Genomic DNA, 142,472 nt, shown 5'->3' with positions numbered 1-142,472 from the left:
ATTTTGTTTCCTGAAATCAAAAGCATCCACACTGATAAACTTATTAAAACCACTAGCAAGTTTTGTCATATCTGCTTCCAAAACTATATACCATATCTGTGAACTTCTCACAGTGGCCGCCACCACCACTACCACTGTCCTGGTTCAAAGCAACAAAACTCTAGCCTGGACTATTATAACAGTCCTTATTTCACCTTCCTACCTCCCATGTTGACCCCTCCAATGAAGTCTCCACACAGCAGCCAGAGTGATCAGTTAAAAATGGAAATCAGATCTGGTTCTTTTCCTGATTAAAACCTTTCTAACACTTTTGTTTGCTCTTAAAATAAAATGTAATCCATTTTTCCATATCCACCCCATGTCCTGCTCCCCCAGCCTTCCACATCCCTGCTGGGAGTGGCCCATGCAGTTTCCATGGCTTCTCCTTGACTCCCTCTGCTCCAGTCTCATGAATCTTTATGTTTCTTGAACAGTCAAGCCCTTTCCCACTTGCTGTTCCCTCTACCTGGAATGCGTCACCCCTTGCTCTCCACCCGACCACCTTATTTTCATCCTTATTTTCTCAGCTTAAACATCACCTTCTCGGAGATGTCTTTCCTGACCACCTCTACCAGTTACTTCCTATCTTATCTCTTGTTTATCAGCTTGTTTAATTACAATTTGTAATGATATATTTTATGCACTTGTTTATTTTCACTGGAATGTAAGTTGCTCACGAGGACTTTGACTGTCTTGTTTAAACTGTTCCCTGACTCATAATTAAGGTCATAAATATTTTTTGAAGGAACAGGCAAGAGCGATTCAGCAACAGGAAATCTCCGAGGGAGGTGTTCCCAGGGTGCCACCCAGTGGTAAGCAGAGGCCTGGCATGGAGGTCGGGGACCGCCGCAGTCTGAAGATGTATTGAAACATTGGTCTGAATCATCCGGCAGGTGAAGAGACTGAACGAGCACCCCAGTCAGCTGCTGGGAAGTGAAGGCCAGACAGCTGGACCATGAGTCACAGTGCGCTACTCTGACCAAACACGTCACAGCTTCAATAGCCCCAGCTTCACTTGGGAGTTGGTTAGAAAAGGAGAACCTCAGCCCCACCCCAGCCAGACTCTGAACTGGACACTGCACTTAACAAGGTCCAAGGCGCACTGTAAGTTTTTAGAAGCTTGGCTGTCTGCCACCTGGATGTGCACTGCCCACACTGATACCCGAAAACCTCTGGGCCAGAGAAGTCAGGAGACAGGCTTCCTCAAGTACTGTATGACCTTATGTGAGTATGTTTGACCTCTTTATGCCTTAGTCTCTTCATTACTTACAAGACCTGGCCCTATTATCTTGTAAATGATGTCATGGGGATAAAACAAAAAGCCTTGGGCTGATGCTGTCTTGCTCATCTATGATCTCTGGGATTTTGCAAGCTACTTAAAGAAAGATGTGAGCAAGCCATATGACAAGATGGAGGTGCATAAAAAAAGAAATAGACTTCTAGAGAGAAATGTATATGCATATGTGTATGTGTAAATATGTATATTATATATATGTATTTGTATAAAAAATGACCTCAGAGATGATGCAGAGTATATTTTAGCTAAATCATTCTTAATAAAATGGAAGTTTTCCTAAAACCTCCCTTCCCCCCAAGTTAGTGGTTCTTAATCTTAACCACATATTAGGGTCACCTGGGAGCTTTTAAAAGTCCCCAGCCCAGCCAGCCCTTGAGATCAACCCTATCAGAGTCTCTGTGGAAGGGACCCAGACATCAGTAAAGTTCTGCTGTGCTTCTCAAGCTTTAAGGTGCACACAAATCCACTGGGTGGTGGTGGGGGTAGTGGTTAGAAAGCACTTTTGAATTCAAGAAGTCTGGGCAGACCTGAGACTCCTTGATTCTGACAAATATCCCAGTGAGGCTGATGCTTCTGGTCCAGGGACCACACTGAATCACCAGGCCCCAGGTGATTCAATGGTGCAGACAAGTTTGAGAATTATGTCTTTGAGGATGCTGTAGAGAATTAAATGAGTTAGTCCTTGATGAAAGGAATCTTATATTATTGAACACCCACTACATGCCATGTGCTTTAAAATATGCCATCCCAGTGAGTTCATTTTGGTGAGACTGGAACAAATTCAGAAAGAGGAAACTTGTTCAAACTTGCCCTCACACTTGATAAAAGGCAGATCCTGGATTCATGCCCAGGTCTTTCCAGTACTCAATACTAAGTGCTTTCCATGCTGCCATGCTGTCTGTCTCTCGCCTAGAAGAGCGAAGGATGTTCATGTGCTTTGACAGCTGCAGAGGGAAGGGCAGCTGGGCTGAGGATGCCTTGCAGGGAGACAATGGAGGCCATTATAAGAGCAGCTGGGTGGATGGAGGGAAGAACAGATGGGTGGTGTCAGGGCCAGGAACAGCTTCAGAGGACAGTAGCAAGTTACCTTAACCAGGAGGAGAGGGAAGATTGAGAGATTATAATTTTGGCCTTCACCCAGGGCTTTTCCATATTCATTATCTAATAAATGTTGCCATCACCAATTGCCATTTATGGCACATCTGCTGAGGCTTGGGCTGCTTTGTCAGGTACAGTACTTGGAAAGCCCTCCTGTTCTGCACCCTTAGTTCAGTGTGCTTCCACGTGTAATATTAGCAAAAGGTGCTATCACCCTCACTTTCCAGATTAATGATCCAAGTCAGAAAAATCTAGGGATTGCCCCAATTTCTCACGATTAGAGGCAAATCCCAGATCCACACCTTCTAACCAAAACCTATGTGCAGGAAGCCTTTAGAAGTTTACATCTACTAGACTTTCAGTAACTATTCTATAGGCAGAGAAAAGGGGAACTCTATGGACTGTCTGGGAGTTCTTCTGGCCAGTGGGCAAGCAGTCCTGCTCCCTTCAAGAAGAGATGTAGAATCACATCATTTGAGGTAGAAAACAGCTAGACATCAAGCTGCTGTATCAAGAGCAGGAAAGAGAGCTTGTCTGACATTATGTCGGAATCAAAAATTCACCCACGTAGCGTTGCCCGGGAACTTCCCTGCTCTTCAGAAGGGCACCTCCAGGTCTGAAGGCCCAGGCTGAAATTATTTGAGATAACACTGCCACCTTGTGGTAGAAGCTAAGCAGTCTGCCACCCTAACCTGCCAGGTAAACATTTATGCAAAATTGATATTTGCTTTTCCCTCCTCATTTTTTCTTCAGTTAGCTTATATAACGGGACACATAATGATGATATTTACTGATACAGGGAACATAAGATGGCAGACAGTTTGGCAGGAGGTAGCATGAGCCTGTGCTTGAGCAAATTGAACTAGGAGTGTCTCTGACAGGAAAACAGCGGGAATCCTATCAATTTTGTGGAAAAGACAAAGATATAAATAAATTAGGCATTCTATCTTGATGTTGAGTTGATTTATCTATGTGGAAAAGTTGCAAAATATCCTTACTTTTAAGAGAATATGGATATAGTTTAAGCTATAATTAATTTGTATTTCCTTTTCTGCTAATCAGTCAGGCACGCAGCCACTTCCTTCCCCAGAAAAATTGTCCCAATGGGGATCTTGGGGAGGAGAGCAGGGATTATCTATTTATTTACCTCAGAAACAACCTGCTCTTTTATTTGTGATTTTAATTCAAGTCCATTTGTCAACAGGCAGAGTCATCTTTCCCAGCAAGAAGATGGGGTGAAATGGGGGTATTATTCTATTGTACTTATATTTTTTTGCTAGAGATCTAAATAAACTGTGAAATCAATGGATTCAAGAATGAGAGGCAATCTTAGAAAACAAATGTGCCTTTTAAATTGCGTTTCATACAAACTCTGGGTTCTACAGAAGTGGCGCTGACTACTCTGGGGCGGGGGGGGCAGTGGCGCCAGCTGGGCTCTCCACCCTCTCCACTGTCATCTGTTTTAAGCAGTGAACTTTGTTGTAGCATTGTACTAGTCTGCTAGGGCTGTTATAACAACAGGTCCACAGACTGGGTCCTTAAACAACAGAAATGAATTGCCTGATAGTTCTGAGATCAAAGTCCAAGATCAAGGTACCAGCAGGGCTGATGTCTAGTGAGAGTTCTCCCATTGGCTTGCAGATGGCTGCCTTCTCACTGTGTCCTTATATGGCTTTTCCTTAGTGCGTGTGAATGGAGAACTCTGTAGTATCTCTTCTCATAGGGACACTAATCATATCAGACCAGGGATCCACCCTTATGACCTTACTTAATCTTAATCATTTCTGTAAAGACCTTTCACTAAATGTAGTCACATTGGACATTAGGGCTTCAACACTTCAACATACAAATTTTCGGAGGAATCAAACATCAAATCCATTATAAACATCTTGTTTTAAAATAGTTAGACTTTGCCCTGGCTGGTGTGCCTCAGTGGATTGAGCACTAGCCTGTGAACTGGAAGGATGCAGGTTTGATTCCCGGTCAGGGCACATACCTGGATAATGGGGCCAGGTTCCCAGTTGGGGATGTGTGAGAGGCAACTGATTGATGTTTCTCTCGCACACGTTTCTCTCCCTCTCTTTCTCCTTTCCATCCCCATCCCCTCACTCTATGAATAAATAAGATCTTTCTTTAAAAAGTTAGACTTTTGATGGCCCTATCAGAGCCCACTCAGACTGAGGAGAGGGAAAGGATGGACCACAGAGCTTGTGACTCACTGCAGGCCCCGAGGGAGGGAATAGCAGGACTGGAGCCTGCTCAGGACACCCAAGTGCATGCAAGGGGCCCACTTCTGTTAGTGTGAAAAATAATGATGGCATTTAGGTTGTTAAGTCAAACCACAGAAACTTAAAAAACATCCAGAATGGGGCTGTGCATTGAAAGTCAGTGGGGAGCCCTGGCTGGTGTGGCTGAGTGCATTGAGTGCTGGCCTGCAAACCAAAGAGTTGCCAGTTCGATTCCTAGTCAGGGCACACACCTGTGTTGCCGGCTAGGCCCCCAGTTGGGGACATGCAAAAGGCAACCAATCGATGATTCTCTCCCTCTCGTTCTCTTTTCCTTCTCCTCTCTCTGAAAATAAATTTTGAAAAACATCCCACCCCCACTCAGTGGGGGACAATTTTGTTTGAACACACAATTAAACCAAATGCATAGTGACGCTTAGAGGGCATGTGTAATTTGTCTAGAATGAGGGGAAAGAGTTTAGTCTTGACGTAAAGACTTGTAGAGATTCTGAAGGAAATTTTCGAGCAATCTTGATCACCCTTACTACCAATACTATGGCTAATGGCATTCACTTGGACATAGCTCTACCTTAATTTCTACTTTTGACTTTGGAGCCATGTTAGCACCAATTTTTTTAGTTACAGATGCCATGAAGAGGTAGAGTCCATAACTCCTTTTGAGAAAACTATAAAAGTTATCAGCCCTGTGTCATCCCTTCAACACAGTGCTTGACACAGCAGCTGTTCATTAAATGAACATTGAGTGAGCAGATGAGCAAGACCAAAGGACACAGACAGGGGTTAAGGGTCAAATGGATGCTCACCTACAAATGAGGGAGTGATTGCTTAATTGTTTTCTGGCACCTGGCTCTGGTTGTTCACCTGCCTTATGACGGCTTATCCCAAATCCATCTTGGATTCTTTGGTGGCACAGTATGGGCTGAGGTCAATGCACCTGGAGTGCTGGTGAGGCCTGAAGCAAAGGAAGGGCTGGTTTACTGGCCCCAGTGAAGATGCCCTGAGCTCTCAGGTCTGTGGACCAGGCTCTGGAGTCTCTGTTGCTTTCACCCTTCTTTCCTGGTGCTTTGGAGTTCTGGTTTCCCTGCCCACCATTGGCCTCTGTTCTCCTGACTTTCAGAGAGCTTGGGGTGAGCATGGTGGCCCCAGTGATAGATGGTGTGGGGAGGGGGACCATTGCCCATTGTATCTGTGTATGTGGGGGTGGCAGGGCGCTATCCCAACTATGTGGCATTAAGGGCCACAGGAGTGAATGGAGGAAAGAGACCTGGGGCACCCAAGAAACAGAAGCCTGAGGGTGGGCAGGAGAGTGAGGGAAGTGGAGAGGGAGTGCCACTATAATCAGACCAACAGACAGGGCCAGGAAACGAAAGCTCCAGGGAGACAGAAGTAACTCCTCTCTTCACATACAAGTATGTTTTTCTGACTGAGAAGTGATACATGTTCATTGTAGACAGTTTGAGGGCTGTGATCTGGCCTACGGGCCACACAGAGCAAAGAGAGCCTTGGGGTCTGTACTCTACCTTGTGACAGGGGCTAGCCGAGACCCAGGGACTGGTGGCTCCAATTCCTTTCCCAGCCCAGTGACTGTGGCGAGGGCTTGCAGAGATGTGGACCTCAGGTGAGACTCAGCCACCTCCCTTGTCCTTGTTGCTGAGCTGCTCCATGGAAGGGTGAGGCAGGGGTGCGCAGGGCTGGTGGCTGGAGGGCAGAGGAGAGGCTCTGCACACAGTGTCCACAGGCGACTTGAGATCCTGAAAGTACTTTGGAAAACAACCAATGGTAATGAGGCTCCCTAAACCAACTTTGTGAATGAGAGGCAAGGGTGTGGGTAGACTTGGAATTTCTTAAGTAAATGGGACCAAAGAGCACCATGTCAGCCCTTCTCATCTCTTGCTGATCCAGTCCAGCATGAAGATGCCCTGAGCCCACCATTCCCAGCTATACACAGACTTGGGCTTGGGCTAAAGGTGTCCTTGACTACCCCCAGCCAACCTGCCTCCCTCCTCATCCCTCTTTTGAGCACAGGTGGGAGTGTGATCTGTTTGGGTACACTGGCCATTCTTGCTGGATGTCATCAGCCTCTCTTCTTCCACCCTTTCTGTGAACCTGGGTTCATCTCCCTTCTCTTCAGACTGTATTTCCTTGTCCCACCTTAGTGAGTTATGTCAAATGGTAGAGTGAAGGTCAGCTTCCCAATAGAGACAATTTAAGCATCCATGGGCTGTGGGGGTAGGGTTAACATCTCTGAGCCCTGAATCCCACCACCTTCCTAGCCACCCAAATAGCCTGTGTGTGAGCACAGCTCAGGCCTGGAATTTTCCCTGCTGGCCCCCCTTCAGGGCTGAGACAAAAACCCTGTGTGAGTGCTGGAGTGAAGCTGAGTGGCATCTGTCTCCATAGCACCTGGCATAGAGCATGGTCTAGAAAAGAGTGCTGTGGGAAGGCTACCTCCTCTCACCTCACCTGGTTTTGCAAAATGACTGGACTGGCCTCGGCTTTGTGTGGACTTCTCGTGAGTTATGTTTATGTGACCAGATTTTCTTCATCTGCAAAACTGAGAGTCAGGTCCTGGTACCCAGGGATCCTAGGTGCTGTTCTCATGACCATCCCACCCCCCAGACCTGGGGGCTTGTCTCTTCCCTCTTCAACTCTATCCTTCCTTCCTCCACAGTGCCTGGGGCAGCTGCCCTTCCATCATCAGACCTTCTGTAGAACCCGTGATCACCCTGCCAACCATCTCCATCTTCCTCTGGGGCAATGGATCCTACCCAGGTCTGTGCACCTTGTCCCTGAAGTACTGACTCTAGGAGGTACAGTTGTACTTCAGGGATGGGGACTCTAGTGTCACAAACCCAGATGACTGTGGGCTCTGCAGGGAATGTACAAGCTGCAGCACTTGGAGAGGATATGCCCTGGGCAAAGCGCAGAGATGCCCTGAGTCCTGAAAATCTCCTCTTCAGATATCCGGAGTTTTAAATAAATTGCTTTTTAATGTTGGCAATTAAGCAACATGCAGCTTAGCTGTCTTTGACTGGTGAGTGCTGGTGATTAACTCTGAGTGAGCACTTAACATGCCAGGTAATATTCTGGTCCTTTCTGCATGGTCAAGTCCCCATTACTGTCCTCACATCTCACAGGCTGTGAAATAAATGTACAGGCAAAGTAAATCACGTACACCGGATCACAGTTTAATAAGCAGCGTCTGAATGCTGGCAGCCTGGGCTGAGCTCCCACAGGTAACCGGGGGGCTTTTATTCTTTTCAATGCAAAACCTCAAGTCCTAACATTTCTGTTCTAATGAGCAGCTTCCATGAGCATGGTGCATACACATTCTCTTGTTCAAACCTCACAGCAAATTCCTGGGGAGTTTATATTAATATCTTTATGTTAGGGTCAGGAACAATGACTTTCCCAAGGTCTTTAGCCTCTGTGTGGAGGGCTGTGACTAACATTCAGGTCTCTCTGGCCCCCAAGCTCAGTGCCTTTCATGTGTCCAGCCTAGGTTCAGGCTCAATGGGGCCAATAGGGATGGAGGATGTATGTCTGGAGCTTGGCTTCTGAGGCTGCTGGGTAGGACTCCCTGGGCAACCTCCTGGCATGGGGCTCAGTCCAGAGTGGCAGGGGTGAGCCTGCATCTGAGCAGCCCCAAGGAAAGGCTCACTGTGCTCGGTCCCACTCCCTTCTCTGCGGTGAGAGGCACTGCCAGATTCCTCTGTGGACCATGTCACTGCCCAGGGCATAGTTCACAGCGTTGATTGTGGGCACCATTTTGGCAATGAGAGCGGGTACCTGTTGCAAAAATATCCAGAAAACAAGTTTCAAAGAGAGGAGCCTCTGCTCCTCTCTCTGGTCCCACCTGGTGACTCCAGCTCCCCAGTCCACCCCTGAAGCTACCAATCATTTTTCCTGCTGCCTCCACATCTTTCCTGGCTAGCTGGCAGATGATGTATGAGAACACATGCCTCCCTGGGCAGTCTCAGCCCCTGGTCCCAGAACACATGTTCACCATCTGGCTGGCTGTCCCTGTCATCTCACAGAAGGCTGAGGCAATGTCAAGCAGCAGCCTCATGTGGTCTGAGTGACAAGCAAATTCCCAGTGAATTATGAGTATTCAAAGGAAGAGAGAAAGACAGACTATTATGGAGGCAGTAAAGCACAAAAGAGAGATGGGGTGGAACAGAGACATAAAGGTAGAGAGAGTTCTATCTCTGAATAGTCTGTACCATCTGCAGTTTGGGGGAGATGAGGGTCACATCTGTGATGGCTGCATACAGATACAGGAGGGCATAGGGGCCCCAGCCAAGCAGCAGTGTCCTGGTTGGCAGAGTGGTGTTCACCTGGGGAGAAATTGTCATGGGAAAGAGGCACTGACCTGCTCCAATGGTTGGCAGTCCCAAGCAGCCCAGGGACTGTGTAAAGGTTCAGCCAGGCTAGGCAATGTGACCAGGCTGTGGGAAGGTGCTAAGCCTGAGGAAGAATTTGGGACCAGAGGGACATCTTTGTCACTTGATATGCATAACCCTAAGCCTGTCCTTTAAGCTTACTTGACCTCAGTTACCTTGTCTATAAAATGGCCAGATACTACCTGACTGGCCTGGAGGCAGGGACTGGGGGCAGATAATGAGTTTCTGTCCTGGTCGAACCCTGGGTTCTGTGAGTGTGGCTGTGCGCATGAGAGTCCTCAGGCTGAGCTGCCCTCATACCTCAGTCCCCGAACCAACTCGCCATCAACAACTGCAGTCACCAGGCTGATCAACCTGTCCTGGGTTCAAAAGGGCTGCTTACCACTGAGCGGGATACAACCAGGGAGCAGGCAATGTGGTACTACCTGGGACCACAGGGAGGCGCTCAACTTTTAATCTGATTTTAGGGTGAAAGTTGCCAGGTTCTGCTTCTCACATACACTCAGATGATAAATTCTGACACTAAAAATTGATGTCTATTTTGTCGTGACTATGTCTTCCTTTAACAATGAAGGTGATTTAAGCTCACAGTTGAGGTCTCTGGGCCAGTGCGTCGTAACTTCTGCTGATGCTATCAGAACTGATGTTTTAAAGTCAACCCAGAAAAATGAGAAATTTTGTGTGGCAGCCTTGTCTTCTGGCTGGTTGAACCTCCAATAAATGTGGCGATTTTGAGTACCCAGACAAGGCCTGGGGGCAGTGATGAGGAGGTAAGCACCAAGCCGGGAGCCTGGGATGTGATTCTGGTCCCAGCGTAGCCCTCATCCTCCTCCTGAGACCCCAGGGAAGCCCTGTTTCCAGGTAAAATAGACTTGGACAGTCCTAAAAAATAATGTGACAGATTAAATGTCTCAACAATGAGAATATTTCTTTTATGGTGTTGTTCCAGACCTAGGTTTGATATAACTCTGCTGTTCCTAGTTATGGCTTTTGATGAATTGCTTAGCTAACCTCTTTCATGCTCAATTTTCTAGTTTGTGATATAAGGATAATAAAACCTTCCTTCCTCTGAGAGTGGTTGCAAAAAGGAAAGGACATAATTCACATTAAGTACTATTAGTATCTGTTTTTTTGTGTTTTTTTTTTAATCTTTGGTGCTTATTATTACTCATCTGCTAGAGATTAACCAGGTGACCAAGTTTTTAAAAACTGTGGCAAGGGAATATTAATGTAGAAATTCAGAAAGTCCAGAGGGGCTTATTTAGAAGTATTACATTTTTTGGCCAAATGTGCTTGCAGGTGTGATTTTATTTTGTGGGTAACAGCCTGTGCCTGTGATTAAATTAAATGCCTCAAAGCAATTCAAAACAGCATTTAAAAAGTATGTAATTTTGTGCCAAACCTCACATCTTTGGGAAGAGAGAAATGTCACAGTATGGAGGGTATCTGGCAGGACACCCTGGTTCTCAGGGTTATGGTGTCTGTCCAGTGAGTCTGAGCAGTCCTGATCCTTCCTCCAGGTCTTAGGAATCCCCAGCAACCAAAAGGAGGGTGCACTCTTGCCCTGACACCCCAGCTCCATGAAAGCTGGATCTTCTTCAATTGTTGAAAACACAGAGAACCCCCAATTGCTGTCTGTCATATCATTCATGTTCCCTGGTGTCCTGAGTAGGACAGAGCAATTTCTTCTGCTCTAGGGAGAAGCCTTACCTGGGGATGTCCAGCCTTCCCAAGTTTCTGCTCCATGAGTTGATAGGATATGACTGTGATGAAGAGGGGCAGGATGAAGTTGAAAAAGGCCATGGTGAAGAGGAAGCTTGTGAAGTTTCTGCAGGCAGAGGGGGTAGAGGAATAAGAGAGGAGTAAGGTTCATCTCTCATGGATAATCATTACACTTGAAGGACCCTAAGACCCTCCCATCAGATAGGTAATCAGAATGTGGGCACTCCTGGGTCCCAGCTGAACTCCTCTCAGAGCCAGGGAACCACTAAGTCCTCCTAGAACTTACCTTAAGGAGCCAGGCAGCTGAGGTGAGGGAGGGTCCTCCTTCAACTCACTGTTGAGAAGTTCAAGTGCTTAACTCTGTATGTGCCTCAAGCCTAGGGAATGGGACACTTTCCTTTGGGGAATATGTTTATGAGATGGAGATGTCAGTGAATTAAGAGGAAGGAGCATTCAAGGAGTGCTCCTGGCACAGGGATCTGAAAGAGGCCTGAGGATGGTGAAGAGACTGGGTAGTGTGGCACTGAAAAAATTGTTATGGTCATTGGAGGTGGAGTGGCTCACCCTTCATTAAAGGGATACCATGTCATATTGGTGCTGTCCACTAAGGACAGGTGGAAAGGAAGGGATGTCAGAAGGACTGGATGCAAGCTGGGAAAATATCTGCAATGAGTGCCCTGGTGGGATGCTTGCACCACACCAGGGTTCCCAAGGGTTTCACCTGGGAATATGCTTTCATCAGGGGCAGATGCTTCATGAGTAAATATATAAAGCAGATGAATGCAACATGGTTTTAGTGGAAGTAAGAGGGGAGCTGGAGCCCACGTGATCCTTCCCTAACAGGTCTCCCTAAGTCCTGGTCTCCCATGGGTGGGGCAGTATTAGACTCGTGCTCCATGATGATGCAGTCATTATACATTCACTACTGTGTCTCCAGGGCTTGGCCCAGGTACCTGCTCACAGCAGTTGCTCAGGGAATTCAGAGACCTGAATGCTTTGCCAAGGAGGTCCCTCCCAATGCAAAAATATGACTCCCTCTAGAAATTAATAAAGTCAGAGCTCAGACAGCTGGTTGTGATGAAGATGGCAAAGTGGTCATGGGACTGAGTGCTACAAGATGCCCATTCTGGTGTCCATCTCTGTGCCACAATTTACATAACATTTCCATCACTTGGCCAGTGTTCATAATGGGCTTTCCCTAGTACTGCTGTCAACTTGCAAGTGGATATCTTAACTAAGGAGTTGAGATTGTCTGGTAAATCTTGACATTCCCTCATATGGATTTTCAGCTGTGACATTGCTGTCATAAAGGCTCAAAGCCAAGATTTCCATGGAAGGGAGCCTTTCACCTCACCTGTCTCCCCCAGAATAGTCCAGGGTGCAGCATGTTCCCAGAGGCTCATAGTCATAGTGGCCCCAGCCCAGGAGGGGCAGTGTTGCCCAGAAGGCAGAAGACAGCCACACGAAGAGCACCAAGGATATGGCTGTGTCCCATGCCAATTGGCTGCCTGCATGAACAGAGGAGGAGGAGGATGGTTGAGAGGAAGTGATAGCTATCAGAATGAAAAGGAATGAACTTCATGGTCATGCAAAATGGCCCTAAATTCTAGCTCGGATGCTTAATAGCTTAGTGCCTCAAGCAAGTTAAGAGTTTCTCTGAGCCTGGCTTTCTTCTCCACAAAATGGGAATGCTAGTTCCTGCATTAGAGGATTGTTATGAAGAGTAAGAGAGATAATAGATGGGAGGATCTTCTAGTAGACACTCTATATCATCTTCTTTAGAGGACATAGAAAAGACACAGGTGTGCTTCCCAAAGCTAAGTTAGGAAAGAAATATGGACAGTGGTTCAGATGAAGGTCATTGGGGAAGGAAAGTATAGACTTACCATCGTCTCTGCTCTTGCTCAGAAGCAGGCCACCATCTCTGCTTTCAGGGTAGTCTTTGAAAACTCTTGACTTGGGGTTTGGGGCTCCATCTCAGTGCATTTTTTGGTGTGACCAGTCACCCTGACCTGACCTCCCCCATGATCCCTTCACCCATACCCCTTACAGCCTCACCCAGCCCTTCCCATCCAGTGATTCCTCCTGGATCTCACTTCAGAATGCCTTTTGCAGATGCCTTCTCTGTCCGTGGTTTGTGTCGTGTTACTTTGTAGACAAGACTCCAGGAGGTTATCAGCTGGGAGGGGGAATGGGGAGTATGGGGGGGAGGGGAAGGTGCAGGGATTAAGAAGTATAAATTGTAGGTACAGAATAGACAGGGGGGTGTTAAGAACAGTATAGGAAATGGAGAAACCAAAGAACGTATGCACAACCCATGGACATGAACTAAGGGGGATGATTGCTGGAGGGAATGGAGGTACCGGGCAGAGGGCGGCAAAGGGGGAAAAATTGGGACAACTGTTATAGCATAATCATTAAAATAGATTTAAAAAAAAGACTCCAGAATAATGGGCAGGACTGAAGGTAGGGTCTGATCAGTAGAAAAGAGCAGGTCTACAAACCCCCTTACCCTGACACAGCCCCAGATGCAGTTTGCTTGGATGTTCCCCTCTTCTATGGACTGAATGTTTATTTTCCCCTACCCAAAATTCATATATGAAGCCCTAATCACCATGTGATGGTATTTGAGGTTGGAGGACTTTGGGAGGTACTTAGGTCATGAGAGTGGAGCCTCCATGATGGGATTAGTGCCCTTATAAAAAGAGACCTGAGAGAGATGATCTCTTTCCCCTCCAAGTAAGGGCACAGCAAGAAGGAAGCCATCTGCAAACCAGGAAGAGAGCTTTCACCAGAACCCAGCTGTACTGGCACCTTGATCTTGGACTTCCAGCTACCAGAACAGTCAGAGATGAATTTCTGTTGTTTAAGGTACCCAATCTAAGACTCTCCCCATATCAATTACTGTGGGTGCAATAATTAGTATACATCCTGATTCATATGTTGCATTAGCCTTTTTGGCTTTGGAAACAGATGACCAAGGTGGCACACCTAATGGAGTATATAGCTCAGGCCCCTTCTCCTTCCTTCCCTGTTTTGGTACCATTCCATGCCCTCCAGAGCAGAAAGGGCTTTGGTCTAGGGGCCCCTGGGACAGGGATTAACTGCTCTATATTGAGGCAGAGAAGCCTATTACTGTCTGAGAAGCTGTGCATGTGTGTGTGCATGTGTGAGAGCCTGTGTGTGTGTGAGATGGTCTGAGGGAGTTTGGGGAGCAGGGTTGGAATAGTGGTGGGAGAAGAGCTCCAAAGCCAGGTGGGATGGGAGGGGCTAACTTGCCAGAACAAATACAATTTTTTTTGTCCTAGAGAGAGGCATGTAACTTTGCCAAGGGCCAGGGGTTGTGTGTATGTGTGTCTGTGGCAAGGGCAGATCTGTGATTCCAAAGGAGCCATGCACAGGGCTTCAGGCCATGCTGACCTTGAACCCCACAGTAACCTCCATGCCAGGCACATCTACATCTCCACACTTGGAGCCCAGAAGACAAAGGGGGGGACTACCTCTGGAGGCACCAAGGCCATGCTCAGTGCCAGCTTTGCCCCTATCAGTTGTGTGAACCTAGACAAACTATCCTCTCTGAGCCTCTTCTTCCCAGTCTGCAAGCTGCAGGTATGCTGTCGGTGTTACCTGAGCCACAGCTCCCCAAAAATAGGTTAGCATACCTTGGTGGTTATTGGGATTCTAGAGAGTCTGTGGATGAACATGTGTTGTTTTATATTAGTATGCATTAAAATGATAAGAATATTAAAGCTATGATGTCACAGATATTGTTTAGAACAAGAATGAAGCAGCTGTTTAAAATTTTTAAGTGAGTCACTTCTAAGAAAGACATATCAGGTAGATAACAGAGCAGGTTGATATACTGATATGGCCAATTATGAAGATGATATTTGACAATATGGCTTGGAAAATCCTGGTATGGTCAAGGCTCTGTGGAAGTGTGAGGTATGGGGAAACATGTCTAGCCACTGCCCCCCCCACACACAAACACACACACACACACACACACACACACACACACACATCACCTCTCTGCCTCCCAACAGTGCATTTCTTTAAGGACATTTTCTGTATCCATGATCTCATTTGATTTTCATAATAAAGCTGTGAGGCTGGTTACAAAAATCATCTCTCAGAGGAGGATACTAAGGTTCAGAAAGGACCCGTGACTTGCCTGAGGCTGTAGCCTTTCTAGCCCGTGACTCAACATTTTTTGCACTCTCTCAGCCTTCCTCCTTTCCTGAGTGCCTTTACCCCACCCTCATGCACTCTCACCCCCACTCCCAATCCCTTGAACTGGGAAACACTGAGCAGATCTTAACCTTGATCACCCTCACTGCATGGATTTCCCTCCACCCTGGGAGCTCCAAACTTACGGGTACAGTAGTTATGATAGCTCCCCCAGGCGATGGCTGCGCTGTTGCAGATGCTGGCCAACGCGGTTGCAAAGCCCTGGAAGCCGTGAGCCTGGCAACCGTCTGAACCATAGGGCCAGCGCCTGTGGGAGACACAAGGCACAGGGATCCTCCGCTCTGTCCCTGCCCTCCTCCCACACCTGCCCAGTAGTAGCTCGGAGGGCAACTTCCTGAATGTTCACCCAGCTCCTCAGAAAAGGGGCTTTATTATCTTTTTCCTATGAGGTAACTTCAAGTCACTGGTGTGAAGGTGTGGGCCCAGTGCAAACTCTCCAATGTTCAGTCTGCTTAAGAAAATAATCTCAAACACCTTCTGAGGCCATGTTGGAAGACCCTGATTTGCACATAAGGAGGTCTGAGACACTTGTCAAAATCCTGTTTGCTTTCACGAATACTTATTTGGGGCTTCCCAGGTACCAACTGTTGTTTTAAATTATTTACAAATAATAAAAACTCAATACTTTCAGCCACCATATGAGTTAGGTAATAATATCCAATTTAGAGAAGATGCCAAGAAGTAGAAATAACGGCTCCAAGATTCAGATTTAGGCAGCCTGGTCACAGGGTGCAGGCTCTTGATCCCTACAGTCAGTCAAGTCTGTTGGTCAGTTTTAAGCAACTTTGGGGACCCTGGAATTTGGATTTATCCTAGTTCAGCTTGCCCACCCTCCCTGCTAGGGTCAGTTTTCTGTTTTTAGGAAGAATGCTTCTGGTGTGGCTGCTCAGTGCCCAGAGATCAGGCCTTAGGCAGGACCCCAGAGCCAAGGGACTGGGTGGAGGTGGGGAGCTGGTACCGAAGGAGGCTGGATATGGCTGCAACGAGGGCATTCAGGCTGATCCCACTGTCCGCCAGAGCCAAGCTCAGCACCAGCAGGTGACTAGGGGTCCGAAGTTCCGGGTTCTTGCAGAAAGAGAAGATGGTCAGGCTATTGAGGCTGAGACCGGCGAGAGCTGAAAGGAAGGTAGGGACTGGCATAGGGGGCTTGTGAGGCCCACTTGGGGTCAGAACCAGAAACCTGGGGTAGACAGAGCTTGAACAACCTCCTATCCCTAACCCTTCATATTCAGCAAGCTTCTCATCAGCAGCTCATCAAACACCTACGAGGAGGGCTGGCCCTCAGAGACTGAAAGTTGTGAGATGCACACCCTGCTCTCTACTACTTGCAGTCTAATGAGAAGACAGACAAGACAGAAAACCCATAAAGCACAGCACAGGTCATGGTAGAAAAATCGTAATCATGAATGGCCCTATAACACTTATCCCATGCAGCATGATGCTCAGCACTTTGCATAAATTCTCTCATTCAGTCTTCATATGGATGTTGTCTTCCAATTTACAGTTGGGAAACTGAGGCTCAGAGACATTAGCTAACTTTCCCTAAGTACATAGCTCATAAGTGGTGGGACTGGGAGTTAAACTCAAGTCTTCAAATTCCAGAATGCCTTCTCTAAATGCTGTGGAGCAACATCAGGGAGAGCCCCAAGGAGGAGGTGGCTTCGTAAGAGCTGGGAGGTGTCCAGGACAACATGCAGTGAGGTGAGCTTTGAAGGGGGTGGTCTCAGGTAGCAGACAGATGCAACTTTGAATTTCAGCTTGGTCACTCCTTACACTCTCTGAGTCTTGGCTTCTCCCATCTAAATTCAGGAATGGGGAAGCATCCTGTCTTCAAAACTGAGCATTTACTAGGAGGCTCAGGTGCAGAAGGAGCATTCTAGAAGGAGGAACAGCATGTGCAAAGACATACAGTGGGAAAAGTCAAGGCATGTTTGAGGACATAGAGGGATGCTAGATGATAGGGTTCCCAGAAGAGAGGAAAAGAGGCCTGGGCCACCAGGACCGGCCTTGTGCCACCACTCCCTCTCCACTGCCAGTTCTTATGGGGTAAGAAATGTGCAGATTATTTCTCTCGATCTGCTCTGAAGAGGGCTGTATCCCCAACAACTTAGCCTTGGGCTGACCCAACTCCAGGGTCTACAGTCCCAGCTCTGGCCTCAGTGAGGATCTCAGGGATTCTGGGTTGAGGCTGGCACCTGATGGACCCAGGTGACCCCTAGAATGGACATACTTAGGGCTGAAAGAATGGAGATGGTGGCAGCAATAGGGGTGCTGGAAAGGCTGGGAGTGAATGAACTTAAATTCCTGGGCATCTATCTCAGCTAGCACTTTATACCCATGATCCCATCTAACCTTCATCATCACCCGGTTGGAGTATCAGGGCACTGAAGACAAGAAAGCTCGAGTCATACAGGTGGCAGAACTGTCTCTAGAGCCTATCAGGGGCCTGATCTTTTTTTTTTTTTTTTTTTAATTTTCTTATTTGACAAAGCATCCCAAGTATTTTATTTTATTTTTATTTATTTTTAGAGAGAGGGGAAAGGAGAAAGAGGGAGAGAAACATCACTGTGTGGTTGCCTCTCACACCCCCAACTGGGGACCTGACATGCAACCTAGTCATGTGCCCTGACTGGGAATCGAACCAGCGACACTTGGCTCACAGGCTGACACTCAATCCACTGAGCCACAGCAGCCAGGGCCAAGGGCCTGATCTTATACAAGATTTTTAGCAGAATTTCCAGGGAGTGGATTAAACTTTCTCCCTGTGGAAAGGACAATGCAAAGGCCTGAACCCTGGTGTTTGGGAATGCCCTGAGTAGATGTCCCCCTCTCAAAGTCCCTCCCTCCCTGACCCTTGCCTGGCTTTTCTCTTGGTTCCCAGCCTGTAGGTTGCATCTCACAGGTACAGCCATCAAAGCCCCCATGGATCTAGGCACAGAGGAGTCTGGTTTGGAGACCTCTCCTTGCCAGTTTCATTGTTGTGGCCTGAGTTCTGGGAGCCCACTGAGTTCCCACTCCATCCCAGATCCTGCCTGGCTCACCTTCCACCAGCAGCACCATCCCCACAGCCAGCACCTCCAGTTCCCCAAATCCTGTGGGCAGGGACCTGGACTCTGCCATCCTTTCTTTCCTTCCAGCCAGCTCAGCTCTTCTCTGGCTCCCCAGAGCCAGGTCCCTCCCTTTTAAAGGGCCATATCACATGCTGGCACATGCAGGTGATTATGCTGGATCTTGGGCTCCTTCTTGCTGCCCCTCCTCCCAAATCACCCTCTTGGCCCAAGCAGAAGGAACCCATTCACCAGCTGGACAGTGCAACCTTTGTGAAGCCAGAATGGAGCTGTGTCTTATTCATTTCAGCCCCACCAGGAAGGATTAAGGACCCAGAATCAAAATGGTGTGTGGCTGAGAGCCGATTTAGAAGAGTTGCATAACCAAGGGGGGGGGGGTGGGGAGCAAAAGGAGGGATTTGATGCTGCAGCTGTGCCTAAGAACTGATTAAGAGTCAGTTTCTGACATGTTTGTAGGTGCTGACAAACTGAGTGCCTGTGTGCATGTGTGCACACATGTGTGTATGCACATGCATATGTGTCCACATGGCTACATGCATGTCCTCACAAGCAAGGGGGAAAGGAAGATCCCTGGGAAGTCACCTGTTGTAGAAAGAACCTCAGCTGAAACTAGAGACTTGAGTTCTGGTTCTGAATCTGCCATTAACTATGTGCCCTGGGGTGGGATCACTGGAGTCTGTTTCCTCTGCAATGTAAGCATCTTTTTGAATGGTCTGTGTAAGTCTTGGTTAGAAAACTACATTGAGATATAGCCTCTGGAGCTGCACTTCCTGACTCCCATAAAGCACTTCAGCTACACAAGCATCAATGTCTCCCAAGGCACTGGCTTGGGGCAGAGAGGCTGCTGCTCTATTGTAAGTGGTCCACAACCCACTAAGAGCTTTGGCTTCAACCAGTGAGGTTCTGGTACAAGTTACGCACAGGCTCATGGTGAAATTTGCATCAGGAAACACTAATCTAGAGCAATTTAACTCATTTTCAGATAAAGACACCAAAGCCCAGAATGCTATCAGCAATATAGCTAGTGTTTATTGAATGCTCATTAAGGGCCAGGCACTGCACTAACTGACTTTAGGATGATTCCTGCAACTCCTTTTCATTTCACAGGAGCAAACTGGGGCTCAAAGCTGTTAAGAATCAGCTTGAGACCACACAGTTAATTCACAAATCCCGATCCGCTAATCCCTGGGATTCCTGGTCAAGGGGCTAATTTTATTTTGTAAACGTTCATTTCCCATGCTTTTCCTCATGTGATCCCTGCTTATGTCCAAGCCTAAGCACCTCTCAGGGCTGAAATGATGTCCACATATTCCTGAAAGCCTTTGTTGGTAATCCAGTTATCATGGAGCCTTTTCTGCCCTTTTCCAGTTTCTATCTTGCATTACTAGTTAATGAATATGTCAGAGGTTTCTTTTTTTTTTCTTTTCTTTCTTTTTTCATGCCTGTAAGATTGCAAAAGACTTTAAGGCAGAACAGAAAGGGGACAGGGCTGGGAATCAAGATTGGAGGACAGCTAGGTAAGACTGACAGGATGGCAGACCCAGAAGGAGGAGGGAAGGGCAGAGATGTGGAAATGGGCTGGGCTGGCCTTTGCTTGGGAAGGATGAAATAGAGGTGGACAGCACAGAAGGATCATATTGGCTGGAATGGGAAAGAGGAAGGGAGAGGAGCTAATGTTTCCTGGAAGACAATGTTGCCAAAACATGCCTGGCACAGAGCCGGGCTTCTCATGTGTGCACTGGGCCCCAAGTACCTGCTTTGGTCACATCTCACTGGTCTAGGCCTGCCTAGGTTCATGGGCACGAGGGACTGAAGAACCTTCTGGAAAAGCCAGAGGAACCAGGTAGGGCAAAGCATTGGGGTCAAATGTGAAGAATGAATGAGTGAAAGGGGATGTCTATGATAGGATGAGATTGGGGGATGCCCCCCTCGTCCCCCACTCAGAGTATGATGACTTGAGGAGAGGGGCACCCTCTGCCCTCACAATGCCTTTGGTATTGGTGGTAATGGCCAGAGGGCTCAGCTCAGACATCAGTGTTTGGAGGAGACTGGTTGTCCATCGAGTGTTTGGGGGGCGGGTGGCAGGACAGCTGCTTGCCTGGCAGGCTGGGAGTGTTCATAAGCCCATGGCAGATACTTCTGAAGTCTCTCCAAAATATCTGAATTCTCCCAACTGCTGCATGAGCAGGTACTTGTAAGTGCTAACAAAGTTGGGTCCTTGCTGCTCATGAGAGAGCATCTGTTTTCACAAGCCATTGAGGTCTGGGAAACTAGAGTGGTTTAATTTTCATAAATACCCCGAGTAAAGTAACATTACTTCCTTTTGACAGATGAGGACACAGAGGCTAAGGGGAATCATGTGACCTATCAAAGGTCACATACCCCTTAAATGGAAGAACTGGAATTTAAACCCAGGCAGCATGACCTTGGAGTTCGGGCCCTTTCTAATACCTTCACTACCTTCATCTCATTGCTTTTCCACTATGAAATAGTATCACAGAAAAGAATTTCCAATAGCCCTTTTCAGAGGCAAGGGTCTGTCTTCATCTCCTCTAAACCCAGGTACCCTGGTGGGTCTCTGCTGCCCATAGCCTGGCTGGCCTGCGGTGGCTTTGCTGGTGGGCAGTCCAGCCAGCTGGTCCAGCAGCTGCTTGCCCCTGGGTTGCTGCCCACCTGCCTGCCCCACCTTACCAGGCCCAGGCCTCTCTGGGCCTGCGACTGTTTTACAGAAGGGGATTCACCCACCCCCACTCTCAGGACTAGGTGATTCCAGGGAGCAATAAGCTGCTGAGTGCTGTGGCTGGAGCTTCCTTTTCTAATCCTCAGCTTGTCTGTGTTTATCTGAGGCAGGGATGTGAGGGTGGAGGAGCCAGTGGACAGTTGCTGGGCTTGCTGGGTGTGCAGGACAGAGTAGTCCAGGGTCAGGCCCCTGCCTTGGCTACAGAGGAGCCAGGAGCCATGAGGGTGGCATTGGGCATATTCTGGCTCCTGACCTTTGGGGAACCCTCCCAGGCCCGGAGCTCTTGCCCCTCTCAGTGCAGCTGCAGCCTCCACGTCCTGGGTGATGGCAACAAGGCCAGGTATGGCACCATGTGTGTGGATGGGTAGCCCAGCCCCCACTGCTCTACCAGAGGGGCTGGGTTGGGAGGATTGGATGCAGGGCCCTCAGGGTGTAACTTGGTGAGACCTCCATTTCCCAGGTATCCTATGGGGGCTGGTCTGTGCTGAATTATTGTCTAGCCAGTAGGGGATGGCTCTGCCTGGATGGTACCAGGTACCTTTACAGTTGGGAGTGGTGGTAGGGCACAGGTGTGCCAGCTCCAAGGAATCCTTTCTGAATCTTCCTCCAGGATTCTTTTGGATAGGAACCTCCTCATGGGCCCAAGAAGTCTCCACCCTACCTCTTCCTTCCTTCTGTCCTTCCTTCCCATCATTCTCCCCTTATACCTACTCAGTCTCTTCTTTTGTAGGCCTCTCCCATTCTCTTGCCTTGCCTCCCAGTGGTACCCACTCACATTCCAGGTATTTCTTACCAACCCACTCAAGATGGACCACCTGCCTCCTCATGCTCTCTGTCTTTGGGTCTCCTCTGGCAAAGCCCTCGGGAGCCTCAGCCTTGACCCTTTTCAAAAGGCTCTCTGAAAGGCTGTGACTGCTCATTCCTTTGTAGGCAAGCATCCCTCCCTCCTCAGCCTCCGTTAACTTTCCCCACTCCCCATCTGAGCTCTGAGAGCTTCTCCATCCTCTCTCCCTCCCCTTGTATGGACATTCCCAGGCTGCTGGGGTTTGTGGACCCTTGCTCTCCCACCACAGCTCATTCTCTTTCTCTTCAACTGTCTTTAAACCATCTTCCCTCTGATGATTCAGCTTATCCATTAATGACCACTGCCTCATCCATCTTGCTCAAGGATTTCAGCTCCTGGCTCAGGGCCTTTCCCACCATCTTTCCTACCTTGTGGAATTCCATCCTCCTTTTCTCCCTTGTCTTAAGTGGGTATTGGGGAGACACTGATGGTTTCATATCAGGGCAGCAATATTATTAGTATGACTCTATCAGTGATCCTGGCAATGGGTGCTGAGTTGATTGGGTATAAGGGAGGGCATAAAAGAGAGAGGAACCCCAAGAAAGGATACCCCATATGGTCTGAAGGATAGGAGAAGCTCAATTTTTGGCTCAAATCTCTGATGTTCCAACTCACATGGATTATCAGAGGGAAGGATCCTTTTCCAAAAGGAAGCTGGGGCTGAGCCCTGAGCATTGCCTGTGGCCAATGACAGTGTGACCAGGGTGATGAAGAGCCTCCCCTGACACCCATAGAGAGCATAGGGCTGAGTCATGCAGCATCAGTGGCAGACCTGGTGCTGGAGCCCAGGGCTTCATTTCCGTTTCTAGAACTGTTCTCATCAATGATGCTGTCATGGCAGGGACCAGGGGAGGACTGCTGGTAGCAGGTTAGCCTTAGTATGGAAAATGATATTCAAGGGCAGTTTCCAGGGCCTCTTATGACAGCCAGTGGCCATCCCTCCTCTGAAGCCAGAGCTCTCACCATCAGGCTACCTGCCTGAGAGACCCACAGCTGGTGTTCACCAGCCCATGTGCATGAAGTATCCTATGCGGGGAATAAGGCCATGGAAAGCTGCAGGGGGCCTGAAGTCCCTAATGACTACAAGCACAGATTGTGCAGTCAGATGAAGGCTCCTTCTGTCTCATATAACTTCCTCTGCCCCATCTCTAACCAGGGCCTCTCAGAGGGTCTAGCTCTTGTGACCTGCACATGCTCCACACTCCTGTAATCACGAACAGAGCTTGTGTTCCTGTGAGTACTGGGGTTGTCTGAAGGGAGGCAGTCTGGGCCCCTGGACAGATGTGTCGCCATGTTCTTTTTGCCCAGTGTGCATCACCAGGAGCTTTGCTGTTGGCCTGTGTTGGGCTCTTTAATTTGTTTCTTTGATCCCTTCCCTAATCATTTTCTCCCCCTTTCAAGACCTGTTTTCCCATCAACTTCTTTCTTCCCTTCTATATCCAGACCTTCCTCTTTGCAACACCCAAACCTCTACCATCATTGAAAATCTCATTGCCTACAATGTTCCTTCTTTCTTATCTATATTATAAGCTGTATGGAGACAGGGGCTATGATGCTGATATTCTTCTGAATCTTCACAGCACTCATCACTCAGTAGGGGTTCCATGTATATTTGAAGAACATGAGGGGGTAGAAAGTAACTGTGCTTTTTGTGGGCACTGTTGACAAAAAACCAAAACAAGCCCTGGATGCTGTGGCTCAATGGACTGAGCGTTGGCCTGCAAACTAAGTGTCACTGGTTTGATTCCCAGTCAGGGCATATGCCTGGCTTGCATGCCAGGTCCCCAGTTGGGGCGCGTGAGAGGCAACCACACATTGGTGTCTCTCTTCCTCTCTTTCTCCTTTCTCCTCTCTCTAAAAACAAATAAATAAAATCTTAAAAAATATATATTAAAAAACAAAAGAACAAATCAAGTCCAGCTGACTTAGAGTATGTATAGTATGTGAGTTAAGCTGATGAATGCAAGTGGAGTGTGAATGTTACCTAGGAAGGCGTGTATGAACAATATGTTATGACTTCACAAGAGAATAACCTCCCTCAACAAAACATAACACCTCCTCCTCCCTATAAACAGAGAAGCTCTCCAGATAAAACTGGGGCTGTACAAGGGCTGGGTCCCTCCTGCTCAGCCTCCAAGTTTCATATTCTCAATAATCTTTTCCTTTTTACCTTATGTGAGCATGCTGCTCTCTATGGCAGCATATAACACAGCCCTGAATTGCAGGCTCCTTCAGGGCAGAATTGCTTCCTGTTATCTCTCTATCCTCTGCTTTAGTGACAGACTTAATAGAAAACGGTTTAAGATGTTGCTGTTTGGGCAGAAGGTGCACTGGAAGGAGCTGGTGAGACTGGCCAGATCTACCTACAGCGCTGGGATGCAGAAATTTACAACAGTGGTCAATAGCTCTGGGCTTGTATGAGTGACTGATATGCAGAGCTGGTACACACATGACCTCATTTAACCCTCCCTGTGATATGGAGTCTATTATGGGGAAACTGAGGAAAATAAAAGTTATGTCATATACTTGAGGACACACAGCCAGCAAGCAAAGAGTACAGATGTGAATCCAAATGGGGGGCTGCAAAGTCCCAGCTCTTAAAACCCTTAAGCATCTTATGTTCCCTTCAGGATTGGGAGAGGGTTGAGGCAACCTGAGTATGCCTTCTACTTCCAATACTCTTGGTGTATATATATATATATATGTATGTATATATATTCTTTTTTTTTTTTTTAATGAAGAAAGCCAAAATGGTTACAAAAGATGAGGTATAATTTAACGGCCAAACACTTTTTAACATATTTACATATTTGCAGTGGGCCAATGCATACGATGATCTTAGGATTCATGAATACTATTCATTCTTTCATTCTTAGTGTACTGCAGGCGGTGTGGACTATAATGGGACATAGTAATTTAAGCTTGAGGTCCTTCAGGCCAGTGTAAGAGACTGGGTGCCCCTCCTGGGACCCTGGAAATGCTCTGAAAGTAAGAACCCCGTCCTCGCCCCCAAAGAGAAAATAGAACATTGATTTTTCCTGACCCATCTCCAGAGCCAAGGACAGCTTGGAGCCCGGGGTTTGTGTCTGCGACCAGTGCACACAAGGTGGTTTCTTGAAGGGAGGTCGGGGAAGAGGGGAATCTCTGACCTGACTTTCTTAAATATCCCCCATTTCTGTGACCAGGACGGTGGTGTGCAATGACCCTGACATGACCCTGCCCCCAGCGTCTGTCCCACCGGACACCTTCAGACTGCGCCTGGAGCGGACTGCTATCCGCAGGGTGCCTGGGAAGGCCTTCAGGCAGCTGGGCCGCCTGGAGCAGCTGTGGCTGCCCTACAACGCGCTCAGCGATCTCAGCGCCCTCATGTTACGGGGCCTGCGCAGACTGCGTGAGCTGCGCCTGCCGGGGAACCACCTGGCTGCCTTCCCGTGGGCAGCGCTCAGGGACGCCCCGCAGCTGCGGCTGCTGGACTTGCAGGCCAACCGCCTCTCGGCGGTGCCCCCGGAGGCCGCGCGCTTCCTGGGCAACCTCACCTTCCTCGACCTCTCCAGCAACCAGCTGATGAGGATCCCGCAGGAGTTGCTGGCCACTTGGTCTCACCTGCAGACCGGGTCCTTCTTTCCGGGCCACCGCACCAGGCTGGTTCTAGGTAAGAAATGACATCCTTCACTTGGAACCACGTCAGGGTCTTGTCCAGGATACCAAACCACTCTGAGTTTTGATTCTTGACCTGGAAAACAGAAATCACACCTCTTCTGGGTTACAGTGAACGTTAAGTGAAAGACCCATATTGGCAAGGTTAGGGGCTCAAGTGCCAAGTCAGACAGCTGCATTTCAAAGCCAGCTCTGCCTCTTGCTAGCTGTCATTGGCTTAGCTTCTCTATACCTTGGCTTCCTTTTGAAAAGAGAGAATGATAAAAAGATATGTCTCAAAAAAGGTTAACCTGGTGGGTATAAAGACAGTGTTTAATACACAGTAGGTCATGTGGCAGGCACAGTGGTGTGTCCCCCAGATCCTCATTAAGGTTGTGCTGTCAGCAGCAGCCTTTGGCTGTCACCGCTGCCAGGGACAACCTCAGCTGCACAGCAGCCTCACCCAGGGCCACACACCCTTTCTGGGGCCAGTCCCCATCCAAAGACCTGTCAGATGGGAATCTAAAAGCACAGCCACTGAGCACAATTCTGATGAGCGATTTCAGCTACAGACTGCCCCCCCCCTCACCCAATGATTCACCAGGCCTGCATCCCAGCTCCCTGTCTCTCTTGCTTTCTTCCTTTCCCCTGCATGCTAATCTTTATCTCAGTCTCCTTCCAGGGAACCCAACTTCAGTAGTGGTCAAAGCATGTGAATCCCCTTCCCCCTTGAGATATTCTTCTGAGCACTAGGGACACAGGTCCTTCCATACTCTGCTAATTTGTCAGTCCTTAATGGCCATCAGCAGCAGTGCAGCACTGAAGGGTTCCCTAAAACTCCCTCTTACCCCTCACAGAACTTGACCCTTACCACATCCCAGGGGAAGATAATACAAGTACAATGCCCTCTGTTTCATAGATGAACACACATAAACTGGGGATTAATAAGTGGAGGGTTTGGGCCTAAGGCTCCTGCCACACAGGCTGATTCTCTTTCCCCAGTCCTGTGAGGGGTTGGGAACTGCAGAGGTTGTGGAGGTGAGGTGCCTCCTGTCTGGGTGTGCCTGGTTCCTGCCTTGGTTCAAGGGGTCCAGCACTGGGGGCTAGAGTAATCTTAGAGTGGTTTAGGGCAGCTTCTGCTCTGAGGCCCGGGAAGCCTTACCTCCTGGAAGTGGGACAGAAAACAGTAAGCCCCATTCCAGCTCCATCCATCCTACAGAACTTTTCGCCTGATAAAGGACATTGCCTAGAGAAGTACTTACATGGAAAATATTGTTGTTTATCTGAGAATCAAATTTAACTGAGTGTCATTCATATACATATATATATAAACTCCATTTCAACAATCTTGTCAGGCAACCAGAGCAAGGGGTGTTGACCCACTGTTACAAATGAGGAAAATGACAGACAAGAGACCTTCTAAAACATGCAGCCAGGAAGCAGCACCCTGAAATTCAGTTTCCTAAAGCAGAGTTGAATGGGCTACACCAGCTGGCCCCTGTCTCTCTGATTCTGTCCTATGAACTAATGGCTTACCTGGTAAACCAGGTCTTCTTTCCTACCCAAGGCACCTACATGGCCCAGGTGGAACTATAACTCATTCTGGAAAATTAATTTTAACCTTAATGACACAAATGATACATGAATGAATATATGTAAAAATTAAAATATTTCAAAAAAAGCAAAAAACCCTTTTCTCTCCTCTACCAATTCCAGTTCCTTCTCCCCTCCTAAAAGGTAGCCACTATTATGTTTATTTCCATGTTCCCTATCTTCTACAGTATATCTGCTTACACATACATATACATACATGCACATAGAACTTTTATATGTATGTTTTACATGTAATTTTTCATATCATATACATCAACCAGCACTAATTTTCACCCAGTAGTATGTCTTGGAGACGTTTGTTAATTACTACAAGTGAATCAACCTCATGTTTTTGAACCAGTGCATAATATTTCATAGTATAGTTATACTACAGTTTATTTAACCATTTTCCCTTTAACAGACCTTTAGATTATTTTCATTATTTTGTTAACACCTGTGATGCCACAGAGAACATTCTTGACATTGCGGCCTGATGCAGGCAGACAAATGTTTCCCTAAGATAGAAACTGAGAGGTAGAATGACTAGCTCATGGTGTGTGCATATTGGATATTTTAATATCAATCTGATAGTCTCAAAAGTGGCTAGGCCAATTCTTGTCCTCCACCATTTGTGTGTGAGCACACCCATGTGTGTCTTCACTCTGTAAATTTATTTCAGTGCTCTGAACATGTGGGCACAATCCTTGGTGCTGGGGGTGCAGAAGTGAGAAAAATTGATCAAAATCTATTTTCTCATGAAGCTAACAACTAAAATGACCAAATTGGTTAACTTTTGTCAATCTAACAGGTGAATGCAAAAGTATTCATTTATTCAGGATTCTGTAGTAACAGATGAAAGCCAGGTAGCTCACCACCAGAGCCAGGCAGTAATGAATCTTGGGGTTCAGATGTATCATTACATGCATTTAACTAGCGACACAGGATAGTAGCCACCAGTTGGATGGGGTGGTGAGGTGGGAGAAGGAATTGACACCCTCCCAGATAATGCTCAAAAGGACCTGAGAGTCATGAATATACAGTAGATATGAATGCAGTCTTTCCCCCTCCTTCTTTCTTTATTTTTTTTATTTTATTATTTCCATTACCATTTAACCCCTTTATAGTCTCCACCCCCTGCAATCACCACACTTTTGTCCATGTCCATGAGTCCTTTTTCCTTTTTGTTCCATACTCTACCCCCTAACCCCCCCCTCCCACCCCAAATAGCTGTCATCAGTTCTCCATCTATGAGTTTGTTTCTTATTTGCTTGTCAGTTCAGTTTGTTCATTAGATTTCCAACCCTCACACTCCTCCTTCCAAATAAATCAAATATATGTATGTACATGTACAACATGCCATTTTGATTATTAGATACTCTGTCAAATTTAGTAACAGTCTTTGGGGAATAAGAAGGACATCACATTAAATGCATTTATTTTTCATTTCCGAAATGCAAACATATAAAAATGGTCTGTTCCTTAGAATGGAGGATACAAAATATCCCTCTATCTGTTGAAGGCTTTTCATGGAGCAGGGGAAGGGGGATAGTGAGCTGCTTTTAGCTCTGTAAAGATGTTCAATTTCAAAATAAAGAGTGTAGGGATACGACATAGGATTTGATTTCCTGGTCTCCTCACTTCTCTCCTTTTGAGTGTGTGTCAAAGGAACCATGGGTCAGTATCACTTCATTGCTGGGGTGATGCTGAAAGTTTCCCTTATACTGGGAGTATAAGGATCCAGTGGCAGGGCTCATAAGCATTTCTAGAAATGGGTTTTCACATATTGCAGTTATTGCAGAAACAGTCACTGGCCAGTAGCCTGAAAAGTTCGTTCTAAGAATGGCAGTAGTAATTGCTAATTTTGTTGGTATGCTGTATAGCCTACCCAGTACTTAATATGATTTTTCTTTATTTATGCTTATGACAACTCTGAAAAAGAAGTAGTGGTCATTCAGGATGAAGGACCAGGCTTAAGGTCATGAGCTAGTGAGGCAAGGAGCTGAGCTTGGAGGTCAGTTCTGAGGACTCTGAGCTCAGGACCTGCCTTGTCCTCCCTGAGGGGGCATGGGAGCTGGGCCTGGGGATCTGAATAGCTAGGGCTCACCTCTTGCCTCTCTCCCCTGCAGGGCTGCAGGACAATCCATGGGTGTGCGACTGCCGACTCTATGAGCTGGTCCATTTCCTGGAAGGCTGGGCCTCAAATCTGGCTTTCATAGAGGCCACACTAAGGTGTGCCAGCCCGCGCAGCCTGGCCGGAGTGGCCTTCAGCCAGCTGGAAATGAGGAAGTGCCAGAGTCCAGAGCTCTGTCCAGGGGTGGCCAGCATCAGGTCTCCTTTGGGCAGCACAGTATTGCTACGTTGTGGGGCCTCTGGGGTCCCTGGTCCTGAGATGAGCTGGAGGAGGACCAGTGGGCACCCACTCAATGGCACAGGTGTGTGAGCCACAGGGACTGCTGTGCTGAGATCCAAGCCTAGGGCAGGTGGGTCAGTGTCTCAGATGGGAAGAGTCAGGTTTGCCAAGGAGCAGGAGGTAGGCTAAGCAAGGCTGTTCGCCCCCATTCTGTCTGAGTGGAGCTGTACAGGCTCCACCCAGAGGTAGGGCATGGGGACAATGGACTGTCCTATCATATTCCACCAGCCACTCTAACAGAGACTCAGGGCCAACTTCACCTAACCAAACAACCTCTGACATGAAAAAAAACTATACATCACAATGCTAATCTTACTACAAATCTTGAGGAACAAACTGATGACTTTTTGTAGAAGATAGTCTCTTAGTGTATTTAATATTTATAGTAAGTTTCCCAGTTGTGAATATTAAGCCAGTATCACTAGGAGTAACTAGTGATATGAGTTATTTATGGAGCTCTACATTTGTTAAATATATTCTGTGCATAATGTCATTGAACTTTAAAGAACAATCTGAAGACCCCTCTTATTCTGTATGTAAGTAAACAAATTTGAGAGGCTCAATGCTTGGCCTACATCACCCAGCTCCTACAAGGAGGAATTGGGAGTCTAATGCAGTCTGCTGACTTCACAGTGTGTGTGTGTGTGTGTGTGTGTGTGTGTGTGTGTGTGTGTTTCCTGTGTAGACAGAGATGGTTCATCTCTGGCACTGGGTCAGTGCTGGGAGTGCTACACACTGAAAGAAGGTTGAGGGGGAACAATTTCTTAGCATCTGACTAGAACATCTTATGTTCTTTCTAGCTATTTTCTGTCTCCTTCAGCTAGGTTGGCAAGTATTTCTCTAGAACTATGGATTTAAAACCAATTTACAAACAATGTTGTATAAGGAGCTCCATAGCTCAAACAAAAAGTTGAAGATCCTTTGATTGAATTGACAATGGGGCTGGACAAAGGTGGGCAGAGCACTGCTTCATGTCCACTCTGACCTACCTTACTCCCAAAGCACTTGCCTGCCACCCCTGAGGGGCCAGCTCTGCAGAACTCCAGGTCTCTGAGGAACACAGTGTGAACACTTCAGATTTAGAAGGCAGGTCATTTTTAGGCTCTGACTCAGCCTCGGTCTCCCCAAATTTGAGCGTAGGTGATCTCAATCTCCTTGGCTAGTTCAAGAAAAGTTGAATGAGTCCTCATGTTTTCTTGGGATAACAAGGTCTGTAGTAGAGTATGCATAGTACAGGGGCTGTGAACTTGGCCCTGGAAGGAAGCTTGGGGCAGATGGGTCCATTCATTCTCACATATGCCTCTTTCTCCCCAGTGCACCAGGAAGTCTCCAGTGATGGCACAAGCTGGACCCTGCTGAATCTGCCAGCTGTGTCCCACCTTGACTCTGGAGACTATATCTGCCAGGCCAAGAACTTCCTGGGAGCCTCGGAGACTGTTATCTCCCTGGTTGTCACTGAGCCCCAGATTTCCACAGAGCACAGTGGAAGCCCAGAGGCACTGTGGGCAAGAACAGGTGATGGGGTGAAAGCTGCTGCATACAACAACAAGCTGGTGGCCAGGCATGTCCCCTACATCCATGAGCCTGCTGTCCTGGCCACTGACCCCTCTGTGCCCAATGTGAAGGAGGAACTGATGCTCCAGCACTTCCAGATGAGTGTCCCAGCAGAACTCTCAAATGGGCAGGCAGGACCCCAGGAGGCCCAGATGGTGAGGTCTCTCAAGGTGGTAGGGAACACTTACCAGAGTGTGACCTTGGTGTGGAAGGCTCCTCAGGCTGGGAACACAACTGTCTTCAGTGTACTCTATGCAGTCTTTGGGCAGCGTGACATGCAACGAGTTGTTGTGCAGCCTGGGAAGACCAGGGTCACCATCCATGGGCTGGTAGCTAAGACCAAGTATGTGGCATGTGTCTGTGTGCAGTGGCTGGTGCCCCAGAAAGAGCAGTGTGTCATCTTCTCCACCAATGCAGTGGTGGATGCTGAGGCCACTCAGCAGCTCATCAATGTGGTGGTGATCAGTGTGGCCGCCATCATCGCCCTGCCCCTCACGCTGTTCGTCTGCTGCAGTGCTCTCCAGAGGCGCTGCCACAAGTGCCGCACTGGGGACTCCACTGAGGCCATAGGTGCCTACGTCAACCTGGACAGGCTGGGCCACAGTGAGGACAGCTCAGAGCAGCTGTCCCGGCACAGCCTCAGTGAGGCTGACAGGCTCCTCTCAGCCTGTTCCAGCCTGGACTCTCAACTCTTGGGGGCCAGGGGTTGCCGACGGAACAATGAGTACTTCTGCTGAGGGGCCTGCTCCCCCCATACACACAGATACCCACATATCTGCTCAGACCATCTTCTACTCCCACATGCTCATTCTGACACCCAAGTCATGCTTACCGACTCTTACCCACTTGGGCACTCACTTACTCATCCACATATACACAACAACTAAAACTTGTTAAAGTACTGGCTGTGTGCCAGGAAGTGTTCTAAGTGCTTTATATGCATTAACTCATTTGTTTCTTAAAACAATCCTTTGCAATAGGCACCACACTTCTCCTCATTGTCCCAGAGAAGAAACAGGAGAATTTAGTATCAGTAAGTTTTTGCTACATAAATAAAAGCAAAACACTCAGTGATATAGAGCAATGCGCACTTATTTTCACACAACCCACAGGTCTGTAAGTTGACTGAGGTGGCTCTGTTCTATGTGTCTTATTTGGGGCCCAGAATGGAGAGTCAGTGGATACCTGGGCAAGCTTCTTTCATGGAGGGGTCAGATGACATCAGAGGAATGAGAAAACACATGCGATACCTCTCAACGTCTTGGCTTAGAACTGGCATACTGCCAAAGCCAGTGTGATAGCCAAACCCAACTTTAGAAGGGCAGAGAAGGACAGTTCTCTGCTGGAGGTCATTGTGGGGCAAGTACTATTTTCCTGAACAGTGATCTAATCTACTATATTGTACACAGCTGCGAGGAAGTGGCAGCTCTGGAAGTTGGAGCAGGAATTGGTTCCAGATTTGAATCCTTAACACGTGTTCTTGTCTACTGCATCTTGGTTACATTTATGCTGACTCATAGTCACTCACATACACAGTCTCTTCATGCAGTAGCCACATTTGTATAGTTTTACACATTCACACACAGAGACACACACCATGCCCTCACTGTGTACACTCACTGATTCTAACACTTTTTTCCTCTGGGTGCCATTCTTCCTAGAGATAATCATTTGATTTTCAATAAATTCTAGAGGTTTGGATTATGCCCAAGAGATTACTGCTTATTTACTTTAAAAATGTCAGTCCAGAGTAGACAGACATGCTGCATCTCCCTTCATAACTGAAAAGGAATACAACTACCTCAAAACTAGAAATAACCAGAAGTTCCAGAAAATCAAACTGCATGGAAGTCCAGCAAACAAAGATATAAAGAAGAAATACTCATTCAGACAGGTAGGAGGGGCGGAGCCGGGGTGGAGGATGCGGTGTGGTGGTGCTGGCAGCAGCAGGCCGGGAGAAAGCGCAGTCACACATTTTAAAAAGTTAGAAGGGACACCTGGGGAGTGTTCCCAGCTCTTCACTAGGTCTCGCAGCTCACGGTCCCAGCACCGGGGAAAATCAAGCCTCACTGCTTCTGACTGTGCAGACCAGTGGGGGTTGGGGTGAAGGCAGAAACTGCTGGTCTCAGCAGAGTCCGCTTGTTTAAAGGGCCCCCACGGTCCTAGAACATCTGCAGGCCCACCCACTCTGGGAACCATGGCCAGGGAAGCAGTTAGAGGGGCGCCAGTCCAGTGCGGAAGTGGGAGAGGTGCCTGGAAAAGGGGCGAGTGCTGGGCAGGTGGCATTGTTTCCTCTCGGACACCACCCCCACATACAGCACCACAATGGGGTGAAACAGGTCGCCTGTACTGATGGATCCCTAAGGCTCCGCCCCTTACAACATAACGAGCCACAACTCTACCTGGGACATGGAGGCAAACACAGGAGCCTGTCAGAATGAGGAGACAGAGAAGTATGGCCCAAAAGAGGGAACAGATCAAGGTTTCAGTGGAGAACTAAGTGATGAGGAGATAGCCAACCTAACAGATGAGGAGATAGACAATCTAACACACAGAATTCAAAGTGCTGGTGATAAAGATGCTCACAGGCTTGACAGATATGCTTGAGTATGGCAAACACATAAGAGAAGAAGTGAAGGCTGTGCTAAGTGAAACAAAGGAAAATCCACACAAAACCAATGGTGAAGGGAAGGAAACCGGAGTTCAAATCAATGATTTGGAACATAAAGAAGAAAACAGTCAACCAGTGCAGAATGAGAAAGCAAGAATTGAAAAAAATGAGGAAAACTTCCCAAATTTTGTGAAGGAGATGGACATACAGGTCTGGGAATCACAGAGGGTCCCGGGCGAGCTGGGCCCAGAGGTGACCACACCAGGGTGCATCATGATTGAGATGCCAAAGGTGAAAGATAGAGACAGAGTCCTGGGGGCAGCAAGAGAGAGGTGGAGAGTTGCCTACAGGGGCAGGGGGTGCCTAAGGACTACCAGCTGATTTCTCAGAGGACACTTTGCAGGCGGGAAGGGGCTGGCAAGCAGTATTCAATGTGATGAAAAGCAACCTACAACCAAGACTACTATATCCAACAAAGCTATCATTTAGAATGGAAGTGCAGATGAAGTGCTTCCCAGACAAGGTGAAGCTAAAGGAGTTCATCATCACCAAGCCATTATTATATGAAATGTCGAAGGGACTTATTTAAGAAAAAGAAGTTCAAAACTTTGAACATTAAAATGACAACAAACTCACAACTATCAACAACTGAATCTAAAAAATAAAAACAAAATTCAACTAAGTAGACCAGAATAGGAACAGGATCATAGGTATGGGGATTATTCAGAGGGTTATCAGTGGGAGGGAGGAGTGGGGAGGGGAAGAAATGGGGAAATGGTGCAGGGACTAAGAAGCATAATCATCTGGTACAAAATAGACAGGGGGATGTTATAATATAATATAATATAAGAAAGGGTGAAGCCAAAGAACTTATATGCATGACCCATGGACGTAAACTAAGGGGGGTAGGATTGCTGGAGAGAAAGAGAGTACTGAGCAGAAGGGAACAAAGGGGGAAAACATTGGAACTACTGTAACAACATAATCAATAAAATATACTTAAAGAAAGAATGTCAGTCCAGAGGGATCTGAGAGACCCTCTGTGGTGTGTGGCACAGTACAGACAATGCTATCTAGCATGCAGCTCAAGTCTGTCCCCATGTATCAGTCTTTGTGATCCTTACTGAAACTGACCTCGGTTTCTGAGGGTGTCTCAGAATCTTCCCAATCATTCAGTGAGCCACTTAAAAGGAGGATTTCATTTCATTTTGATTGAAGATGGGAAACCCCTGAGATGTCTTTGAGTCCAGGAGCAGGCAAACCTTCCTGCACAAGGGCAAATATGGTATCTTGTCTGCAGGACTGAGCATCTAGGGTATTTGGTGCCAAAACCTTTGGGTAACAAGAGCTGAGAAGATTTTGGGACAGCAAGTGATTGAAGGGAACTATTTGGCTAGTGTAGGAAACAAGGAAATAGTGACTCCCAAGCCAGTAGAAAATCAGTAGTAACAAAGGGCAAATGTAATTAAAAGGTCTCAAGGACAAATGTAATTTTAGAGGATCTCTGAGAAGGGAGTTGACAGCATTAGCACATTTACAAATCACAATGGGGCATTTAGATAATCGCATTAGATTATAACTCTGGAGTAGCCAGTAATGGAGAAACAGGGGACAAGGAGAGGGGTGGGGGAGCTAATCGCATTAGGGAGGGGGAGCTAATCACATTACTATAAAATCAATTTTCTTCATCTACTTGGCGCACACATTCTCCTGGCTGAGGGTGTGCCCGACTCTGCAGACTTGTGCATAAATGCCTCACTTTGCTGCTGAAGTCCTGTGTCCCGGTTTTTATTGTGAGCATTTCTCACACTGGTATTGTCATTTCTAAAATTACTGTATTCCCTCTCACATTTACAAAAGACCTTATAACTTATGACCTTACAATATATTTTTATGTTTTCTTTTATTTGACCCTCACAACAATTCATTATAGAGACTCATTTTACAGACTTGAAAACTGACCTCCAAAGAGCAGAAAACTTTATAGAGGGTTGTGATATATTTTCTTGAAGGATCCAAATGTTTGATAATTTTTTGGCCAGCCTAAGGGTCTAGATTGACTTGATCTCTGCAATGCAACCTCAGCAGTGAGAGAGACTCTAGGTCCCTCAGAGTGGATGAAGAAACTACTCAGACACTCTCCATGTGAGGAAGGAAGGGAGGGGGTTTTCTCTAGTGGGAAATCGCCCCCATTTCTTGATTAGCCAGGTTTTTTATCCACTTTCCACATGAGGAAGTACTTAAGGAAAATATGTAGTACTTCCCCAAATGGTAGAGAGTGAAAGGGAAATGCAGATCAATACAGGGTTAAAACATCCAGGTATTTTACACAAGGTCAAAAGCACTTCCTCTAACTTAATTGTTCTGTTCTTCACATTTTACTGACAAGGATTTTGAGGCTTTATAGAGAAAAACAGAGCAGGTTTACTTTTCCTTAAAAGTCACTTTATATTTCTATTCTATCTTTAAAATCCCACGAAGGGTGGAATTCAGAGCAGGCCTGGAAGACAACCTGCCAGCTAAGGATCCAGCTGGGGGCAGCTCTGCACAGCGATCAGAGTCTTTTAAACCAAGCCTGTCTGCTTACCACATCTCCCCATGTCTGTCTGTCCCACACACAGCAGGTTTACTACAGAAATGATTTTTTTTGTGTGTGCCACTGAAACATGGGATCAGAATCATGAGAGCACTGATGCACGGGTACAGAATTTCCATAAGTGGATTTTTTTTTGCCCATCACCTGCAACTTGAGAGCAAGAATTTGTTAGTATGTATTTATCCAATATTGTGTGTGAGAGAGAGAGAGAGAGAGAGAGAGAGAGAGAGAGAGAGAGAGAGAGAAGAGAGAGAGAGAGAGAAAGAGAGAGAGAGAGAGAGAATGAATAAATTCAAATTTTCCAATGATTAAGACCTACCTTAGTGGTCTGGATAAAATATCCCCGAAATGGTCAGCCTCCCAATATGCATTTGTCATCATCCTTCCTTTGTGTGTTCTGTCTTTTTAAGTTTGCTCTTATAGAGAATAATCGGACTGGATTGTGTTCATGAATATTCAAGTCATTGGAAAAGACAAATTCCTGTTGTAAAAAATAAAATGATGTCTTGTTTGTATACTAGTTTTTTAGTATATGAGTCTGATTAGTATGAGTCAGTCCTTGAAAACCTAATGTCTTCTTAAGTCCTGGGAAAAGCATTACTGGTCACCCAATGCTGAAAACCTGCCTGCACTACGGTGATCCCACAGCATGCTGCCTTTGGAAGCCTTGTTTCAGGGGTGGTTGGAATTGTGGAATCTCCATATGTATTTTCTGATTGCTACAAGGTTAGACTTCTCTTTACCTAGGCAGAAGCTATTTCTTTTTTTTTTTATTTTAGTTTTTTGAGGAAATTCCATATTGTTTTCCATAGTAGTTGCATCAAACTGTATTCCCACCAACAGTGCACTAGGGTTCCCTTTTCTCCACATCCTTGCCCACACTTGTCGTTTGTTCATTTGTTGAAGATGGCCATTCTAACTGGTGTAAAGTGGTATCTCATTATGGTTTTTATTTGCATCTCTCTGATGGCTAGTGATGTTGAGCATTCTTTCATTTGCCTATGGACCCTCTGTATATCCTCCTTGGGGAAGTGTTTGTTCAGGTCTTTTGCCCATTTTTTAATTGGACTGTCTGTCTTCTTTGTGTTGAGATATGTAAGTTCTTTGTATATTTTGGAGATCAATCCCTTATCTGATGTATCATTGGCAAATATGTTTTCCCATATGGTTTGTTCCCTTCACATCTCGCTGATGTTTTCTTTTGCTGAGCAGAAACTCTTTAGTTTGATGTAGTCCCATTTGTTTATTTTTCCCTTCATTTCTCTTGCCCTAGAGGTATCCGTGAAGATATTGTTATGTGAGACATCTGAAATTTTCCTGCCTGTTTTCCTCTAGGACTTTTTATGGTGTCGCATCTTATATTTAAATCTTTGATCCATCTTGAGTTTATTCTGGCATGTGGCATAAGTTGGTGGTCTAGTTTCATTTTTTTCATGTCCCTGTCCAGTTCTTCCAGCACCATTTGTTGAAGAGGCTCTTCTCACTCCATTTTATGTTCCTTCCCCCTTTGTTGAATATTAGTTGACCATAGAGGCCTGGGTTTATTTCTGGTCTCTCTATTCTGTTCCATTGATCTGTATGTCTGTTCTTATGCCAGTACCAGGCTGTTTTGATTACAATGGCCTTGTAATAGTTTGATGTCAGGTATTGTGATTCCTCCTATTGCGTTCTTCTGTCTCAAGATTGCTGTGGCTCTTCGGGGCCTTTTTTGTGTCCATATAAGTTTTTGAAGTATTTATTCTAAGTCTGTGAAATACATCGCTGGTATTTTAATAGGGATTGCATTGAATTTATAAATTGCTTTGGGTAGTATGAACATTTTAATGATGTTGATTCTTCCCATCCACGAACATGGTATATGCATCCATTCATTTGTATCTTCCTTAATTTATTTCTTCAGGGTTATGTAGTTTTCCGAGTACAGGTCTTTTACCTCTTTGGTTAAATTTATTTCTAGGTACTTTATTTTTCTTGTTGCTATAGTAAATGGGATTTTTTTTCTAGTTTCTGTCTCTGATATTTTATTGTTGGTGTATAGAAATGCCTTTAATTTCTGAATATTGATTTTGTATGCTGCTATTTTGCCAAATTCGCTTATTAGGTTGAGTAGTTTTTTTGTGGCGTCTATAGGGTTTTTAATGTATACTATCATGTCATATGCAAATAGTGACAGTTTTACTTCCTCTTTTCCAATTTGGATGCCTTTGATTTCTTTTTCTTGTCTGATTGTTGTGGCTAGAACTTCCAAGACTATGTTGAATAGGAATGGAGAGAGTGGACATGCTTGTCTTGTTCCTGATTTCAGTTTTTTTCCATTGAGTATGATGGTAGCTTCAGTTTTCTCATATATGGCCTTTATTGTGTTGAGATATGCTCCCTCTATTCTCATTTTGCTGAGTGTTTTCATCATAAATGGGTGTTGTACTTTATCAAATGCTTTTTCTGTATCTATTCATATGATCACCAGAAGAACGGATATTGGCAGCACCCTCCTCACCCGCAGCTACCATAGTGCAGACTGCGACACGGACCATGCCCTCGTGGTAAGCAAGGTGCGCATAATGCCGAAGAGGTTGCACCACTCCAAGATGAAGGGTCGCCCACGCATCAACACCAGTTGTGCCAGCAACCCAGTTAAGACCCAGCAATTCATCAACAAGATGGAAGATGCACTCGGCGAGGGAGTGGCGGCAGATGACATTATCGAATCCAATTGGCCACGTCTCCGCGACGCCATATACAACTCCGCCATTATTGCTTACGGGAAGAAAGAGCGGAAGAACGCTGACTGGTACGAGGCTCACTGGGAAGAAATAGAACCCGTGATCGAGGCTAAGAGGAAGGCCCTACTGGCTTACAAGTTCACGCCCACTCCCAGTACACTTCAAGCTCTACGGGCTGCCAGGAACAAAGTCCAGAAGACCGCCCGCCACTGTGCCAACACCTATTGTCTAAACCTGTGCAGAAGCATTCAGGAAGCCGCAGATATAGGCAACGCACGAGGAATGTATGAGGGTATCAAGAAGGCAACAGGCCCAATCCCCTCCAAGATCGCCCCCCTTAAGTCCAAGACAGGTGAGGTCATCACTGACCAGGAACAGCAAATGCGGCGGTGGACCGAGCACTACCTCGAGCTGTACGCAACGAAGAACACCGTAACAGACACTGCTCTTAAAGCCATCCCAGACCTACCAGTCATGGAGGAGCTAGACACCCCACCTACTGCGGCAGAGCTCGGCAAAGCCATCGACCGCCTTGCTTGCGGGAAAGCACCAGGAAGCGACGGAATCCCTCCAGAAATCCTAAAGAGCGGGAAACCAGTCCTGCTACAGCCGCTCCACCATCTACTCTGTCTCTGCTGGAAGGAGGGTTACATCCCCCAGGATATGAGAGACGCCAACATTATCACCATGTACAAGAACAAAGGAGACCGCAGCGACTGCAACAACTACCGGGGCATCTCTCTCCTCAGCGTCGTCGGCAAAGTATTCGCCCGGGTCGCTCTTGCCCGCCTGCAGACCCTTGCTTCCCGCGTCTACCCAGAGTCCCAGTGTGGCTTCAGAGCTGGCCGATCAACAGTGGACATGATCTTCTCCCTACGCCAGCTGCAGGAGAAGTGTCACGAGCAGCATAAACCACTCTACCTCGCCTTTATTGACCTCACGAAGGCGTTTGATCTGGTCAGTCGAAGCGGACTCTTCAGCTTGCTACGGAAGATTGGCTGTCCACCACATCTGCTTGCTGTGGTCATGTCCTTTCACGACAACATGCACAGCACGGTGTCCTACAACGGCGCAACCTCTGAGGCCTTCCCAGTCAGCAGCGGAGTAAAGCAGGGCTGCGTCCATGTCAAAAGAATGGATGCAGGCCGTATCCCCAAAGACCTCCTCTACGGCGAGCTAGCAGAAGGCAAGAGGATGACAGGGCGCCCAAAACTGCGGTTCAAAGACATCTGCAAAAAGGACATGACACAATGCTCCATCAATCTCAACACATGGGAAGTTCAAGCAGACGACCGCCTAGCCTGGAGGCTCGCGGTCAGGCAAGGTACGTCATGTGCAGAGGCTGCGCGCAACGAGGAGGCGGTCCAGAAAAGATCGAGGCGGAAGCAGCGTCAGCAGCAGCAACAACAGCCATCTGCCTTCACCTGTACCAAGTGCGGCAGGGATTGTCACTCCCGAATCGGACTGCACAGCCATTCTCGGCAGTGCAGATAGACTCTCAGGAAGCTACGCCATCGTCTCTCGAGACGGACGGCTGCCGACAACGACGATTCATATGATCTTGTGGTTTTTGTCTTTAACTTTGTTTATGTGCTGTATTACATGTATTGATTTGGGATTATTAAACCATCCTGGTATCCCTGGGATAAATCCCACTTGATCATGATGTATGATCTTTTTAACATGTTGCTGGATCCGGTTTGCCAATATTTTGTTGAGGATTTTAACATCTATATTCATCAGAGATATTGACCTGTAGTTTTCTTTCTTTGTTGTGTCTTGACCTGGTTTTGGAATTAGGGTAATACTGGCTTCATAGAAAGAGTTTGGGAGTCTTTTCTCTTCTTGGATTTTTTGGAATAGTTCGATAAGGGTAGGTGTTAGTTCTTCCCTAAATGTTTTGTAGAATTTGCCTGTGAAGCCTTCCAGTCCAGGGCTTTTTTGTGCTGGGAGGTTTTTGATTGCTGTTTTAATTTCATTCTTTGTTATCAGTCTCTTCAGTCTTTTTGTTTCTTCTTGATTTAGTTTGGAAGATTGTATGTTTCTAGATATTTGTCCATTTCATCTAGGTTGTCAAGTTTCTTGCCATATAGTTGTTTGTAGTAATTTCTTACAATCCCTTTTATTTCTGTGATATCAGTCGTGATTTTCTTCTTTTGTTTTTGATTTTGTTTATTTAGGTCCTCTCTCTCTCTCTCTCTCTCTCTCTTTTTTTTTTTTTCGATGAGCCTGGCTAAAGGCTTCTTTATTTTGTTTATCTTTTCAAAGAACCAGCTCCTACTTTAGTTGATCTTTTGAATTATTTGTTTAATCTCTATGTCATTTAATTCTGCTCTGATCTTGATGATTTCCTTCATTCTACTTGCTCTGGGCTTTGTTTGTTGTTGTTCCTCTAGTTCTCGTAGCTGTATGGTTAGATTTTTTATTAGATTTCTTCTATCCTTTTTAGATAGGCCTGTTTTGCTATGAACTTTCCTCTCAGGAATGCTTTTGCTGTGTCCCATAGGTTTTGGGCTGTTGTTGTGTTCATCATCATTAGTTTCCAGAAACTTCTTGATTTCTTCCTTGATGTCATTGTTAACCCATTTTTTATTTAATAGTATGTTATTCATTCTCCATGAGTTTGAATGTTTTTGAGTTTTTTCCTTGAGGTTGATCTCCAGTTTTAAGCCACTGTGATCTGAGAAGATGCTTGATATAATTTCAATGTTCTTGAATTTGTTGAGGCTTGTTTTGTGTCCTACCATGTGCTCTATCCTTGAAAATGTCCCATGTGCATTTTAAAAGAATGTATATTTTGCTTCTTTGGGGTAAAAAGTTCTATATATATCAATTAAGTCCATTTTGTCTAGAGTGTTGTTCAGTGCCTCAATATCTTTGGTGTTGCTTTCCTTTGAAGATTTGTCCATTCTTGACAATGCGGTGTTAAACACCCCTACTATGAGTGTATTGCTATTGATATATTTTTTGTAGTCTTCCAATATTTTTCTTATATATTTTGGAGCACCTATGTTTGATGCATGTATATTTACGAGGGTTGTATCTTCTTGATGGATTGTTCCCTTAAGTATTATAAAATGTCCTTCTTTGTCTCTTTTATGGTCCTTGCTATGAAATCTGTTTTGTCTGATATAAGTATTGCTACTCCAGCTTTTTTTTTTAATCGCCATTTGCTTGGAATACTTTTTTCCATCCCTTCACTTTCATTCTGTGTAAATCTTTTGTTTTGAGGTGTGTCTCTTGTAGACAGCATATATGTGGGTCATGTTTTTGTATCCATTCTGCTACCCTATGTCTTTTGATTGGAACATTTAATCCATTTACATTTAAGGTTATTATTGACAGGTATTTATTCATTTCCTTTTGTACCTGTGTTCCTCTCCCTCTCTCTTTTTCTTCTTTTTCTTAAAGCATTTTCTTTAGCATCTCTTGCAATGCTTGTTTGGTGGAGATGTATTGTTTTAGTCTTCCTTTGTCTGGGAAACTCCTTATTTCACCTTCTATTTTGAATGAGACCCTTGCTGGGCAGAGTAGTCTTTGTTCTAGGCCTTTGTTTTTCATTGCTTGAAATATTTTTTGCCATCCCCTTTTGGCTTGTAATGTTTCTGTTGAGAAATCAGTTGATAGTCTAATTGGAGCACTCTTGTATGTTATTTGTTGTTTTTTTCTTGCTTCCTTTAGGATTCTCTCTTTGTCTTTGAATGTTGCCATTTTAATTATGATGTGCTTTGGAGTAGGCCTTTTGGGGTTTGTCTTCATTGGGACCCTCTGTGCTTCCTAGACTTGCATGACTTTTTCTCTCATCAAGTTAGGAAAATTTTCTGTCATTACTTTTTCAATCAGGTTTTCTTTCCCTTGCTCCCCTTCTCCTTGTATCCATATGATTCTAATGTTGCTTCATCTCATGTTGTCCTGCAATTCTCTTAAACCTCTTTTACATTTTTTCAGTCTTTTTTCATTTAGTTCCATTGTTTTGGAATTTTTTTCTCTAAGTCACTGATCTGATCCTCTGCTTCATTTAGCCTGCTTTTCATTGATTCTATGTTGTTCTTCTGTTCAGAAATTGTATTCTTCATTTCTTCCTGGTTCTTATTGATAGTTTCTATGTCCTTTTTTATGCTGGTGTAGTTCTCCATAAGTTCTTTGTAGCTTCCCTGTAGTTCTTTGTAGTTTCCCTGGAGTTCTTTGTAGTTTTCTTTGAGTTTGTCAGGTTCATTGAGCTTCCTAATTACTATTGTTTTGAATTTCATGTCAGATAGCTTGCTTGCTTCTATGTCACCTACCCCTCCTTCTGGAAATTCCTCCTTTTCTTTTGGTGGGGTGTCGTTTCTGTTTGGTGTGATGTTATTCCACCTCTCCTTTTTGGGCACTGGTCTTGTTTCTGCTTCTTAGATGGATCTGATTTTTTTCCTGCCTTTATGGTGTGACCTTCTTGTATACTGTTGTTGAGCTGCTGCCTCCAGCTGATGCCACTTGGAGGGGAGCAGTCTGTTTAAGTGATTTTTTTCATAGCACTTGGGAAGCTTCTCTACTGGAACCTAGTCCACTGCTCTCTGAGCTCTTTCTCTAGAACCAGCACCCAAAACTTATTACAAAGTGCCTCTAGTTCATTTCACTGTCCTTTGGCCTCAGCCAGAGGCGAGTGCATTCCCTTGCACAGGCCAGGGGTGGGTTGACCCGTTTCACACCGCGGACAGTCGGGCCCAAGGCAGACTGGTTGCTCTCCTGTTCTGGTGGAGGAGGAGACCTCTACACACCAGTGGGCAGGTTTGTTGTGGGCCTATTGCTATGTCTGGTGCGTTGGTTTCATGCCTGCTGGGGCAGGTCCGGGTGGCACCTGTGCACTGTGGCTGGTTCGCTGGTCCTGCACCCATGTGTGGCAGCTCTTGAGTTGGTTTTGCGCCCATTGGGGAAGGGCCATGGGCACATGTGTGCTGCAGTGGTGGGTGCCTCTGTTTGGTGGTTGGCCCGCTTCTCTTGTGCCCGCTGGGGCATTCCCGGGTGTTGCCTGGATGCGGTGGCCAGCGCGTTAGTTTGGCACCTATTGGGGCAGGCCAGGGGTGCCTGGGAGTGGCGGCCCATGCACTAGCATCGCGTCCACTGTGGTGCGCCCGGCGAGCTGGTTTTGCACCCACTGGGGCAGGCCCACGGGCAACTGTACATGGCAGATGTGGGTGTCTGTGTGTGGCGACTGGAACATTAATTTTGTGCCTGTTGGGGTGGGCCTGTGGGGCACCTGGGTCCGGTGGCCAGCAAGTTGGTTGCGCACCTGGGCAGGCAGACTGGGGCTCTTCCGTGTATGCACTCATGTGTCCTGGGGGAGGGTTGGGGAGTGGGTGAGTTCACTTCTGCACCTGCGCTCCTCAAGAATCTCATCCCACCCCTAGCCTCTCCTCCCCTCTCCACAAAAAACAGAAGAGAAAAAGAAAAAACACATTCATACATATACAGCAGTCGCTGTTTCTTGCCTCTCAGAGCTAGATGCCACCTGGCCCACTCCTGGATCTGCCAATGGGCAGAGCCCTGCTCTCCTCCTAATTCCTCTCTGGGGAAACCTGGGGTCACTAAAAAAATATTTGTGTACTACCAGCTGCAGCTCAGGGAGCCAAGCCAGTCAGAAATCCTGTCTCTTCCCTTTCTCCTCTGCTATCCTCACCAAACAGGTCATTCCCAGATGGTCTTCTCTGATCCAGCAGCACCAAGGCTCAACTCCTGCCAGTATCCAGATGTTAACTGATATGTTTGTTCCGCAATTAGTCCAAACTACAAACAAGTCTTGGAAGCAATCAAGCACAGCCTCCCCTCACTCCTCTGCCATCTTCCTCACTCTATCCAGAAGCTACTTCTGATGTTTCTTATCTGTAACTGCAGATCTAAGTTACAGGGTATGAAAAGGCAAATAACAGAAATTATATCCTGGGAAGTAGATGTAGGCTATTCAAACTAGACTATCAATCAAGGGACTCAGTGCTTGGTGTGTTTAGACAATTAGAGCTGGAAATTTTTGTTCTAACTTTCATATAAGCCAGAAGAGACAAAAATCAACTTACAAGTACTTGAGCATATTTTATTTGATTGCAAGGGCACTTCTAGTCAGGATAGGTTATGCTTATGTTTTGCTAACAATTTCCAAATTTAAGTGGCTTAACAGAAAAATTTATTTTTGCCCTCACAGAGTCTACTTGAGTCAGTGGGAAATGTGGATGAAGGGAGGGTTCTGCTCCACTTCTTCATTCTGTGTTTATGAAATAATTAGATATAAATGGCTTCTGGGCATCAGCTCTCTGGATTGTCTTGACAGAATATTAATCAGAGAGTTTCTTATGTATTCAATTGATGGAACTTTGGGACAGCTCAGAGAGAGAACTAGGCAACCTGTCAGAAAGTAAACATCCTGCCCTTCCTCTTTCTCAAGCTGGTGCTCTTCCCTTACTCCTCCACCAATCACGTCCAAGATGTCCCCTTAGTTAGATGCCTGGGATGGACACAGAGAAGACTATATTCCCACCCCCCTTGAAATAGGTTAGGTGACTAGTATTCTAGCTAATAAAATGTTAGTGGAAATTATGTTTTAAAAGCCCCTGCATGATTCTCCAGTTTCTCTTTTCCCTTGTTGCAGCAATTGTGGACATTCCAGGAATGTTAAGACAAGCCAGAGAGCTAATGCCCAGAAACCATTTATATCTAATTATTTCATAAACACAGAATAATTTATCTCCTCTAACTCCGTTTCTACCACTCTAAGATCCCAATTCCTAAAAGCATTGTGCAGGAAGAAAGGTGTGGGTATAATATACTGAGACTCCTTCCCTTTGTTGTTAAATCTCTTGAGTTTAGGAACACCACTTAATCATTAGTTGTTTAAGGAAAATAATATAAATGAAGTAACTTTAATTGTCCTAGTCCCCAGCCTTAACTGACACCATACCTACTTCCTGTGGCCATATGCTACATTAGGAAACCAGAGGATGAGGGGTCGGCAGAGAAGGAGAAGCAGTGCAGACATGGCCTGAGTGATTCTAGAGATGGCAAGCTTTCAACAAACCACTGGAAGGTTAGATTGAGCTGAACTCATTTGAAGAGATTAATATGGAATGAACAGAGAAGAAATTATGTGTGTGGTGGTGGTGGTGGTGGAGGTGAGAATTCTTCAGGCTTTTATATTTTGGAGTGAGAAAAATTCTCTAGTGGTATGTGATACCCACGGATTAAAACACATTTTTTCCCCATGAAACAAACTTAACAAAACCTTGGCCAACATGGTAGGGGACTCTGGAACGAGAATCACCCATCAGTCTTATTTTCATCAGGCCAAACTGGCCAAGTTATTGTGTCCTCGCCGCCCTCAGTCACTGCCTGTGGGCTGCATGAGGAAGGGAATGGCCCATGCGAACACTCCTTGCAGGTGAACATCAACTCATTCCTTGAAGGGGATCTAGGCAACATATCTCCATGTCTACCACAAGCTTTGTGCCCATAGCACTCTCTTTGTTTTGATTTTTACTTTGAGAGGAACTCTAGAGATCTAGCCAGACATAGAGTTAGACTGTCTGAAAACTCCAGCAAATATATCTGGCTTGGATGGAAAGCCTGAAATGTAATCAGCTTAGCTGTGACCCATTTCTCCCCTCACTGGTTAGCTACTAAGAGGATTTTCTTCCCTGAGGCCTTTTGTAGGGAATAATATATATATCATGAATCTTAGGGAAACCCATGGTATTTCAATATTCACCAGGAAGTACTCCAAGTAGTAGGGAAGTAGACTTTGCTGATCTTCAAGAGTGTGTTGGTATGTGAGGTACATTAAAATTTATTGGACACCTAATGTATGTTAGGTACTTTATTTTACATAATCTCAAAATTACCTAGAAGCACTATTAAGTATTTGTTAATTTCCTCACTTTGCAGAGAAGAGATTGATGCTCATAGAGGTTAAATGATGTTCCAAAAATGTAAAGACATGGAAGCAAGTCCATAACAGTTTTGCTCACCACTGCATTTCTTCCATCTAGTAAGTGTGTGGCTTAGAGAGGATGACCAATAAATATTAGCTGACTAAATAATGGGCATTAGAGCAAGTACCCAAAAATCACATATATGTAACTTTAAAATGTAGGCCTTTTTTTAAAATCAGGGAAGGTATACAGCATTCAGAAAAAGTTTTAAGATCCAAGATTTTAAAAAACATGCTTTACTTTAATCAGAAAAGAGTCTTGTGGTTTACCGTCTGCACCATTATGCTTCTCTGAGTCTGGCCATCTGAGTGGCGGATGCAGCTGTCTCAAAGCAATAGAGACATGATTCCATCACACAAAACCCCACCACACAAAGTGTTGGGGAGAGAACTATACAGAGGTATGGTCACAGAATTACTTGTCACCCATCGTCTGCATTCACTTTTAGAGAATGGTTGGAAATTCTAGGTTTCAAGATCCAGTTGTGATTGATGAAATATTAAATGAATTTTGCCAAATCGCCTGAAACATGGTGCTCAGAATAGCACTATCTACTGGTGTCTCGGATCTTTTAGCAAGAAACTGGGGGAAGGTGGTATCAGGACAGAACCAGACATCTGTCTTAGAGCTTACTTTCTGAAATCAAGAACCAGACAAAGGGAGAATTTTCTGACTTTAGTCAAGAGACATAGCTCCCTCATTATGTGTTCTTATTGAGCTTATGATCTGGGCCACGACAGACCTCAGAGCATCCAGTGGCTTTTCCACTGCTGTGCTGACCTACATCACCATGGATTACCAATAATAGGATTTGCCACTCAGAAGCTAGGACTATCTTATTCAAAATTCCCACAGTATTTTCTTACAGAGGAATATGACTTCAGTTTCTCACTATTTCCTGCTAGTTCTGGTCTGTCTGGATTTGCATGCAACTCAGCCATCCTGTCTGCCAGGATGTACCTGTTCAGAGGAGAATTTTGACAGGTGTGCTGTACTGGCAAGATGCCACAGGGCTGTAGGGGATGGGCTTTCTTTGAGGCTTTTTTAGAGTGGGATTAGACCTAGAATTTGCCGGAAATTAGAAAAATATCTGAGACTCATTCTAGTTGGTGCTGAACTTTGGTGAACTGTGAACTTTCACCAAGATAGGTCTAACTCTTTTATTTTAAGTGAGTAATATTTTTTTCTAATTCATAGTCTAATGCCAGGGTGAGCCTGATACAACTTCCCAGTTTACTGATGTTCATCTTAAAGCTTTTCTGGTTTCTTGAACAGGACTCTGCAGTGCATGTCTATCGTTTTGGGAAAGATCCCAGGGAACCTTCCTCAAGAGTTCAAGCAAGTGAGAATTGAACATTCATCCTTATTTGAACTACCCCGAGGGTCTTTGGTCAATATGAGCACCTTGGAATATCTTTGGCTCAATTTTAACAATGTCACTGTGATCCATCTAGGAGCCCTGGAGCACCTGTCAGAACTGAAAGAGCTGAGACTGGAGGGAAACCTTCGTTCAGTACCATGGACAGCATTCCGTGTGACACCTCTCCTGAGTCTTGGATCTCAAACACAACAGGATTGATGTACTCCCTGAGCTGGCTCTTCAGTTCTTGGTCAATCTGACATACCTTGATCTATCTTTCAACTGGCTTACAGTTGTATCTAAGAGTGTCTTCCTGAACTGGCCAGCCTTCCAGAAACATCAGCAACCTGACTGTGGGGCAAAGATTCTCTCTAGCATGGTGCTGGTGCGGCACAATAACCCCTGGCTATGTGACTGTCGCCTAAGGGGACTTTTCCAGTTTGTAAAGTCCATCAGCCTCCCAGTCATCCTGGTGAATCCTTATGTGACATACTGAGGCTCTTTCTCTAAGGCAGGGCAATTTTTTCATGAAACTGAGCTCAGTGCTTGCTTGAAGCCCCAGATCTCAACCCCCAGTGCCAATGTTACCATCCAGGTGGGACAGAATGTAACCCTGCAGTGCCTGGCCCAGGCCAGCCCTTCACCAACCATTACATGGACATATCCCTTGAGCATGTGGAGGGAATTTGATGGTAAGCCATGTGTACCCTCTTAATGTATCTGGGAGAATGGGTAGGTCTATAGCAAATATATCCTCAATAGAGAGGTACTAAACTGATATAGGTAAGACTGAGACAAGCCTGAATTATACACACCACAAGAAGGTAGTATTACACTATCAGCATTCTTTTAAATGACTGCATACAGATCTATATGATATATATGTGTGTGTGTGTATTACATATACTCTCTTATATAGACATATGTAAATCTATATCTTGGAGTTGACTTAACATTGTATAAATATTACAGGACAAATATAATTTTGAGGGCTTTCTAGATGCAGAACACTATACTGTGTATTTTTAAATCATAGAAATTTCTAACTAGGGTCAATTTTAGTGATTATCCATTATGTATTTCCTAAATTTACCTGAGCAGACTCACCTGGGGTGTGTGTTTGAAATAACATTTCCAGACCCCTGCCCTAGAAATTTGGATTAAGTGAGTCCAGGGAAGGACCTGAGAATATGTATTTTAACAAGTATTTTCTCCTCCCCAAAACTTCACCCCACCCTGAAACGCAGCTAATTCTTATCAGGCAAGGACGGGAAGTCCTAGATATTGGATCAAATTTATACCTTCCACCACTTTGTTGACCAGGCTTTATTGATTTAAGTTGTAATACTAGGATCCAGAGATAGGTGGGCCAGTAGACCCCACAACTGGGATTCAAAACTGCCTCTTATTTTTTGAAGCTATGTGCTTGCTCTGCTTTTGTTACCTCAGCTGGAATCATCTTTAATGATACCCTGAGGGTTGGGGCATATCATAAAGCCAGGATGACCTTCCAAGGGGTATCTAGAAGTTGTCTAGATGACAACCAGAAATATCTGACTAAAACTTGAGAAATCCAGTCAGCCATCCAGGCATTCATATACATGGTGACAAACCTCTGAATGATTAAAAATACTGAACTAACTGAAATTTTGACTTTTTTCTATTATTTTGATCACATTTTGTAGGCTTGAAATTAAACACCAATGAAAGAAATACAGGATTTATTATTGTAGCCTCTTTGAGAACAGTGAGATGCATCCAGATGTTATCTTTTGTGATGCTCTGTAATTAGTCTCCTTGCACCATCTAGTCTTTCAGTAATAATAACAGCTAATACAGAACATTTACTATCAATCTTATGAAGTAAATGCTATTATCATCCCATTTTACTGATGAGAAATTTGAGGCCAAGAGAATCCAAAGAACTTGTTAGAAACCATATACCTAGTAAAAGATAGAACCAGGCATTTGGCTCCAGGTTCTAAGTCACTCCACATTCTGGGGGTAAAAGGGCACTTTCTGAAGGTCACAATATTGCACCCTCACACTGTTGTGAGAGCTACCCTGGGAATGATGGTGTTGGCTCAGCAAGGCTAAGGTATTTTGGTGTAAGCAGTTGATGCAGTTAAAGAACTTCATAGACAGAAGAACAAGGTTTCAACTCAACTGCTGCCTCTGAACAACACTCATTGTGGGCAAGTAACTTAATCACTTGAACCCTCAACTTCCTATTTGTAAAAATTGGGTACTTATCTTACAGGGTTATTGAGGGGCAAACACCTGATACCAAGTATATGCTTAATAAGTGGTAACTGCCACCTTTTAAAAAGTGGTACTGCTGGATACTCCAGGTGTCTATTAGAGAAATGCACAGTTGTTTTGCTCTCTTTCCACCCAGTGTTGACCTCATCTACTGCAGAAGATGCTGTTCTGTCAGAGATGATCATACCTGCTGCCCACCTAGTAGACAGGGGCAATTAAACCTGTGTGGCTTCCAACTCCATCGGCAGGAGCATCATTGTCATCTCCCTCCGTGTCCAGCCTGTCCTGGTTCTGCATGGAACCCATTCTCTTTCCTTCCCCTCATGGGCCAATGTCTACATCAACCTGTAGGTTGCCAATCAGACTGTGCATGGGGTCCTTCTAGAGTGGTTTATAGTGGCCAATACCTCTGAAGAGAAGTGGGTCACCCTCTATGTTGCATCAGATATATCCCTCAGGAAGGAGGTGGTTCACATTGGACCTGGAGTCAACACATATGTTATGGATGACCTCCTCCCAGGCACAAAGTACAAGGCATGTCTCAGCCTGGGAGGCCAGCCACCACACCAGGACCAGTGTGTAGTCTTTGTGGTGGGCCAGGACCACAGTGGGCTGGATGAATGGGAGCACCTCCTGCACATCACAGTGGTCCTGTGTGCAGTGTTCCTGGCTGTGTCTGTGTGCACCTATGTCTGGGCAGCCCAGGTCCCCTGCAGCTGCAAGGAGTGGGCCTTTCTCTGCTGTCCTCATTGTAGGAAAGTCCCCAGGCAGCCCAACAGCACAGAGATCACACAGCGGTATGTGAGGATGGCCTGGGACACTAGGACACTGAAGAGTGTGAGGGGAAAGAAGGAGAGGAGGATAGTGACTGAAAAGCCTGGGCTAGGGTCTGAAGCAGTGTGGGCCTCCAGCCCCTAAACTGACCCTCTGTGGCAGCTCAGCTGGGTTCGATCTATTTATTCAACAAGTATTTATTGAGCACCTATTGTGTTTCTGGTACTGAACCTGACATGGTTAACAGTCCTCATTTTCATAGAGTTGATGCTAATGGAACTTTGTCCTACCCATTAATCATTTTTATCTTAATACATAATGTCTTAAAATTAATAAATGCTACTGTTTCCACATGTATAGCCATATAACATTTACATATTTACATGTAACATTCACATATAACATTTCCCATGTGTTATCTTATTAAAGAAAAATAGAATTCTACCCTTTTTACAGGTGAAGAAACTGAAGCCCAGAGAATTACACTACCCATCTAGCAGATGGTAGAGGCAGCACTCCAAAGAGGTTCTAATTCTATTGTTTCTTCTAAATGTCTGCTTTGCAGTATTCTTGTTCTCCTGTTGTTCAGAAAGTGTTATTCTCCCTCTTAATTGCAAATTCCCAATGACATCATGTAAATTTGATGTTTCAAAAAGCTGTCCTTTGAGTGGTAAGAGCCTGGTGGGTGGTGCGTGTCTGATTGTGGGTGTCTGTGTCCCCATGGGCAATCTTTGGTGCTCCAGAGAGCCTGGTGCCATTAGCGCTGAGCAACAGGGTTTGGGCTGCAGCCCAGGGCTCAGGCTCCAGAAAGTATTGGAAAGCAGAGTTGTGAGAGCCATACCCGCAATAAAAGAATCTATATAAAGTCATATTACTCTATTTCTTTCTTTCTTTCTTTTTTTTTTTTTTTTTTTGCAGACAGTAAGCTATAGTCCTGATTCTCACCTAGTCCCATGAGATTGTGAGCTTTGGGTTTCTTTTTTTCAGCCTGTGGCCCTATTTAATATCAGTGCCAAGCATGACAAATAATTGTTATATGAGTGACAATATAATCACTGCCCCATCCCCTAGTCAGTGCTTCCTATAAGATCCCAGAGAGGTGTGTCCTCTTCTCTGGGCTCATGTGGAATGGAAGGGTCCCCATGAACCTCAGAGACAGCTCACTGTCCCTGTGGGAAGCCAAGTTGATCAGAATTTATTTTTTTATTCTTTATTTATCTATTTTTAGAGAGAGGGGAAGGAAGGGAGAAAGAGAAGGAGAGAAACATCAATGTGTGGTTGCCTCTCACTTGTCCCCAACTGGGGACCTGGCTCACAACCCTGGCATGTGCCCTAACTGTGAATCAAACCTGAAACCCTTTGGTTTGCAGGTTAGCACTCAATCCATTGAGCCACACCAGCCAGGGCTGAAGACCAGAATTTAAACTCACATTTCTCTCCCACAGCTTCTCCCACTGGCCACAGGAAAATACCCTGATGGCTGTAACGTTCCCATCCCTCTAGACCTGTCTCTCAAGGATCACATCCCCCCATTAGCCTTCCTTAACTGCACATCTCCAGTGAAATAAGTAATGAGTTGAGCAGTATATGCAATGGTTTCATCGGTTGCAAGCCCTCAGGGGCACAGACTTATCTTCTTGCCAAGGCTACTGGGCTCATCCAACACCTGATTGTATTTAAAAATTAATGTTGGCTGAAACTACAGTAGTCCCTCGCTATATCATGGTTCACTTATTGCGGCCTCACTGTATTGTGGGATTTTAAAAAATATTATAATTAAGTATTTATCGTGGATTTTTCACTATATCGTGGGATTTTGCGGTACTGTATATGTATGTTGTTAAAGTTATGTAGGTTTAAGAGTGTAGAATAAATGTAAGGTTCCTACTTCATGTGTGTGTGTCTGGAATGTAATACCTGCGATAAGTGAGGGAATACTGTAATTTTAAAAAATTAAAGACTGCTCTCATTAAGATCAATTGTTCCCTTATTTCTTTTTTAAAAAAATAATTTATTTATTTGTTTATTTACTTATTTGTTTGTTTATTTATTTTTAGAGAGAGGGGAAAGGAGAAAGAGAGGGAGAGAAACATCACTGTGTGATTGCCTCTCACTTGCGCCCCCGACTGGTGACCTGATGTGCAACCTAGTCATGTGCCCTGACTGGGAATTGAACCAGCGACACTTGATTCGCAGACCGACGCTCAATCCACTGATCATTTCTTCAAGTTCTCATTATATTCTTCTGAGCATTAGAAGAAACAAAAAACGTTTTAATGAAAATTTTGAGTCATATCAAAAGTGGGATCTCATTTATTCCCTTTAGTCAGCTTCAATAATTTTAAATATTTTCCAGTCTTAGTTCATATAGTCATCACCTTCAACTTTTTTTTTAAACTGGAGTATTTAAAAGCAAATAAAAAGCTCCACAGTTGACTTGTGAATACTTCAGTTTTATCTATAACAGATTTAAAAGTTAAAAAACATAATGCCAGACTTCTAGTCAAGATGGCAGCATAGACAGACATGGCTCATCTCTTTACAGAACCACATTAAAATTACAACTAAAATATAGAAAAGCCATCACTCAGAACAGTCAGAAATCTAGTTGAATGGAAGCCTAACACCTGTAGTATTAAAGAAACCACATCCATCAAGACTGGTAGGAGAGGCGCAGACATAGAACTGGTTGGTCTCTCACCCATGTGTGGTGGATAAAAATTTGGGAGGGATATCTGGGGAGTGAAGACTCCCAGCTTCACACTGGGCCCCCCAGTGCAGAGTTCCAGCACCAGGAAGATAAGTCCTTACAACTTCTGGCTGCAAAATCAGTGGGGATTGAGTTGGTGGAAGAAACTGCTGGAACCCAAAGCTGTTCCCCTTAAAGAACCCACACATGGACTCACCTACTCAGACTCACTGTTAGGTATGCAAGAAAGGAAGAAAGGGACTGAGTGATCAAGTCGATGCCTTTATTGGAGCAAAGCCAACAGGCAGGCTGAATCTAGGCAGACTGTATCAGCTGGTGGGGGCAGAGTGGGGTTTTTAAGGATTATGGGGCTAAGGGTTTTGGCAAAGCAGACAATGCAGTCTCCTTCTTGAGAAAGCATGATGTATGTTTCAAAAAAGGTCAGCAAGTTCTCAGCTGTAGACATTCAGATACACTGGAACTTTAGGCAAACAACCCAGGCAAGTCTACAAATGGCCTGGGCAAGGCTGGGCAGGCCACCTGGCTGGCCTGTCCCTTTCACTCACTTTCTCTGAGCTCCAGCTCTGGGATAGCAGCTTGAAATGCACAGGTGGTATACAGGGAGAAACTGAAGTGTCTGGCATCAAGGTAAGTAGAGGCCATTGTCCCTTTTCTAAACCCTCCCCCACAAAGCCAGCAAGCTGGAGCCATGTCTGAGACTCCATCAACCTGGCTAACACTGTTTGCCCCACCCGGGAGATTCCCAAAGACTCTGTGGCACCCAACTTATGGGCCCACCCAAGCTGTTTTTCTATTTGCATGTCTGGTCCTAGCTCATCCTTCACAACTTCCTAAATCCTCTCAAACAATCAACAGCTGGCTTCAGTGAGCCCCAGATTCAGCACTAGCAACAGCCAGCCTAGATTCACAGCTTGGCTTCACCTGGGGATCTCCAAGCCCAGCACAAGTAGCAGCCATCTCAGATTGCTTTGTACCTCAGGCAGGGTGGCACTGGGCAAAATACATGTGTGGGCGGATCTTGGCCTGCACCACCTGGAAAACCCCAGGGCCAGTGCACCCAGCGGACAGCTATAAACCATATAGGAGCACCACCACCTAGCCCCTGCATAAGGTGATCCTCCATGGAGGGTACAAGTTGGTGGTAAGTAGTCATATCCAGTCCTTGCAGATGACTGGCCTGGGTAAATCCCTCCCATTGACCTGCCAACAGCAACCAAGGTTCAACTATAAGAGGAGGGTGTACTCAGCCCACACAAAGGGTGCATCCTGAGTGCCCAGCTTGAGTGATAGGTAAGGCTGTGCCGCTGGACCCTACAGGATACCTACTACATTAGGCCATACTACCAAGACATGGACTCAATGCATCTCTAACTAATACATAGGAACAAAAACAGGGAGGCTGCCAAAACCAAGAGATAAAGAAACATGGCCAAAATGAAAGAACAGATCAAAAATCCAGAAAAAGAGCTAAATGAAATGAAAATAAGCAATTTATCAGATATAGAGTTCAAAATACTGGTTATAAGGGTGCTCAAGGAACTGAGTGAGGACCTCAACAGTAGAAAAAAGATCCAGTCAGAAATGAAGGATACACTAATTGAAATAAAAAAAAAAAAAAACAATTTACAGGGAAACAACAGTAGAACCAATAATCAAATCAATAACTTGGAACACAAGGAACCAAAAAACAACGAATCATAACAAGAAGAAAAAAAAGTCCAAGAAAATAAGCATAGTATAAGCAGCCTCAGGGACAACTTTACAAGTGGTCCAACGTTTGCATCATAAGGGTGCCAGAAGGAGAAGAAAAGAGCAAGAAATTGGAAACCCTTTGAAAAAAATAAAGAAAAATTTCCTAATTTGGTGAAGGAAATAGACATACAAGCCCAGGAAGCAGAGTCCCAAACAAAATGGATACAAAGAGGCCCACTCCAAGACACATTATAATTAAAATGACAAAAGTTAAAAATAAAGAGAGAATCTTAAAAGCAGCAAGAGAAAAGAAGTTAGTTATCTGCAAGAGAGTACATATACGACTGTCAGCTGACTTCTCAAAAGAAACTTTGCAGACTAGAAGAGATTGACAAGAAGTATTCAAGTCATGAGAAACAGGGACCTAGAGCAAGATTGCTCTACTCAGCAAAGATGCCATTCAGAATCGAAGGGCAGATAAAGAGCTCCTCAGACAAGAAAAACTAAAGGAGTTTATCATCACCAAACCATTATTATATGAAATGTTAAAAGGACTTATTTAAGAAAAGGGAGATCTAAACTATGAACAATAAAATGCCAATAACTACATATCTATCAACAATTGAATCTAAAAAAAAACAAACTAAGCAAACAAGAAGAACAGAGACAGAACCATGGATATGGAGAACATTTTGATGGTTGCCAGATGGGAGGGGGGTGTGGGGGAATGGGTGAAGAGGTGAAAGAATTAAGAAGTACAAATAGGTAGTTACAGAATAGCTATGGGGAGGTAAAGTACAGCATAGGAAATGGAGTAGCCAAAGAACTTTTTACGTGACCTATGGACATAACAGTGGTATGGGAATTGCCTGAGGGAATAGGGGTGCTGGGTGGAGGGTGGGGGAGGGGAAAATCAGGACAACTGTAATAGCATAATCAATAAAATATAATTTAAAAAACTGATGCTATTATCACATCTAAGAACATGTGTTTAAATTATATGTATATCTATAGTTATGTATGTAGAAACAACACATTCGTACATGTATTCATATAGTAGAATTTGTTCCTGTGAAGTTTCTGATGATAAATTTTGAAAAAAAAGTGGTCAGAGTAATGCATGAACTTGTACTTCTATTGGCTGCTGAGAGCAAGGAGCATGTTAGTGAACTGGGACAGTGTTCAGCTGCTCCTGTGAACATGAAAATTTAGGGAGAGGAAATTAGTCTACAAAGAATTTCTGGGAATCTACCTCTTTAAGACCATAGACTTCCTCTTAACAAATCCCAGAGTAAAGATGTACATTACTCAGATTGATCAGGCAATATCACAGTAGGACTAAGAACATAGACTCTGGGATTCAGTTTCTTGGGCTTAAATATTAGCTTTGCTTCTTGCTTCAGAACATCAGGCAAGTTACTCCATTGTTCTGTGCATTAATTTCCTCATCTGTAAAATGAGGATGATAATAGTACCTACCTCATAGGATTTTCTGCATTATATGAGCTTTTACAGGTAAAGCTCTTAGAACAATGTGTGTCTCATGATAGGCCCTCAGTAAGCATCACCACAACAAATGTTATCACCATTTATGCATCATGTCAGTTTTGCTTTGTTTTTTAATGTGACTCAGTATACAGACTGGGCCATTTGGAACATCCTATTAGGATCACATAGGTGTATACATATATAAATATATATGTAGTGACATAATATATATGCTAATATCCTTCACATGTTCTATTTAATTAATGTCTAAAAGATGCTATAGTTTAGATTCAGTGCCATGTAAATTTAAGGAAATGACTTTGACTCAGAAGATGTTTGTAAGTAGGGCCACTTGCTTTTAGAATAAAGCAACTAATAGTCTCAGGCCTCTGCTATTAGCAACCCAAGGGAAGAATTTTGTTCTTTTTCTCTTTTCTTTTTCTGATTTATTACAGCTTGTATTCCTAACACCAAGAAGAGGGCCTGGCACAGCTGATATACTCAGAAACTGTGCTATTAAAGGAATGATTGAGTAAATCATATTGAATGTGGACCTTAGTGAGCCAAGGAGATACATTTGCAGAATTTCACAGTGTCATGTAAATGTCCCCAACATTACCAGCCTGTTGCTGCAAAGTCAGGTCACTTATTTTATTGATCACAAATTAAGCCATCACTACCTCATTCTGGAAAATAGTCCCTTCAAAGCACTGCATCCCTTCAATTTATTTCTGTTAATTTCCTAAAGGGCCTTTCATGCATCCTGTCCACATGCCAGTCTGGCAGCTTTAGTCCTCATGTGGTACCTTCCTTTCTCTCCTTGTCCATCCTTCCGTGGACAGGGTCCTGAAAACTATCAAGGAAGCCTCACTGCCCACCTACAGATGCCAACATCCATGTTAGGTGGGCTGACCCTCCTAACAGGTACGAAGGAAAGGTTCCAAGTGCCAGCAGTGGATGAAAACATCCTGGAGAGAAGGTTGCGTGGAGCGGGTGCTCTCCTCCAGGATGTGGTACTCTAGCACATGGACTGTCAGCCATCCTCAAGTGCCCTCCTGTACAACTAAGAATAGCAACTGTCTCCTGAGCTTGTATCAGCAGGTACAAAGCTAATGGCAGGTGCTTTACATAGATTAGTTCTTGTCATCCTCCTAGCAATGATTCTTTGTACCATGTATTGATGACAAAGTTGAGGCCCAAAGTCACACTTAAGTGGCAAAATCAGGATTCAGACCCAGAGCTATCAGATTGTAAAGCACAATATTATTTCATATAATTAGAAAGTCTGAGCTCAGCCACAGGAAGAAACACACACTATTTTGCAGCTTTCTTTGAGTCATATCTATTGATTGTTCATGAGTCTAAAGTTGCATTCTTAGGGCCCAGGGTGGGTAGGCCTGCCCAGTCTGTCATCCCTGCCTCCCAGCTCCTTACCTTGAGGCCAAATATCATGCCAGTTTGCAGTCTAGGTCTTTCCCAGTGTGACTGAGCAAGCAGCTCCTGGCTCCCACCATTTCTTGTGGCAGTGAAATCAGCCCAGCTTTATTCACATGGACTGGGGGGTCTCCTCCAGTGCCAAACGTGTATGCTGGTGCCTGATGTTTGGTGGTAGCCTCCTCCTCCCTCTCGTGCTAGCAACTAGGTACTTCCCATGCTTCTCAGTATAGGAGTTGCCCATGTGCCCAGTTTCCAAGATTAGCTCTGCCTTGGTTCAAGTTTCTGGGCTTGTCGTTTCCCAGGGCCTGGATGCTAGCCTGAGCTCCCAGCCCAGAGACCTTCAAGACCACTGTCCCAGAGCCAACACTGCTTCTCAGGTTTTCATGCCTTCGTCAGGTCTCCCAATTCCTGCCCTTGCTGGGCTGGGGTGGGGTTAATTAGTTTCAGCTCCAGATTCCATTCCTTCCAAGCAGTCTTGCCAGGAAGAAAGCCCAGTCCGGGCCCACAACATGCCATGTGCAGGTAGACAAACCCTGCAACTGTGCTGCTGTTAGAGTCTGTGAGGCAATTTGGACAAAATTTTGCAGCCACACAGAGTCAGATCTGGGGGTTGAAGGATGGATCTACTCACCAAAGGAACCAGGAGGCTGGTGGGCTTGGGTATGTGTCAGAAAGACTAGTCTCTAAGAGTCTATTAACATGAACATCAGCAGAAAGTGAGAGGTCAGCTTGGCTGTTGGTTAACAGGTTTTATTTATCATTTTAAAGAGAGGTTGACTGCATGCAAATTGGAAGGATACTGTATTTCCTGTGGAAGGCAAACTTGATCCAGCACAACCTTCTCCTGAAACATGGACTGCAAAGGACTTGTTTGTTCAGTCTGGGCTCCCAGCTTCTTACAGCCCACCTCTTACTAGTGTGGATCAGGGACTGCAGAAGCCCCAGCAAGGAGTCTGCACATCAGCACATCTGAGTAACACCTCAAAATACAGACTCAGAAATCAAGAAAACCACATGTGTGTATCATCTGTTTAAATAAAATCATGGAGGGTTTCTAAAGGGGTTATTAATGAATGGAGTGAAATACAAAGAACTATTATACCTCTCTGTGGACATGGCGAGATTTCCTTACAGCAGGTTTCCTTAAAGTCAGACAGAGCCTCTTCAAATTAACCACAGAAACTTGCATGTCTTCTCTCTGGAGGAAGTAGTTACATGTTGCCAAGATTGGCCTTGGCTAGAGAACAATACTGAAGAGTGGGGAGCCATCAGATCAGGTTACTGCTCCTAACCCTGGTTTGGCCTCTGGTATTCACTCCTCTCTTGGGAACTCATTTTTTTGATCTTGGCAAATGGAGGTTTGGACTGGATGTTCTGCCCAGCTCTGGAGCTGATGGTGACTGGCCAGGCCTCATGGGGATGTGGTAGTGGTGGGGGTAGGGGGTGGGGGGAGCAGGGCTGGTATGAAAGGCGCAATGCCATTGTCCAGCTCTGGCTGTCTGGCTGCCCTGGATCAGTGGCAGCACCCTAATTCAGCACAGCGTTTCCTGGGGTGCTTAGCAGGATAGCTAAGAGGTTGCTAATACTTTCTGGAAGAGCTGCACCCAGAGAACTTGGCTACAGAAAAATGTGTGTATGCTGCTTTGAACTTGGTTAAAGCCCTTGTCACCACTATTTATCTCCATCTTCACCCTAGACTGTGAGTGAAGCAAACAGGACTTACTTTTTTCATTTTGCAAATGCAGGAGTGGATGATGTGGGAGTTTCAATGACTTTTGCAAGGTTATACCACATGAGCAGAAGAGCCAGATAAAAAAACAGATCTCTCCGGATCTCAGCTCTGATATCCATCTGCTGCCTGCCCTGTCTCTTCAAGGACTTCTGATGGGGAAGGTCCTTCGAGAAGGGACCTGATGCTGTTCCTGAGGTTACTAAGGCCACTACTGTGGCTCCAGCTTGAACATTTCTGGGCCCAGGACATTCCTGGCTGGGGAATCTACCCTTACTCTTGCAAGGCCCACTTACACCTCTGCATCCCTGGTCCCCTGTAGGCATGGCAGGAACCCACAATCTCTGCCAGAACACATCCTCATCTGCCTAGCGGCACTCAGGCACAGTTCTGCAGTCAGCATGTTTTCAGTGCAGCTTTGCTCTTTCCTGCCGCATTTGCTCTCCTTGAGCTTACAAGGATTGCTGACCTCCAGCCTTAGCCGGCACTGAGCCTCCTTTGTCTGCTCCTGATTTTAGCTGGAGGCTTCAGAATCCAGGTTCTAGGTGGCCTTGTCACATGCGCCCAGGGCCCTGATCCTTGACTAATGATGCCACAGCCCCGGGAGAACATGAGGGACTGTGAGGTCTGGGGTTGGCAAGTAGAAGACACAGAGCTGACTCCTTGTCAATTCCCAGTGTCTGCAAAATGGAGAACATCATAGCTGTGCCAAGGATCTGGTGATGGGGAAGTACTTGCCAATTGCATCCAGAACCAGAAACATCCCTTGCCCAAGATGCTGTCCAGATCCCTGAACATTGGGGTTATACCATTGTACAAAACAGGGATTACCCTAAGGAGCAGAGAGGGGGAGAATGAGGTGGGGAAGAGAGAGAGGTCATGGGCAATGCTCTAGAAGTAAGCATTGTTAGCTACATTCTTCTTCTCAAACTTTTGCCTGAGCTCAGAGACCAGAGCTGATTGAATAGGGCTTCCCAAGCCTTTGGGTTTGGGTGACTGTTGAGGATGCGGAGGGGTGAGTGAGCCAGAGACTGTAGGCACAGTCCAGGGGATTGTACTCACACTGGGTGCCATTCTAGGTGGCGGAGGGGGAGCTGGGGCTCTGGGGGCTGGGGGGCTTCCTAGGCTGTTGTTGTTGCCGTTCTCATTGGGAGGACCCTCTCTGAGCACAAACTTGGCAGCAGCCTTGGTCCTGTTGAACTTGAACCACTCAAAGTGGACAGTGTGGGGTACAGGGCTGGGCCGCTTGCGGAGCACGCGCCGCACTGGCAGGACCTTGTTGGACTTCTTGTTGCGCCAGAAGGTGGCGGTGGAGATGAGGACGGTTATGGCCACAATAATGACCATGATGCCGGCCAACATACCCACAGCCTTCATGGGGTTGTCTTTTGTCTGCATCAGGAAGGCATCCGTGGGGCTTCGGGACAGCATCTGGAAGAGAGTCACCCCTGCATCCAGCTGCTCTGCCTCATCCCTGGAGGACAGAGCAGGGGTCATGAGCTCCCTTAAGCCTGATGATTTTTAAACTTTTTGACATCAGGTATTCCTTGAGAATCTGATGAGCACTATGGGCTTCATCCCAGAAAAATGCATGTGGAGAAAAAAACCACAATACATGCAACTTACTAGAAAAGATGCATGCAGAGAAAGCATGATGCACACAGCATCTTTTGGATTAAGACCTCCTCATTAGACAGACTCTGTTCTCCAGAGAGTAGGATATCATTTACCTTTGATTATGGGGTCCAATCTTCCCAAGTCTAACAGGAACCCCTAAAATGATTACTTTCTTCCTGACACTGAGCTGAGAACTATGTACACGGGTGGGGGGCAAAAACCCACAGAATTTAGTTATTAAAAATTGTATATTTATTCTTCCATGTTTGAACTTCAGTCACCTTCAGTGTACTCTCCATTTGATGCAATACACTTATCAAGACTTTTTCCACTGCTTAAGTCAGTTTTTGAACTCATCGATTGTAATGCTTATTAGAGCTTCTGCCGTTTTTTGTTTCACCTCTTCCACATGGGCAAAATGTTTCCCTTTGAGGACTTTTATCATCCAGGGAAACAAACAAAAAAAAAGTCACTCAGAGCAAGATAGGTGAATGGGGAGGGTGGGGCACAGGGGTCATGCTGTTTATGGTCAAAAACTGCTAAACACTCAGTGTGGTGTAGGCAGGTGTGCTCGTAAATCACCCATCATGAAATGAGCAAACGTGTTGAAAGTCTTCAAAAAAAAATTCACTAGCAGTCTCTCACAACAATGCCAGCTGGTACACTGGTACAGATGAGTTTCTAGAACACTCACCTAGTGGGGGAAGCCTGTTCTACAAGGGGCCTGCCCTCCAGAAGATAATTCTGTTTTTTGGGGTGTCCCGCTTGTATATTGATTTCACTTCTGCCTTTCGATATCCATGACAAGGAGGCATCATTATTCCCATTTTACAGAAAAAGAAATAGAGCTTGGCAAAGTCCAAAGTCACACCATTAATGAGTACTGAAACTAAGATTTCATCTGATTTTAAACCCTGTGTATTACATGGCACAGGAGCCTTTGTTAGTGTGGGTGTGTGATGGCACAGGAGTCCTTGCTAGCATCAGGTGTCTTGCAGAAAGGCTGGAGATAGTCTCTCCCTCCAGTCATATTGCAGTGAACCTGAGCTGACCCTCTTCCCCACCTGGGCTTCATACTCACCTCAGTGTCTATAATGTCAATCTTGATGAAGGCTGTGGTGCTGAAGGATGGGGAGCCACGGTCCTTGGCTTGCACCTCTAGAGACCATGTGTAGTCCCCATTACACGTGACATTATTCAGGGCATCCAGGGAGTGGATGGAGTTCTTGAGCCAGATCTCCCCCGTGTGTGCATTGATGTCAAATACATTGGCTGGCTCTGTGTGGGTGATGGAATAGTCCACCAGGTTGTTGGGCTCCTCTGCATCCTGGTCTGTGGCCTGTGCACAGGGAGGGACAGACATGGTTGGGCTTCAAGGACAGTACTTGAGTACCTTGGCTAAACCAACATGTCATATAGGGCTTTCTGGGTTGATGGGGAAAGGTTCTGATCCTTTTGAGTGGCCTGGAGCTTGGAGAGAAATTCAATGCGTGCCCTACTGTGAGCAAGTGTCCATGCCAGGGCCTCCATGTGTGTTATGCTATTCCATTCTCAGAACAATCAGCCAGTAGGTATTGTTGAAAAACAAAAGTTTGGGTACTAAGTGACTAATCTAAGAATAAGCAGGTAGAAGGAGGGGAGCTGAAAGTCAAGTCTGTTGGGTTTCAGAGTCCATGCTTTTCACATTGGGAAGACAGTGTAGAGCAGTGGGAAAGGCATTGCTTAGAAAGCAGGCAGACCTACTATGTGAAAAAATGTAAACCAACACTTCACTTATCTGAGACTCAATCTTTTGTTTTGTAGAGTGGAAATGATACCGTCTTTCCAGAATTTTTTATGGATTTAGGTGAGGATGGGGACATATAAAGTATCTTAAAAACCCTAGCCCAGAGTGAGAATACAATATGTTTTATTTTAAAATAAATTCTTATGCCACAATGTATCTTGCAGCTTCTAAACAAGGTTTTTAGGGGAGCTTAGCTGTCTTTGAAACCCACCTCAACTTTCACTGGGGTCCCCAGCACCATTGTCTTCTCCTGTATGCTCTTTCCAAACTGGGGGTAGTGGTCATTGACATCCAGCAGAATGATGAGCACATCAGCCAGGCTGTACCTGCCCTCCATGTCTTCCGCCTTCACATACAAGTTGTACCTGGCAGTGGCCTCGGCATCCAGGCTGGCCCAGGGCTGGGTGCAGATGATCCCAGTGGATGGGTGAATCTGGAAGCTGCCAGGCACAGAGAGTGCAGGCAGGATTATGCATAAGGACATGCTCATGCACATGTGTGCACATACACATGGGCACACACATGCCTGCTGTAATGAGCTGCCCCCAGGAAGTGGCAACGATGCATTATGCAGCTCCTCTCAGGTATCCCACAGGCCCCTCTCCCCACCCTCACAGTCTGACTGAGGGAAGCAGGTCCACCCACTACCCACCCATCCATCAACATTGAACTTAATGACCTGAGTCACAGACCTTCCTTCTCTTCCCATGGTCTGCCCCTCCCTAGTCTAGCTTCTAAGGTTATAGACCCTAGCCTTCATGACGGCCCTTTCTCTCCCAGATCCCAGCAACTCACTGAATGTGTCCCCTGTACCTCTGCCTCAGGCTCTCCACTGCTTCCCTCCACTCCTACCCCAGACTCACCTTCATGACCTAGGTCTTATCCTTTCCAGGTTTCTCCTGACTTTGGCACACACCCCGCATACCCTCAGCCTCCCAAGTCCATTGCCGAAAGCCCTGTCTGGGATTGGATCTACTTACAGGTCTGCCCCGGACCCATAGATGGAGTATTTGACTTCCCCCCAGGGACCTGTGTCTGGATCCACAGCCTGGAAGAGAGAAAACTCCCAAGGTCACCTGCCCTTTTGTTTGGGCACATTGGCAGCTCATGTGTCAGAGGGTTGTTTTCAATGGCAAAACAAGGGATTTGGGGGTTTACCCAACTCTGGTAGAAATTGATCTGGAGGCCTGCACTGAAGCCCTAGTTTTCTGCTCAGGAGATCTCAAGTAATAGAGATACAAACAGGTATAGATCTGGAAGGCATGTATTCAGTTCATTCTTTGTAAATGAGAAAGGAAAAGGAGGTGGGTCCAGTGCCCTGAACTTGGAGTTGACACTTAGGTCCCCCTTATAGTCCTTGGAGGTGTTGTTGTTCCTATTATAAAGAAAAAATGGAGGCTTCTTGAGGGCAGGGAGCTTGTCCAAACACAAGCTAATGAGTGCGGGCAATTCAAACTGGAGCCCAGGTTGATCTGACTTTATAAGGCCCCCTTTGGTGGAGCTCCCAACCCAACTCTCCATCCCTGGGCCAGTCCCCAACCCACTGTGACAGCCACCACATTGGAGCCCCCTGAGGCATTCTCGGGGATCCTGGCAATATAGTAGTGTGAGGTGAACTTGGGGACATTGTCATTGGTGTCCAGGAGCTGGATCACTACATCTGCTGTGGAGCTGAACTTCTCTGCGGTATTCACTTCAATGGCCAGGAGCTGAGAAAGGAAGGAAGGAAAACAAGGACTTATCTGGGTGGCAATCATTTCCTATCTCAGCCCTGGCCCAGGACCCACTTCAGTTCCCTGGGCCCTGGCTCAGTTCTTACTCTCAGCTACTGTTGCTGTCACCACCCACAGGGGTACCCTGTGAAACCTCCCATCATTTCCCCCGCCAACTTGCAATGCCAGCTTTCCCCTAGCTTCTGCCTATATTTCAGCCAATTTCTTTTGTTCCACTGGTTTGCATATTTCTTCTTAGTTCTAATTTTAAATTTTATTGTGCTTTATGATATAATTTGGCATTTATTAGAACACATTCCCACCTCATTCTTATTTTTCTGAATTTTCCCAACTACTATTATGGGTTTATTTCTCCAGCTAAAAACCAGTATAATTGTGTCAAGTCCCCTCACCACCTCTCTGAAGGAAATTTTAGGTGAGACTTAATAGAGATGGCATTGGATTTTTTTATTAATAAGAATTTGCATTTTTAACAGGGTTTCCTTCTTTATATCCCTTGGTTAAATTTTTGCATTTTTTTTTTATCATTTAGAGCTTGTCTATTTCTTGATATAGTTACTCCTAGGAATTTAGAAAAATTTAGAAAAAAACTATAAAAGTTTGTGTATTAACTTTGTAACCAATCTTGTTAACAACTTTGCTATGTTTCTAACAGTTCTTCAATTTCTCTTAGATTTTTTTAAGCAAACAATCACTTCACCTAAAGATAATGATAAATTTGTCTTTTCCTTTCTAATGTTTATATCTCTTATTTCCTTTCTTTATCCAGGGATAATGTGATTCCAGGAAGAGTATTAAATAATAGTCATTATAGCAGGCATCCATGTTTCATTTCTGATTTCATAGAATGCTTTTAGAATTTCACTTCTAATGATGTTGGCGATGTGTATGATGTATAAGTAATTATAACAATTTAAATAATAACAAAGTATTTTCCTTTATATATATTATTTATATATTTATGTATAATAGGCATTGTTTATATGTTTATAATTTTAAATAATTATGAATACAAAGGAGTACTTTTTTATGTTCTGTTAAAGTTTTTATCAGCATAGATGATGGATGTCAAATGTATATCTCAACAAGTAGTTTTTCTTTCTGTACCTATTAACATGGCACATTATATTGGTAGTTTCCCTTCAAGCTGTCCTTGAAGTCCTAGGGATAGTGGTGGTTTAGAAGCTGGAGCTCATAGAGGCTGTGAGGGCAGCAGGAGAGGGCTCTTGTATCACTCTTCTCCCTTCCCTCTCACTCTCCAAACCAGCAGCAGAGCAGAGGGACTGAGAGAAAGAGAGAAGGTGTAGGAGGAGCAGGGGACAGACAGGGGACCCCTCAGGAATAAATCCAGGTGCTGGTGTGAGCTACTGGTGTACCCCTCCCCCATTCAGACATGTGCAAATCATCACAGACCTTGAAGGTTAACACTCTGAACTTTTCAAAGTCAATAGCAGCTGAATTCTCCACAATGATTGTGACCTGGGCCTCATTCAGGACGGTCTGTGGGACCACTCGGAAGATGCCCCTGGGTCCCACCAGCCTCAAGTTGAATTTAGCATTGGCTCCCTGTGCAACAGTTTAGAGAGGAAACAAGGAAGATAGATGAGAATAGAAACTTATATATAGTAATGTTAAGCAAGGAGCCTTCATATGCCCTTAACCTTGGAAAGTATTTACTTCTTCTTGTAGGTGAGGTGATCAGCAATCAGATAGACTATGAGGACTATGCAAGAGAATAAACACATAGGTCTAGCCCTGTGCTGGGCATAGGAGGTAACAGGGCACACTCACAAATGCCTGTCTGGCAGGTCAGATGCAGAGGTGATTCTATTTGACTGGCTTTTACTTTTTAATTAATTGTGAATGTCTTTGACTGGCTACTCTCCCACCTCTCTCTCTTGGTTATACCCTCTTGTTTCATTCATTTTGTGACCTGCCAGGCCCCTATGACATAAGCAGTGAAGGCTGATGCAGATTCAGCTATGGGACCCTGTCCCCGGAAGATGGGGTGGAGAGCAGAGCCACATACCTGGTCTGAGTCATTGATGGTGATATTGAGGCCCCGCAGGATCTCCCCCTGGGGCGGGTGCTCATACATGAACAGCTCAAATCTGTTCTGGGGTCCACTCTCTCCGTAGAATGTAGGTGGATGGTTGTTGAGGTCCACGATCCTGATGGTGACAGGGACCGTGGCCTGGGCAGCTGGACTCCCTGCAGAGCTGACCTCAGACACCTAGGATGGGGATAGGTAACTATGGTTGTGTGACAGGCTGACTCCAAGATGGCTCCAATGGTCCCCACCTCCTGGTAGTCATTCTTGAGTCATCCCCTCTCCTTGAGTGTGGCCTGGCTTAGCAACTTGCTTCTAACTGATAGACTATGGCAAAGGTGTGGTGAGATACCACTTAGTGATTAGATTACAAGAGATTATAACTACCGTCTTCTGACAGACTCTCTTGCTGGCTTCAATGAAGCAAGCAGCAATGTTTCAAGGAACTAATGGTGACCTCTAGCCAACAGTCAGCAAGGAACTGAAGCTCTGAGTCAATCAGCCATGAAGGATCAAATCAGCCAATAACCATGTAAGCTTGGAAGGTGATCCTTCCTCAGTTGAGCTTTCAGTGAGAACACAGTCTGGGCTGACAACTGGATGGCAGCCACATGAGAAACTTTGAAATTGAGGACTCAGCTAAGCTGAGCCTGGACTCTTGACCCACAGAAACTGCAAGTTACAAATGTGTGCTTTTTAAAGACACTACGTTTGTGATAATATATTACAACATCACTTGGAAACTAATACAATGCTATTACCAACCCCATTTATCTGATGAGGTATGGAGGGGTGAGGCAGTTACCTGGAGTCACAACTAGTGAGTAGCAGATGTGTCTTATTCCTTAGTTAGCATTCTCTCTACCTCACTGCACTACTCCCTCTTTGCTGCCAGGCATGGGTTCAAATCCTACCTCTACCACACTGTCCTTGTGTCCTTTGGCCAGGGGAAGGTGACAGAGAGGGGATGTGTGGAGACTCACAATGAATAACTAATACAGGCTGCAAAGCCAAGGTCAGGAGTCCTAGGCACCTCATGAACCATGTGGCAAACATCATATGAGCTTCTTCAAGGACTTCCTTCCCCTTGTTTTATAAGCACACCCTGGTCTTACATATCTCAAAATTTCCCTCCCTGGTCCCTGATCCATCACGCCCTAGCTGCATCCTAACTCTCCTTTCTCAGAAGTCTATACATCTTCATTTCCTCTTCCCACTCTGCCTGTGCCCATGCTGCATGTGGCACTGCCATTCTTGCACTCATCCGATGGGACTGTTCTCCGCAAATTCCCCTCAGCCTCTCTGCTGCTTCTTGTGCTGGTTCCTCCCTCTAAGCCTCAGATGCTCTTGGCCCACAGCTTCTCTCTCCTCACAGCCATCCTCTGGCTGACCTAATCCCAACCTAGCCTTTTATAGCTACCTGTGTGTTTGTATTCTCTTCCTTAAATTCTAAACATATATACCCAGGGTTCAGTGTTTCACCTTGACTGTCCCTGAAGCAGCAAAATTCATCATGCTGGTCCTTGTCCGTTTGCCTCCTCTCTGTTCCCGATGGCATGGTACCACCATGATCGTTCATTCCTCTCTTCTCCACCCCTCACAGCCAGTCAATTGCCATGCTCTGTGTAGTCTCTCTCCTTCATATTTTGCAATTTGTCTATTTTTGCCATTCTACCTCTCTCATCCCTCCAGGCCCACTTGGTTGATGGCTCTATCTCCCTGTTTCTTATCCATTTCCCTCCTGAGTCAGAACCAGTGTAATCCAATGCCAGCTAGTCTCATTGCCTTTGGTACCTTCCAGGGCCAGAGGGAAGGGAAGGCCAAGCTAGAGGGAAGTTACCTGTACATGCAGCTCATACACTTCTCTCTGGAGCTGGGTAGGGCTCTGTGTGACCAAGATGGCTCCAGAAGTCTCATTAATTTCAAAGGCTCCACCGCTCCCTGCAAGAGGAGATGTACCCTGCAGTTTTGACCAGTGGCACAGTGGGGCACAGGGAGTCATGGAAGGTACATAACTATATATGCTCCTCATGCATTATCTCATTGAAATCTTTATAGAAAGTCATTCTATCATCTGTGTCTTGCCAATGAGGAAACTGGGTCTCAGACGGGCTAAGTAACTGTCCGGGGTTACACAGTAAGTGCAGAGCTGGGACTTGAACTCACTTCCACCTGGTTCCCAGGTTCTGTAGTACTTTGCTTCTCTTATGTGTAGTGTGTGTGTGTGTGTGTGTGATGGAAAGAGAAAGGAGAAAGGATGAGAAATAAGGAGATTAAAAAGGGGAAAGGAAAGAAGGAGAAAAGAGGGAGGGCAAAAAAGAAAGTGAAAGAAAAAAGACTGGAGGGGGAGGAGAACAGGGAAACAGTCAAGGAGCAAGGAGAAGAAAAGGGGTCATGGGTACTTGGCAATTTGTAAAGGTATGAAGTGGTGGGCAGGGAAGGTAGTAAAGGGTCTGCGTCCTGAGAAAAGGAGCCTGTGTGTGATGGCAGTTGTGTTCATCCGTGCATGAGCTGCTGGAGGGGAGTGTGCATCTGGCACATCCCAGGGACAGGGTTGGAGGAGGTGATAGATAGTGCCTAGGTGAGAACATGTAGACATATGGATGCAAGGAAGGGGCAATAGGTATTAGGGCCCTACTGAGGGGCCTAGCCCTCTAGGGACCAGCTAATTAGGGCTGCAGAGCCTACCCCAGGCTGGCCCCACTTGCTCAGTTGCTTCCCAGTTATGGAAAAAGTATAGACTCAGAGCCAGCAGACTTAGATTCAAACCCAGTGGGAACTTGGGATGCTTACTTATCTTCTCTGAGCCTCAGTTTTCTCATCCATATATAGGGCTAGTAGTAGGAAAATGCTGTATCATCATTCCATTTAATGAACTAATTAAAGTATATGTTCTAGGCCAAGAATTTTTTAAAAATTAGTAAAAACAAAACAAAACAAAACAAAACAAAAAATAGCCATTTAAAGAGTGTAAGAAATGCCGCCACCTCTGTCAATGAGCATACACCCAGGGTGAAGGAAACATGAATCTGCCCACCCAATGCTTCTCTCCTGGTGACTGGACCTAATGACAAGTGGGGGCCAGAGGACATGCCTGTGGAGACTTGCTGCTTACTAGAGGGAACCCAGCGATTCTGGCCCAATAGATGATGGACTGGGACTCAGAGAGGCTGGGGAACCTTGCTCTACTTGCCCAGGGAGTCAGAGCTGCTGCCCAGTGATGGCCTGTCCCCAAAGCTGCCCCAGACTCACCATTCAGGAGACTATAGAGAATGCGGTTGGGCTTGCCCCGATCTCCATCCATGGCGACCACTGTCAATACCTCTGAGCCCTTGGGGGAACAGGAGCAGCTGCTTGAGGCTCATGTGTGATGTTAGAGCGTTTCCCTCCCCAGACACTGCCCCATCATGGAGGGCAGGTATCTGTGTGGCCCCACATTTCCTTTTCAGGCGCTCACAGAACCCACTGGCCTCCCAGGCTGTAGGGTCAGCCTGAGCCCCACTGCTTCCTTATGCACATGCATGTGGGCTGCCCAGGGACTCTCAGGTCACACACGCCTCTAACCTCCTTCCCCACACACCACACTCAGCCTTCAGTTCTACTGTCCCTGCCTCCAGCTTCACCTCCTCTACCTCACCCATTTTTTGCCTTCAGAGGTGTACAGAGGTTAGAGACTGGTGGGAGAGGGACCAGTCCAGAGGGGATCCAATGCAAAGTACAGGAACTGGGATTTTACCCTGTGGTCCTGAAGTGCTGTTTGATGGGTTTGAGCAGACATGCCAACAACTAGACAAGCCTTGCTCAACCTTGGCCTGCCACCTCTTTCTAAGTTCCTTTCTCCCTGGTTTGTCCATACTCCCAGGTCCTTCTGGGTTAACGGAGCACTGCCTGCTCTCCCCTCAGAAACTCTCCAGCCTTAGCTCCTCAGCAGGACAGTGGGCTCCCTGGCCCAGTCCCACAACCCTCCCAGGGAAGCTGGCATTCCTTTCTCTCTCTCTCTCTTTCTCTCTCCTATCTACATCACTCAGCTGCCAGCTTCTGGAAAGGTAGTATTTAGTTCGGACCCACTATGTGAATGATCCTCAGTAAATACTTTTCATTGTCAAGAATAATCAGAAACTGGGAAGTGAACATCGAGAATGCGATTCAATTCCACAGAGAGCTCTTGAGGCCTGTGAAATCTGGCTCCAGCCATGGCTCTCCCCACAGGGAGCTCATGGTCTGGCTGGGGGATCCCATGGGTGCATACTAAGGAGGGGTGGAGGGGGATGCTCATGGAGGGGCGTGCTTATAGAAGGGGGTACATAGCATGGGAGCAGAGGTTGCGGGAGCTCCCATCTCAACCAAAAATATTGGGGGAAGTGATTTCAGGGATGAACTGATAAGGGCAAGGGGCATCAGGCCCATGGGCACATTTCAGGCACAGGGATGAGGGCAGAGTGGTGAGATGGCCTGGGTGGGTAGAGCATGGTAAGGGCTCATGGTTGGAGGGGCAGTTGACCCTTGGGTACCAGGCTGAGGAGTGAGACCTTCCCTAAGAGGCCAAAAGACTAGTGCAGTGGCCCAAACACTAGGGGAAGAGACTTCACTGAGGAGGCAGCTGAGGTTGACCTTTGAGCTGGGCCTGTGTGTGATAACCAGTAAGGGTCACAGTGATTCACCAGCACATTATAGGAGACCTACTGGTCTAAGTGGCACCAGGCTAAAGGCTTGGGGCTGGGGAGGTGCAGAGGCACCTCATCTCTTATACAGGTGTAGAAAAGACCCCATTCAAACCAAGGCTCTCAACTATGAGCCAGCCTCCATGTGAGGGGGTGACCCAGGGCTGAGCTCAGTCATCTCCAGCAGGGGAATCCCAAGACAGATTGAAGGACAGAACAGGAAGCATCAGGAGGGGACACTGGGCTGAGGGGCACAGTCACTCACCGGAACAGTGTCCTCATATACATAGCCATAGTAGGGTGTGCCCAGGAAGATAGGGGCCATGTCCTGCACGTCTTCCACGTTGACTGTGACTATGGTGGTGGCCGACAATACCACATCAGCCCCACGCAGCCTCCCTCCGCCATCCTGGGAAGAACCAGGGAGTAAAGGGAGGTTGGGCTCTGGAAATCCACAGACTTCAGTGGAATCTCGCTCCTGCCGCTTACATGAGGCAGCCAGCCTCTCTGAGTTCCATTTGCTCCTCTATCACCTGAGATAATTCTCCCCTCATAGGAGTGTTGTGAACATGAATGAGATGATGCATGCAGTCTTCAGTCAGTGTCTTGTATGCAGTAGACACTCAATAATGTTCTTTTGGGAATAGGGTTAGTTCACTGTCCAGGGAAATCATTTTCAGACAAGTGGCAGAGGAGGGAGTCCAAGCCAATTCCCCTCCCAGCCAGGATCCAAGCCTCAACACCTGCTGAGGAGCTACTAGAGTATGACTCAGCTGTGCTCAGTGTGTAGAATGGAGCCGTCACAGAGCCTGGCCCTAGTGGAGTAACCACAGGTGGAGCCAGCCTGAGTCTCCTGGCACGGGCTGATCGCATGGCCTGTAGCCAGCTTGTGACCAGCAAGGGCATTCCTGGAAAATTAGACACTGGGCCTAATGGCTGAGATTTTTTTCCCTCAGGGGGAGGAGCAGCCAGTTTGGCTTAGCACTTGCAGAGTTGCAGGAACCCACACCGCACACCTTAGAAATATGAGGAACTTAGTTAAGCCTTGGGGGAGTGCTGGTGAGGAGACCAAGGCTCAGAGAGGGTAACAGGACACACAAAGAGAAAGAAGTGGGGTGAACAAGCCCGGGAGGTGTGCAAAGGCTACATTGTGATGTGATGGGACATAAGTCTCCAGGTCTTGGCCACCTGGCCCTATAGAGGTGTCCTGGCCTGTCAGTCCCCAGGAGGGAACATGACTTTAGCAGCCTACGGTCACCAACAGCCCTGGAAAATATGTTCATTCTGGGTAAGGTTCACTCAACAGAGATTGCAGCTACACCCCCACCCCATCCAATGATCTGCTCTCCAAACTACCCCCACTCCCTTGTAGAACGTAATTCTATTCCCATCCAAGGGCAGCTTTCTCTGACAAAGGCTGAGGAAAGACTGGATGCTCCCCATTCCTTCCTATTACCTTGGCAACCACACTGATGAAATGAGCCCGGGCCTTCTCATAGTCCAGGGTGGTCCCAGCCTGGAGGAACAGCACGCCACTGTGGCAGTCCATGGCAAATTTGGTGGACTGCATATTCTGTAAGAGTGAGGGGCAAGCTTGGCCTTAGGGAGGGACCCTGGCTGGTCCCAGAATGCGTGTTCTGCTTACTGAAAGGGGATCTCCGCTGTCCTTGGTCGCAGAAACTCTGGCCTCAGCACTGCTGTTCAAATTTCAGGGCACTCAGCCTTTCTGACCTCCAGGGCACCCCTTGTTAGGCCTCTGGATTTCTCCTCCCACTTCCTCAGTCAAAACCAAGAAACTCCCTTCCAGAGGGCCTTAGCTCTCCTCTCTGCTCATCTAGAAAACAGCTGGGTCCAGTTTTGGGCTAAACTCTGGCCTGCAGGTTCCAGCAGGTAGAGATGTCAGTGTAATGCTCTAACCTAGAGAGGTTGGGATCTTCAAGCCCCTCACCCCCACCCCAAGTAAGTGACCGGGAGCCAGTCTTAGGCAGCATCTGGAGTGAGGGTGGGGGCAGGGTGGGAAGGAGATGATCCACAATCTACAAAAGGGTCACTGTGTGTCAGAAGCTGTTATTGGAGCTTTATATGGATTTAACCCTCACAGCAATCCAGTGAGGATGTGCTTTTTTCTTTCCCATTTTACACATGAGGGAACTGAGCTCGCGGAGTTAGGTTGTGTTCAAAGGTCCCATGAGTGGGAGGTAGTTAGATTTCTTTAGTACCTGTAGAGCCCAAGAGATTTCTCTACAACCTGTGTTTTTAACCCCCAAGCTGTACTGCCTTGAAAATTGTGAGAGCAAGTGAGTAAATGTGGAAAGAAGAGAAAATGTTCTGGAAGCAGTACCATGTGAATGAGGGCAGCTGATTCTTGGGGAACCCAGGAAAGGCAGGAGGTACAAAGAGAGATCTCTCCTTGGACAGGGTGGGATGCATGGACAGGGACAGGGTGAGGGAGTCATACATCTGCTCCCAAGAGCTGCCTTTCTGCCCTTTTTCCTATAGACAATTCTAGGCATAGACAGCTTGATTCCACCCTGTGTGGGTGCAAAGTGCCCAGGCCTTCTTCTGGAGAAGGGTTTGGGGGTGGAGAGCTGAGGGTCCTGGAGATCTGGGGAGAGGGAGGCAGACCAATCTGGAGGGAGCCAGGGTGGGCCAGTCAGGAGAAGACAGCTTCCACCCAGGCCTGTCCCATGTCTCCACCTGTCTGTCCTACCCCTGCCTTTACTGAGAACTGCTTGAGAACTGATGTGGCATCTCTGACAACCTCTGGGAACAGTAGAGGCGCTGACCTGGGCCAGCGAGGTGTCCCTTCTAGCCCATGCCTCTGGTTACACCTTGTGTGTCCTGCCTTACCTGTAGGAAGTAGGTGACACTCCCTCCAGACCCTGTGTCCTTGTCCACAGCATGAACCTTAAAGATACTGCTCCCAGCAGGTGTGTCCTGAGGGGTCATAGCCACAGGGGTCAGTCTTGAGGCATGACAGAATGCTCAGGGAATGGGGGTGGGGGTGTTGGAGCATCATGGAAAACTGGGGCCAGGGGAATGAAGAGGTAAGGAAAGGTGAAAAGATGGTGAGGAACCCAGTGAACTCCCAACAGGGGGAGGGGTGGTGACAGGAGACCCATCAGGGAGGGTACAGGAAAGAAGGAAGACAAAAGAAGGAACAGATATTCTCTCTTGTGGATGACCTCAAAGAGAGAGAAAAACTAAAACTCAGAGTAGATAAACTGTTTAAAAAGGAGTTGAGAAAAGGCTTCATTAACATGAACATATTTGGCATCACCAGGAAGAAAATACATACAATTTAGAACCAGAATAAAATATCTTTGCCTTACTGAATTAACAAACATTTAAATATTTGAAAATCCCCAGGGTTGGCAAGTGGTCGGGGGTGGGGACAGGGAGACCAATCCTCTCTCACACATTGGAGGAAAGAACACAGCAGTGTTCTGGAGAAGCAGTGACACCTCACAGGCATTCATGTTTTCAACCTAGTAATTTCAAATCTTGGATTGTATCTTAAGGAAATAATTCTAATTAGAAAAAAGGAATTTTTATGTTCAGAATTCAATGTCTTTTATGGCAGCAAAAATTTAAAGTGTCTCAAATATCCAAACACAAGGGAACAGTTTCATAAATGATGGAATGTTCACTTAACAAAAGCTATTAAAATAAGGATGCAAACTTTATAAGAATTTATGCAAAATTAATGGGGGGAATACTTATAAATTAAATGAAAAAAAAGTATATGGAAAGCATGTTTAGTGTAGTCCCAATTATGGAAAACAAACAGAAAATAAATTGAACCATCACAAAAATGACTCAAAAGAAATACATCAAAATTCAACAATGCTGTTTCAATTTGGAAGGGTTTTCATGATCTTGAAACTTTTTTTCCCCTAATTTTCTATACATTTCACATTTTCACAATAAACATGCATTATGATTTGGAAAAATGGTAAATGAATATTACTTTGGAAGAAAATTAAATATGTGAGGGGACTGCAATGGAGGTGGGGGAGGACAGAACAGGGAGCTCCCCCGAGGGCAGCGAGAAATGGCCAGGCGCTCTGCACTCTGATGCCTGGCCCCCCTCAGCCAGGTCACAGGGCAGCCCCAGAAGGCAGGCCATGGGTCTAGCATGGGAATGCTTGGGCCCCATCTAGTGACCTCTTGCTCACCTCAGGAACCTGGACAATGTAAGGCTCCTGGATAAACCTGGGCACCTCGTCATTGGCATCAGTCACCAGGATCACAACTTTTTCTGCCACCTGAGAAGGGATAAAGTGGACAGGAATTGGGGCAGTGAGACCTAAGTGATAAAGGGTCAGTGGCCCCTAATACCCAAAGTATATGTCTCTACCCATCTTCCTCCCCACTCCCATCTTCTCTCTGTTTATCGCCCCCTTCCTCCTTCCTTCCTTCTTTTATTTATTTACACAACAAATATTTTTAAGCAACTAAAGACTGTGTTCCATCCCAAAGGTAGAAGACACAGTCTGATAGTGAGTATTCTGTGGGATGAGATGGAAAGGCAGAGATCAGCATATAAAGAAAGGGCAGTGATATCATTCAGGGTGATAACAGTGGCATGCCAGGCACTGCAGGCAGGGCTCCTGCATTGCATGACTCTGGGAGCAGCATGCTCACCACGGCTGAAGTAAATGCATGCCCTGGGGCTGTGGGTGCTGGTGCAGGAGGCTGCAAACCCAGGCCCAGAAGGGGCATCTAATCAGCCTGTGGTGGTGGACAGCACGGGGGGTTCGCAAAGGAGTGAGAACTAAGCTCTGCAGCAATTTGTCAGGTGAGAGGGAAAGGAGCAACATGTGCAAAGGCGAAGATGAGTGCAACACAGTGAGTTCTGAGAGCATAGGTAGATTTATGGCTAGATGGTTGGTGGGATGAATGTGGGAGAAAAGGTGGGAAGGACCTGAATGCCAGACTGAAGCTTGGGTTCCCTCCTGAGGGCAGTGGGGGCCGGCAGTTAGCGCTTTCTGAGCTGGGTGGTAGCCAGGCCTGTGTTCCACAGGGATGGCTCTGGCCCAGTTCAGAGGTAGATTGGGACTGGGAGCCTCAAGCATGGAGCCCCTGTGGTGATCAGGTAAGCACTGATAAGGGCTAGGGGAAGGTGGCGGCTGTGGGGAAGGAGGTAAGGGAGAAGCTGGGGTCTGGGTGCCCAGGTGTTCAGCTTGGGTGACTGAGAAGGCAGAGCCAAGAACCAGGTGGGAGAAGGCAGATGGGAAAGCAGATCCGAGGAGATACTGAGGCGTATGGTTTTGCTTCATTCTCATTCTCTCCCTCCCGACTGGCCTCACTTGCCGCAGCCTTTTCCTGTGGGCACACCAGGGCAGGTCTTGCTGGGTCTTAGCTAGAGTTCATCAGTGAGTGAGTCCCCACCCCCAGGAGGTTGGAAGAGGGAACTATGCTCAGGCCCAGGGAGCTGTGCGCTGGCAGGGGCTGGCTCAGGTGTGCACTCACCAGATTCAGGCCATCAGAAATGCTGATGATAGCTTCAATCTCATCCTCCCTCTGTGATGATCAAGGACCGAGTGAGTATCCAGGAGTGACATACCCTAGAGAACCACCCCCCACCCCCCACTGAGGCTAGGAGGAGCTCTTTCCACCCCACTTAGCCCTGAGAGGAGGCCTGGAGTAGGGCAGGTGGCCCAAAGCTGCCTCTGGCCTTGCTTTCTTCAGGGCTCTGCACATCAGGGGTCCTCATGAACCCAGAGGGACTGTTGAGGAGCCAAAAGAAAATGCTCCTCAGCTAGAATGAGGAGATGGTATGCTGGAGGTCCCAGGAAGAACGTTTTATTACTTTTTTCTTTTCTTTTTCCTTTTTTCCCCCTTTATCTCTCTTATGCCTCTCCATATTCAATAGTTTTCCAAAGGCCCAGGTCTGTAGGGTCTCAATCACTGCCCAGGACACAGTGGGACCTCAATGAAGAAGGGTGTTGACGTCCCCAGGTCCCCCGGTAGGGACCACGCAGTCATACTTTCACTGCAGTCTCTGAGACCCACCCTTTCCTTTCTTTACCCTGCCTATGGCTAGTAGAGTCTGTCATCAGGTCAGAGCCAGCAGTAGCCCCATAGCTGAGGTCCAGTTATGTAGGCAGCCAGGCCCACCAGGCTGGTGTGGGAGTTCAAAGGGAAACATAGCCTGTGCACTGGAACCTGCTGGTCTAAGCGTGGAAAGGGGTAGAGTTTTACCAAACTCAGACCCACTCTCTAAACCTCCTGTCCATCCCTGCTCTGGCCTGAGTTTTCTGTGGCTTACAGGACCTCTCCAAGGATGATATCCAGGAGACCTTTCATCCCACAGATATTTTTCTGCATGCCAACAGGCTGTACTCCTCACACCTCCCCATACCTCTCTGTCCAGCTCTTCAACCAGGGTGATGTTTCCCAAATTGGAGTCAACAGAAAAGATACTTCTAGCGCCGGGGTCAAAGCTGATGTGGTAGGAGACAGGGTCACCCTCTGGGTCTGTCCCATTCAGGGTGTATACATGAGAGCCTGGAAGAAAACAGAGGGGAGACCTAGAATCGGGACCCAACTTTTCCTAAAAGTGGCAGTTGCTCAGAACAAAGGATTCAACTGTTTATACAGTGAATATGCAATTAAGTGCCAAAGGTACAGCCTGAAACTGAGCACTTGCTGCTGGCCTCACTCTTGCTGGCTGCCTCCCACTCCTTATCTTTATTCTTCACAGTCGTTAGTGAGATGTTGATATTGGCCACTTGACAGATTGTCATCTATAATACAGATTGCAGAGGAGCTTCTGGTATGCTGTGCCTACCTCTAGGGCCTTAGCCTGGTAATGACTCCTGTCCCAGTAGCCAAGAGTGGGGCTTCCTGGAGAGAGGAGATGGGAAAGGAATGCACCATTAAGGTCAGAGGAGTGGCCCTCAGGGCGGTACTGTCCCTCATGCACAGATTAGTTCCTCTTGGATTTCTGAGCAGGTGGCCTCTTTTACACCACTGTCCCTTTGCTCAGGCTTCCCAGCCCCGACAGGGTGAGGGAGAAGTGCAGATCTCTATCCTATTTTGCCCCCCCCCCCCCCCCCCCGGTGTATGATAGGGGGTTGGGTGTTCTTGGGCCATTTTAAAGCCTAAAGATCTGAGATTCTGGGAGTCAGTACATTTGCTCAAGGTCACAACAGTGTGTACCGGGCAGCTAAGCCTCACAGTAACCACCATGCTGCAGAGTGCTGCCTGCCGCCAAGAGCCCCCAGCCTTCTCCTGTCTCAGGGACTGGCCCAGCTTAGATCTTCATGCAACTCTGCCCAGCAACAGCCCTAGGGAATTCAGAGCACAATCAGGAGCACAGACATCCTGGTGCTCTGGGTCTCCATAAGCTCAGAGGACTGACTCAGGGTTGGGTGCCATGTCCAAGGGAAGGAGGGCTACCCTCGGGGAGACCTATAGGGGTCGGTGCCAGGGCTCCTCACCAACAGGGGTGTCCTCCGGGAGGCTGAATAAGGCCATGTTTCCATTAGTGCTGCCGATCCCGTTGTCGAAGAAGTGGGGGGCGAAGTTGGCCTGGGCTAGGAAGAAAACAGAACAGACGGAACACCCAGACACAGGAAGGGACAACTTCGCACCAGCGTGGTCCTGAGTCTGGCCCCAGTCCTGGGCAGGCTGACACTCCTCTCTGCAACCCTAGCACACCTCTGGACTCTGCTGGGGAGCCTCAGCGAGGGTCCCTTCGCCACTACCTCCTGTGGGCTCAGGCTTGTTAGGGACTCGGACCACCTGGGGCTCTTAGAATCCAGGCATCAGTCAAATGAAACCCATCAATGGGTAAATGGTGACCTCGAGCTAGAAAGGGACAGTGCCCTGGCCAAGGTCACACCAGGTGCGGGCGCGTCCTCCCTGCCCCATTGCATCCAGCAGAGCAGCTGCCTAACCACTCACCCTGCTTCTGAAGAAGCGTAGGGCAGCGGGGGTCCTGCCCCCAAGTCCGGGGTCTCCAGCATACCTGCCTCTGGGGAAGCGTCACCGGAGTTCTCTGCCAGTAGAGCCAGGCAACGGAAAGACTCGCCCTCCTTCTTCCCGGCCCCTGCCCCCAAGCCCAAATACCTCTCTGGAAGTGACAGTCCAGTACTATGCCTCTGTGTTCCCCAGGATAGCGCCGGCGCCCACCCCTCGCTCCCACCAAGGTCTTCGAGGCTCAGCGCTCACTCACCCTGGCAGAGGTGCAGCAGCCCCAGGGCCAGTGCGACCCGCGGGCCGAGCCTCATGTTTCCGCGGGCGGAGAGTGTCGTTCGCTGCAGACGAGGCCGAGAGCAAGAGCACCGAGCATGCCCCGGGCCCGCGGGGAGCAGAAAGGTGACAATTGGGGTGGCGGCAGCGGTGGTGGCTGGGGGAGTGGGCACAGGGCGGGACCGCTGGGTGATGCGAGGGCGCTAAGCGGATGACATGGCTTGGGTGTGCGCCACTGGAGCACTCCCGACGCCACCTGAAGAGACCAATTAGTGATCGGAGAGCTTCAGCCGCGGGAGGGGCTGGGAGAAGAGGGCGATCCTCTCTCCTGTCACGCCCCCTTTGCTCAGGCCTGGACCAGGAGTCAAGGGGCTCCCAGGTACCAGATGGAAGCGGTGTGGAGGGGGCCAAGTCTCTTCCCCAAGGGTGACCTGAGCAAGACACTCTGAAACTGGGGCTTCTTGGAGTTTCCATGTTCCTGTGAGGCTGGGCTCCGCTGGAATTTTCTTTTTTAAACTTCCTCTCTGACTTTCAGGCAGTTCCAGACTGTAACGCCGCCTCAAACCAGAGGGATCCCTCCTCAGAAGAGAAATGAGAGCAGAGGAGAGCAGGGAGTGGATGGGCGTTGCCCTCCAGGACAAAAAGATGCCAGGGATAGTGTCCCTGAAGACTGTGGGGTGAGATCAAGAGATACAAAGAATGGTTGTGGTTTGGATAAGAGTACATGGTGGGGGGTTATCAGGATCGCCTCTCTAGCATCTCAACCCAGGCCAGGCCAGCTCTCCCAGAGGGTCCCATCACTAGTCCTAATTATTAGTGGGGTCCACATGTGTGATGGGCAGCAGGGAGGGCCTTCAAGTCTCCACAAAGGTGAGAGGCAGAAGTTGCCAGGTGGTAGGCTGGCCTCGCCCCCTGACCCATACCCAATCAAGTCTTGCACTAGCTAGAGTTAGGGATTCAGGACAAGGAAAAGATGAATCAGTTGTTCCAGAGTGCCTGCCAATTTTCATACTCAATTAACCAAAATTCCTCTTGTTGAATCCCCGAGGCTTGGCCCTTTGGCTGGAAAGATACACTATTTATTTTTAAAATTTTTAATCTTGCCCTGGCTGGTGTGGCTCAGTGGATTGAGCACTGGCCTGAGAACCGAAAGGTCTAGGTTCGTTTCCCAGCCAGGGCACATGCCTAGGTTGTGGGTCAGGTCCCTGATTGGGGGGTGGGGGTGGGGGCGTGCGAGAGGCAAACAATCGATGTTTCGCTCTCACATCTTTGTTTCTCTCACTCTCTTTCTTCTTCCCTTTCCTTCTCAATCTAAAAAATAAATAAATAAAATCTTTTTAAAAAATTCAATCTTTATTGTATTTTTTCCTCAAAAGATGCACTTTAAATTGCACAGACATTCTTGCAAAAACCAAGGCAAGTGTTCTACAAGTCCTATATAGAGATGAGGATTTAAGACCTTATGCTGGTCACCTAGTGACCAAAAGCAGAGCCAGAGTTTCCTGGGGTAAATGTCTTATCAGTGTCCAGAGAAGAGTCAGCACTCCCTGTGTCCTGCCTACCCATCTCTTTATCAGTGGTTCTGGTGTCTTTGACTTCTCTCTCCTCAGTTCACTCAGTCAACAGACTTGCACCAGAGAGAGATAGAGAAGTGCCCCACAAAGCGTGTATGTGGGCACATGTGTGTGCTGTCACTCATATTATCTCCTGTGACCACCACAGCCTGTCCTGGTATGATGTCTCTGCTTCACAAAGGAATAAGTTAAAATACAGAGAGGGTAAATCACGTACCTAGGCTCACACAGCCAGTGAGGGACAGACCAGTCCAGTTTGGGCTGGTTCCAAGAAATAATAATAATAATAATAATAATAATAATTGAAATTCTTTCCAGGGCAGAAGAAGATGACTGTGAAGCCACTGGATTTTCAGCTCTGAGCCCCTTGCTCACACATCTTGTTCATAGTACTAATTTTGTGTTTGTAGTTTACATTACTATTTTTTTAAAGAGATCACTCTCCTTCAGTTGCACAGGTTCACATCTGCTAGAGTGACCAGCCATCCTGGTTTGCCTGGATCTGAGGGGTTTTCCAGAGATGTGAGACTTTCAATGCAAAAACCAGGAAGGTCTGGGATAAACTGGGAGGAGCTGGTCATTTTAGACCAGCCCCTGTCCTTAAAGCATCCGAGAAACTGGGAAAACAGCAGCTCTATTTGCAAGTCTCATCATCCACCCTGCTCTTGACCTTGCAGTATGGAGTGCCTAGATGGCTGTTTGTCATAGCCAGGAAGGAAGGACTCATCTGCCATGGGGCTTGGCCCTCCCCCTGGGCAGCCTCAAATCACACCAATCACCTTGTCTTCCACATGCCCATCACCCCTGCAGAGTGACAGGCTCCCTCTCTCCTAGGGTCTCCCCACCATGGCACCTGTGGTGAAATACCAAATCAGGTCATCACTAGGTCAGGTCTGACAGCTCTTCTTCAGGTACATTTACAATAGTTGGTTCAGCTGCCAGGCTTGGCAGGCACGTGCGTTCCAGCTCCATCTGCCAGCACAGCAGCCCAGGCTCTTGTGACCTCTTTGCTCAGTACCTTGCCCATGCACACACACACACACATTTACACAGCTGCCTGCAAACACACACAAGCTCTAATCCCACTTGCAGACCCATTTTGTACACAGATACATACACACCCACCTACATATAAATCTGCTTACCCCTCCTCATGTAAACACACATGCCCAGCACATGCATGCACACCTGCACCAAGAGGGTTTGGGCAAGGAGCTCTCCAGACTCCTGGTGCTGAGGATGTGGTGAGTAGCAGGTGTCTGCTATTCAGGCTCATCTTCCTGACGATCCTGACCTGGGGTCAGAGGAACAAGCAGGTCTCTAGCACCCTGCTCTGCCCCAACTGTCAGGTTGAGACCAGCTGGCAGGCTGACCTCTGTCCTAGTACTTGACATCCTGAGCTGGTTTATCCAGTTGCTGAGTTCCAACAAAATGACTGCCTGTGATAGGGAAGCCTTTTCCAGAGAAGGATGTGGTACTGAGTGTGAAGGTATAGGGTCAGGAGATCCCAGTGGGCCTGGATGAACCATCTCTGTACATGACTGTGAGGCTCCACCTATCCCAGCCCAGGTGAGGTCCTGAGGGCTGTAAGTTGGGAGTGCTTTCCCACAGCAGTGGACTGTGGAGATAGTAGCTAAGCTGTGGGCTCAGGAGACCAGGGAACCCTGGACATTATCTACTCTGTAATGTGGCCTCCCCTTGCCCTTGCCGCATCCAGGCCAGGTGCAGGGTGGCTGCCTCAGTTTCCTCTGACTTGCAGATAGGATCCTTTCTCTAACTGCCTAAGGCTCTGCCTGTTCCCTTAACCGAGGGACTCTGCAGGAGTCTAGGGCTGCCACCTGTTCCCTAGTCCCCATTCTAGCTGGCTCAGATGCCTGGCTATAATACTGTCCCTTGGTCATTTTGGTATTTGTACAGGTGGACAGACGTTTCAACTCTGACATTGCCTGTTTTTACCCTACAATAGTCTCCTTTGCTATCTTAGCCTACAATGTGGCTGAGCCAGGGTAGGGAATACACCAAAAGATATCTTTTCCTCCAGAAGACTTTTGTTGTTGTAGTTCTGGCATGTTCTGCCCTCTCGCAGAACTAGTTCCTACTTGGGACCTCGACAGGGCCCTTGGAAGACATTAGTGCTCTAATCTGCCTGTTTTGGCATCTCCCCAGAGTGCTGGGAACCATTTAGCTTGCACGGGGCCTGTCACAGTAGGTCCTCGATAGGTAGTTGTTGACTGCCTGAATGAATGATTGAAATAAATGAATGAATGACTGAAATTAATGAATGAATGAAAAGGCACCTAACAGTCAGTCTTCATATCTGGTCCTCATTGACAACTGACTTTCTTCAGCCTTTGACATGCTCCTTCTTTGTTCATCCATTCATAACTTGACAGACTGGAGTAGCCAGTCTCCAGACTAGAGATGACAATGGCTGAGTGAAAGTCAATAGCTGGTGGTGGGGACTACTCCAAATGGGCAAGTCAGTGTTCAGAGCCACAGCATATTTAAGCATTGAATTGAACAAGCAAAATGGTTTCAGTTCTGACAGGTTATAATTTGACACCTCCCACCCTCTGGTTCACACTTTGCAAGTCCCGAAAGGGGCAGTGCAGTTTGACAGATTATTTTTTTAAATATGTTTGATTTAGAGAGAGAGATAGAGGAAGGGAGAGAGAGAGAAACATTGATGGGAGAGTGAAACATTGATTGGCTGCCTCCCATATGTGCCCTAACTGAGGATCGAACCCACAACCCAGGGTATGTGCCCTGACTGGAAATTGAACCCCCACCCCAGCCTTCTGGTGCATGGGACGGCGCTCCAACCAACTGAGCCACACTGACCAGGGCAAGTTTGATAGCTTAAACAGCAGATGAGCCAAAGTTATTTTCCAGGGCTGGAGCTGTTGCTAGCAAGTCTGCTAGTTGCCCCTAAAGCAGTCCACATGTTACCAGGCTGCTAGTAAGTGTGCAAGGACCAACTGCTGTCTGGGAAACAAAATTAAAGCCCTGGACACACTCAGATGCTAGAAGTTTTATGTTTCCAAGGTAGAAAAAAATGGCCACAGAATCAATCAGTGGAATCTCATGTAGGAGGTCCTACATGAACATTAACCAGCCAAGACGTGACCTTTGCAGGGCTCCAGGAAGGTTGAGCCCAAACAGTTTGCCTGGAGATAAGCTCAGAGATGATCAGCAGAGTGGGTGGGTACACAGGACTGTGAAGTGCACATGGTGCCCAACAGGATGCTTTATAATTGCTAGGGATGAAATTGGTCCAGTAGGATCCCGTCTTGAATGCGTGTGGAGAGAGGGGCAAGACCTAAATCTGTTTATTTTAGTGGAAGCAGATCTGCAATGACTATTTGGTTTCTATTTCAGAATCAGGTGTTTCTCATTTCCTCATTTACTTTCCCTAACAGCCCTCTCTGATGGGGAGTCTCAGTCTCATTTTACAAATGAGGAACCTGAGGTTCGGAGAGATCATCTGACCTCCCTGATGTCACACAGTGGGAACATGATAGACCCATCATTTGAAGCCAACTCAGTCTGTGAAGCTTACAGCTGTCAACCATACAGGTGTCCCACATAGTCAGGGACTGTGGGTCCCATTTAGTTGCTATGGAGACTGCATACTTTCTCTAATGACACTATTGTAACCTGCAAACATGTCTAGTTCTTCAAGGAATCAATTAGGGCAACATAAGAATTCCAGTTTTCTAACTAAAAGTCACTTTCAGATGTTTGGGGTTTCCTTGTAATCTCATAGGGTGTCCAATAGCCTTAACTAGCCTTATGCACAAAACTGCCACTGTAGACTCAATCTATCCTTTGAGGGTGAAGTTCTCCCTCCAGGAGAGGGTGAAGTTCTCCCTCCAGGATTAAAACTCACATGGCAAGTTCTGGCAGTGGCACTCCCACATGAGAGGGAGAAGAAATATTTCTGGCATTTGTCCTCCAACTCTGCTCAGGCACCTTTGTTTGCTTGGGAATCAGTCTCGGGCTCTCCCCTACTTTTCAGAGGAAGGACAGATGGGGTCAGCCAGGTAGGCAGGGGCAGGGTCCTCAGTTCCCTTTCATGCTTCCCACATTTGGCCTGGGCTACTCTGAGGGGCTGATGTCCCTGGAAGGCCCCTTTGAGTTACTGCCCATTTCATCTGGGGCTGGTCTCTTTAGGACACCATCTCCCAAAGCACAGTGGCTCAGAGCTGCGAACACTGCATTCCTGCCCCTCTTCCCTTTCCCACAGGCCAGGCTTTATTTTCTCTTTATTTGTGTATATTAAATACCTGACTTTCCCTGCTGTACCCCTCAAAGAGGCTGAGACTTCTGGGGCTTGTGCTTCCTGAGCATAAAGGGGGACTCGGTTCAGTGGCCTGGCACAGGGACTTTGAATTGTTCCTCCTGGTTGACTTTTGAGTACAAATGTTTGTTTTGTGTGAGATTTTTTTCTTTACCTTTTTTGGGGGGGTGGGTGGGTGTAGGGGGCAGGTGAAGAGAGGAGAAGGGTAAGGAACATGGATCTGGAAGGGCCAGCCCTCTTGCATTCTTGGAAGGTGAGGGGTTCACCTTGCCAAGGAATTCTTGGTGGGAGTCCTACACAGCACAGGATTGGTCACTATAGATTTGTCTACACAGCCTACACAGCTGCCAAGTCTTCAGCACTATTCAGAGACCCGTCTATTCCTCCCCTTTCTACCTTGCCCACTGCCGTGCCTTAGTTCTAGCACATTCCAGGTCCTCCTAATAACCCTCCCCAAAGCCCTCCCTTCCTGTATTCTCTCCTGCTTACAAACATCCCTGGCTCTTCATCATCATCAGGATAAACTCTAACTATCTAAGAGCATTCTTGGTTCTCCCATAGCCTCAGACTGAATCCCCCACTTACCTTTTGTCTCTTGATCTTGCTGTCCAGTTCCTGAATTTTCCTCCAATACTCAAGTTTTCCTGCCTGGTCCTTGCTGCACCTCTGCTCCCCCTCCTGCCCCACCACAGATACACACACACACACACACACACACCCCTTCTCCAGCTGGAAGTCTCCCATAACTCAGTTCAAGCACCAGCTCCTCATCTTCTCACCCCTCTCCCATGCCAGGCCCTTTTACCTCAGTGCTCACCACTTCATGGAGCCATGAGTGCTTCTCAGCTCTCAAAGCTATATTTATTCATCCCTGAGCCTCAGAACCTCCCACAGTCTGACCATTACCTACTCCAGGAAGGCATGAGTGAGCCCATGAGTGACATTTCTGAAAGAAAGTGAAGGGTCTGGCCTATCTATGACAAGGCAAGGACTTCTGGCTGCCCTGGGACCATGCCCCGAGGGGCCTGTACCAGAGAATCTCTGCCCGTCAGCCTTGTGCCTGGTGGGCTGGCAGTCTCAGACATGGCTGTGGGGATGGGCTGCAGAGGGGATTCTCACCTTGCTGGGAGGATCAGATTTAAAAAAAGCTTTATTGAGAGATAAGCCTCTTAGACTAAGGCCATCTGTCCTCTTTGAGCTACAACTCTGCATTCACCGTGGGCGTAAACATTCCCCCTGGGGCTGAGGCAGGGAGGCAGGAACGTCACTGAGCCAAGCCTTCTATGAGCCAGCCCTTTGCTTGTGGGCACTAGACATTCAACTACAAGCTGGAGCCTCCTGTCTGAAGAGGTCCTGTGCGCTTTATTGCCCAGAAAAGGGAAATCCTGGGCAGGACTGGGATTTGAATCCTGGGTTGTCGGACAAAAACCCTTGCTATTGTCACTATTTCTTATTCTCTCTTCTCATAGTTAGGTGTGCTGTGATGAAGGGGCAGCCTGCGGTAGAAGCTTGGGGGCACGGGTTTCCTCTAGCAGGAAGCTGTGGCTCAGGTCCTATCACGGACTTTCTCAAACAAGGATGTGCCATGCATTTTGTTTATTTACTTATCATTTATTTGGATGTTCTTTTCAGCAGATTGACAAGAAAGGTAGAAAGGGATGCCTTCAGGGGCCATTGGATCCAAATGGTTAGAGGCTAGGTGTATGTAGAATGACTGGGCCTCTGCAGTGCTTGCCAGTTGCTCTGAGGTGCTTGTTACCCTGCACCCCAGCAGGCTCAGAGTCTCTGAATTTATAGCTGCCATGTGTCAATGGTGAAATCTTGACTACCAGTGCTGGAGGGGGCTGATGGGGACTAGGGCCAGGTGGACTGAGCTCAGTTCACAATTACTCTGATGTTTGGTGACACAGTTGGGATCAGTGCCTGAAGTTCTGGAACTTTCCCAGGGCCATTGCTACCCAAGATGAAGCCCTCCAGCATCACAGCTCACTGCCATGAAGGTTGAAAGGGGTGAATGAAGGCCATTGGTGATTCTGACTAATGGGCCTCCCCTGGCCAGGACATTTTTCTTTTCTCACTAAATTTTATATCTCTGAAGCCAACAGGAGCCTGGAAGTACTAAGTTACTTGTCCAAGGACACACAGAAAGACAGGCATTCCAAGCTCCCATTTCTATATTGTGTTTTTCAGAAAATTCTGATTCAGGCTCTTCTAAAAGGCAGCATGAGAACAGTCCAATATGGCAGGTGAGAGATGCTATGTCTTTAAGAGAGGAGGTTCACGGTTTGTGGGCAGAGGCTTTGGACCTTTGCCATCAGTCCCAGTTTCTAGGGGAGAATCTTGGAGGAACCTGAGGCTTCTGGGTGCCTTAGAAACAGCCTTGTTTTGGAAACACTACACCTGTGGGAGTGCTCCAGGCACCACCCAAACGTTGGACTTGGCCTTGACCTTGCATGGTTTGCAGATCCTCACGCGGTGTCCTGGGAGGGAGCAACGGGCAGGAAGAGAGGCCGGCAGAGTCAGCAACGGAGAGAGGGGAAAAGACAATTAAGATTCATTTCTAGATGATAGTTTCTTTGTTTTTGTTTTTTTAAATCAAAGCACAAATCAGATTCTACCCTCCTTCCTGGAAGCCCTAAATGGCAAACATGACCAGCCCAGGCTGTTTGAGTCCTGTCAGGGAGAAATCTGATTTATTAGCAGAAGATGGAGAGAAGGTAGTTTATCTGTTCAGTGGGCTGTGTCAAAAGCAGAGCCCATTAAAGTTGAGGGTGCAGGAGGCCTGTTTCTGATGGGCTGGGTAGAAGGGTCTCCCCACATGTACTTGCAGACCTTTGGACACCTCAAGCTATTTACTTCCAGACAGCACTCTCAAGCAATGTGTGTCAAAGTTACATCTGCATGTCTTGACAAACCAATCCCATTTATGGGAGGAATAATCCACAAAAAAGAAAAGATGCATGCACTGATCTATTCTTCATAGTTTTATTTTTAATACTGGAAAAAATTTCTGGAAACAATCTGAATATCCTACAGTAAAAAAATGGTTAATGATGATGAAAATATTTAATAGTGATAAAATACTGTGAGTATGAAGACTATGTTGCAACATGAAGACAAATGATTATGATGTAATGTTAATTTAAAAAATTAAAAAATGATCTATAATAAACATAAAGCTAGGGAAACACTTTGCATGAAAAACAAAAGAAATATGAATGAGAGGGTTATGAAGTTATGGTAATGAGTTTATTTATTTTTTCTCCTTCTACTTCCAGATTACTGTATTTAAGGCAGTATGATAGTTAAGAACATACACAAATACCACATTATTTCACTCATATGTAGAATCTAATGAGCAAACTGAACTAACAAGCAGAATAGAGACAGACTCGTAGAGAGCAGGCTGACAGCTATGGGGAGTGGGAGTTTAGTGGGTAGAGGGATCAAACAAAAAGGTAAAAGGACTCATGGACAATGGTGTGGCAGTTGTGGGGGGAAGGGGGACATAAAGGGGCTAAATGACAATGAAACAATACAATAAAAAAGAAAAAATGCTAAAAAATGAATGAATACATACATACATACATAATTTCATGGTAAAAGACAAAAATAAACTATATTAATGAATTTAAAAAAAACAACATAGAATCTGGAGCCAGATCATTTGTTAGAGCCAGCTTAATCATTTACTAGCTGTGTGACCTTCAACAAGTTACTTAACTTCTCTGTGCTTTGCCTCTTCATTTGTAAAAATGGGCATAGTAATAGTACATAACTCTTAGGATTATTATAAAAACTTAATGAATTAGCAGATGTAAGTGCTATATAGTAACTGCTATATAACCACTAGCTATATAAAAAATAAATTTTATTATCATAATTCATCCATAGCTTCATATCTTAATCATAACTAAGTGTTATATTGATATGGTTTTCCTTCTATAGTTTTCCTATTTGAAAGTGCTTTTGTCTTCTTCTAGTGATAATCACAGCAATATACAGTGTGAACTAGTTTTTCATGCTAATATCATATTGTAAGAATTTTTCACCAGCACTTCTGATGGAAGACCATGATTTATTAACCACTGATCCCTGTCGATCCCCTGCCCCTACTTTTAGACCCCTACACTCTCTTTTCTGGATCCTACAACAAATACTGGGGTTGATTGAAAATATTATCACAATTCCCCACTTCTCCTTTGCAATGTGACTTTGCAGCTTCTCCTGTCAAGATATGAGTGCTATTTCCCTGCTCCTTGAAGCTGGGTTGCCCTGGTGACTTTCTTTGGCCAACAGAATGCAGTGGAGATGAAGCTGGGCCACTTCTGAGGCCTCTAGAGGCCTTAGGTGCTTCCACTCACCAAGATGAACAAGTCTGGGTTAGCCCGCTGAATGATGAAACACCATGTGGGAGACAGTCCAGTCAGTTGCCTGAGACCATCCTAAAATTACAGACCACTGATCCCCCAAAGTGTGAGAGAATCCCACCTAGATCAGAAGAACTGCCATCCAACCCTAAGAAGAATAAATGAACCTACTGAACACTAGAAGAGACTCATGGAAAATAATAAATATTTAACTGTTTTGGACTACCAAAATGGGGAGTGTTTGTAATGCTTCTATAGTTAATGGATATAATCACAAAGAATAAAACCACTGATCTGAGCCCCATTGATTGGTCCACTGGGCAGCATAAGCTGGCCACCCTCTCTACCCCCCACCCTGCCCCCAAGGATCATTGTATTGAGCCCTCATGTTCATGCTGGTACCACCCAAAGTTGCCAGAGTCCACAAGTAATCATTTTTATGGTCCTCAATAGATAACCTTTGTGTTTACAGTCTGGGTTCCTTCTGGAAAACAGGGACAATCCCATGGTGGAGAGGAATCTCTGTGCCCTTTCTACTCCCTATCTCCTGCTGAGGGTCATTTTGTGGGGCTATAGAGGAAGGAGGTGTCAAAGATCTCTCAGGGTCTGAGGGCAGTCTGTGGGACAGGCAGACACACCCCAGGGCCCTTTTCACAGGACTTCTCCAGTTTCCTCCAGGATCTTCCTCACAGACAATCTTAGGACACCTGGAAGGACAGAGGCCTGACAGACCTTCCTGGCAGGTGGGGCCTAAACAGCTCTCAGTCTGACCCCAAACTAAGCCTGATGCCCTTCAAGTGCTAACAGAGCCAAGAGATTGAATATTTCTTTTTTTCAAAAAATTCCTGCTATGACAATGCTGCTATATAGATTGCTAAAAACTTTTAAAATATTTGATAAAAAGACTTTGTTAGTAAATTAGTAAATGTAAATTTAGCAAATGGCCACTCAGCACATTGATTTTTGAAGATGGTTTCACTGACTTGCCCCAGAGGCCTGTGCCTGCCACTCCCTGTCACCCCCATGGGCCTACCATAGCACTTCCACATAAAACCGTGCTCAGGAAAGACACTGTATATTGAGGAGTAGTTGATGTACAGCATGTGTGCCACAGCTGCTGCTGTCTGCTCAGGGACATCTTCCAGGCAACCTTAAATTATTTTCTATTTCCAAAGACAGGTGGATGGCACTCTTATGTCAGTAAACTAAAGTACAGAGGCTGAATTCCCAGAGCCTGGCATCCCCAGCACCCCTGCTGTTGATTGCACAGTGTCGAGGGAGCCCCAGGGACAGCCCTGAATGATGGCCGGTGGAGCTGCTAAACCTGGACATGAACACATGGGCTTTGGTTTTCAGTGTGGAAATCGCTGGTCTCCTGACTGAGCTCTGTGGCCCAGCTCAGACTTCCTCCTAAGAAAGCTGGGTATGTTCTGGGGTACTCAGGGCCAGGCTGACTCCTCACCATAGCCCAGAGAGGTAGATTCTATTATTATACCCTTTCCTGCATTGGGAGACTGAGGCTCCACAGAGCTAGGTGAACAGCACGTGGTGGAGCAGATATTCCAACCAAGATGGTGCATTTTTTCCTGGAAGCCTGTGTTTGCCTGGGGTATGCACATGTCCCTGAGCTGATAGCACCAGCTGTGACATCCACAAGTTGACTATCAACTACTCCTCAATCTACAGTGTCTTTCCTGAGCATTGTTTTATATGTAACTGCCATTCCATGTCCATGGGGGTGACAGGGAGTGGTGAGCACAGGACTCTAGGTCAATTCAATGAAACCATCTTCAAAAATCAGCATGCTGAGTGGCCAGTTGCTGAATTTACATGCTGTCTATTGAGGAGGCTGTTCGTTGTAGTGGAGGAGGTGGATACACCGGGTTTCTGGCTCTGCCTTAAAGTCTTTCTGAGCTTCAGTTTCCCAGTGTGTAAAATGGTGACAATGCTTCGCTAGGGTGGTTCCAAGGATTTAAATGAGAATGCATGATAAGGACCCAATAAAAATGTTTGTTTTGCTCTTTTTGTTCTGTTTGCAAATTTCTGCAATGGAATTTTAAAAATATCTGCACTAAAAGCATTCTAAATCTAATATTACAGTTATGCGTCTAGATGATTTTAAAGGATTTGTGTGACCAACAGAACACCTGCCCTTGTCCTGGTACTGCACGCAAGGAGTTAACCTGGCCGTTTCCTATAAACTGCGTCTGTGCCTGTGCACACAGCCTTAACTTTGCTTTTCCTTTCTGCCGCTGAGCAAGTTCACCCTGGGGAGGGGTTGGGAGTGGGGAGGGCTTGAGCACAAGCTGCTGTCCTCCTCCTCTACTCTCTTCTCTAGATTTTTGCCTTATTTATTTCACGAAAACACGTCTCTGCTGGGCTGGGGCCTCTAGCAGGAGCAGAGCTGCAGGCAGCCAGTCAGTGTGAGCACCCTCCACCTTGCCTGGGCGGGTGCCTCACACTAGCATTCAGAGTGTGAGATCTGGTTATTTTTACCCCGCTCCAGCTGCATGTGATGTCAGTTTTGCAAGAAGGGGTTGTCACCTTCTCCAGAGAAGTGGCCTATGGCTAAGCCATGAAGTCTCCCTCCCGTTTTCTTCTTCACACCCACTCCCCTTCATTACACAGGCTTCTTGATCACTGGGAGGGGTGTGGGAGCTCCAGTTCTGGTCAGGGCCACCATCCCAGAGGAGCCAGCAGGGCTGGGGCCTTCTCAGATCCTTGAGAGGGGGCCTTAGGCTACAGAATTAGAGCAGGAGCCCTGGGTTTGAGTCAGGTCTGGCTGGCTCCCAGCCCTGCAGCTTCTGCTTGAGGACTGTGCTTGTCCCAGACTCTAGGACCCTCCTATCAAAGGCCAGCAGAGGTCCAGCACTCCCACCCTTACATTCTGGGCAGGTGTCATGTGTCAATCTACCCTTGGCCTGGAGGCCCCATACTGGAAGTTGGGTGCCTGGAGCCCTTTCTGGCCTGCCTCTCTTACCACCCAGTGACCCCCAGGCCTTGTGAGAGAGGGCAGTGCTGCTCTGCCAAACCCCACCCTGGCGCAGTGCTCAGCTCTGCTACCGGCCTGTACCTCTGGGGCTCTCTGGACCTGCGTGCTTCATCTCCCCAACTCATGTGCCAGCTCACAAGACTGGTCCTGCCTTGGCTTATAGCTCCCATGAACACCTCTGGACCCCTATCCCTCTGTCTTCCATTCCTCCCTCTTGACCTTCTCAGGCCCCTATTCTTGCCTGTTGCTTCTTGGCCTGCACCCTAACCCTCCACCCTCTGTGTTCCCCATTTCCTAATTGAATCCTGTTCTTTCTTTTGACAGAGTATATTCAGTTCAAAATGATTAACTTGTTGACTTTGGAAGGGGCAGGGGTGATAAGTTTTCCCCACCAGACTGGAAGCTCCATGAGTTGAGATCTTATTTGCTTATGGCCCCTCCATACCAGCACCTGGTGCCAAACACGGGCAGGACTGACCACAGCCTCCTTGGAACCTCACCTCCATGATTTTCCATGTGCAGTGCTTACCTTTCTGGGTCCTCAGAACAGGATTAGGAACTTCGGAGCAGCAGAGCTTGTATTTCCCGGGCTTGGCACGATGCCTAGGATCCCTCTTTCCTGACGGTGGACACAGAAAGGGCAGAGACATTTCTTAGTGTCTGTATGGACACCATGGGGTTGGTCTGTGAGGAATGACTGACTCAGAGTTCAGAAATATTTATTCATGGAAACTCAGGATGGGCCAGCTTATGGGAGAGCCCAGGTAAAGGATGAACCTTGGGGTGATTTATTTTTCAGAAATAACAAAGTAAACATGGAGGAATACTCTGCCTCCAGAACATGTCTTCCTCGTGTTCTTATCTGAGAAACAGTTCACTCAAAAGCATCTCTACCTTTTGACACAGTGATTCTCCCCTTGGCAATCTAGCCTAAGAAAATAATCCTAAAGACAGAAGACATTTTATGTACACATATGCTTTTGCCACATACTTAATATAGTGCAAAGTTGTGAACTATCTAAATGTCTAAGCATGTAAATTTATCATAGCACATTCACTTGATGGGAAGTTATACCTAAAAATATTAGTTAAATAGCACTGTTTTGGAGAATCTCCCAGAGATACTCCTAAATAGATGGGAACCTTTATGGGGAAAGATATTCATTCTTCATTGAATAATCAGTAAGGTAACATTGGCAACTTCTAAGATGTCTGAAATGGAGGTCTTAAATGCATTGCTATGGACTGTGTTTATGAGGAATTCTACTCACAGTTTTCCATGTTACATATGCAGCAATGTTTATTGCAGAAACTTTAGAAAACAAATACTTCCTATAATCTTACTGTTCAGAGATAGTTGTTATTGATATTTTGTTGTAAATGCTTTCAGAAGAATTCTAATCATAAGTATCTTTGGTGATTATAATGATACAGTGATAAATAAAAAAAGAGACAACATCAAACATACAGAGATTTATCAATTACAAAAAATGTTTGTATGCAATACTGAAAAGAAATAAATAAAATGCTGAACATGGCTATTATTTGCATCATGAAATGATCAATGCTTTCATCCGTATATATATTTCTTTATCCCCGACTCTAATAAATGTTAAAATAATCATAATTGCTAAAACAAGAATAAAAGTAGGCAGTTTCTAGAGGGTTGGCAAGAGAAAAAGCTCAAAATACTCAGCTATCTGATAAAGGCAGGAGAGATAAATATTCATTTCCACAGAGGTACAAGGACTATCTCCTCCACTTCTCAACACACACAAACATGTCCCCACAACACCTACTCTTATCCCATCTGCCCCAGTGTCTATCGTGTATGAGTTTTGGGGATGTTCAGATTCAGATAGTCTACTAATTAATTTGTTCATTCACGCAACACAAATTTACTGTGCTCCAAGCCTGATACAAGACAACAAAGTGGCTCTGGAATTTCTACCTAGATAGGACTTAGGTGCACAAAGCAATCTAGCTGGGAGGTTGTATGTTTGCATGGTAAGCACACTACTCTTACTTAGCTTGTATGTGTGTTTGGGGAAGTTGGGGCTGTAGATGGAGACTGTAGGGTTGAAAGCTCCCAAGCTACCCTTGGTGCTCCCACTGTGGGTCAAAGTGTTACACAGATTCAGGAGTAAGAGCCGTCTTTTGGGACCAGGATGGCCTGCTAGGGGCTCTCTCTCCAACATTTCCTGATTCTAGCTTTCCCAGACACTGGAACCCCGTCTCAGGGCCCAGTAGGTCAACACCCCAGTGAGAGACCTACCTTCTGCAGAGAAGATGGAGTAGCAGAGAAGCAAGATGCAGAGTAGGCTGGAGAGGACTAGAAACCTCATGGTGGGCGGCTGGATCTCACGTCCCGGGGGAGCAGCTGTGCCACAGAAGTCCTCCCTTGAGGACACCCAGACCTTTACAGAGTGACAAGAAAAGGTGTTTCCCGATGGGCAGGGCAGTAGCAACCTTGGAATTCTCATATAGGTAGAGCCAGCCCCTCCCAAGAGGAAAGAACCAGCTTTTCGAGAAGTTGAGAGCATTTAGTGAACTATAAACAGAACGTAAAGGCCCCAGTTCTGGGAGCTTCCAGTGCTTGCCTCAGTGGTTAGAGCAGGAAACTCCTGCCAGGGAAGAGCCACTTCCCAGGGTTGAATGTTAACTTTTAGTGTCAGTAATAATTCCTTTGTACACAGATCTTCCTATTCATTCCTCAGACAGGGCAGGAGGAGGGCCATAAAACCCTTTACAAAGCCTCTGGGAAGTCTTGAGCAATGAGTGAAATATAGAGAGCAGAGGGCTGGGAATCAGACAACCTGGGTTTGAGTCCTTGCTCTACCACAAGCAGTATGAACTTGGACTTGCCATTGTATGTCTCTGAATCTGTTTTCTATCTGTCAACTGGGCACAGTGCTGCCTCTCTCACAAGGCTCAATGCGGAGACATGCGTGTAAAGCTATCTGCAACAAGGCAGCAGCAACTACGGTTGCAAGGAGGATGGGGCTGCCTCTGGACCTTGATGGGTGTTTAAGACTAAATAGAAGGGACTTCAGGTACAGAATTAGTCTGAACAAAGATATGGAGAAAAAGAACATCCTACAAGGACAAGCATGGGTGAGAGTCTGGCGATGGGTGCAGGAGGCTCAGTTGTCACCTATTCACTGGACACATACCGTGGACTAGGCTGTGTACTAGGCCCCAGGGATATGAAAGACACTGCCCTTGGGGCTTTTGTTAGTGTATGCAGCCATGCGGATACACAGAATTTGCTTTTTCTTTGTACTATCATGTCCTTCTGTTCTTTGCCTTAGTGTGTGCATTTCTAACTAAAGAACAGGCTCTGTTCCAAGCCTCAAAGGGCATATGGGAAGATGGTGGTATCTGGTTTGTCTCTAGGCAGTATCTCCCTGGTTCCTGGCAGCCCATTCAGACATTCCCTGCTGCCCAAGACTGGCTAATTGCACCCTTCACTGGCCCTCCTCTGTTACTGGAGAAACAAGTCAGACAACATTCTCAGACAGCTCCATGTGCAAATTAGGGTCCAAGGGATATTTTGACAGGCATCCTGTATGATTTTGTGTTTACAAAAACTTTAAAACCAATCCACACAAATAAACTCCTTGGGGCTGCTGACCTTAAGGACTGAATGTCATGCTATGTTAGTCACCCACCCCACACCAGCCTGATTCCCTTTCCAAGCTGTGCTCTAAATCTTGATGGCTGTGCTGAATGGGCATGGCCACAGCAGAGGGTGTGGTCAAGAAGACTAGAGGAGCAGTTGGCGGGGGAAGGGGATTTCCCAGAAACAACTCCAGAGTTGATGCCCAGGAGGGACTTGGGGGCTGCCATTATTGAAAAGAGGGTGAGGAAGAGGGTGGGACTTGTCTTGAGGTTGCATCTGCCAGCTGGTAGGCTGTTTTTGCTGAGTGTGTGCACTTGTAAAGCCAAGTTCCCTACAGGGGTTTCCTGAGGTTAGAATTACATCCATGGCTCATATCAAGAACTATTACCACTATTTTATTTATCTTTGGGGTAGTTTGGGGTGCTACTACTGAGTTCTCTGGGCAATAGCATACCTTTGGCTGCCACTCATCCATTACCTGTTGTAACAGGTACTCTTTGCATTGGCATGGTTCTTTTTGTTTTGGCACACCATCATCAGAGGGGAAAAGAACAACCTACCTGCCAGAGGGGGCAGGAATTGGGTCAAATCTTAAAAGTTGAACTCTAACTGCTTTGCAGTTGTATAGAGATCAGGAGACTCTCTGGCTAGTGAAGGGAGATATTTGCCTGCATCCACTTAGCCGGGACTTGGGTAATTTTGCAGGGTCCCTCAGCCACTCAGCCATGGCTGTCAGGTTTTCAACACAGCCTTTTTGTCAACCAACAGAGCCATAACGACACTGAACAGCTCAGAGAAGGAAGAACTGGCTCTCAGTGCCTCTGTTCCTTACACAATCATATAGACCATTCACAGATATACAGATGTTCCTGGGGCCATATGTTCAATGGGAAGGGTAGATTCAGATGTCAGAATCCTACCTGCTTTTAAATACTTATTAAAAAATTATCAAAGCACTTCCGGCCAAGATGGAGACGTAGACAGACACAGTGCATCTCCCTCTACAACTAAGAAGGAATACAACTACCTCAAAACTAGAAACAACCAGAAGTTCCAGAAAATCAAACTACATGGAAGTCCAGCAAACAAAGATATAAAGAAGAAATATTCATCCAGTCAACATCACTTGTTAGAAGAGCAACTCTGAAAGAAAATGAGCAAATTCCAAAATATGAAAAGGTACATAGTTTCAAGGTCCATACATTCAGAGGACCACACTGGTGTGAATACTGTGCCAACTTCATGTGGGGACTCATTGCTCAGGAACTGAAATGTACAGATTGTGGTTTGAATGTTCATAAGCAGTGTTCCAAGATGGTCCCACATGACTATAAGCTAGACCTGAAACATGTCAAGAAGGTGTATAGTTGTGATCTTACAACATTCATGAAAGCCCACATCACTAAGTGGCTGATGGTGGTAGACATGTACATTAGAGAAATTGAATCCAGGGGTCTTAATTCTGAAGGACTGTACAGAGCATCAGGATTTAGTGACCTAATTGAAGATGTCAAGATGGTTTTTGACAGAGATGGTGAGAAAGCAGACATTCCTGTGAACATATATGAAGACATCAACATTATCACTGGTGCACTGAAACTCTACTTCAGGGATTTACCAATTCCTCTCATTACATATGACGCCTACCCTAAGTTTATAGAGTCCGCCCAAATCATGGATCCCGACGAGCAGTTAGAAACCCTTCACCAAGCACTGAAACTGCTGCCGCCCGCCCACCGAGAAACCCTCTGATACCTCATGGTGCATCTGAAGAGAGTGACCCTCCATGAGAAGGAGAATCTTATGAATGCAGAAAACCTGGGAATTGTTTTTGGCCCAAGCTTTATGTGATCTCCAGAACTAGACACCATGGCTGCCTTGAACGATGTATGCTACCAGAGACTGGTGGTAGAGCTACTTATCAAAAATGAAGACATTTTATTTTAAATTTTTAGTTTGAGGGAAAAAAAAGTTTTACAGATGAAGAAATGTTTTATAGTAATTTAATTGGCTCTTATAGCTGAATTATTACTTGGTTAGACATTGGGCATATAACCAGCTTAAAATGAAGGAACTTTCTGTTGTTTGTGTAGCACAGCTCAGCTGTCTTCGTAAAGCAATGAACACATGCTTCCCAGTTTTAGTAACCCTGGGTGTTTATCACATTAAGAGAAACTCAGGCTATTGCATGATAATCCCCGTTTGGCAAGGGAACCCGTACAAAGGAGACAACAAGCCTGCACCGCTCTTCATCCCGGGTAGCCTGTGGTTGTAATTCAGCATGTTTTGCAGAGTAAAGCTGTCGTGACTTCGCTTTTGGGTTCTTTGTCATTGGTTTCTGATGCTTATATAAACATGCACATCAATGGATAAAACAGCACCTCTGGCTGCTGCACTGCCATAGACTATAGTATATGCCTACTTTTCCCATATGCTTTATTTCCAGTTTCTCTTAGTTCTCTAACATAGTACTTTCTTTCCAGCAAAAAGGCAAAATGTGTTTTCGGATTTGTTACTTTAGTAAATGATCCATACCAATAAAAACAATACAACGCAAAAAAAAAAAGAAAAAGAAAAAAAAGTTACCGAGGCAATCTCTGCCTGCACTGATTTAATAATACAGGGTATAAAGTGCAAGTTCTACCCAAAACCTCCCTCTCCAATCCCTGTTCACAAATTTTCACTTGCATTTAAAAAAAAAAAACCCACATTTCAAAGATAGATAGATGTCAACATCTTATTTTTAAAAAGGAAGAAATACCCCTGGCTCTTTAGAATATTTGAAATCTCATGTTGAGCTGAGAGAGGTGAAAATGAGAAGCATTTTTAACAAGAACACCTGTTAGTTTTAAGCATATGCAGTTTGGGTACAAAAATAATCAAGTTTGAGGCTTTGAATAATTTTCAAAGGTGATTTTGACACATGGTAGCCTTCCTGAGAAAATAATCTCCAGAGACACACCTAACACTGGGGAATTTACAGGAAGAAAAAGATTTCAAGTCATATTTGTGATTTCTAAGGTCAATTTGGAAAATGCCTGAAGGATCCCCACCCTTAATGGGTAGAGCATTTTTGGCCCCCTTCCCTCCCTTCACTCTGGGCCACCACATTCTTCTTCCAAGGGCATTCTATGGACCCTATAATTGATCAGAAACGAGTCTCCCTCCTTTATTTGCTTAGCATTTGCAGATCAATTTATAATAGAAGGAAGGGTCAAACTTCAGTGATTACTACAGTGATCCTTCAATTCTTTTCTCATTGAATTCTTCCCCAACCTCAGAGACACTGGCATTTAACTTTCATCTTGTAATAAGGAAAAGTGAACTTTCTCCACCTCAAAAAAAAAGTTATAGCCACTTTTCACTTAGAACCAGGTCTGATTCCAAAGCCGAGGTTCTTTCCTGATGTTGGTTCCATGAGAGCTCCTGAGATTGAAAATAACTTACAAAATTAACATTGAATTTATGTGCCACCCCAAATTGTACAAAAGCCCAATAGCTTCCTCTATTTTAGTTAACTTGAACTTCCTCATAAGTCTCCAAACTGTCTCTGGGTATCCTGCTGCTGGGATCAAGGCTGGTAAACCCCAGGTCTTCCCCCCGCCCCCACCCTTGCTGGCCCCCTTGGCTCGCACTGATACTGTGTATCCCCCCACTGTTACTCATGTCTCTCTGCCCCCTGGTGTGAGCTGTCTACCCACAGCCATGACTGTAGTCTACCTGCCTCACCACAGTGGCTGTCAGGACTGTGGGCTCCTCCGGGGGGTTATGCGAGGATGTCACCTTTTCTTCCATTACACAAAGTCACCTGAAGAGACTAGAAGGTACTCACTTTTCTAGACGCGGCCATTCCGTGTCAGTGCTGGAGCATCTGTGAAGCCAGCACCACTGAGTCCTTCGGCTTTCTGCTCTCTCTGGGGTTTCCGGCCTTTTGTTCCCATACCTTCACACCTACCCCACGGTTTTGGCCTGGAGTTGGGGAATCAGGATCCTGGTCTTTGACTTGTCTCCCTACCTCCTCCACACTTCTAAAAAGCACAGGCTCTAAAGTCGCATGATTCAGGCTCTAACCAGAACTCTCCCACATTTTAACTGCGTGGCCCTGGGAAAGCTGCTCAGCTTCTCTGTTCCTTATTAAAACTACAGCTGAAGCCAAGGAGGAAGAGATCTTTTTTTGTCAGAGTGCAATGCTAGTGTCCTGCAATCTGAAGATAATTTTTTATTATATTAGGTGGTAAATTCAATTCCTGGAAGTGGGATGCATAGCTTTCCATCTTTTCAACAGCAACCTGTCTCCGAAAAATAGTAATCTCCCACTTGTGTTCAAGGATATATGGTTTCTTTAATGTGGAACAATGTCAGTGTTTTCTTGCCACGATTCAGGGCAAAAAAAAGAAAACCCCACTAAAATTCAGGTCTAAATGACTAACAACAGACCATTCATAAATGTTGATTTTGAAGGGTGGGAGGACCAGTAGAGCAAGCATGAGAGGCCTAGGCAGTAAGGAGGGGGATGTCGAGGTTTGCTGCTTTTGCCAGCCTCAGAGCTGGAGTTTGTCACCCTCTGCTCTGTGACTTGCAAGTTTGACAGCAGGCTTCCCAGAAAAGAGGTGTCACCTTTCCTATCATCACCCTCGCACCTAGCCTCACCAGAACAGGGCAGATGCGTGAGGTGCAGCCAGAGCTCTGCAGTCCCAGGGGAAACGTCATCCCTGGTGCCAGTGCAGACAAAGCATGTCAGGGCTACAAGGACCTTGAAGGCTTTGGGTCCAGTTCCACTCAGATGAGACGAACCAAAGGCCCCGGGTGAGAGTTCTGTTTTCCTGGGTCTTTCACTAAGTTCCTAAAATCTGAAAAGTGTTTAAATGTACTTTCTTTCCATGTGTACTTTTCTTTGTAGAAAGTTACTTAGAGGAAGCTATAATATACTGGAAAAGATACCGAACATCTCATTTTCCCACCAAATGCCCATCTTTTTTCTGCCACTTAGAATTAACAGTGAAGATCTTGTCATAATTTTTCCTTCTTTTTAAATGGCTCTTCTACTTAAGAACAGTGAGATCATACCAAATCACTTAACGTTCTCAGCTTCCACTGGTCTTCCTGTTTGGGAGTCAGTCTGCATTCAACACTGGGTGGGGCTAGGTTTGTACTTTCCTATGGAAGATTTCCTCTGAATCATCAGCAAAGTTGCTACTGGCAATTACCAAAAGATTATACATCAGATACCCGTTCTTACATAACAATGAACTATTGGGAAATTATGGAAAACAAATTACTGGAAAACACCATATTTCTTCAATTCTAAAATGCCATTGATTTTAAGATATGACATTTAGTTTTGAAAAAAAAATCATGAAATTGAACATTTCGGATAGAAAGTCTGATGGGGGATCGTGGCATCAAGGCAACATGACTGAGTAAATGAAACTAAGATATGTTAACGCCCTTCCAATGAGATTGCCATACGAACCTAATTTGACCAAGCTGTGCTGCTATGTAAAACCACACTGGGGCACACAGGTGAGCAGTGCACATGTTCCAGGCACATGGAAGGATAGTCTGGGGGAATGGTGGTCAGCCGACACCACACTTACAGGGGTTTTTACAAAGTGGTCAGTGGATTGTTTTATATGTTTAAAAATTGTTTCTAGACTTGTATGCCCAGCTGTGAGAACAAATGTCCATTTGATCCTGCTACAAAATATCAATTCTGGGTGTAGTCACAGGGTATCCTGAATGTGGAGAGGCCCCTTAGGAGGACTGATATCCCACCAGGTGAGGAACCGATACAAATGAGCCTGGCAGAATGGAATGCCGAGGTTGGGAAGAGATTGTACTGGATCCGCCTTCATGCTGATTGGCCAGCAGCCCTGAGACACATGCTAGAATGGTCCACATTATCCCTTCTCCCTCATCACACTTCAGATTTCACCTTTGCTTCTGGCACAAAATGCTCTTTTTGCTGTTTTCAAGTGTTAATCATTGGAGGAATTTTCTCCACATTTCTGAACTGCTACACAAAAAGCAAAGTCCTCAAGGTCATAGCTTTCAAATCCCTGCCTTGAAAAAATGGCTTCCATTTTGAGTGCTAGCTATATAAATTGAGCACATTGAGGGACTCTATCTTACTAACTACACTGACCTTTCAATAATGACTTGATTTGTAGCTCCAAGTAGGAGTTTCTGGTATGCTATAAAAAATAGGATCTGGGGTGGGCGGAGCGGGGGGGGGGGGGAGAAATGGGGGGAAAAGTGGGAAAACAGTAATAGAAAAATAAATAAAAAATAACAATAATAAATGATTGCTATATGGTTAAAATTAAACACTAATTTGAAAAACAGAAAAGGAATCACTACTTTAGGACAAATTAAACAATACAGTATCTTGCAAAAATAAAGAATCTATGGATTTATCACAGCTTTAGATATTCAAGGCAGCCCTGGCTGGTTTGGCTCAGTGGATTGAGCGTCGGCCTGCGAGCTAAGTGTCGCTGGTTCGATCTTCCAGTCAGGGCACAACAGAGAAGGAAAACTCTGACTCCAAAAAACCTCCGCTGCCTTGCGGCATACCTCTTCAGGGGAAAGGCTAAGGGAGTAAACCCCGACAGAAAATCCGGAGCCGGAGTCCCTAAGGCGGTTTGACCTTGTAGTCAACACCGGCAACTCCTGCGGCGCACCTGAAGCCAAGCTGTATTGACTCCGTCTTTCCCTTGGACCCTTCAGCTGCGAAGAGAGGGGGGGTCTGCTGCATGGGCAACAGCAGACCCTCCATATCACCCTGCCCAGGCTCTGTAGCTTCAGCTTCACTGGAGAGGACACTCCAGCGTCATCGCAAGATGTCGATTCAACACGGTAGGAGACAGATACCGTGTCACTCCCGAGTCGGACTGCACAGCCATTCTCGGCGGTGCAGATAGACTCTTAAGAAGCTACACCATCGTCTCTCGAGACGGACGGCTGCCGGCTGCTGCTGCTGGCAGATATTCAAGGGGAGGTTAAGCTATAATAATGTTTTAAGGATAGAAATCCCTTCCCACAGCAATGCTAGAGGAAAAAGAAAATGAGAGCAGACATACCCTCCAAAAGAAAAAAAAAAAAAAAAAATTGGATCTGGCCCTGGCTGGTGTTGCTCAAGTGGAGTGCCAGCCTGTGAACCAAAAGATCACCAGTTCAATTCCCAGTCAGGACACGCCTGGGGGCGTGCAAAAGGCAACCTCCATCAATGTTTTTCTATCTTTCTCATTCCTCTTCTAAATATTTAAAAAAATGAAGATATAGGGGGAAGTAAAACATGATTATCATTTATCTGAGGTCAATTACCATTCAACTGAGGTAAATTCCTTTTGATACACTAAAATTCTAGGGCTCTAGGTATCTCAACCTGCCTATATAATTTGTACAGTGCTTTTGAATCTCAGATAAGATTTCAGCCCTATGGGATTCATCATGAGCTTTAGTATAATGGGTTAGGAGGATCACTCAAATCTACCACTTGATCCTTCCCAGCCACAGATCTTGTGCAAAGATTGAATTTGTGGGCTTTGGTTTACTCCTTTGCAAAATGGGGAAACCTGTACTTAGCTCAGAAGAATGTTATCATTTGTACAAACGAATTAGCACACAATTAAAAAAATAAATTCAATCATTATCTATTAGCAGCCTATCTGGACACTCCTACCTTATTGCAATGATACAAATCTTGGGTATCATTTAGTTTCAGTAAGTTTAACGTGGACACATTTTATCCAGATGAACAATTTTAAGGGAAACATGCCTCTAACATTTTAAAGAGCACAGAAGATACAGATGTATCTAAGGGTCCAGTGCTCTAAGCACAGAATACAAACCTGCTGGTTTCAAGGGAGCTTCTCATTTCTTGCCATCTCTTTCCATATCCCTTTTCCTTTTTTTTTTTTTTTAATGTGATGTAACTCTTATATTTTCTTGAAGACTTCCTCCTGGGACATTTTGGACACATTATTTTTTTCACTTCTCTTGACTCTCAACACAATGAATTATGGTTGTGTTTACACAGGGATGCTACTGTTTAGCAGGCACTTTTTATTCATTATTGTCTCCCTTGGGTCCAGCTAACATGGTACCTATCTGATATACTCAGTATTTTCTGATTGAAATGTTCACTAGATTCCATTGTAAAAAAACCAAGAGCCTTTATTTTTGTATGTGATTAAACACATCTCAGTTATCCTCCAGCACTTCAGATAATGTATTAAAAAATGAGAAATAGGTTTTGGGTTTTTTTTGCCTAAAAACTATCAATTTTCCAGTCTTCACTCTTCCCTGTGATATGAGGGAATAAATCCCAGTGGTATGTTTAAGGAGCCAAGGACCTAATGATTAACTTAGACCTAGTATAAGTATTCATTTTATATGAGGCAGGACTCCCCACCCCCCAAATCCAAATTTATTTATATAAAATTGTGGCCCTGGCTGGTGTAGCTCAGTGGATTGAGTGCCAGCCTGCAAACCAAAGGGTCACTGGTTCAATTCCCAAGTGTCGCTGGTTTGGTTCCCAGTTAGGGAACATTGCTGGGTTGTGGGCCAGGTCCCCAGTTGGGGGTGTGCAAGAGGCAACCCACATTGTTTCTCTCCACCTTGCTCCCTCCCATCCCCTCTAAATATAAAACCTTTTAAAAAATTTCTACTTATTCTTACGTTTAAACTTCAGTCACCTTCAAAGTACTCTCCATTTGATGCAATACACCAATGCAGATGTTTATACCACTGCTCAACACAAGTTTTTGAACTCATCAATTTTGATGCCTTTTAGTGCTTGTTTTCTTTTTTTAAATAATTTTTTTATTTTTAGAGGGGAAAGGAGAAAGAGAGGGAAACAACACTGTGTGGTTGCCTCTCACCTGCGCCCCCAACTGGGGACCTGACGTACAACCTAGTAATGTGCCCTGACTGGGAACCAAACCAGCGACACTTGGCTGGCAGGCAGACGCTCAATCCACTGAGCCACAGCAGCCAGGGCTGCTTCTGTTGTTTCTGTTTCACCTCTTCCACACTGCAAAATGTTTCCCTTTGAGAACACTTTCATCCCGGGAAACAAAGAAATGTCACTTGGGAGTAAGAGTGGGTGAATAGGAAGGGTGGGGCAAGGGGGTCATGCCATTGTTTGGTCAAAAACAATGTTCAGCGTGGTGTGGGTAGGTGCTCTCATAAATCTAGACCACCCATCATGAAATGGGCAAATGCACTGGAAGAGTCCTCAAAAAAAAATTCACTGAAGAACACAGCCTCTCACAACAGTGCCGGCTGGTCCACACAGTGAGTTCCTAGAATAGTCACATAGTGGGGGAAACCTGCACTATAATGGGCCCGCCCTCCAGAAGATAATTCCACTTATTGGGGGTCCCTCCTCATATACCTCACTTTTTATAATTAAAAGTCTTCACTGTCTTAGCAAAATCAGAAGATACTAAGTAATTAAATTGTTTTTAAAAAACCTTGGGGGAATTTTCTAGATAAGCTTCTGCTGATACCCATTGTTGAAATTATACCATTTTGTTTGGTGTGTGTGATATGATCCAAACATAAACTTTGGGTTCCAGAATGTGATTGAAGACAAAAGGATCTTTAAGATTTCACTTTAAGATCATATTGACACTGTATAGAAACTGAAAAAGGGAAAAAACAGAAGTAGAAAAAACCCCTCAAAACAAACCACCAATAGCAGCTAAACTTACAAGTGCCATCACATTTCACCTTCAGGTAGATTCTTCTATCATCTTCATTTTAGAGATGAGGAAATGGGCACAGGCAAGTTAAGTAATGCCTAGGTCACATAAGAAATAAGTGGAAGAGTTGGGATTCATATAAAGGCAGTCTGGCTATAAATACCATGATCATAATCACACTGTACTATATATACTATACTGGTAGGAAAAGAAGTTGCTTTCTTGAACAAATCCACTATTCAAATGGTATGCATATGGTTCAGCTAGAAAAATGACAGACCATCACTACCTGGCTGGAACCTTTATTATTTCAAAAATAAGCATCCTAGGTAACTTGAGGGAGTTTAGAAGTTATTTCTGGATTACTGTAATAAATATTGTCAAAAACACCAATCATTTCAATAATCATATACACTTACTTCACTCATTAAGAACTTCCAAAATAACTCTTCTGTTATCAAAAACTTACAAATGTCACAAAGGAGTTAAGTAACAGTCTGTGTAGGAGAGAAGAAAAATTCTGCTAGGGACACTCTAATGAAGCATTCTGCCCATTACATTTTTGATTGATATAGTCCATAAAGAAAAGAGTAGCTTTGCTCTCCTTTTTTTAGTGCTTGGTCTAAGAGGGAATGCAAGAAACCAAGTCTCAGGAGAAAAACTGCCTTCATATCCCAAGTGTAAGCCACAAACAGGCTTTCCTAATAAAAGCTTCAAAGCTTGAAGATATGAAAAAAGCAAGCATGTATTCTATTAAACATTTGAATAAATATGCAAAAATTTCAGCAATGACGAACATATTGTTTGTATACTTTGAATATTTTATCCTGAGAAAGTATTCTAAAGCTATTTTGTTCTAGAATATTCAAAAGTAAAACTTACACACGCACACATATTATGTATCAGGAATTCTTCATATGATTAAAATTCTAAAGTGTCCTAACAATGTCAAACAATGGGAAGCCAAACATGATCACATCTACACTGTAAAGAGAGAACTAAAAAGGAATACCAGGAAAATGCATCACTTTGGTCTTTGTTTAATGCTCAATGCTTCGGATAAGTTCGGCAGACAAATGCAAAAAGTGATGGCTTCTCAAAGGCTCACCACCAGTTAAATAAGTTCTGAAGTCTTAAGTATTCAAAGAAAGACTGCAGGTGACCCTTTACTTCCCTCTGGTCCCTTTAACAATACTCTGTATCGCTCATGACATTACTTGTTAATATTCTGCATTCCAAAATTTACTCAGAGAAATACAAGTTTGCTAATTTTCACTTAACCAAAGAAATGTAAAAGATAAAACCCTTAAATTCCCACAACACAAGCCTCAGTTTTCATACTCACTGAAGCATTTTAGAATTACTCAAAATAAAAATTGAACATCTGTGTGCTCACTTGGCACAGAACTATTGAATTTATTCTCCAGAAGAAAAAGCAGACCTGAAGGATCACATTACTGGGACATTTCAACCATGACGACAAGTTCTTATCTTCTAAACTTCAACGAAAGCTGCTTGAACAAACTATTAATGAATACCTGCTCCTATTAAACAAGATATCTAGTGCATTAAAGAAGTCAGAAGTTGAGTCACTTCACTTCTTTCTGTTGTTTCCCGTTGCTAGAATAGTGGCAACTCTCATAAATATATTTAATGTATCCATGTAGATTCCCAGCATCCTAGAAGAAAAAAAGCCTGTTTAAATATGATGCACTTTTTAATAACAATGATAAAAACTATTTCTTAATCTAGAAAAGAAAAAGCAATATTAATTATTTGTCCCAGGTATACAAGGTAGAAATTTTAAAAACAAGATGCCAACTAAGGAAGTCCTAGATGAGAAAACAGTCAAGACTTTCTTCTGGCAGATTAATCTTTTAAATGGTAAGGGCAGTTTAAAAATCATTACTCTGTTCTCTAAAACTCTACTATTAATATACTGTGGGAAAAAAGTGGGTGCCAGGCAATAGAAAAATCAAAATAAAACCAAAGAAACACCTTTACAAAAATGTGTTAGACATAAGTCTGACATTTTTAAATATAATATAACCCCTTGACACCCCAACCCTACTTCACCCAAACAGTTATAAACCTGTAAGCATTATAGCAGCATTTTAAAAACCATTAGTTTTAATTTAAAAAAATAATAAACTACTTAAAAATAATGTGTTAACACCATGAAACTCAAGAAAATTGTTTAAATAAAATAACCTACTTTGGTAGAGAGGCCAAGGGGAAAAAAAAAAGCATTATTATATAACACTTAATGTAAGTTAAATTTGAATACCGCCCCCCCCCAAATTTTCACACTAAGGTTTTTCCAAGTTTTAATAAAACAGGCTTTTCTAGTAAACATTTCAAGTACACTTTCCAATGAATACCTAATAAATCTTTTCTTCAATTCTAAAGTCTATTAAATATAAAAATTAATTGATCTACCTGAGCACCACAGGCTAATTAAAAATACTCTGAATTAGCTGACTAAGTAAGTATTATCCTTAGTTACAATATAATCAAATTTCTGTGGGTACACAACTTACTAGAGAGAGAACAGAACAAACAGCAATAGAAATAAAATAGTAACTGTTGTTGGTTGAATTCAAATATATTTAAGTCCTAATCGTTGGTCACCTGTGAATGTGACCTTATTTAGGAACAGGATCTTTATAAATGTAATTAAGCTGTGAGTTAAGATGAATACTGGAGTGGCCTTAATCTAATGACTCCTGTCCTCCTAAGAAGAGACAGAGACAGAGAGAGACAGAGGGAGAATGCCATGTGAAGACAGAGGTAGCTGGGAGGAGGGGGACAAAGGGAAAAATTGGGACAACTGTAATAGCATAAACAGTAAAAAATGTTTAAAAATAAAAAAAGAATTAAAAAATTAATTAACTAATTAAAAAAAAAGAGGTAGAGATTGGAGTGATGTATCTACAAGCCAAGGGATGCTGGCTAACAAGATTAAGAGAGAGGCATGGAAGCAATTCGCCCTTAATTTTCTGAAGGCACCAACTATGATGACACCTTGACTTCAGACTTCCGGCCTCCAAAATTGTAAGAATAATTTTCTATTGTTTTAAACCACCCAGTTTGTATAACTGAGTAGAGTGGCCCTAGGAAATGACTGCAGTCATAAAACAAAACAGGACAAAATAACACAGATGTCTTTATGTAACAAAGACATTAAAGACTACTTACGAATTGATGGGATCGTATTTCTGAACTCCATACACTGGTACTAGTTCTGCCCGCCTGATTACTTTTTGTGTATCATACAGAAGGAACATGCTGAAAAGAGCTAATCCACCATAAATTGCCACTGAGTACAGAGTGGCACCAGCCACAGTGGTAGGTGGAAGAAACATAGATCCTGAAATAAAAATGAAAAAAAAAAAAATTTTTTAAAAAGACTTTTCTATAACTGGATTTATAATTAACTTACTTAAAAATATTTATTTGGTATACTCAGAAAACTCCTGAGTATTAAGTGCAGTCTAATTTTATGTGCATTCAGTTCAAAACAATAGTAATGGTTTGCCATGAGGCCAAATAAGAAAACCTAGTCTAATTAGCACATAACTTTTAAAAATGACTAAATAGATTCCCTTTAGTACGATACCCGAGTACAGAAGATGATTTTGGGACATCATGAACCAAGAACCAAGTGTCAAAGCACAGTGGCTTACCCAGTGAGGACACGAAGACAAGGCCCAGGCCCACTCCAAGGGGTGCTCCCATGTTTAGAAACTTCTCACTGGGTGCACACATGGCCACAGTGGAGAGGCCTCCTACGATGCCTGCTGTGTACCATGCAGCTCTGATGAGAAGAGGCCCCCCTAATATTGTCAGAGGAGCTACCACTGCACCCATCACACCTGGAGAAAGAGCAAGTGGTCACTTTTTACTAAATAACAACCAAAGGGGAAATACCACTTCTAATTAACATGCTATTTGAACACATTATACCTTATTGGTAAACAGTATGATTACAAAACATCTCCTTATTTAGATAATACTACCCCCAAAATTCTACGACCAACACTTCGGGTTATCCAAAATCACAACAGTAACACTATTCCAATCAAACACTAAGTCACAATCACAAGTACAAATACTAATCTAATTTTTTAGTAATTTTGCCTAATTCTATATAGTTCATTATTTGGATCTGAACCTAACATTAGTCTTTCTAACAATATTCATACATGTAAGAATTGAGATTAAAATAGCTTAAAACGTATAGCTCAAGGTCAAATCTACTGCTGCCAAAAGGAAACAAAGTAAAATGAGAAAATGAGTATGTTATGCTAATCTTAAAATGTAGAAACTTCAAGGACACTACTGTTACCTTGTCTTAATAGGGGATGTTATCACAACTTGTAAAAAAATAACTTCTCAGGTATTTATAAACATCCTCTAAAAATTACAATGAGTTAACAATAATATAATTAAAAAGATAAATAAAACTCAACTAAGAAATAAATCTTAGATAAGGCATTATTTCAGTGGTGAGTAGAATAAGTTATACTTTTCTAAAACATTAAATGTGCATAGTTTAACTCATGGAACAGGCACACAGCTACCTTCATAATGAAATTTCAATGCCAGCGCATTGCTTTTGTTGAGAATAATGTTTCTAGGTCAAGTAGTAAGGTAATTAATTGTATTTCCTGTTGATGAATTAAAAAATATTTTTTCTTCTAGGAAAGGTAACTGGCATTCAGTAAAATGGGCACAGCCACCATAAAAAACAAGTATGGAAGTTCTTCAAAAAATTATAGCTAGCAATCCCACATCTGAGTTTATATAAAAAATATTTTAAATCAAGATCTCATAGAAATAGCTGCATTTTAGCCAAGATATGTAAAAAAACCTAAGTGTCCATCAATGAATGAAAGGATAAAGATGGGTGTATATATACAATAGAATGCTATTCAGCCATAAAAATGAATCTTGTCATTTTTGACAACACAGATGGACCTTGAAGGCATTATGCTAAATGAAATAAGTCAGACAGGGAAAGATAAATATATGATTTCACTTGTATGTGGAATCTAAAGAGTCAAACTCAGAGAAACAGCAAGTACAGTGGTGGTTACCAAGAGCCGGGAGGGGGATGGAGAAAGTGGGGAAATAACAGTCAAGAGTATAAACTTCCAGTTATAAGATTAACAAGTTTGAGAATCTAATGTACACCACAGTGACATACAAGTAAAAAAAATGGGGACCAGCCCTGAACTTTCGCATGGGCAGACAAAACCAGTTTAGTCATACAAATAAAGCTCAATTTAGCTTATTTTGCAAGACTAACTTGACCTGGGTCATTTCTTACTTATGCCTCTGGAAACCACAAGTAATATTTGAACTGTTTGTCTCCCAAGAATGATATGAGGTAACCACAGAAAATTCTATTATAACCAATCACTGTGTAAAGAACAAATAGCCACTGCTTTCTTATTATGTAAGTTGCTTTATAATAACACACCTAAGCCTCATTTCATATTTTTGGTTAAGTGTTCTTGGTTTGCAGACTGTCATTTTGGTGTGTGTACAATAAAACTTTTAATAATTACTACTTCAGTAATTTCTTGGTTTTCACTTCTATTATTTCTGAATTTTTGACAGTGATTTTAGCAAATGAGCTGTGTCATATACTTGAATGTTGCTAAGAAAGATCTTAAATATTCTCACCAGAAAAAAAGAAATGGTAAATATGAAATGGAGATGCTCTAGTGGTAATAATTTTGCAATATATAAATGTGTCAAATCAACATGCTGTATTATACCTTAAACTTATATAATGTGTCAATTATATCTCAATAAAATTGTAGATATAACACAATTAAAATAGCTTTGCAATGAGCATTTTAGTAATTCCTGCAAAGTATCACTTCGTCCTGATTGTGACCACAGCTGTGCTAAACATCTGGAAAAAAACAAAAATGAAAATGTACTTGGGTGTTAATACTGGGTCAAAGCCAGCTTTCATGTCCCTTTGATGCTGAGTAGTTGCCCTTGGATCATCCAAACTCCCTTTGGGTCCCACCTCAATCAAGCCAGCAAATAAAATAGAGTGCAGGCCTTGAAGAAATTAGGCTGGGGTGTCAGTCTTGACTTTGGTGCTTCCTGGTGTATGACCTCACCCAGCCTAAGTTTCCTCAATTAGGAAATATGAACATGCTAATGTCTGCACAGCTTCATAAGATATTTATGAAGAATAAAGCAAATTCTGAACAACTGAAAAAAAAATATCGGCCTTCATACTGTGCAGGAATGGGTTAACATAGCAGGCCTAAGGCTATCTTTATAATAAAGGCCTGATTACCAGATTAGTTCTTGACTCTTTGGATAACTTGGCACTTGAACCATTCTCTAATGGATAGGGTTCAGACTACTTGTGGAAACACTGAGCTATTTTGAAGACCTGCCTTCCTTCTGGGAGTCTGGTTTTTGATAGTTGGTGGAAGGGTGCCTACACAATCAGCTTTCAATAAAAACCCTGGACACTGAGTCTCCACTGGGCTTCCCTGGTCAGAGAAATCACACATTATTATACGTTTCGCATTCTCAATGTGTCCCCTCAGAGGAAAAGGAGCACTGAAAGACTATTTCTTTAGACCCCAGAACCTGCCTGTACTTCCTCAACTGAGAGGATTTTTAAAATTACTTTCAGAGAAAGAGGAAAGAATAAAGGGAGGGAAGGAGGAAGGTGGAGAGAGAAAGAGAGAGAAGCATCAATTGGTTGCCTTTCACATGCGTCCTGACTGGGGATTGGACCTGCACCCCAGGTATATTGCCCTGACTGGGAAACGAACTCATAACCTTTTGGTGTACAGGACGAATGCTCCAACCAACTGAGCCACATTGACCTCTATTTTTACCCCTTGCTGACCCAGTTGTGCATCCTTTCATTGTAATAAACCTTAGCTCTGAATACAAATCAATCACTGGATAAACTGGTGGTCTTGGGGACCCCACCTCTGCAACACACATAAAATACCCTGACTCAAGTAATTTATATGGTACAATGTTATCAGATTAAAAGGGACTTTCTGAGCAAACCAGGTAAAAATGTTTCTCTAAGCTCAAATTAAAAATACATAGCTATTTTAACCCAATTCAACAAATGACTATCTACTATTTATCAGAGATAAAAAGACACTGATCCTGTTTTCTCAAGGCATGCAGTGTCTAAAATGGTAAACAGGTGCAGAACTCTGCTCTCAGACCAAGATACTATAATCCAGAAATTCAGAAACATAAATGTAAATGTTAAAACTCAGATGGTGAGGATTTTGGTGTTTCAATGAAAGGATACATTCTTAGCAAATGTATACACTGTTATTTTGAATAATTTTTTTTTCTTAAAAGAACGTTATTGGTACTAGAAGATAAGGAACCATCTCCCTCCAAGCGGCAAGTGTTTAGTCCTATAAAGTTTCAGAGAGAATACTGGTGGTTGAATAATCTAACACCAAATGAAAGAGACTTGAAAACCTAGGTTGGGAAATCATGCTATTTCATATTTACCAAAATAAGGATAGCACGTGAATAATATGACACATTTCACACCAGAAATTTGTTGTTACTCAATGTCAAAAACCTAATTTCCATTTATTAACATGATAAAACATTTCAGAGCCTGTCTCCCTAAAAGTTTAAGGGAAATGCTTAGAAAACGTCTTGTTTTGTGGTAAAGGACATGAGTCTGGCTGGTTCTTTATTCAACCCAGAAACAGAATATCCTGGGATACTTCAGGTGGAAAACGTCTAAACTTTCAAATATTTGTCTTACAACAATTAAGGGAAAATTCACAACGTATACTTAAGAGGATATTAGAACTCTCTTGTAATACCAGGGTTGAACAGCCATTGCCCTGTCCAATGTAACCTTGTACCAAGAACAATCTTAATACTGACCCAACTAAACACATAAGACACAAATGTGCATTTCCAAAAATCTTCCAGACTTTCTTTCTCCAAATGCTCCATTGCAAAAACCTCCTCTCTTACTCTTTCACGTCTTACCTCCTACTCTTTTCACCATTTATTTTTCTAAACATTCATAACAAAAACAATTCTCAAGTGATGTGCATTAGATTTGAAATCTCCCTGGTATTAGACAATATACATAAAAGGAAATCTCTGCATATACTAGATGTCAAACGAGACAAGTTTAATAACGGGAATGTCCATGGTCTCAGTATATAACCAGTAGTAAATGCAAAATATTATAAGCGTTTTCTAAACACAAGGGTTAAATTATGTAAAAAGCATTTATAGTTGTGAAGAGCCACCAGAAAGGTAGTAATCAAGATTTATTTAATAAAGGCTAAAAATGAGAACATACCAGAATGTAGTAACCAAGCAAGATGCTTTGGGCCTGGGCTCTGGTCATATGGTATAGACTGCACCAGCATCCCTGCTCCAATCATGGCTGCAAAGGTTGCTCCAATTGTCTGGAAGACAGGCACTACTAAGAAAAATTGATCCTTGTACAACAACAAAGTAGAAACCCTCAAGTTCTGATTTCAGTTAGTCCCTCCAATAAACCATGTTTACAAAAATGAAGGCTAATAAACGGAATCCTATATTTTTCTAACACATTAAAGGCCTTACTTCAGTCTGGCCAAATTAGCAAGAGTACCCCTACTGCGATACATAAAGTTTTACAGACAGCTTTAAGTGAATGAGTTAAGCTTTGACTAATAACAATATCTTTTAAAAACTTTATTCTTTTTAGACAAGGTTTAACAGAATTCCTATAAGAACCCCAGAATAATAATATTTAATTATATTTATTTTAGTATAGCACAAATAGTATTTAAAACTATTAGTTATGATGTATCAATTAGAATATATATAGTACACTGCCTTGAACTCCTTATTTGCTAAAAGAAAACCTGAAAAACAGAAGCACGTGAAAAAGATGAGAAATAAGACCGTTTCTATCCTCCCAGTTTTCTGACTGACTTGGTCCTTCTTGTCCCTTTTCTTTGCTTTAGACTTTCACTGTTTTAACATTTAAAGATTCTTTGTGTATACAACAAGGAAGAAATATAAGTAATGGAAGAAAGATGAGAATGAATTTTTAGGAAATTTGAAGGAGAAACTGCACACTTGTCACCTTTGGACAGAACTGATTCTGTCCAAAGGATCAGGTATTTTGTTTGGCCAAATAACTGAATGTGAATGCTTTTAGCTGAAAAGGCTTTTTCTTGAGATGCCAATAATACCATGTGACATACCAGGCCTGCCTCACCATCTTCAGTATCTGACACACATGCATCTGAACGCACAACCTCTGATCTAATAATGCAAGTAACCAGAGCAGCTGTTTTCACTCATTTAATATAGAAAAGCACACTGGGTTCTATTCTACCATTTTCCAACAGAGAAAGTTACTAAAAACTACTTCAGCCCTGGCTGATGTGGCTCAGTGGATTGAGCGCCGGCCTGGCAACTGAAAGGTTGCCGGTTCAATTACCAGTCAGAGCACATGCCTGGCTTCCTGACCAGGTCCTCAGATGGGGGTGTGCAAGAGGCAACCAATCAATGTTTCTCTCTCACACCTGTTTCTCCTCTCTTTGTCCTTCCCTTCACCTCTCTCTAAAATTAAATATATGAAAATAGTTTAAAAAAAAAACCCAAACAACTACTTCATACATTTCTGTGCAAAGCATTTTCAGGATTATTGCAATTATATTTTTTCAAGGTCCTCTGTGATCCAGTTCCATTTTTTGCCTTTCAGCTTTCTTTACGCTACAGCTGCACTGACCAAGTAGGGCTGTAAACATGCCGCAGGTTCATGCCTCTGTAGTTCTGTTCATTGTGCCTAAGAATAAATCTTTCCTGTTTAACTTATTCAAGGATTACCTTCTTTTCTGGAAGTTTTTATTGTAGGTTCCCTGCCTGCTGTTAACAAGGTGTCTGAGGCCTCTCCTCTGTTCCAGAAGCACTTAGTACAAACTCTGGCATTATCTATGTGTATGCCTGCCACTCCCCTCCCCAAAACTACATCTTCATCTCTGTAGAATCTGTCTGGCTTTTCAAACTATTTTACTTAAGTAGAGAGTAAACAGTGTGTGAGAGTGATCTTTTATCCACATAGAGTTGATAATTTGGGCCATGCACAAAATCTCTTATTTTAGGTACTAAATTCTTTTGCATATTTTCATATAGCCATGTTTATTTTATTACAAAAAGCACTATTTTAAATTATTTACTACTGATTAAAACTGACATTCCTGGTGAGAATACACCATGCTTATTCTCTGTCTTCATGAACCTCTAAGCTAGACAATTCATGACACCCAGCTGAGAAGGAATATCCTAAGAATACCACGCTGTGCAAATGGCTATGCTACTATAAATGGTTCTTTTGGAGTGTATATTATAGTGGAAATACACAAATTTGGAAGTTAGATGAATTTGTGGAGAGAATTGGTTTGCCATGGGAAATCTCTACGTATTACATAAACTCTCCCATTTTCCCTTCCCCTCCAGTCTCACACTCATTGCTCTAGTTCATGCAGTCGTCCTTAGTCTTAGGTCTTGCAAAGGTTCGGCTAGCACACCTGCTGGTCTCTTCCACATTAGTCTTAATACTCAAATACCCATTAGACCTGTGCTGTTCTAGTATCTGCAATGGCCCCTCACTGCTTAGGCACTTCCCTCAGCTTGGCAATCATACATCCACTTTCTAATTGCCTTCTTCACATCCCAACCCTCAAATACTCAAATGGAATTGTAAAGCCACTTTTCATGACTACCTCCTTTGCTCAAGCTGTTTTGCAAACTTGAACTACCCCTATCCTTTCCTAAAATAAAAAATGCTAGGCTTCAATGCCCTGATGAGATAAAACCGTCCTTCATGGAAATTTCCTACTAGTCCAAGACAAAAACAGTCTTTCAACTGATTTTAAACTTTGTACTTTTTATTGTATATCCTTCACCACTTACTCCAGTTCATCTATTCAACCAGAGAGCAGAGAAATAAGACACCACATTTGAAATCAGTTTTGAAATCTAGTAAATGACAAATATACAAGAAACACTCATTCAATATACCTTATGTAGGGTCGAGAAAATCCAGAATAGTTGCAGCACTGCACTATTCTATTCTTAATAGCATAGAATGCTTGGGTTTTTGTGACTACTTTCCACTGACCTCGAAGATGGTTTTGAATCTACCTTATTTTTAGTAAATAGCTATAAAATAAATATATAAAATAGAGACCATTTGATATCTGCTGCTAGATAAAAAGCACATTCCTATAAGTTTGGTCTCCAACCCCTTTGTCACTATAAAATACATATTCAACAAAGAATAATAGCTGATATACCTCACTATGTACTTCCTACTTTGTTTCAGGGGCACTAATAATTCATTATTTGAATGAAAACCTGTTCAATTTAAGACAGTCTTTCCATTTAACACCCTGCCTGTAATATATATGTGTGTGTGTGTGTGTGTATATATATATATATATATATATATATATATATATATATGTATGTATTTTTGGTCTAATCTTTTGATATGCAGTGGAAAAGGTAAACAAAAACAAGATGGACTTACCACCCAAGAACCTCTCATCATAAAGTTCATGAGAACAGGAGTTCTGCTCACTGCCAGGGCAGACAAAGCTGTTAAACCAATACTTCCTGCTAAGTACATATAGGTAGAATGAATTCTATCCTTCACATACTGGGGCCAAATTCTGTAACAAAACACAGCATGGTTAATTTATAAGATTCTGGATGTAAATTTTGGTTGAATCAGACTAGCTGGGAGGCCTTGGGAAATATCACCTTACTGCTCTAAATCTTATTCCCCTCACTTATCATGGAAATAATGCATATTGAAGTTACCGTGAAAAGTAAATGACGGAAGACACATAAGTACTTGGTTCATATACAAAGCAATGTATTTTCTCCTTACTTTAACACATAAACCCTTGGAAAAAGATTTTTATTTAGGTTTGAATAACTATGTCAAAAAAACAAAAGATTCTACCTTTATTCATATATATTCTATACAGCGGGAAGACTAGATGTAAAACATTCCAAAAGTGGCAGAAAGATAAGGATGAGAAGAAAACTGGTGGCTTCAAGGCTAGAATTGGTTGGGAACAAATTACTTACACAGCCTTTTCAATTGCTCCAATCTCATTTGACATTCCCAAGCCATAGTAGCACAATGCTCCAAGACCAACAGCAGCCCCTCCAGCAACAAACCATCTTCCCATTTGATCAACTGTAGAACACAGGAGGAAATGTAGGTTAATCCTGTCATGTTTTGACTAAATTAAAATGCTGGTTGTAGCCTCTTCCCAAGATTTAAGTGCGGGAAGTCAAACCATACACATACTTCTTTGTAACAGCCATAATTAGTATATATGGGGATATAGAAATAGTCTTAAAATTAAGGGACCAGTAAAAAAAAAAAAAAAACTGCTGAAACACAGGTGTAATGACCAGTACAAAGACAATGACTTAACCTTTAATCTCACACCAACAAAACTGAAGGCAGTGTACTGTAGATGTGGGAAGACTTCTGTGATATATATTACTTCACCAGTTAAGAGTTGGGTGTATTCTCATGACACTTAGAAAATAAAGATGAGAAAGAAATGTTAACAGTTACATTGCATTTGTCTCAAGTGCAATTAGCAAAGATGGTGTTTTATATGGAGTGAAAAAAAGAAAAGAAACCCAAGAAAAACTTAGTGTTTATGCCGCTGAATTAAGGGAGAGGGTGCTCTTGTTTTAGTACTGAGAAAGAAGCAACTTACCAACTCTTAACTGGATGAAGGTATTCATAAAGACCAACTTACTCCTTTTAGTCTACATTTCTTCACTAAGAATGTTACTATTCTGTGGCCACAGGAGTCATATAATTTGGTTTCTAGAGCCAGTGTAACAATCAGAAATACCCGGAGGAATACCAATTAGGGCTCTCTCCCAGTATAATATATTACCATTTTGTAAGGTTAAGGAGTAGTAGTGTTCTTTAATAGGCTTTGGGTAGATTAACAATCTAGCTTCTGAATTTGCAAAATTGAAATCCAAACTATGAAACAAATGGGGTTGCTTCCTGAGAGGCCCTATAATGGGTAGCCAGTTAAGAGGATCCTTCCTGAACAGCTAGACTTTTATTAACATAGGTGTTTTGATGATTTATTCTTGACCTGAAATATACACAAATATTATATGCCTGAATGAAGTCCACGCAACTTCAAATGAATTTCCTTAACAGACTATACACAGAAATAATGGTGAAAATAATGTTTTCACTGGAAGAACTGTGACTGGGAACCACTAAATGTGTTAAGTATTCTATTTTTTTCTGGGTCTTCAGATCCCTGAGAATGATGAAAATGACTACCTTTCTTCTCAGAAAATGCACATATACTTAAGTTTGCATATATTTTTAGGAAGATGTTTATGAACCTCAGTTAAAAACTAAAGCCCCGGCTGGTATGGTTCAGTGGGTTGAGTGCTGGCCTATAGAGCCAGGGGGTTGATAGTTCAATTCCCAGTCAAGAGACATGCCTGGGTTGTGGGCTGGGTCCCTGGTTGAGGAGTGTGAAAGGCGACAGATCGCTGTATCTCTCTCATATTCATGTTTCTCTCCCTCCCTCCCCGCCGCCAGAAAAAAAAAATCTTAAAAAAAAAAAATGTCCTGGTTGGTGTGGCTCAGTGAATTGAGTGCCAGCCTGCAAACCAAAGAGTCACCACTTTGATTCACAGTTAGGGTACACGCCTGGGTTGTGAGCCAGGTCCCCAGTTGGGGGTGCGCAAAAGGCAACCACACATCGATGTTTCTCTCCCTCCCTTCCTCCCTCCATTCCCCTCTAAAAACTAAATATATAAAATCTTAAAACGAAACAAAACAAAAAAGCAAACCCTAAAAACCAACACCTACTTTTAAATATTTTTTCCATGGATGGTTCCAGTGCTGCTTCCTTGAGTTCTTGGCCAGTTCTCCCACGTCGGATCCCAGTTCTTGTCTTGGTGGCATATTCCTGATATACATGAAAACAAAGACATACACCATTCACAACAAAACAATGTTAACATTAAAATGAACAGGCTCTTATTACACTAGAAAACTGTATAAAGTAATTTGGTACTTTACATGTATGTAATTTTACAATGAAAGTATGTTAGCCAATCTAAAAAATTAAATGGAGACCCTATCTGTGCTCTACTTTCAAAGTGACTAATTCATGACAACTTAACTTCTTAGTTTAAGTTTCAGGATTATTTATTTTATAAACTACAGATTTTATTTATATCTCTATAATTATATTTAATCACTAACTTTTAAAAATCATGCATTCAATATTAGCTAATTTTTTTTTCATCTGGGAAATGAGCTCAACAAAGGTTTTCTTTAACACAAAGCCATAGGGAGGAATGATTCCTACCTATATTTTAGCTCCTTTCAACAATGAAACTGTTAAGATGAAAAACACTGTTTCTTCTACATTCTGTGTATTTCCTTATTCACATTTCAAAATTTATATTTCTGATTTGAATGCCAGAAGAGATAACTATCATCAAAGGAAATGGGTTTCTCTCTAACCTGACCGATCTTACTATTTTCTAAACAAGAGCTGAAATGACGTTTAGCAATTTCTGTTGGTCAACTGGTAATAATCCTAAATTCTTAAGTTTTTGCTTACAGGCACCATGATCTCTATGCTACACCACAGCTCTCAGTCCCTCACAAACTACTCTAAATGAGAAGCTGTAAGAGCTGTAAAGAAAGAAAAATTATAGTTCCTTTTCTCTTTCACATGAGATAAAAGATGAAACAGAATGATACAAACCTGTGTGGAGAAAGCTAATCTGGGACATTATCAGGGCTAATTACTCCAGTAAATGACTAATAGTAGAATAGGAAGCTTCTTACAATTAAAAAAAAAAAACACACACACACACCAAAAATACATGGTCCTAGGGGCACAAAGAGAGAGATGACAGTATAAAAACATCCATTTTAGCTTTACCCTGCTGGGTGTTAAAAGCCATTGATTCTTCCTGATGGAATTCCTCACAGCAGGGGAGGCCTTGCTTAAAGCTGGCTGGAAAACCCTGGAAGGTAGTGCCTGGAGACACACAAATCTTGCGGCCAGCATGGTGGTGCACCAGGTTTACCAAGCCAATCTAAAATGCTAGACAGAGACAAAGACAAAAAATTATGCATTAACCAACTGAGAAAAGGACATTTGGGGTCCAGGACAAGAAGGAGCCAATCATCTTTCAGCAGAAAAGAGACCTTTTTAAACGTTAATGATAAAACCTTTGCTTGATTTGTTAAATTCAAGAAATCCATCCCACAAAACCCAGTTTGAGATGGAGCACCAAATTAGGTTTAAAGCCCAGTTTGCACAACAGAACATACGACTATGTAAGTCACGTGGTTAATAAGAGTGAATGTTAATATCTCAAGAGAATTTACAGGGTGTGTAACTGCTTTTATAAATGTGGTTTTGACTTAAGATTTATACCAGCACTCAATGGGAAAATTTAAAAGGAGACGCTATAGACTTGACTTGGGGCAGTGAAAACACAATACAACCTACAGGCGATGTATTATAGAATTGTACACCTGAAACCTATATAGTTTACTAACCAATGACACCTCAATAAATTTAAGAAAAAGAAGAAAAAAAACTCTGTAGTATAACTTTTGAGCTTAGGAAAAATATCATCCAATGAAGAAAAAACTCTTCAAGGCCACAATGCATTGCAAGGTTAAAAGACATCAATGAAAACCAAATTCCTGGCAAACATGTCAAAAATGACTTCTCTTCAAAATACAATATAAAATATACCAAGCTATTGAAAAGACCTGGGATGCATTTTAATACGTAGATTTCTGAGTTCTAATGATTCAATATTTAGGAATGGGACGAAGGAATATGTATTTTAGCTAGTGCCCCCAAATCTAAGAATCCTTGCTTAAAAATACCTTTCTCAGTGTGCTTCCAACTCTGCCACCGGACATATGTCCTTTCAGAAGATACCAAGTCCTTCTAGAACTTTCATGCCATTGCATCATCTCGGCCTATAATTGCGGTGTATCTCCCTCAGTCCTCAACACACCGACTGGGAGGAGACCCAGCTCAGAGTGGCTTCCATGACCCCTAATAGAACAGGGAGGGAATCTTGCTTCTGCTGCAAGTGTGAGTGCTGACCTCTGAGACTCAGGTTCCCCAGGTACAAAACAGATGAGTAGCCTGCACGCTTCTGTGAGCACTTACGAGCTCAGGGGCCTGGTCTTCGAGAGTGTTCACGCAGCTCACTACAGCTCTCAAAAGGAGCTGGCCGCAAGCCTCCAGTCTCCCAAAGTCAACGCACACTCTACAACACCCCCACTTCAGGCACCCCTTTATCTGCAGGGCGGCGGCTAGGCGGCGGCTGCGCGGCCTGGTGGCGATGATTCAGCACCCCGCTGTCCACCCCGCTGTCCAGAGAGAAAACGGCAGCGAGGGCTAGTCCGTGCCTGCCTACCTACCCCAGGCCCCCCGGCCGCCGCCCCCACATTCACAGGGTCACCTGCAGGTCGTTCCTGATGCGCCACCAGGCTGTGACGCAGTCAGCAGCGCCGCTGCCTCCGGCCCTCCCCAGGCGCAACCGGCGAGCCCTGGAGACCAGACTGTGGAGCACAGCCATATCCAGTGCCTACCGGGTAGGAAAAGCCGTACCTCAGTCCCCGGTCACCTCAACCGCGGAGTTCCCCTTCCGGGACAGCTAAACGCAGAAGCGCACACCCAGGCCGCCCACCTGCCTCTTACGGTCTGCGTGCGCACAGTTCCTCTGGCTCGCTGCGTGACTACGCAATATCCGGAGAAGCGGCCAACACTACGAACAGCCAGCCAATCATGAGCAGATCTCTTAACAGAAGACGGGAGGAGGGGTTCCGGGCTGGAGGGGCGTGGCCAGTGGAAGATTAGTGGGAGCGTTGGAGTCAACTTCCGTTTTCGGTAAAGGCAAGGTATTTCGGTTGTTTTCACTGTTGGTAGTGGAGCTCTTTATTTTTGTCTTAACAGTTTCACTTGCAACAGTTGCAAAAATTACTCAAAAGTTGGAGACAGTGGTGTGAGAATAAGAAATTCTATCGCCCTGATCTGTAAAGTGAAAAGCCATTCCTCTGTTATTTGAGGAGGTTATTTTTGTTTTCTTTCACTCTTAACCCATTAAATATTTACGGAGGTTGTAACGGTGTGAAATGCTTGCTCTCGCTGATGGCCTTCAGGCTATTGGCTCATACAATAATGCTAATTTAACTAGAGGAATTCTGCTTGAGGCTTGAGCAGCCCCTTGTGAATGTAGAGGTAGGGAAATTTGTCGGAAGTAATGAACGTTTTTGAAAGACTTAGAGGAGTCTCTAGAACCTGACCCAGATCATTAGGAGAACCTGACCGACCAGGATTAAAGGAGATTTTTGTTGTTGAGTTTTGTTTTTATTTTTGTAACAAAGGGAGAGAGGAGGCAAAGGAGCAGGGCCCAACCATGTCTCCAGAACAGCTTCTGAGGCACACATCTGTCTGGATTTGTTTTGAATGGACAGTTTCAGAGAGGTGTTTCAGGAAAATGCCTGGACTGCCAATGTCAGTGCAAAGACTTAAGATGAAAATTTCCTGTTTGCCACACAGGAATCCAACAAGAAATACAAAACAAACCTGTTTGGAAAAGGCGCTCCATGACACAAGGGCTAGGGCTCTAAAGACGCATTAACACAGAGAACCTTCCAGGAATCAAGGTGGTTCCAACTTCACAAAGTCAAAACCACCAAATAAGATTTCCAACTCTAGAAGTCATAGCTAAACAAAAAAAGACTTTATATAAAGAGGAGGTCTGCAAAATGCACAGGTGGGTGCCCCCCCACACACAACACCTGCCTCTTATTTCCGTTCTGAACACATTCACAGATTGGAGTAGACACGCAGCCTGTTGGTGGGAGGTGCCTCAAGTCTCTGGGGGACAATGAGCCTGGTTCACTGAGTGCCCACCTGCCTGCGGGATTCTTTACTGGCTGACCTCCGCTGGTGCCTGGGATACAGCCTTGGCCCTGGCCTCCAAACATACCTCCTCACTCAGCTAGCACACCCCAAGCCTTGGCCTTTCTGCTGCTTCTGCTGTTGCTGCAAGCTGTCGCAGACAGCGACTTGGTCATCACCTCGTCCTTAACCATTACAGTGTTCTCGGCTGAAATGTGCAGGTACTTGGTGTTACTGCCACAAATGTAGGGCTTGGGCATCCACCGGAACTTGTCCCTGTCCCTGGATATGCAGATTACCTCACGCACATTGTGAGAAACGCTCACAATAAAAACACCAGGACACAGGACTTTAGCAGTAACCGAGGTAGTTGTTCATTCATAGATCTGCAGCTCTGGGCACAGCCAAAAGGCTAAATCAAAGGTACGTGCTGACACACGGAGCAGACTGCTTTTATCCTAACGCGCCTAAACCCCACCTTGCCCCACTCCCCATCCCCCTCCTTCTCCTCCGTTTTTCCATGCTGAATACTCCGGAGTTACAATTTAACATGATTAGCTAAATTAACTGAGGGTGATAATTAACTAAGGCTGATCTGGTTATAGATGTGTCTCCAGCTCTTTGAAATTTTCCTAACTTGTTTGCTGGACTGTCTAGCTACATTTTCCCATTTCCTGAAGTTTGGTGATGAATATCTTCCCCACTTTATCTCAGAAATCCTTTGTCCTCAGAAGTGTTTGTGCTGAGCTGTGGAATGTCCCCTTCCTGACTTGTAAGTGTGCCAATACTGTTAACTCTGGCTTGGAGACCCCCTGATTCAAGATTTAATTACATTTGTCCTTTGCTGCTAATAATTTTCTACTGGTTTGAGAGTCACCATTTCCTCGTTCCTTACAACATTGATGTTTGTCCAGTTGTTCGAGCTTACCAGATGCCCATTGTTAAGGTCCATCAACATGGGGTGACTCTGAGATGTCTTCAGCAGTGACAATTGGACAATGGTGTCAACAGGGAACTGGCCCACTGGAAGCTTCCACCTCCACTGCTCATGCCAAAAACAAAGGGATTTGGATTTAGAAATGTTGTGCTCTTCCTTGGATCCCTTTTGACACTTACCTGTCTAGCCAACTTCTTGCCTTACCCCTCTTCCCTTCCCTTGACAATAAAAGATGCCTGAATCTTGAGCTCTCTTAATATAGATTTTGGGAACCATAAGACACTCTCATCATCTAGACATATGCCTTCTTGATCAATAAACCTTTTCGTATTCCAAATGTTACCAGAAAGGGGACCTGGCCCTGAATGGATCTGCCTAGGGTCAGCCAGTAGTGTGTGGGGTCTTGATTGTGTGCAGGAAAGATTTCACAACATGAGTCCAGGTGATTATTTTTTTAACTAATAATTTTTAAGTATATTTTATTGATTATGCTGTTACAGTAGTCCCAATTTCTTTTCCCTTTGCTCCCCTCTCCCCAGTCTCCTTCTCCTTCCAGCAAGCCCACCCCCCCCTTAGTTCATGTCCATGGGTGGCATATATAAGTTCTTTGGCTTCAACCTTTCCTATATGATTCTTAACTTCCCCTTGTCTATTTTGTACCAACTAATTATGCTTCTTAGTCCCTGCACCATTTCCCCATTTCTCCCCCTACCCCCTCCCAGGTGATAACCCTGCAAATGATCCCCACACCTATGATTCTGTTCCTGTTCTGGTTATTTGCTTAGTTTGTTTTTGTTTGTATTTTTTAGATTCAGTTGTTGACAGTTGTGAGTTTGCTGTCATTTTAGTCCAGGTGATTTTTAGGGGTTGTTTTTTAAAGCTGGGGATAGAGAAACAAGGAAGGACCTAGAATACTAGGTGAGAAAATGATCTTAAGCTTGGCTTATTTCACTCACTAAGAAGTCAGTGAAGGGAGGGGATCCAAGATGGTGGAGGAGTAGTGGAAACTAATTCCTCCCAGGACCAATCTGGAATTACATCTTAATTGTGGAGAAATCATCCAAAATAACCAACTAAACACTAGTTGGAGAGAAACCTTATAACCACAGACAGACAGGAAAGGCTGATTTATCACAACATGATTGGTAGGAAGTGCAGAGATGCAAGAGGACTGGCTGGGCTCCCACAGGTGGCATCTGAAGGGATGGAGAAACATCTCAGGAGATGGGGGTTTCCCCTGAGAAGGGCATGGTCTAAACCCACAGCCGGGCTTCCCATGCCACAGCAACAGAGTGGAGAATAAAATAGCATCCAACTCTGAAAAGCGAAAAGCCATGGGGTTTTTTGTTGGCTGGAGAGAAACGGCTGTAGACAAAGAGCTCTTAAAGGGACTGCATATGAAAATACATTGGCACCCACTTACCCTGGGCTTCAGCAGAGGGAGGGCAGAGTGGACTAGGGATGCTTAAGGAGAGTTTGGGGCAGTGGTTTAGAGGAGAGAGCTGAGAGTGCAGCTGACCAGGACCCAGTGCTGACTCATTTCTCCATACTGCAGGCAAACCACTCCCCTAAAAGTGGCATCAGTCTGAGGGGAAGCAATAGCCCCACCCTTGGAGTTTAAGCCTGATGACATTACAGACTGAGCAGACAACTAAAGGAGACAGACAAAGGCAGTAGATCTCTGGTAGTCTCAAACAGGCTGCCTAGGCCCAGACTGGGACATAATCTGATATCACCAGGGGCAGATCCAGGAAGTAAAGAAAGTGCACCCCTACAACAGTATAGAAGACCTGGTGGGAGGAGTGACTCACAGTCAGCTTGCCAGAGGGAAGGACCCACCAAAGAGCAGCACAACAACAACCAAAACCCAAGTACAACCAGACAGCCCAAATAAACAGCATAATGGGCATCTTAAGAGCATCAAGTTCAGGATATCAAGGAGACTGCACCACTGAATCTCACAGGGCTCCTGCCACAGAAGGTCACAACACAATGACAGGAAGTCAAAGGTCAACCTAAGAAGCAGAAACAAACAAGAAGAGTCACAAAAATGAGAAGACAGAGAAACAATCCCCATCAAAAGGAAAGGAGGAATCTCCAGAGTGCTAAATGAAATAGAGGTAAGCAAACAAACATGGAATTCAAAATAATGATTATAGGGAAACTCAATGAGCTCAGTGAGCTCAAAGAAAACTACAAAGAACTCCAGGGAACTTACAAGGAACTTACTGAGAACTATACCAGCATTAAAAAGGACATAGAAACTATCAATAAGAGCCAGGAAGAAATGAAGAATGCAATTTCTGAATAGAAGAACACAGTAGAAGGAATCAAAAGCAGACTAGATGAAGCAAAAGATTGGATCAGTGAGCTGGGGGACAATGTATAAAAAAATTCCCAGACAGTGCAACAAAATGAAAAAAGACTAAAAAAGAATGAAGAAGTTTTAAGAGAGCTGCAGGACAACATGAAACATAATAATATCCATATCATAGGAATATCAGAAGGAGAAGAGGAGGAGCAAGGGATAGAAAACCTGTTTGAAAGAGTAATGACAGAAAACTTCTCTAACTTGATGAGAGAAAAAGTCATGCAAGTCCAGGAAACACAGAGGGTCCCAATGAAGATGAACCCAAAGGCCCACTCCAAGGCACATCATAATTAAAATGGCAAAACTCAAAGACAAAGAGAGAATCCTAAAACAGCGAGAGAGAAACAGCTAGTAACATACAAGGTAGCTCCAATAAGGCTATCAGTAAATTCCTCAACAGAAACACTACAAGCCAAAAGGGAATGGCAAAAAATATTACAAGCAATAAACAATAAAGGCCAAGACTACTCTATCCAGCCAGGCTGTCATTCAGAATGGAAGGCAAAATAAAGAGTTTCCCAGACAAAAGAAGGTTAAAAGAATACATCTCCACCAAATCACATTGCAAGAGATGCTAAAGGGTCTGCTTTAAGAAGATGAAGAAACTGAGAGAGACAGAGAGGAATACAGGTACAAATTGGAAGAATGACAATGAATAAGTACCTATCAATAATAACCCTAAATGTAAATGGATTAAATGCACGAATCAAAAGACATAGGATAGCTGAGTGGATTAGAAAGCATGACCCACATATATGCTGTCTACAAGAGACTCACCTCAGAACTAAAGATCTACACAGACTGAAAGTGAAGGGATGGAAAAAAATATTTCATGCAAATGGAAAGGAAAAAATACTGGGGTAGCAATACTTATATAAGACAAAACAGATTTCACAGCAAAGACCATAAAAAGAGACAAAGAAGGACATTTCATAATACTTAAGGGAACAATCTAACAAGAAGATATAACCCTTGTAAACATATATGCACCCAATATAGGAGCACCCAAATATATAAGGAAAATCTTGGAGAATTTCAAGAGGATATCGACAGCAACACACTCATAGTAGGAAACTTTAACACCCCATTGTCAACAGTGGACAGATCTTCCAAGCAAAGAAACACCCAGGATATTATGTCACTGAACAACACTCTGGATCAAATGGACTTAATATATACAAATACTTTCACCCCAAAGAAGCAAAATGCACATGGAACATTTTCAAAGATAGACCACATAGTAGGACACACAAAAAGCCTCAACAAATAAATAAAATGAGAAACAAAAGAGGAGAAATTACAACTGATAAACACAGAAATAATAAAGATTGTAAGTAATCACTATGAACAACTATATGACAAGAAATTTGACAACCTGGGTGAAATGGACAAATTTCTGGAAACATATAATCTTCCAAAACTGAATCAAGAAGAAGCAGAAAACCTGAATAAACCGATAAAAACTAGTGAAATTGAAGCAGTAATCGAAAAACTTCCAGCACAGAAAAGCCCTGGACTGGATGGCTTCGCAGGCTAATTTTATCAAGCATTTAGGGAAGAACTAACTACTTTCCTTCTCAAGCTATTCCAAAAAATCCAAAAAGAGGAATACTCTTCAACTTTTTCTATGAGGCCAGTATTATCCTAATCCCAAAACCAACTCAAGACACAACGAAGAAAGAAAACTACAGGCCAATATCACTGATGAACATAGATGCTAAAATCCTCAACAAAATATTGGCAAACCAGATCCAGCAATATATTAAAAAGATCATATACCATGATCAAGTGGGATTCATCCCAGGGATGCAAGAATGGTATAATATTCACAAATCAATAAATGTAATACACCACATAAACAAAATGAAAGACAAAAATCACATGATCATATCAATAGATGCTGAAAAGGCATTTGATAAAGTACAGTGCCCATTTTTGATAAAAACACTCAGCAAAGTGGGCATAGAGGGAGCATACCTCAGCATAATAAAGGCCATATATGAGAAACCTGCAACCAACATCATACTCAGTGGGCAAAAACTAAAAGCTTTCTCCCTAATTTACATGATGGAATACTATGTAGCAGAAAGAAAGAACTACCTTTTGCACCAACGTGGATGGAATTGGAAAGTATTGTGCTTGGTGAAATAAGCCAGGTGACAAAAGAAAAATACCATATGATCTCACCTAATACAGTAATCTAATGAACGAAACAAACAAGTGAGCCAAATAGAACCAGAGGTATGGAAACAAGGAACAGACTGACAGTGACCAGAGGGGTAAGGGGAGAGGGAGAAGGGGGGAAAGAAGAGTCTAGTCAAGGAACTAATATAAATGACCCAAGGACATGGACAACAGGGTAGGGATTGATATGGGAGACAGGGGAGTGGACAGGGTAGGGGAGAGCAATGAGGGGGAAATGGGGCAATTGTAATAGAACAACAATAAAAAAAAAAAAAAGAAGTCAGAGAAAAGGGGGCCTTGAGGACAGGTTCAGAGGGTTAGCCTGGGATGAGCTGCTGCTGCCCATTGCTTTCTGGTTGCAAGCCTTGTGGGGTCCCTTAAAAGGAGACGAAACAGAACCTCTGTGGGCCAGACTGAAATAGAACTCACAGGCTGTTCAGTTTCATGAGGGGTTCAATTGCTCATTGCCAAAAAGCATAACTCCTAATACCAGAATTTGGTGAAAAGGAAAGGAATTGTTTATGTAAAAGTTATACAGATTTAGATTAATGATGGAATTCTGCCGTTAAGTCACACTCCCTTTACAACACCCACAAGCATATAGTCCTGCCTCCTCCTGCCAAACCAGGCCAGTTATAGAACTTAAAAATCAGAGGTACTGAGACTTCCGGCCAAGATGGAGGCTTAGACGGACACGCTAGGTCTCCCTCTACAACTATAGTGGAATACAACTACTTTAAAACAAAGGATAACTAGAAATTCCAGAAAATAAAGCTACACGGAAGCCCAACATATGAAGTTATAAACCAGCGGTGCCATTTGGGCAGGTAAGAGTTAAAGAAGGCAAAGCTGTTTGCGGAGCGGCGGGGCGGGGCGGCGAAAAATCCTGGAGGCAATTAAGCCCCTGGCGTGCGCGACTCCAATCAAGCCCCTGGCTTGCGCGACTCCGGGCGCTGGGGAGCAGCCGCAGCATCGCCTTGAACAGTGAGGCCCAGGGGGGCGGGAGGACGGATCCCGGTCTCCTAGCTGAATAACTGTGTGAATCCATCTTGGACCCCCGCCCCCACAGAAAGCACCACAGGGCGGCGAAATAGGTCGCGCGACAGGCAGGCGCCGGCGGTCGCTGATTTGTGACGCGTACGCAGGCACTGCCCCCTGCCCCCGACAGCCGGCCCAGGAAAACAAAACGCATCTGTCAAAATGAGGCAGACAACTATAGAGATCCCGGTAACACAACTCACCAGGCAGCAGATAGAGAACCTGACAGATGAACAGATAAGAAACCTGTCAGAGGCTCAGTTCTGGGCCATTGTTATCAGGTGGCTTACAGAATTCACAAAAGAGCAGGAAAAAGATATGAAAGAAGCGAAAAACTTTCATAACGAAAGGAACAAAACCACATACGAGACAGATGGTGAGGAATCCAGAGTCCATTTCAACAAACTGGAATATGGAGAAGGAACAAGCAGTCAACCAATGCAGCGAGAGGAAATGGCAAGCAACAATGAGAGGATCAGAAACCTCTGGGACAGCTATAAAAGGCCCAACATAAGAATCATTGGTTTGCCAGAGAATGAGGAAGATGAACTAGAACTTGAAAAATTGAGTGAAAATATAATAAAGGAGAACTTCCCAGACTTGGGGAAGGGAATAGACTTGCAGATCCAGGAAGCAAGGAGAGTTCCCAAGAGACTGGACCCAGGGAGAACCACTCCAAGACACATTATAATCAAAATGTCAAAAATTAAAGATAAAGAGAGAATCTTAAAAGCAGCAAGAGAGAAGAAAAGAATTATGTACAAAGGGGTCCCAATTAGACTATCAGCTGACTTCTCAAGGGAAACCCTACAGACAAGAAGGGACTGGCAAGAAATATTCAAAGTAATGAAAATCCAAAACCTACAACCACGAATACTCTATCCAGCGAAATTGTCATTCAGAATAGAAGGACAGAGAAAGTGTTTCCAGGACAAAATAAAACTGAAAGAGTTCATTAGATCCAAACCACTGTTATATGAGAAGTTAAAGGGACTGGTTTAAAAAACAGAAGCTAGGGAGATGAAACAAAGGCAAACGAAACAGGCAACGAGAGTGGAAAAGGAACTGTGGGTAAGGGAAACATAGTGGGGGGAGGCCAACAGGGAGGGGGAGTGGGGAGAGGGAGGGAGATGATATAGGAATTGGGGATCATGGTAGGAGGGAATGGAATAGACGGAGAGAGGTTGGGAGGAACTGTAAGCACAACTAATGGACATAATCTAAAAGGGGGGGACAACTGGAGGGAGGGGGCCACCGGGTGGAGGGGAGCAGAGGGAAGGGAAAGGGGCACAAATGTAATATTTTAATCAATAAAACACATTAAATCTGAAAAAAAAAATTTTAGATTTACAGAAGAGTTGCAAAAAAAAAAAAAAAAAAAAATCAGAGGTACTGTTTCCCTCTAGGAAAATAGAAACCCATGGCTTTGTATTTCCCAGACACAGTTCAGCTCTCCTGGCAGCTCCCCCATTCATCCATGCTTAATTAGGGAGGTTTCTGCCCATGTTGCCATGTTTTTCAGCTTTTAATTCAGAACTTCATGACACCTTCTTACACACCTGACCTTTTATGACCAGCTGGTGGGGTGCTTCTGCTCTTTTTCAAACCATGTGGCTCTTCTCTGCTTAATGGCTGTCATCTTATTTTAAAACTCTCACCTTGGTCTGTGATGCAGTGGCTAGTTGACCAGTTCTGGCCACTGGCAGAATCTTGCAGAGGCCCTGTAAGTCTTTTTATCACCATTCTATGGTCAAAGCCCCTTCCATCTCCTTAGCACTGGAGTGGCCATAATAATTTGCATAACTAAGAAAGTAGGTATCTCTCAGGAAAATGGCTGTGCTCCACTGAGTCCCAGTTGCAAAATTCTGAGGCTTCTGCCTGCTCTCTTACATAGATGCATGCTTGTCAGGAAAGAAGAGGGAGAGGGGGAAGGGAAAGGCATGAGGTGCTACTGGAAAGGCAAACGTATGTGGCGGGGACCTTCATTTTGAGAGTTTTTAAAGGGTGGGAGTCTAGGGGAAGTCTTAAGAGAGAATCTCAATAGATGTGCCAAAATGAGATTTATTCCCTTGATTTCATGTGTCCTTGGATATAGTTGGCAAATGGCACTAAGTGGATTTCTGCTACCTATCTCCTTGAGTAGGGTGATTTAAGCTATTTACCTTTTGGTTGGGGAAAAGTGCAAACCATTTACTCTTAACTGTTCTTGGTGTAGGGAAGGTAGGATCTACTAGATAGCTGTGAACTGTTTGGCATCTAGATTTACTATATGACTGCACACTGGTTACTTAACTATCTACCTCAGTTTCCCTGTTCTACTTGTCCTGGCTTAATAGCCTGTCTCACAAACTCTGATGTATTGAATATTGGCCTTCCTTATGAAACATCGAGCCAATGAACCTTGCAACTGTAAGAAGTCCCCTACTTATCCCAATTTCACTTTTCACAGTTTCATTTACTTGTGATCAACCTTGGGTCTGAAAATATTTAAATAGATAATTCCAGATATAAACAATTAGTAGGTTTTAAATCCCACACAATTCTGAGTAGTGTAAAGAAACCTTGCATTGTTCTGCTCTGTCCTGCCCAAGTCATGAATAATCCCTTTAATTCAGCATATTTGTTGTATCTTGTTACCAGTCCATCCTGTTCAAGGATCCAAACCAAGGTCCTTCTGACAAGTGCCACTTGTGCCAATAGAGCAAAACAGTTCAGTACAGCAGAGCAGAAACTCTATTCTTTTATCGAGGAATGAATTCATTTCTAACAGCACCTTCTCCCTGACTGGGAAGGAGCCCTCTGTGTTTATAGGCTGTGGTGCAGAGTGATTAAATTCTTTCAGACATGCATATTCTGTTGCACTCGACCCTTTTGCACATTTTTTGTTTTTTGCACTCAATGCCTCATTGCCATCTTATGATGCTGGGCTGCCTCCAATGCCCCAGCTCAGTTGGAAACTCCCTGTCCAGGAGAGGTTTCAGGACCACGGCAGAACAAATTTATCCAGGACACTGTATTTTGTCTGGGGGGATTAATCTCCCTAGTGGAGAAGAACACAGAACTTCCATCTCCCATGCCTTTTATTGAGGAGAGGGTTCGGGAGATACAAGCTCAAGATTTATGAATCATTAATAAGCTTTCATACACTTGGGTTACAGTTGACAGTTACTGAATATAGATATCAATATAGAGAACACAGTGATCAATCTGTGTCGATGTCTGCTAAACATCTTGATGCCATGCTGACATTAGGTGCAAGGCTTCATACATTTTTAGCTAAAGATTGTTTATAGTTAACTAAGAGATAAGAAAAGTGGAGCAAGCTTTAAAGTATAATATGCATTTTTAAAACCCAATTACCAAAACCCAAAACCCTCCGATTGGCCTTCAGTCCTGTCTGCCACACAGCTTTTCAGTTTTCCTCTGAGACTTAAAGGCCTCCTGGAGGGGCTTGGCTCACAGTTTGGGCTACAATTCCCAAAACCACAAGGAGCAGTTTCCCACATTCCCCCCCTTTTTTATATGACACTTATAGTAGAAAGGCCTATAAACCTTGCTACTTGCTCTTCTCAAATATGATTATGGGAAAACAGCTTGCAGACACATTGGAGGACACAGAATATAACGATAACCAATAAGCATTCAGCTGCTCCTATTATCCATATATGTAAATTTGGTCCTTGAAACCAATTTTTAGGGTTAAGCCATTGAAGATTATTACTTAGGGTTTGAAACACCTTTTGTTCAGTAAGCTGCTTAATGTCCATAAGCTGTTGATGGAGTTTAAACTGCAGTTGATCAATGTGGCCTTTAAGATTGGTATAAAAGTCCCCCCAAAGATGATGCTGGATGTCTGCCCATGAATGCTGGCTGGAGTTCCATTTCAGGGGGGTAACAGAGAGTTTTGAAAACCCTGGGTCACAGGTGAGCTGTTGTCTGGTAACCAGGTCATCTTGTCGTTCCTTCAGCCACAGTATGGCTGATTTTGTGGCTGAGAGTTGAGTCAGGATTTCCTGATCAATATGGGTCTGCAACAGGATGTCATAAGGACCAGTTTATTGTTTAGCCAGTGGCTGTTCAGGGCCTTGAGTCTTCCAGGTCTTCAGTAAGACTTGGTCTCCTGGTTGGAGTGGGTGTAGGACCTTGTCAGGTGGATAGATAAACCTGCAATGAGCAAACTTGTGCAAAATGATTAATTTGCATAATAACTTACAAACCAAACTTTGAGTCTGTAAGACTGTCAAGACACCCAGTCACAGGGCCTTTCCTGGAATGATAGCATTTCTGATGATGTTACAAACCTAGGACTTCCTGCGTGAAAAGCAGAGACAAGCCTATTTTTTTTAACTAAGAGGTTAAATAGTGGCAGCTATTCCCTGGGAGGGAGTTGGGAGTGTAGAGTGACCCTCTGTTCCTATATTGAAACTAGAGAAAGAGAAATAATTTTATTTTTGGTGATTACTGTATTCCTTTAATCTGCTTAAAAGTGGGCTGTTTTTGTTATCTAGTGACCTTGACAATTTTCACAGAAGGTAGAGAAGGCAGGGGAGATAGCAAGTTCTGCACAGCTTATTTTGGGGACTGCAGATTTTATGTCTAAAATTTATAATGTTTCAAAGACTTATATGCTTACTTTTCCTTTTTTCTTTTTCACTACCATTTTCCTTCTTGCATTACCTACTCTAATGTCCTTTATTCCCCAATGCCATGTAAGGACCTCTTTTCTTTACTCTTTCTCTTTCTTTCTTTTTCCCTAACTTTATTATTATTTTTCTTTTCCCCTACACAATCTTTCTTTAACTTGCATAGACTATCTGTGACTTACTGGGACTTTTTGAATCTTTTTGACCTGACATTCCAAAATAAACATAATAGACTATTTAAAACTTAAGTCACCCCTTGGTCATCCCTACCTCTTTTACATGCCTTGGTTTCTCTCCTGGTTGTCTAAAACAACTGAAAGGGCTCAGAGTGCTGAATGACCAATTCTTATTTTGAATGTCCATGGATGAGCCAAGAATTATATTACCATAAGTGGAATTCCCTGTGAGGCCCCTGCATATCTCAGGGATTGACCCCAGACACCTCTGCTAGGTCCCAACTCATGTAGGGACAACTGAGAATTCAGGCAAAAGGGAGGAAGCCTCTTATCTTCAGAGCTTGGTTATCACCAGTGCCCTCATATAAATCCTATTTCTGACCAAAAGCTTCTCTCATTCTCTTAAAATCCTATTCAGAGGAGATGCCACAGGGCTTGGGCAGTGAGTGCTTATAACTGTGTTCCTGATGTTTCACGGACTTTGCCTTGTGGCTGGTGGGAGCCTATTGCTCTAACCTGGTCTGTGATCCAGATTATCCTTTCATGGGAGTCTTACCAGTGGCAAGTGCCCTGTCAGCTTTTTTAATGCTTGTCCCATGCCTGCAAGATTGTGGCAATTTATTGAATGAGAGAAGCCAAAATGGTCCTTTAGTGAGTTAGAGAAGACAAAGGCAAAACCAAAACCCCCACTAAAGAGCATGGTGGAAAGAAGAAAGATCCTTTCTCCCTAATCTTAACCACACTGGTAGCCTTTTCCAGAAAGGGCCTGAGGGCTGCTCTCCCTTAACATGGGCAGAGACGCCGAAATTCCCATCCGTTTCAGTGTGGTTGTCTGTGGTCATGTTCTTGGCCCTGCAGCCATTCCAGGCATCACTTCTCTTGAGTGCCCTTCATCTGGGCACCAGGTGAGGCTCTCCTGCCTCCAACACCCCAGCTCAGTTGGAAACTGTCTGTCCAGCAGAGATTTCAGGACCATGGCAGAACAAATTTATTCAGAACACTGTATTTTGTCTGGGGGAATGGGTGGTGGCTAATATCTCTAGTGGAGAAGAACACAGAACTTCTGTTTCCTGTGCCTTTTATTGAGGAGGAGATTCAGTAAATACAAGGTCAAAATTTATGAATCATCAATAAACTTTCAGACACTTGGGTTACAGTTGACAGTTACTGATTATAGATATCAATATAGAGAACACAGTGACCAGTTTATGTTAGGGTCTGCTAAACATCCTGACACCATGCTGACATCAGGTGCAAGGCTTCATACATTTTTAGGTAGATTGTTTATAGGTAACTAAGAGATAAGAAAAGCAGAGCAAGCTCTAAAGTATAATATGCATTCTTTAAATCCAATTCCCATGGGAACCCTCTGAGTGACCTTCAGTCCTGTCTGCCGCACGGCCTTTCAGTTTTCTGGTGAGACTTAAAGGCCTCCCGGAGGGGGCCTCACTTGGGCTACAATTCCCAAAATCACAGGAGTGGTTCCCCACAATCTTGGTTTTTGCATTTGACACTTTGGTCTTCGTAATCAGGAATTCTTTCCAGTTTCTGTAAGCAAGCCTACCTCATGACACAGTTTAGGTATTGAGAAACATTAGGGTCTTTTGGATGATAACCCAGGGACATATTCATGCTGTTTTGGCTTTCAAATTGGTTATTAGACACTTTGAGAGAAAGAGGGAGACCATATTCACATAATTTTCACTATAATATATTGTTACTATTGTGAAATTATTGTTATTAATCTCTTGCCTAATTTATAAATACAACTTTATCATTTCTATATATGTATAGGAAAAAACATTGTATACATATTATAAGGTTCAGTATCATCAGGCATGCACTGGGGGTCTTGTAACTTATTTTCAGATGATAAAGGGGGACTACTATAAAGAAATGACCGAAACACAGATAGTACCATTGTCTTGGCAAAACAAAATCCTTGCCCTGAGGTGCTTACTTTTTGTTGGAGATAAAATATTTGGTGGTGATAGATCCTATAAAGAAAAACAAAGCTGTGTTAAGCCCTAGAGGGTTTCTATTTCAGATAAGGTGATTAACAAGATGTAAAATTCATGAACTTTATGTCCTAAGCTATTGTTAATTCGGATTTATGATAATACTCTAAACATGTAAGTCCTGACAAAGGTTTGTATTTTACATGAGTAATAAAACAGTTTGACAAGAAAACATTGTTGAAAAAATTGTCAGTTAAGATAGTAAACAGATCCAGCATGACCAATTTATCTTAAGATCTTCACCCAATTTGGTTAGCTAGCAAACAGGTGTGAGAAAGGATAGTAAGAAGCTAGGAAAATTCCTTGGGAAGTGGAATGGGGAAGCACAGACAAGAAAATTGGACAAGGGCAAACAATTTGAGCAACATACAGCCAGCTGATGAGTCACAAGACCTTTTTGTGCCTAACCAAGGACACTTGAGAGCAAATGGTTTATACCTCTTCTCCTTAACCAGAGAACACATAGCCTCTCTGGCAATAAACCACAGGTGTCCAGAAAAGAGAGGAATACTAATGCAAATGGAGAGATAACACCGGAACAAAGGGAATGAACCTGGGAAGATGCACGACTCCCCTTTCTGCCCCTCACTCCCCACTCCCAAGAGAAACAGCACATCTGCACTGCCTCTAGGAATTTCCCCCTCTCAAATTCCCATGTTTCCCCTATGTATACTTACTTTTGAAACCTCAAGGGAATGTGATTGTTAGGGTTTGTACATAACACCTTCTCAGACTGCTGGCTTATGATGTTACTAAAAGTACAATTATAATCCAATCCCTGTCTCTGCTTTTTGGCTGAGTGATGACAGGCAGCATGAGCACCAGACTTGATTGCACTCTGGTTTCAGGTTCTCTGGCTTTGTCAGTGATATATATTTTTCCCAAGAGATTTCATAATTTTTAGCCAAGATAAGGTATTCACAATACAGTGCCTGATTAGACAAAATACCTTTTCAAATCCAAGTGATTTGGTTAAAGATTCTTATTAATTAAAGCTTATTATCTTCATGAAGAAAAATTTCTGGTTTTATATATATAGTTTTTTTCTCTGATATAAGGTGTCGAGTCCGAGACCCGCAAATAGCAAGGAGGGCTCTGGTCCAGTGGTGAAGAAAAATGTCTGTGGAGATGTTGGGAAATTTTGCCAGCGTTATTGGTGTGGCAGAGTGCTGGCTACACACACCCCAATTTCTATTCGTGCACACAGTGCAGTGGGTTTATATATGTTTGGTGAACAAAGGCGGGTACCAGCCAAGGGGTGGCTCCTAGCCAAGTGGTTATGCTGAATCATTGCTGACTGGAACTCGTGGTCCAGAAGTAGGCCTGACTCTATCTTAAACCTTGGCCACATATAGCCAGGGCCTTCCCCTGACACTCCACCCCTATGTGGTCATGGGTTTTAAATGGTGGGCCTGCTGGAGACGGGCTCCTTGGGCCCATAGATCACAACAACAATATAAGGCATGGCATCCTACCAGCAGTACACCAGCTAGGAGAGCGAGGCTACCCAGGACCCAGTGCCAGGTGGTCCCTAAGGATTGTCACCATGAAAGTAAGGGATCTTCTGTGGAAGACTGGATAGCCTGTACTTTCTTATCCACTTCACGGAGGGCACTTTGAATATCATTTTGGTGATTAGAAATACACGTGCAGCACTCTACATGCAGGAGGGCACATGTTCCTCTTTGGGCCGTTGTGAGCACATCCAAAGCCATGCGGTTCTGCACAACTACTTTCCTCATTTGGGTAGTCTCATCTAGCCTCAATGTTAAGGCATGATGAGTTTGGTTGAAGGCTTGTGCGACATGCTTAGCTAGAGCCTTAATTCTAATACAGTCTTAATAGCCCCTCCACTGGGAAGAAAGAGAGCTAATGGATAAAAACCACCAGGGGGCTTGCTTCTTGCGATGCCGCCTGTGGTATACAGCATTCCAATTGGAAATGGTTGGGGGCAGAGTAGTTAATACTCTTCCTTGTGTAAAAGGGAGCCCCCAAGTGCATCGCCCTACCCACTGGGCTGGTAGGTACAGCCATTCATGGCAGCTGCAAACCCACAAATACCCAGTGTGGAGAAGATCAGTGGGTTTGGTACCTGTATATGGGTGCCCATCCCACCAAGTATCAGCAGCTGTGTATTATGGTGGAATTGCACAGAGCCTCTGGTATCTACCCCACATGCCACTTAGCATTCCCTACAGGTTGTTCTATACAGTGAGGGGCTTGAAGACAGAGTTCAACGTGTTCAACCAATAACCATCCCCAGCCATCATCAATGGCATAACCCACCCGAGGTCTGGGATTCCCATGGTCCGTTCGCAGGAGGGTTTCAAAGGCATGCCAGTGGGTGTCCCAGTCCTCTGAAGTGCGATTGTCCTTCTGCAGCTACTGCCATTCCATCAGAGGTGAGGGCAATGTGCCAGGGTAGCCCTCCAGTGGCATCCACAGGAAGTTCAGTGCAGACCCAGCAGCAGGAGAGATTGTGCACCTGGGCATACATATGAGCACAAGATGCTACTGAGTTCCCCAGGCTTAACCTGGTCAGAAAGAAAGATATGCTTTAGAGACCATGAGGGGGAGATCATGCTCTTCTGGAAAGATGGAAGCAATGTGTTTGTCCTGGGCCAAGATAACAGCCAGGAGAGGTTTCTGTCCAGGGCGAGCATACCAAACCTGCAAAACACTACCCTTTAGCTCAAGTGGGGTTAAAAGTTCAAGGGCAAGTAAAGGAATTGGCCAAAGAGCTAGGCACAGCTTCCCTTTCTTCACAACCTCTTGATTACCAGGTAAGTTTCCTCGAATAAGCCTTGGCCAGGTGCATATCCAAGTATGCACATGCAGGTGTTAGGTGCATCTGACATGCCAAGGTTGGACTATAGCAAGCCAGTTGTGCTGTTCTGTCTTGAGGGACCAAGACCAAGTCTGGACTCCTGAGGCCTTTGGGTGCGAAGTCCATGGTGCAGGTAAAAGGAGGCAAGCCAATGCCACTCGTGGGCACACTGCAGGGTCTGTTTGCTTCCCATTAATATATAAAGGGAACACCCTTTCCTTTACTACTAATTACAGGGGAAAATAGCCTGTTCGGTGAGGATGTTCATTTAGAACCCAAAGGGCCAATGGTAGCTGATGAGCTCACCCCTGGAGGGAAGGTTCCTGCAGTCCTAGGGCTTTTTTTTTTAAAGTATACAGTATTCCCTCACTTATTGCAGGTATTACATTCTAGAACCCCCTGCGATAGGTGAAAATCTGCAAAGTAGGAACCTGACATTTATTTTAGTATTTATATATTTTAAGGCTTTATAAACCCTTCCCACACATCTACAAACCATTCCCAGTACCTTATTAACCTTTCCCACTCCCTTATTAACCTTTTCCACACTTTTATAAACACTACTTATGTTCTTAAACATACTCTAAACTCTTAAACCTACATAACTTTAACAACATATGTATACAGTACCGCAAAATCCTGCGATATAGTGAAAAATCCATGATAAATAACTAAATATAATATTTTAAAAAATTCCGCGATACAGTGAGGCTGCGATAAGTGAACCATGATATAGAGGCACTACTGTATTTTATTAATTATGATGTTACAGTAGTCCCAATTTCTTTTCCCTTAGCTCCCCTCTTCCCAGTACCCCCCTTCGCACCAGCAATCCCACTCCCCTTAGTGCATGTCCATGGGTCATGCATATAAGTTCTTTGGCTTCACCCTTTCCTATATTATTCTTAACTTCCCCCTATTTTGTACCAACCAAGTATGCTTCATAGTCCCTGAACCATTTTCCCATTCTCCCCCTTCCCCCTCCCAGCTGATAACCCTGCAAATGATCTCCACACCTATGATTCTGTTCCTGTTCTGGTTGTTTACTTAGTTGTATTTTGTTTTTATTTTTTAGATTCAGTTGTTGATAGTTGTGACTTTGTTGTCATTTTAATGTCCATAGTGTTGATTTTCTTTTTCTTAAATAAGTCCCTTTAATATTTCATATAATAATGGTTTGGTGATGATGAACTTTTTAGCTTTACCTTGTCTGGGAAGTACTTTATCAGCCTTTCTGTTCTAAATGATAGCTTTGCTGGATAGAGTAATCTTGGTTGTAGGTCCTTGCTTTTCACCACATTGAATACTTCCTGCCAGTCCCTTCTTGCCTGCAAAATTTCATTTGAGAAATCAGCTGATAGTCTTATAGGCACCCCTTTGTAAGTAACTCTCTGCTTTTCTCCTGCTGC

At 44.5% G+C, this 142,472-nt stretch overlaps 6 protein-coding genes and 2 pseudogenes across 8 annotated transcripts; 3 read left to right on the top strand and 5 right to left on the bottom strand.

The window, feature by feature from the left end:
• Nucleotides 1–8,270: 8,270 nt before the first annotated feature.
• On the bottom strand, nt 8,271–18,199 carry RGR (retinal G protein coupled receptor). 2 transcript variants are annotated; one of them, XM_090279498.1, is made up of 7 exons: nt 18,098–18,199; nt 16,015–16,171; nt 15,182–15,303; nt 12,160–12,313; nt 10,794–10,911; nt 8,904–9,017; nt 8,271–8,469 (listed from the first exon to the last, which is right to left on the bottom strand). In XM_090279498.1, exons 1-7 carry the CDS (start codon nt 18,174–18,176, stop codon nt 8,338–8,340), a joined length of 876 nt encoding a protein of 291 aa, XP_090135624.1. In that variant the 5' UTR covers nt 18,177–18,199; the 3' UTR covers nt 8,271–8,337. The 2 variants fall into 2 exon arrangements, with proteins under 2 accessions (XP_090135624.1, XP_090135625.1); XM_090279499.1 differs by lacking the exon at nt 8,904–9,017.
• Nucleotides 18,200–21,082: 2,883 nt separating this feature from the next.
• On the top strand, nt 21,083–31,765 carry LRIT1 (leucine rich repeat, Ig-like and transmembrane domains 1). Its single transcript, XM_090279497.1, has 4 exons — nt 21,083–21,204; nt 24,894–25,360; nt 29,064–29,369; nt 30,662–31,765. Exons 1-4 carry the CDS (start codon nt 21,083–21,085, stop codon nt 31,636–31,638), a joined length of 1,872 nt encoding a protein of 623 aa, XP_090135623.1. The 3' UTR covers nt 31,639–31,765.
• Nucleotides 31,766–47,660: 15,895 nt separating this feature from the next.
• On the top strand, nt 47,661–51,326 carry LRIT2 (leucine rich repeat, Ig-like and transmembrane domains 2). Its single transcript, XM_090279419.1, is given in 5 exon segments — nt 47,661–47,770; nt 48,062–48,334; nt 48,336–48,838; nt 50,407–50,436; nt 50,545–51,326. Coding segments are annotated over 5 exon segments (1,698 nt in total).
• An 8,886-nt stretch (nt 51,327–60,212) lies between these two features.
• On the bottom strand, nt 60,213–80,533 carry CDHR1 (cadherin related family member 1). The gene is made up of 17 exons (XM_090279496.1): nt 80,271–80,533; nt 79,534–79,629; nt 78,453–78,598; nt 77,561–77,611; nt 76,264–76,353; nt 74,936–75,022; nt 73,542–73,658; nt 72,351–72,494; nt 70,677–70,755; nt 69,265–69,365; nt 67,404–67,607; nt 66,788–66,940; nt 65,186–65,350; nt 64,622–64,689; nt 63,853–64,081; nt 62,937–63,194; nt 60,213–61,669 (listed from the first exon to the last, which is right to left on the bottom strand). Exons 1-17 carry the CDS (start codon nt 80,323–80,325, stop codon nt 61,130–61,132), a joined length of 2,583 nt encoding a protein of 860 aa, XP_090135622.1. The 5' UTR covers nt 80,326–80,533; the 3' UTR covers nt 60,213–61,129.
• Nucleotides 80,534–87,742: 7,209 nt separating this feature from the next.
• GPR15LG (G protein-coupled receptor 15 ligand) lies at nt 87,743–96,076 on the bottom strand. Its single transcript, XM_090278316.1, has 3 exons — nt 95,799–96,076; nt 94,053–94,142; nt 87,743–88,641 (listed from the first exon to the last, which is right to left on the bottom strand). Exons 1-3 carry the CDS (start codon nt 96,064–96,066, stop codon nt 88,556–88,558), a joined length of 444 nt encoding a protein of 147 aa, XP_090134442.1. The 5' UTR covers nt 96,067–96,076; the 3' UTR covers nt 87,743–88,555.
• A 381-nt stretch (nt 96,077–96,457) lies between these two features.
• Nucleotides 96,458–99,092, top strand: LOC150010394 (N-chimaerin pseudogene; annotated as a pseudogene).
• Nucleotides 99,093–108,426: 9,334 nt separating this feature from the next.
• Nucleotides 108,427–123,700, bottom strand: GHITM (growth hormone inducible transmembrane protein). 2 transcript variants are annotated; one of them, XM_090278315.1, is made up of 9 exons: nt 123,555–123,700; nt 121,873–122,037; nt 120,783–120,882; nt 119,000–119,111; nt 118,434–118,575; nt 115,203–115,311; nt 110,539–110,727; nt 110,051–110,222; nt 108,427–108,531 (listed from the first exon to the last, which is right to left on the bottom strand). In XM_090278315.1, exons 2-9 carry the CDS (start codon nt 121,999–122,001, stop codon nt 108,447–108,449), a joined length of 1,038 nt encoding a protein of 345 aa, XP_090134441.1. In that variant the 5' UTR covers nt 122,002–122,037; nt 123,555–123,700; the 3' UTR covers nt 108,427–108,446. The 2 variants fall into 2 exon arrangements, with proteins under 2 accessions (XP_090134441.1, XP_090134440.1); XM_090278314.1 differs by having other exon boundaries at nt 123,574–123,700.
• A 1,009-nt stretch (nt 123,701–124,709) lies between these two features.
• Nucleotides 124,710–125,827, bottom strand: LOC150010392 (U6 snRNA-associated Sm-like protein LSm4 pseudogene; annotated as a pseudogene).
• Nucleotides 125,828–142,472: the final 16,645 nt, after the last annotated feature.

Source organism: Furipterus horrens, unplaced genomic scaffold (assembly GCF_987537825.1).
Source record: "Furipterus horrens unplaced genomic scaffold, mFurHor1.1.pri manual_scaffold_5, whole genome shotgun sequence".
In the NCBI taxonomy this organism is placed as follows: Eukaryota; Metazoa; Chordata; class Mammalia; order Chiroptera; family Furipteridae; genus Furipterus; species Furipterus horrens.
Note: the sequence above shows the minus strand (reverse complement) of the source record. Positions and strands in the feature narration are given on the sequence as shown.

Excerpts from the sequence above, each read along its gene's own strand:
- RGR (XM_090279498.1), bottom strand. The coding sequence starts at position 18,176 with ATGGCAGAGTCCAGGTCCCTGCCCACAGGATTTGGGGAACTGGAGGTG. Across the intron at positions 16,172-18,097 it reads GATGGTGCTGCTGGTGGAAG|CTCTCGCCGGTCTCAGCCTC; the intron begins GTGAGCCAGGCA and ends CCTTCCTTTCAG. Across the intron at positions 9,018-10,793 it reads GGAAGGCTGGACATCCCCAG|GTGAACACCACTCTGCCAAC; the intron begins GTAAGGCTTCTC and ends ATTTCTCCCCAG.
- LRIT1 (XM_090279497.1), top strand. The coding sequence starts at position 21,083 with ATGAGGGTGGCATTGGGCATATTCTGGCTCCTGACCTTTGGGGAACCC. Across the intron at positions 21,205-24,893 it reads GGTGATGGCAACAAGGCCAG|GACGGTGGTGTGCAATGACC; the intron begins GTATGGCACCAT and ends TTCTGTGACCAG. Across the intron at positions 29,370-30,661 it reads GCACCCACTCAATGGCACAG|TGCACCAGGAAGTCTCCAGT; the intron begins GTGTGTGAGCCA and ends CTTTCTCCCCAG.
- GPR15LG (XM_090278316.1), bottom strand. The coding sequence starts at position 96,066 with ATGCTCTCAACTTCTCGAAAAGCTGGTTCTTTCCTCTTGGGAGGGGCT. Across the intron at positions 94,143-95,798 it reads CTCCATCTTCTCTGCAGAAG|GAAAGAGGGATCCTAGGCAT; the intron begins GTAGGTCTCTCA and ends GTCCACCGTCAG. Across the intron at positions 88,642-94,052 it reads TGTTCTGAGGACCCAGAAAG|GACACCGCGTGAGGATCTGC; the intron begins GTAAGCACTGCA and ends GCTCCCTCCCAG.
- CDHR1 (XM_090279496.1), bottom strand. The coding sequence starts at position 80,325 with ATGAGGCTCGGCCCGCGGGTCGCACTGGCCCTGGGGCTGCTGCACCTC. Across the intron at positions 70,756-72,350 it reads TATATGAGGACACTGTTCCG|GGCTCAGAGGTATTGACAGT; the intron begins GTGAGTGACTGT and ends TGTTCCCCCAAG. Across the intron at positions 67,608-69,264 it reads TGTATGAGCTGCATGTACAG|GTGTCTGAGGTCAGCTCTGC; the intron begins GTAACTTCCCTC and ends TCCCCATCCTAG.
- GHITM (XM_090278315.1), bottom strand. The coding sequence starts at position 122,001 with ATGCTGGCCGCAAGATTTGTGTGTCTCCAGGCACTACCTTCCAGGGTT. Across the intron at positions 120,883-121,872 it reads GGCTTTTAACACCCAGCAGG|GAATATGCCACCAAGACAAG; the intron begins GTAAAGCTAAAA and ends CATGTATATCAG. Across the intron at positions 115,312-118,433 it reads TGATGAGAGGTTCTTGGGTG|ACAATTGGAGCAACCTTTGC; the intron begins GTAAGTCCATCT and ends CCTGTCTTCCAG.